At 46.7% G+C, this 119,012-nt stretch overlaps 6 protein-coding genes across 7 annotated transcripts; 2 read left to right on the top strand and 4 right to left on the bottom strand.

The window, feature by feature from the left end:
* Positions 1–713: 713 nt before the first annotated feature.
* On the bottom strand, positions 714–19,445 carry LOC142839814 (uncharacterized). The gene is made up of 8 exons (XM_075956178.1): positions 19,355–19,445; positions 17,598–17,781; positions 15,907–16,161; positions 15,565–15,688; positions 12,875–13,101; positions 12,256–12,326; positions 11,941–12,045; positions 714–1,164 (listed from the first exon to the last, which is right to left on the bottom strand). The coding sequence occupies exons 3-8, from the start codon at positions 16,126–16,128 to the stop codon at positions 714–716; spliced, it is 1,200 nt and encodes a 399-aa protein (XP_075812293.1). The 5' UTR covers positions 16,129–16,161; positions 17,598–17,781; positions 19,355–19,445.
* A 5,049-nt stretch (positions 19,446–24,494) lies between these two features.
* Positions 24,495–26,721, bottom strand: Sdf2l1 (stromal cell derived factor 2 like 1). Its single transcript, XM_075970347.1, has 3 exons — positions 26,477–26,721; positions 25,958–26,154; positions 24,495–24,910 (listed from the first exon to the last, which is right to left on the bottom strand). The coding sequence occupies exons 1-3, from the start codon at positions 26,658–26,660 to the stop codon at positions 24,629–24,631; spliced, it is 663 nt and encodes a 220-aa protein (XP_075826462.1). The 5' UTR covers positions 26,661–26,721; the 3' UTR covers positions 24,495–24,628.
* Positions 26,722–36,286: 9,565 nt separating this feature from the next.
* Ccdc116 (coiled-coil domain containing 116) lies at positions 36,287–42,936 on the bottom strand. The gene is made up of 5 exons (XM_075956161.1): positions 42,615–42,936; positions 40,949–41,083; positions 39,404–39,952; positions 38,707–39,312; positions 36,287–37,200 (listed from the first exon to the last, which is right to left on the bottom strand). Exons 2-5 carry the CDS (start codon positions 41,015–41,017, stop codon positions 36,409–36,411), a joined length of 2,016 nt encoding a protein of 671 aa, XP_075812276.1. The 5' UTR covers positions 41,018–41,083; positions 42,615–42,936; the 3' UTR covers positions 36,287–36,408.
* A 1,618-nt stretch (positions 42,937–44,554) lies between these two features.
* Ydjc (YdjC chitooligosaccharide deacetylase homolog) lies at positions 44,555–46,424 on the top strand. Its single transcript, XM_075970333.1, has 5 exons — positions 44,555–44,822; positions 44,911–45,070; positions 45,264–45,363; positions 45,457–45,634; positions 45,775–46,424. Exons 1-5 carry the CDS (start codon positions 44,659–44,661, stop codon positions 46,142–46,144), a joined length of 972 nt encoding a protein of 323 aa, XP_075826448.1. The 5' UTR covers positions 44,555–44,658; the 3' UTR covers positions 46,145–46,424.
* Positions 46,425–48,851: 2,427 nt separating this feature from the next.
* Positions 48,852–99,449, bottom strand: Ube2l3 (ubiquitin conjugating enzyme E2 L3). 2 transcript variants are annotated; one of them, XM_075970309.1, is made up of 4 exons: positions 99,370–99,449; positions 74,440–74,535; positions 59,111–59,297; positions 48,852–51,156 (listed from the first exon to the last, which is right to left on the bottom strand). In XM_075970309.1, the coding sequence occupies exons 1-4, from the start codon at positions 99,394–99,396 to the stop codon at positions 51,002–51,004; spliced, it is 465 nt and encodes a 154-aa protein (XP_075826424.1). In that variant the 5' UTR covers positions 99,397–99,449; the 3' UTR covers positions 48,852–51,001. The 2 variants fall into 2 exon arrangements, with proteins under 2 accessions (XP_075826424.1, XP_075826434.1); XM_075970319.1 differs by lacking the exon at positions 74,440–74,535 and having other exon boundaries at positions 99,370–99,411.
* Positions 99,450–107,116: 7,667 nt separating this feature from the next.
* Positions 107,117–112,421, top strand: LOC142848371 (RIMS-binding protein 3-like). The gene has a single exon (XM_075970297.1). It carries the CDS (start codon positions 107,168–107,170, stop codon positions 112,010–112,012), a length of 4,845 nt encoding a protein of 1,614 aa, XP_075826412.1. The 5' UTR covers positions 107,117–107,167; the 3' UTR covers positions 112,013–112,421.
* Positions 112,422–119,012: the final 6,591 nt, after the last annotated feature.

The following is a 119,012-nucleotide window of genomic DNA, read 5'->3' as shown; positions in this document are numbered from 1 at the left end:
ACAGAGAAACCCTGTCTCGAAAAACCAAAAAAAAAAAAACAAAAACAAAAACAAAATGGTATTGATCTAAATACACACAATCCATATTTGGCAGGGTGGGGTTGTCCAGACAGAGTTTCTCTGTCCTATGGAACTTGCTTCGTAGTCCAGGCTGGCTTTGAACTCACAGAGATCACCACAACTGGCTGAACACATACTATATACATATTGCATGCTACCTTAGGCTGGGAGTAAATATTGACTATACCCCCATTTGTATCAGATGGAAGTACAGAGAGAATGTACAAACCCTGAGGAGCCCCATACCAGAATGCAAAAAGGTGACTGTGAAGATGTGTCTTTGCCAAGGTGCCTTCTGATTGGTTTAATAAAAGAGCTGACTGACCAGTAGTTAGGCAGGAGATATAGGCAGGACAGCCAGACAGGATGCTGGGAGGAAGAAGGGCAGAATCTCAGGAGACACAGAGAGAAGCAAGATGAACATGCTGTGTTGAAAGAATGTACAGGCCCATGGCAGAAGGTAAATAAGATGTATGGGTTAATTTAAAATGTAAGAGTTAGCTAGTAATCAGCCTGAGCTATTGGCCGAGGATTTATAATAAGTCTCTGAATGGTTATTTGGGAGCAGCTGCTAAGACACAGAGACACTCCACCTATAATGCACCTCTGTAGGAATTTTATTCATTCCTGGGACATGGTCTGTAGGGAAGAGGTTACTCGCTCTTCTTGGCAGGAATGGACTCTGCACTGCCAGGGTCATTCTCTGAATCCTCTTTTGGTCTGGGCACAGGCTGGAACGTCTCTGAATTGTCTTTAGGTCTGGGCACAGGCTGGAACATCTCTGAATCCTCTTTAGGTCTGGGCACAGGCTGGAACGTCCCTGAATCGTCTTTAGGTCTGGGCACAGGCTGGAACATCTCTGAATCCTCTTTAGGTCTGGGCACAGGCTGGAACGTCCCTGAATCGTCTTTAGGTCTGGGCACAGGCCGGAACATCCCTGAATTGTCTTTAGGTCTGGGCACAGGCTGGAACGTCTCTGAATTGTCTTTAGGTCTGGGCACAGGCTGGAACTTGAGTAGGACAGGCGGAGTAAAGATGGAAGCTTTCACAACATGCGATGGAGTCTCGTCGGTACTGGAGGGCCCACTACAGGATGCTGCTGTCCTGCATGGGAGATGGCCAATAATGCCCATGAAGTAGGAAACTAGCCCAGAGGGCTCCCAGATATACACGCAATAACATCACAGAGACAAGGCGTCTCCCAAGATGTTTTTTCTTCTAGAAATCTCTCCCGTGGACTCTGTTCAGTGTTGTGCGTTAAAGCACTGTTTGTGATTGTAGAAAACCCGAAACACAGGTAAATCCTGTGAAGGACAAGGTGTCCTTCACGATGCAAACCAGGCTGTCCTGCAGCTCTTTAAAGGAGTGAACATGTCCCAGTGGCCATATTGTTTTGTTTTGGGGGACTGGGTAGCTTCAAACTATGTGTCCAAGACTGGTCTTGAACTTGCAGCAATCCTCCTGCCTCAGCCTCCCAGGGGCTGCCTGCTCATCCTTTCAACCCCCTTTGATCAGATCCACTGCTCCCTAACACTTCCACTTGGGCACCATTTTGTGAATAGAATACATGTTTGTAGCAATTTCCTCTAGATTGAAACATTTCCTCCTGGAGAGAAAAATCATAAAACTCAATGAATTCTGAAAACTAACAAAAAAGTTGCAAGGTATACAAGCAGTAGAAGATCGCTAAGGGGAAGAGACTCTCAGGCTGGAGAAGAAAGCCCAGCACCACTTCCATGGGGCCTCACCACATCAGGGGGAGCTTTCCAACGGCACCACTGACTTGGGTGGCTCTACTCCTAAAGGAACAACCATAAATGCAAGTTCACCAAGCTAAATGTGGGTAGAATCATTTCTTCGATCTTCCTCAGCACGTTATCTGAGAGGAACAGGAATTTGCTCACACACCATCCCAGAAAAGTCATACAACTGTTTCTGCATAATTCGAATAGCCATACAATATTCCATAACATGAATGCATATTTTATAATATATTGCTTATATATAAATATACATTTATTTATGTAGTTTATTTATAGTAGCCCTCATAGCCTTGGTTGGCCTGGATTCCTAGAACTTTTATTCTCGAGCAGGCTGATGACAACCTTCTAGCAGTATTTCTGCCTGTCCCTCAAGACTGCTGGAATTAAGACAAGAATTATCATGCCTAGGTTCATATTTCTCTCTGTGGTTTTTTTTTTTTTTTTTTTTTTTGGTGGTGGTGGTAGTAGTACTTTTTGTTTTGGTTTGGATTTTGGTTACTGTTTTGGTTTGCTTTTAAGACAAGGTCTCACTGTGTTACCCTGGCTGACTTGAAAATCACCATGTAGCCGGGCAGTGGTGGTGCACGCCTTTAATCCCAGCACTCGGGAGGCAGAGGCAGGCGGATCTCTGTGAGTTCGAGACCAGCCTGGTCTACAAGAGCTAGTTCCAGGACAGGCTCCAAAACCACAGAGAAACCCTGTCTCGAAAAACCAAAAAAAAAACAAACAAAAAAAAAAAACGAAAATCACCATGTAGAACCCAGGCTGGCTTCAAACTTAGAGATCTGTCTGCCACTGATGCCCCAGAGCTAGGGTTAAAGGTGTCTGCCGCTATGCTCAGCCGCATTTCCTCCTTTTTGTTTGTTTTTCGAGACAGGGTTTCTCTGTAGCTTTGGCGCCTGTTCTGGAACTAGCTCTAGATGAGGTTGGCCTTGAACTCACAGAGATCCACCTGCCTCTGCCTCAGAGTTTAAGAGCACTGGCTGCTCTTCCAGAGGACCTGAATTCAATTCCCAGCAACCATGTGGTAGCTCACAACCATCCATACTTGGGAGGCAGGAGGCAGGTGAATCTCTGTAAGTTCAAGGCCAGCCTAGTCTACAAAGTAAGTTCCAGGACAGCCAAAGATACACAGAGAAACCTTGTCTCGAAAAACCAAAATAAATAAACAAATCAATAAATCATTTTTTAATCAATGGGGAAAAACACCAAGAACCCTAATGCTTAGACAAACAAGGGCTAGAGGGTTGGAGAGACAGTTCAGAGGTTAAGAGCACTGGCTCCTCTTTCAGGGGATCCGGGTTCAATTCCCAGCACCCATATGGCAGCTCACAACTGTCTGTAACTCCAGTCCCAGGGAATCTGGCACCTTTACACCTACGCATAAGAAATAAAGTTAAATAAATTATTTTTTTTTTTTAAAAAAAGAGCACTGGCTGCCTTCCAGAGGTCCTGAGTTCAATTCTCAGCACCCACATGGTGGCTCACAACCATCTATAATACAATCTGGTGCCTTCTTTTGCCATGCAAGCATACATGCAGACAGAACACTATATATGTAATAAATAAATAAATCTTTAAAAGGGGGGGTTAGAGAGATGGCTCATCAGTTAAGAGCACTGGCTGCTACTCCAGAGGGCCTAGGTTCAATTCCCAGCCCTACATGGTAGCTCACAGCTGTTTGTAACTCCTGTTCCAGGTAATCCAACACCCTCACACATACATGCAGGTGAAACATCAATGAACATAAAATACAAATCAACAAACTTTAAAAAACAATTAGAACTAGGCGAAGAAACCAATTGCACATTTCCCAAATGCATACAAATCAGCTGTAAGTTCAGGGAAATGATTGAACATCATTGGTCAACACGAAAAGTCAATCAGAACCACAATGAGATCTGCTCACACCCACTGGGGCAGCAAGGTAAAGAGATGCTGCTTCTGAGGCAGCTACGTAGGAGGTTGAGATGGCGAGACTGCTTAAGCCTAGACGGTCAAGATTACCTGGGCAACACAGGGTGACCACCATCCCAAATCTGTTTTATATTTTATTGCAGGGATTTCTTGTAATTTGCATGTACTACACTGCACTTAGAGAGGCTGGAGGACAGCTTGGAGGTCTCTCCTTCCACCATGGGAATCAAACTCAGGTCCTCAGGCTTGGTGGCAAGCAACTGTCCTCACTTGGCCCTCTCACCCACCCCCATTTTATTTATTTAAATAGGGCTATAAATTTACCTAAGTGGGAAAACAAGTACTGGCCTAGTAGACCCTAAGCCTGATCCCCAGTGCAAAAGTTAGAAAAAGATGGGCGTGGTGCCACACCCCTTGGACACCAGCACTCCGAGAGGAAGAGGTAGGTCTCTGAATTCAAGGCCAGCACGATTTACATCCTGAGTTCCAGGCTACCAGAGAAAAATCGACCCTGTCTCAAAGAAAACAGCAAAAACAAAACAAAACAATGAATAAAGCCATGCTAAGTGTGGTGGCACAGACTGACAGCCCCAGCACTTGGAGGCAGGGTCAGAAGGAATGACAATTTGAGTTCCAGTCCGGTCTACCTAGCAAATTTCAGGCCAGCCCGGGCTGCACGGCAAGGCCTTGTCTCAAAAGATAGGAAAGGAAGAAAGAAAAAAGAAAGAGAACGAAAGGAGAAAGGGAAAAAGCTGGGCAGTGGTGGCAAACGCCTTTAATCCCAGCACTTGGGAGGCAGAGGCAGGCGGATCCTGAGTTCAAGACCAGCCTGGTCTACAGAGTGAGTTCTAGGACAGCCAGGGCTACACAAAGAAACCCTGACTTGATAAAACAAAACAAGATGACAAGAGCTAGATAATAAGCATCGCCAGGGTCAGCAAGCGGGGAAAAGCACTTTTCTTCTAAACCTGTTTAATTCCAAGCTCACCCATGGCAAGGAGACAGCCAGCTCCTTGCAAGCTGTCCTGACTCTCACATGCATGCCACAGTGACACTATGGTGCACACACACACACACACACACAAATAAATACATGTGAATGTCTGAATGGTAATAAGTGTCCCTAGCTTATGGTAAAAATGAACCCTCGGTGTATCACTAGTGAGACTGTATGAGGCTACTTGTATAGTCTGGCAGTTTCTCAAAACAGTAGGATCCTGGATGTAGGTCAATGGTAGAGAACTTGCTGAGCATGTATGAGGTCCTGGGCTCCATCACCAACACTGTAAAAAATGTATAGACATGTGTACATATACATATGTCTATAATATACATAATATGTTATATATACATTAAATTTACCATATGATCTAGATGTCTACTCAAGAAAAGCAAAAACTGTGACCTCGCTAAAACTTTTCCCAAATCTTTCATCATGTCGTTATTCCTAGTAGTCAAAAGTCTGAACTCAGATCCTTATAGCTGATACACGAATACACAAGCAGGAGCTGGGGAGTTTTTCAGTCGGTAAAATGCTTGCTGTGCAAGCATGGGGACTGGAGTTCTTATCCCCAGCACCCAAGGGCTGGGCACAGCAGCGTACATGTGACACTTCCCAGGTTCACAACCAGTCAAGCAAGGCCCAGATTCGGTGAGAGACCTTATCTTAAAAACAAATGAAAGGTCTAGAGAGATGGCTCAATGCCCTCACAGAGGGCCAGGGTTCGGTTTCCAGCACCTGCATGGTGGCTTACAACCATCTATAACTAATTCCTGGGCTCCAACATCCTCTTCTGACTTCCTGGGACACCAGGCACACACATGGTGCACAGACTCACATGCAGGCCAACACTTATATTCACAAAATAAAAATCATTTAAAAGGAAAATGTGAATCGTGATCAAGAAATCCGACTGCCACCTCTACCCTCCACATGCACACACATACAACATGCACACAAAAATAATAATAATACAAAGGACTATTACTAAACCAGGAAACAGGAGAGAAGCATTGCAGGCAGGACACATAGACTTTGAAAACATGGCCATAAGTCAGACAGACACAAAAGGCCACATTCTGAGGCCAGAGTAAGTGATTCATAAGGATGGGAAGTAGGGTAGTGCTGGAAGCGGCAACTAAGGAACGCTCCAAGTTTTACCTACTTTCTTGTTGGTTTTTGGTTTTTTTAGACAGGTTCTATCTATGTAGCCCTGGCTGTCCTGGAACTATGTAGACTAGGCTGCCTCCGCACTCACGGAGATCTGGCCGTGTCTGCTTCCTGACTGCTGGGACTAAAGCTGTGTGGCACCGCACATGGCTTCAATTTGATTTATTTTTGAAACTAAGTCCCCCTCTGTAGCTCAGGCTAGCTTTAGCTCAGGCTAGCTTTAGCTTAGGCTAGTTTTGAACTCACAGCAATCTACCTGCCTCAGCCTCCCAGTGCTGGAATTACAGATGTGAACTGGTAAGCTCTTTCTTTTTTCCTTTTTTGGTTTTTTGAGATAGGGTTTTTCTGTGTAGCCTTGGAGCCTGTCCTGGAACTTGCTCTATAGATCAGGCTGACCTCGAATGCCTGCCTCTGTCTCCTGGGTGCAGGGATTAAAAGCGTGAACCACCACTGCCCAGCTGTCTACTGTCTTTTCAATCACCAACAGGGTCTCTTCACTGAACCTGGAGCTCTCTGGTTCAACTATACATGGGCAGCCGTCTGCCTGGATCTTCCTACCTCCACCCCAGCACTGAGATTACAGATGTGTGCCACTATGTGCTTTTATGTCTGTCTTCCAAGTCCCCGAATCTCTTTTAGAATGATGGGATCCATGCATGCCTGGCAAACGCTCTACCACTGAGTACACACCACCAGAACACTTTGAACCATTTTCATCATACAGTTGAGAGGTATCACATACAGAAGCACTGCAACTCTTTCTAGAATGTCACTCAAAGCAGAAACTCTATATCTACCCATAAGTAGTAACTTCTTACCTCCCTCTCCAAGCCCCTTCCAAACTACTACTTCTGAATTAACCCAGTCAAGATATGTCTAGTCATATAGTATTTTCTTTTTTCTTTTTCTCTCCTTTGGGTTTGTGAAATGGGTTTTTCTTTATATATATATATATATTTATTTATTTATTTATTTAATATGTATACAATAGTCTGTCTGTGTGTTATGTCTGCAGGCCAGAAGAGGGCACCAGACCTCACTACAGATGGTTGTGAGCCACCATGTGGTTGCTGGGAATTGAACTCAGGACCTTTGGAAGAGCAGGCAATACTCTTAACCACTGAGCCATCTCTCCAACCCTGAGATGGGTTTTTCTGTTTTTTTTTTTTTTTTTGGTTTTTTCGAGACAGGGTTTCTCTGTGGTTTTGGAGCCCGTCCTGGAACTAGCTCTTGTAGACCAGGCTGGTCTCGAACTCACGGAGATCCACCTGCCTCTGCCTCCCGAGTGCTGGGATTAAAGGCGTGCGCCACCACCGCCCGGCAGATGGGTTTTTCTGTATATCTCTGACTGTCCTTGTAGATCAAGCTGGCCTTGAACTCACAGAGATCCTCCTGCCTCTGCCTCCCAAGTGCTGGGATTAAAGGAGTGTGCCACCACTGCCAGCTTAGTATTTTCCCTCCTGTATCTGATCCTTCACTCCATGGACTTCCGCAGTGTGTCCAGGGATTGTAGTATGGTTGATAATCCTCTATGGAATGAGTACAGAACGTTTTGTTGACTCATCTCAGACTCAGGGGTGTATGTTGTGAATGATGACGTGAGGACACAGCCATGGAAGTCCTGATTCAGTCCCTGTCCTCAGGCCTTCTGAGGACGCACAAGTGGAATTAACGAGCTATGGAAATGCTTAACATCCGAGGAACTGCCAAGCCGATTCTCACAAGTGGATCTACTATTTTACATTGCCACCCATGTTAGGCTTTTTGTACCATGACAAAAACCTGAGAGAAATTATTCAAAGGGGAAAATTTGCCCTTAATCTTAGCACTTGGGAGGCGGAGGCAGGCAGATCTCTGTGAATTCCAGGCGAGCCAGGGCTACCTAATGAGACCCTATCTCAAAATAAAAGGGGGAAGCTTATTTTGACTAATAATTTTAGAGGCTTTAGCTCATAATATGTTAATTTCATGACTTTTAGACTCAGGGCAAAGCAGAAACATTATAGCACAAGGAAATTGGAGAAAAATCTGTTCACTTCATCCAGGAAGCTAACGAGAGCTAGGCACAGGGATGTGTCCCCGAGACCCTCTGCCTCCATGTAGACCTTATCTTCCAGTTTCTCTTCTTTCCAACAGTCACTCCTCAAGTACCTCAAGTACCAGTCCCCTATAGAAACCCTGTCCCAGACAAACACAGATGCATGTTTTCCTAGTCCAGGTATCTCAGTTCCAAGAAATTGACAGATCAACCATGCGAGCAAAGCCCAGTGGAGCTCACCTCTCACGCCGCTATTAAGGAGGTTGAGACGGAAGATGATGAATTCAAGTGAGATCAGTCTAGACAGTACGTAAGCTCTGACTGACTATCCCAACCAGCTTTGACCTTAACATGTCATTTTTGCTTAACTGCAGCTCCTAAGCTGATGGAATGGGTAACTTCATTGTAGTTTTAAAAATATTTTCTAATGACAGACGATGCTGACCAATTTTTTCCCCTGGCCATTTATAAATAAATACTGTACCAATGATCTGCAAATATGTTCTCCCTTGGTGAAGAAATGATTTATAGAATTGCCATAACGTGCTTCTGTCCCTCCCCCCACTTCCTTTCCTTCTTCCCTTTCTCTCTCCCCTTGCTTCACTTTCTGTGGACAGGTAACACATATGCTACCACCATCCTTATCATCGTCTAAGATGATAAAAGTCCACTGAATACCCAAGTATGGAAACACATACTTTTAATCCCAAGCACTTGGGAGGCAGAGGCAGGCCGACCTCTATGAGTTCTGGGACAGCCTGGTCTACATCGCAAGTATCAGGCCAGCCAGAGCTACATAGTGAAGCTGCCATCTCCAAAAACAAATAAATCCATATAATTGAATTCCCTCTCCAGAACAAGCCTTGACTTTTATCACTTTTAAAAGTCACATTTGCTTCATTTTCTGACTCTGCTTGTGCCTTTACCATGCTCACGATTTTCTGCTCCTCTGTAAAAAAAGCACGTTTAGTCCTGCCTCAGACAGAACACACATGAAGACACAGCACACACGGAAGGAACACTGAGCCTGCTGACAGGTTAGACAGTCTCACATGGACAGAAGGTCTCAGGGCACAAACCCCTCAAAGTTCACCTGGCTACACACCGTGACAGATTCTGGTGCTTTCCAACCTTCATGTCACGGCGGGGGGGGGGGGGGGGGCTGGAAGCAGCCTAGTTTTGTTAGAGGCTCTACAGGAGGGAAGCTGATGGCGTATTTTAACACCGACCATTCGCAGAGTCTCTAAAGAATCTTAGTGTGTGCAAGCGTGCCAGGCATGTGTGTGGTGATCAGAGGACAGCTCACGGAGTCAGGCTCTCCTTCCACTATGATCTCCTTTCACAGGGGTCCCCCAGGCTGGGCAGTTAAGTGCCTTTATCCGCTGAGGCAATTGTGATAGTACGGATGAGCCCAGAGGATCCCCCGCTGTTGGAACTGTTTGTCACAGGGGTGGGTTCCACCATCCCCAGAGCGATGAGGATCCGAGCTCTCAACTGCTGCTCCCACGCCATGCCTGCCAATCTGCTGCCATCCTCCCTGTCGGAATGGTGATGGACTCCTTCCCTCTGGAGTCATGAGTCCCAAATAAACCTTTCCTTTGAGAAGTTGCCTTGGTCACAGTGTTTATCACAACAGCAGAAAACTAAACTAAGCCAGGTGGTGGCGCATGCCTTTAATCCCAGCACTCAGGAGGCAGAGACCAGCAGATCTCTGTGAGTTCAAGGCCAGCCTGGTCTACAAGAGCTAGTTCCAGGACAGACTCCAAAGCCACAGAGAAACCCTGTCTCAAAAAACCAAAAAAAAAAAAAAAGAGCTAGTTCTATCTCAAAATCCAAAAAAGAAAAAAAGAAAAGTTATTTAAAAGAGAAGGTTATGATCAAGAGAGCGTGTACTTGTTCCTTTTTTTCCTAGGTTACCATCAGAAAGCATGTTTCCTTATTTACCCCTCAGACAGAAAAAGCATAACCCTCAGATAGATAGGACTTTTTCCTAAGCTGTCGCGGCTGTGTTTGCAAATCCTCGGTGCTGACTGGAGGCCTCCACCCAGTCAGAAATACAATCCCCAGGTAAAAGGAAAATTGCCTCCTTGCAAGTTGGCCTTTGACCTCCACATACATGTACCCCCCCAACACACAAAATAAATATGCAAAAATATAGGAAAAATAACCTGAACTCATTTATTACTTCTGGGGATGTAAGGAAAGTGGTCCCTTTTACTCTGATAGATGGTTTGCCAGTCTTACAAAACTAAAAACATGGACTCAGTTAGAATGCCAACAAGCCCCAAGGTTGTGGGGGAGGACAGTCAAGACTGCTGGGACTTGCTACCTTTCCACTTAGCTAAAACAGGAGCCTCAGATTCAGGGAGAGACCGTGCCTCAAAGGAACAAGCAGGGATTGATAGGGACGGACACCCTCCATCCTTTTCTGGCCTCTGTGTGCATGCACAAGTGTGTGCATACATACACATGTATGTACATTCACACAGATGACAGACATAGCAGCTTCAAAAGGGCAAAACTGTAATGCTGGGTGGTGGCGCACAACTTTAATCCCAGCACTCAGGAGGCAGAGGCAGGCGAGTCTCTGTTCTACAGAGCAAATTCCAGGACAGCCAGGGCTACACAGTAAAATCCCATCTCAAAGAGAGAGAGAGGGAGAGAGAGAGAGAGAGAGAGAGAGAGAGAGAGAGAGAGAGAGAGAGAGAAAGGCAAGACTATGAAGACAGTAAAAAGCTGGGTGATGCCGGGCAGTGGTGGCGCACGCCTTTAATCCCAGCACTCGGGAGGCAGAGGTAGGTGGATCTCTGTGAGTTCGAGGCCAGCCTGGTCTAGAAGAGCTAGTTCCAGGACAGGAACCAAAAGCGACAGAGAAACCCTGTCTCGAAAATAAAAAAAAAAAAAAATTAAAAAAAAAAAGCTGGGTAATTTAGACTAGACAGATGGCCCTGAGCCTGCCCCAGCGGTATGAAGACCTGACTTCATAGCTTCAGCACCCACATAAAAGCCCAGGCACGGCACTGCACTCCTGCAGTACTAGAGCTGGGAACAGTGACAGGCAGATGCCTGGAGCTCACTGACTAGCCAGTCTTGTCAGACTATTAAGTTCCAGATTCCGTGACAAACCCTGCATCAATAATAATAATAATAGTAAAAGTAGAAAGTGGCGGAGGGAGACCCTCCCATATTCACTTCTGGCCTCCATACACTAGTGCACAGACCAAAAGCAATACACACATACAATGCATGCATGTATGCAGACACACACACACACACACACACACACCCCAGTGGCTGTCAGGAGTTAGGGTCTCATGCAGCAGAGACTGGCCTTACACTGACCACAAAGGCAGAGATGACCTTGAATTTTTGATCCTCCTGCCTCCACTTCCCAAGCACTGTGATTACAAGTTACAGCTCTAGCTCTATAAGTGACTTTTAACAATCCACATTTGGTGAACCCTGCTTTGCAATATGATTCCAAGACAACACCTTAGATGCTTCCTTTCAACTGGGCCTGGGTTTGGCCAATCACTGATATCATCTACCATTGCAAACACTGATTATGTGTGAGGTTCTGGGAGTGTAAGGAATATCAGGAACTTCTGCCCTTGAGCACATTATCACAGTGCCTGTGAGAGGCAGGACGCCGGCACTGGAACGGAGCACAGGGGTCCAGGTCACAGGGTCTGTGAGAGGCAGGACCCCAGCACTGGAACAGAGCCTGGGGGTCCGGGTCACAGGGTCTGTGAGAGGCAGGACCCCAGCACTGGAACAGAGCCTGGGGGTTCGGGTCACAGGGTCTGTGAGAGGCAGGACCCCAGCACTGGAACAGAGCCTGGGGGTCCGGGTCACAGGGTCTGTGAGAGGCAGGACCCCAGCACTGGAACAGAGCACAGGGGTCCGGGTCACAGGGTCTGTGAGAAGCAGTGTTCCTGGCACCAGAACAGAGCCCAGGGGTCCGGATGGAAAAGTGCAATGCAAACACTCACCAGGGGAAGCCAGGGCAATGCAGCTTGTGTGCATTGTTTCCTGCCAAATAGGAGAAATGGAAGCCTCCAGGGTTGAGGACCAAGGGGGTCAGGTCGACCATGTGGCTGCAAGATAGGAAAGAAATGGGGTGTTGGCATTGGGCCCACCCACCGCATCAGCATGCTTCTCTGTAACACAGGTCCAAGGGGCCCATCACAGCCCACACTCCCGAAATAAGCACAATCACCACCCAAAATGGTGAGAATTAAAAGGTTGAGACAAAATAACCATCAAGTCTGGCACTCAAGATGTCCCCCCCCAAAAGGCTTTTCCACCTCTTAGAAGTTGACGAAAGACTGTTCCAGTTTAATTTCACTTCAGAACTTGAAATATCCAGTTTCTCCATCTACAAGAAACAAAGAAAATCTCAGGGCAGAGTGGAAACTGCACTTTTCCACGCAGAAAAGCAGTCCTTACACAGGAAGCAAGAACTGATCCCAGGGATGCAGAGAAGACGGTGGTGGGGAACTGAGGAAGCCCCACCCCCAAAGCAAGGGTTACCGGGGAAGAAGAGGGCTGCTGGAGAAGGGGGATCTGAACTGAGACATGGGATAAACAGCAGCCCAAAGATGCAGATGAGGGCAGAGGAGGGATAACACCCCGAGAGACAGGGATGGGGATCAGATGTGAGTCAAGCCTATGGTTTTCCTCCTATTCTCAGGGGCATCCCGAGTACATGGCTCACGGAGGACAGGAGGTGGAACTTTGTGCCACTCACCTCTGTAGTGGCCCTCAGCGAGGGACGCCCCCTCTTATCTGTTTGACCTGCTGATAGTGCATACCCAAAGCCTGTCTGAGAGAAACCCCCTTCTGCAGAGATCTGAGGACCACTGCTGTGGGCAAGCCAGGAGAAGCCACCCTCCTAGCACTGAAGTAAAGCATGTTCTCACTGACCGGCTTGCCAGACAGTGGAGGAAAGGGGCCAAAGACCCTGGGCATAGTATAGACAGGAGGTGATGCAGCCACTACAGAGGCCATAGTGGTGACAGGTAGCGGTGGCAGCGGCAATGGTGGTGGTAATGGAGCTGGTGGCAGGCACGGGGAGGTTGACCGGTCTCGGAAGATGACAGGATCTGCTGCTCTCTTTGGTTTCAGCCTCCTCCTCCTCCTCTTCTTGGCACCTGCATCAAATGGTGTAGTGAGTACTGACCCCCTGGGCAGTAGGACCCAAACACAGTAACACAAGGGTCATATATCTCTCCAGCAAAGGAAAGCCTTTTCGGGCTTTTAGAAAATCCTGGAAAAAACTCAGAGCCAGCACTGACCGGTACCAGCAGGGCTCCCCCCCCCCCCATTCGACAAGGTCTAACATACCCTAGGCTGGCCTATAACAGCAGCTGATAATCACCCTAAACTTGTGATATTCCTATCTCCGACCTCCAGGTTGCTGGGATTATATTAAACACAAACAGTTTACATGGTTCTTGGGATTAAGCTTGTGACTTCACGTGTGCTAGGCAAACATTCTAACAGAGCCATACATCTGTCCTACTTACGTCTATTACAGAGTCAGACGCCCTATCTGACTACATTTAGGCAGATAACTGTATCTAGACAGAATTCATGCCAAGATGTCTAACTTTAAAGGCACAATTTTGTTTTTTGGTTTTTTTTCGGGGGGGGAGGTTTAGAGACAGGATTTCTCTGTAGTTTTGGAGCCTGTCTTAGAACTAGGCTGGCTTCGAACTCACAGAGATCTGCCTGCCTCTACCTCCTGAATGCTGGGATTAAAGGCCTGCACCACCACCACCTGACTACGGGTACAATTTCGACGGGAATGTTAGAATGAACCAGGCCCTGTAGGGTAACCTGCTGCCTCCCAGGCAAGGCTTGTGAGTTCACCAACAGCAGCAAGGATGCCCAGGCCACAGACAGTGAGCCCTCAGCCTACACCAGGCCTCACAGGCATGTGGGGATGGAAAAGGAAACACATAGTGAGGTCTTGACAGGGTGGAATAACTGGAAGGACCCTGAGCCAAACCCTGCTCTACTCAGGCCTATGGAAAGCACTGAATGAGCCTTGGGAATGCATCTGAGTGTTAAAGCACACCTCATACAGCCAGTCAGAAGGGTTCATTAGCTGGATATGGTGGTGTATGCCTGTAATCCCAAAAAACAGGAGATAGAGGCAGGGGGATCAGGAGTTCAAAGTTAATCTCAGCTACATATCAAGTTTAAGGTCAGCCAGGGATATGTGAGGCCCAACAAGCTGGCTCAGCAAGGAAAGGTGCTTGCCACCAAGCCTGATAACCTGAGTTGTGGTAGAGAGAATTAAATCCTTGCAAGATGTCCTCAGCCACCCACATATACACCATGGAAAGTGCGTGCGTGCACACACACAGTAAATAAACGTTAACAGAAAGGCTGAAGAGATGGCCCAGTGGTTAAGAGCACTTATTGCCCTTGCAGAAGACCTGCGTTCAGATCCCAGCACCCATGTCAGGTGGCTCACAACAACCAGAAACTCCAGCGGCAGGGAATCCAATGCCCCCTTCTGGCTTCTACAGATATCTGTACAAGTACATGGGATACATGCATACACACATGCGTGCGTGCATGTGCGCACGCACACACATAAGTAATGCATTAAAAATAATTAAATTTTTAAAATAAATGTTAATAGAGAAATAATAAAGGGGGCTAAGGAACTGACTCAGCTGGTAACGTACCTACATCAGAAGCATAAGATCTGAGTTCAAAGCCTGATGGTGCATACTTTTAATCCCAGCACTCAGGAGGCAGAGGTAGGCAGATCTCTGAGTTCAAGGCCAACCTGGTCTACAGAGTGAGCTCCAGGACAGCCAAGGCTACAAATGAAAGCCTGTCTCAAAAAAGATGAAAAAAAAATAAGAAAGAAAGATCTGAGTTCAGATTCCCACCGTCTACAGAAAACACAGGGCAGGGTAGAGCAGCACACAGCTGTAATCCCAGCACTCTGGGGGTAGATAGAGACAGAAGCCTGAAGCTCGCTGGCCAGTCAGCCTACCCAAATCAATGAGCTTCAGGTTCCGCGAGAGACCTCCTGTCCAAATACAAAGGTGGAGAACGAGAGCAGAGAGCCAGATGTGCTGGTGCCCGTGTTTAGTTCCAGGCAGGGCTGGTCTACACAATGAGTTAGTTCCAGAGCTAGTCAGAGCTGCAGAGTGAGACCCTGTCTAAAAAATAATAAATTTAAAAGAAAAGAAAGAGAAAGGGACCAGCAAGATGGTTCACTGGGCAAGAGTACTTGCTATGTAAGCCTAACAACCTGAATTGGATCTCCAGATCCTACAGTGCAAGAACTGACTCCTGCAAGTTAACCTCTGACCTCTATGTGTGTGCCTTACACACACACACTCATGTGTATATAGACACATACAACAATAATACTTTGTTTTAGAGCCAGGTGTGGTGGTTTTTCTCCCTTTCTGTTCCCGGTCCTCCTTCCTGCTCTTCACTAAATATGATCCGAGAGGGGTAAGTGCAACCTGGAGAGGAGAGGTGGGCACTACTGATGTCACCAACCTGAGCTTCACATATACTGCAATGTTGATGGTAACTGAAATGGGAACAGCGGCCCTGGGCTCTGATTACCAAGAGCTCACCCCGGGAATACAGGTGTACACGGTGGATGCGCCACTTGAGCTGCTCCAGGCGCTGATGCATCTCCAGGGCACCCATGCTGTTGCACTGGTTCAGTTCCCCCTGGACAGCATAGACAAACTTCGCCTGCAATAGCGATTGCGGAAAGGCGGAAAGCCAGAAGAGAGTCGCTTGCCTGCTTTATCCCCAGGCTTGGCATCCTTGGCTTCAAAAAAGACCCTTCTGGCTGCCCCAAGCCTCCCACACATCCCGCTAGGTGTCCTCCCCATCCATTCCTAAGCCAAAACCCCACCCTCAAAGATCCTCCCTAAGAAATTGCAGGTGAAGGTGGGGGCCTTCCGCACCCAGAGGCCGGAGAGGAGTCCACGCTGTTCCATCTCAGTCTGCTTGCCCTTGCGAACGACCCTCTCCGCCAGCGCTGGATTGCGGTCCAAGGAGCGGAAGAGGCGGCGCAGCGAGCGCTCCGTGTAGGTAGCAGCTTGCCTCTCGAAGTCCTCCTCGGAGATGAGTTGGCAGAAGGTCACACTCTGGGGGAATTCGTTGTCATACTCGTCCAGGACTTCCATCGAGAGGGACTACTGGTGGTAGGCTGGTGCTGTCTGAGGGCGGAGCAGCAGTCCGGGCAGAGCTCCTGGGGCAAAGGGACCCTCCCAAGGGCTAGAACCAAGGTCCCAAAAGGTGACAAGAGCCCACGGGGCGGTGACTACAGGATGTACCCACTCTCCCTACAGCCGCAGTGCAGGCTCCAGTTCCCCAGACTACCCGTCCCCTTCCCAGTCCGCCCTAGAATCAGGGGGCGGGGCCAGCGCCAGTACACGTGACAATGCCCACCTCCCCAGGCCTGCGCACTGGTGTGCTCTCCCTCCCCAAGCCTCCTGACCACCCAGGAGGTACCTTGGGGATTTTAATCTCCTTCTGAGCCGTGGTCCTCTCCCAGTTTTTTGTTCCCGCCCGACCCTGCCATACCAGTCTGCCCTGGCAATTGAATCTGGCTTCCAGTTCACCGAGGCAATATCCAAAAAGACTTCCTTCTGCCCTCAAAGCGCTTTAACATTGGCTTTTGCACCCTCTCAGTTTCCTGTCCTACCCTGCAGCTTTTACACACGTTCCCCTCCGGATCATGTCCGGATCGCTCCTTCACGACCACTTCTTTTTTTTGTTGTTGTTGTTTTGTTTTGTTTTTGTTTTTTGAGACAGGGTTTCTCTGTGGTTTTGGAGCCTGTCCTGGAACTAGCTCTTGTAGACCAGGCTGGTCTCGAACTCACAGAGATCCGCCTGCCTTTGCCTCCCGAGTGCTGGGATTAAAGGCGTGCGCCACCACCGCCCGGCACGACCACTTCTTTTTTTGTTGTTTGTGTTTTTGTGTAGTTCTGGTTATACGGGGAAACCATTGTAGACCAGACTGATCTCGGCCTCTGCGTGTCTCTGCCTCCCGAATTATGGGATTAAAGGTGTATGACAGCAATGCCCCATTCAAGACCACTTTGCCCTGTCTTGATGCCCTCCTGTTCTGTCCTCCTGGCCCCTGAACTATATTTCTGAAAGTTTTCTTCACCTGCCTCTTGACAGCCAACCTAAAACCTCCGAGGTCCAGCCCTCCCTTAAGCACCAGGCCCACACCCGAGATATGTACAAGTAAGGACTCGTGGGCATCTCAGCAAGGATGCTTTCGTGCTTGCACGAAAAGCTGCTGGCGTGCATCTACCATGGCTACTAGGGAGGATGGATGCCAGCTACTTCTTCATGATCAAAGCCCTCCATCAGGCCTGAGACCCATATATGCATCAGAGCAGTTTCCCTACGGGTGCCAGGACTTGGACAGCTAGAGTACGATTGTCAAGCCAGGGTGAAGGCTGTTCCCCAAAGCCAGTCTCAAAGTCTGGGCCTCCTTTCAAGGAGATGGGCCTGACCAACTCTCACTGGATTTATTTTTGGGGGCGGGGGCATTGAAACAGAAGCTCACCATGTAACTCTGGCTGTCCTGAAATTAGAGATGTAGACAGTCTTGTCTTCAAATTCACAAAGATCCACCTACCCATGTTTTCCCAATGCTGAGTTCAAAGGCATGGGCCTCCACACCCAGCTTTTCACTGGGTCTTGTTGGTAAAAGTAACCCTGTAAGCAAATTCCGGGAAAGGCTTCCTTAAAAGTTTGGCTCCAGCCCTGCCTGGAGAGCAGACATACTGGACACCTGTCGGTCCTGTTCAGGATATACCCTCCTGTAAAAGAGCAAGCAGCATGGTGAGCAGGCGTCCTCCGCAGGCTTCCTATGACCAAGTCTATTCATCCATCCCAGGCATCCTGATAAGCCCCGAGACCCAACATAATGGCCCTGGTGTGCACCTTCTCGTGCCTCCTCCCAAACACCACTCAGAATAGTCTCTCTTCACCTTGTTATCTTCAGGAATTCAGGAAGGCTGAGTGCTGTTCTTCCTGGTGTAGCCAAAGCTGAGTAAGGCACAGAAGCCATTTCAATACAAGGAGGTGAACATCTGTTTCTCCTCAAGCTCCTGGAGCCCAGAATTTTTATTTATTTATTTATTTGTTCTTGAGACAGCATTACATCATAGACCAGGCTAGCCTCAAATCTGAAGCAATCTTCTTGCCTCGGCCTCCAGACATGAGCCACCACACCTAGCATGGACTCCCTAATCTTAACCTGGGGAGCCAAGAGCTTGAAACCAGAGCCTTTTCAAATCTGGGATCTCATCTTTGTACTGGTTCTAGCCTTGGAGTATGCTCCCCAGAATCCGCCTTATTCTCTCAGCTAGGGAGTCTCATCCAACCCTGCCCCAGGAATCCAAGCACTCCCTCTTTGGGTCCCTCAGGCTTCTCAGCTGGGGAGTGAGAGAGTAGCGTGGGTGGCAGGCAGAGCCCGACAAACGCCCTTTCGTCATTGCACTGCTCCCCAGAGGTCCACAGTAGTGCAACAGGGAAAGAGTGTCCAGCAAGCCCGTGGGCCTCTCCGGTGGGGGTGGGGTGGGATCTTAGACCTAGAAGGCGGGCCTACCTGGGCGGGGCCTCTGCCTGGGTCAAAGGTGCCCTCTGACCCCAGAGACACAGGCCTGGCTAGAATCTCAAGTTTCCATGGAGAACAGAGTAAAACGAGCAGGGAGAAAGAAAGGCATGCAGGCCTGAGGGGCCCGGCCTGGGAAGGGGGGGCAGGCAGGGTTGTAGGTGAAGAGGTGTTCTACAAGGCTGGTCCCAGATGCTTTGACAATATCATTGCACTGCTTCTCAGAGCACAGTAGTGCAACCTCGTCAGAGCACCTGCAGCCAGCAGGCGATCCATCACCCTCATTGTGAACAAGGCTGGAAGTTCGACCACCATAGGTGGGTGGGACCTCTTGGAGCACAGAAGGGATTCCAGCCGGGATCCAGTCCTCCGGGTCTTAGGAACTTCAGAGCAGCCAAACTTTCCCCAACATGGTTCTGATTCGGGTGAAATACACCCCCAGGAGAGAACTTAAGGGCAAGCACCCGAGGGGGCTCACATACAAAGGAGGAGAACCTGCGCTCAGCCCCAAGAGGAGCACAGTGGGACTACCTCGTGCCCTGTTTCAGCCTGGAGCTCCTTCTAGAATAAGAGGGGTTGGCTCACTCCTAGAAGGTGAGGCCCTTGGAGTTACAGACCTGGTTGTTGATCTGTTCCCCCAGTATGAGTTCTGCATTCCATCCTAACAGATTCTTCCGCCGGGAGGAGCAGAATGAGGGCTTCATGCCATCTGGAGTTCCTGCCGGGAGGGCCCTCCCTACCCTCACCGCACCGCCCACCTCAGACCAGCTACTCACATGGACAGACACCCCTCGTTCTCATGGTGGGGACAAAGCGAAGGTTAGTGGAAGGAGATCCTGGTTGTCGCCGACCCTGTCCTACTAGGACGACCCCGCACCTCGTGGCACCCTCTCGCCGGTGGGCTCCATCTTTAACCTTCTGACAGTCCCAAGGGCCGAGCCCCAGGGCTCAAGCCAGGCACAGCGCCAGCCTCATTGGCTTGAGCCAACACCAAGCTTCGCCTCCTGCACACCTATTGGCTGCTGCTGGAAAGATTTCAAAATAGCCTCCGGGTTCCGATTGGCCAGGCGCCCAAGTTTTTTGCTCTGCCGTTTTAACAATGAGTTCTACAAACACTTTCTCATTCATAACTTATGGAAAGGAGCTGTACCCGCCTTTTCCCAGCTTGCTTCTCTGTAAGAATCGTGATACTCGTGAGGGCGCGTCCATGTTCGCCACACAGCTCACCAAATAAAGGAGGGTGCTAAAATCCAAGGAAAGTGTCTGAACCACTGGCCACGCCAGCGGTTGAATGGGCCCTCAAATTCTTTTAGGATGGGACAGTCACCCGAAGACTGTGGCCTTCCCTCTTTCTATCCAACTTTTCAGAGGGCACCATGAGGAAACCCCCAGCTGGGCTGGAGAGGCCCTGGCTTATGTAAAGGAAGGAAATGATCTGATGTGGTTGGGATTGGAAACCCCTTTGTGGTTAGATCATTGAAAGACCTTTCTGAGCTGCTAAGTGGCAAAGTTTACACATCACTTAGCACACAGAGCCGGGAGAGCTCTACTCAGGTGTGTGTTGAGGATGGGGAAAAAGTGCTTTTGCAACTGGCATCTGTGCCTTCTCATGTTTTACTCCAGTTCAATGGCAGAGAGAAATTTTTTTTTCAAACTTTATTTAATTTTATGTATGAGTACTTCGCATGTACACCTGCGTGTCAGAAGAGGGCATCAGATCCCATTGTAGATGGTCATGAGCCACCATGTGGGTGCTGGGAATTGAACTCAGGACCTCTGGAAGAGCAGCCAGTGTTCTTAACCGCTGAGCCATCTCTCCAGCACCCTGAGAAATTTTTTTTTTTTCGAGACAGGGTTTCTCTGTGGCTTTGGAGCCTGTCCTGGAACTAGCTCTTGTAGACCAGGCTGGCCTCGAACTCCCAGAGATCCGCCTGCCTCTGCCTCCCGAGTGCTGGGATTAAAGGAGTGCGCCACCATCGCCTGGCTTGAAAATGTTTTTTTTTAGAAACCGAGTTGGCTTCCAATCTTCAGGAACGTATGTTACCCAGTTTATTTTAAATTTATGTGTGGGTGTTCTGCCTGCATGTCTGTGTGCTACTTGCATGCCTGGTGTCCAGGGAGGCCAGAAGAAGGTATTCAATCCTCTGAAACTTGGAATTATAGATGATTGTAAACTACCATGTGGATGTTGGAAATGGAGTCCAGGTCCTGTGTAAGAGCAGCCAATGCTCCTAACTGCTGAGCCATAATCTCAGTGGTACCTACAGTGTCTTATCTTCTTTGGGGGAAAAATGCTGTTGGTTTTGGAGACAAGGTCTACCCTGTACCATTGGGGCTGGCTGAGAATGCACTGAGCTCTCAAGGCTAGCCTTGGGCTAATGGTAATCCTCCTGGGTCTCTGTGCCTCTCCATACTGATGTAAAACAAAACACCCAGAAATCCCAGCATTTAGAGAGTGGAGAAGAGAATCAGAAGTTCAAGACCAAGACCAGCCTGACCAGCCTGAGCTACTGTCTCTGGAGAGATGGCTCAGTGGTTAGGAGGGTTGACTGCTCTCCCAAAGGACCCAGGTTCCATTCCCAGCACCTACAAGCTGTCTCACAACCATCTATAACTCCAGTTCTAGGGGTTCTGATGCCCTCTTCTGGTTTCTGCAGACAAAACACCCACACATACTGTAAAAATGAAAATAGCCCGATGGTGGTGGCGCGTGCCTTTAATCCCAGCACTCAGGAGTTCAAGGCCAGCCTGGTCTACAAGAGCTAGTTTCAGAGCAAGCTCCAAAGCTACAGAGGAACCCTGCCTCGAGAAAAAATAAATATATAAATTTCAAAATGAAGTGTTTTGCAGCTGCTGCTGCTGCTTTTAGGTTTGGTCATGTTCTGCATTCTGCATGGAAGCAACTCTTCTGCTCCAGAAGCCAGAAGCATATTAGTTACCAGGGATCCCTACCTGCTGTGCACTTGAGTTCCTCCCCTAATCAGCATTCCAGTGCCTCTCTCTGTGCCTAGGTGGACAGGAAGAGCACCCCCTCACATGTACAGGGTGTAGCAATGCTGGAATGTTCCACCACCATCGTGGCTCACCTGTGGTACTATGTGGGGTTTTCTGGCTGGTGGAGCCCTTCTCCAATACACAAAGTAAGAAGTGCTACTTGAGCAACTGTTCGCACCCAGTTGGCAGCCCCAGTCAATGAGCGAATACTTTGGCAGGTGCATGGCCTGGCTTCCTTTCTCTCAGTGATAGACCGTTAGCAAGACTTCCCAATGAGACTGAGTACTAGAGTGGACCAAGGCCCCACAATGCACCTTTCTCTCCCCCTCGCTCAGTCTCACAGCTCTGCCCAGCATTTACTGGAATCCTTTCCCAATCATCTCCTTCCGTCCAAATCCTCTTGATCTCAAGAGATGGAGAGGAACGCAGACTTCTCGATGGAGTTCCAGAGTTTTAGGTCTGGAGAGATGGCTTAGCTGTTAAAACTGAGCCTGAATGAGGTTCCCAGCACCCATACTAGATGGCTCACACCCATCTGTAGCCCCAGCTCCAGGAGATCCAACACCCTCTTCTGACCTGAGGGCACTACACTCATGTGCACATTTATACACACACATACACAATTAAAAGATAACATTTAAAAGTTTGACTGGATGGTGGCACACACCTTTAATTCCAGCACCCAGGAGACGGAGGCAGGTGGATCTCTGAGTTCTGAACCAGCCTGGTCTAGTGAGTTTCAGACCACCCAGAGTCACATGGAAAGACCCTGTCTCAAAACAAAAGTTTGTCAGTGGGAAGACAAGGGTCTCACAGGGGCAGGGGAGTAATGGCCCAAGACATAACCCCCTCCCTTTAGGATTCAATTGACAGCTTTTGTCTCACCCACACACTTTAATAAAGACAGTTAGCCAGGCAGTGGTGGCACACGCCTTTAATCCCAGCGCTCAGGGAGGCAGAGGCAGGCGGATCTCTGTGAGTTAGAGGCCAGCCTGATTTACAAAGTGAGTTCCAGGACAGCCCAAGATACACAGAGAAACCCTGTCTCGAGAAACCAAAAATAAAGTCAGTCGATTTCTCAAATCCATGTGCTTTCTGCTCTCCCCGCTGTATTCCAAGTCTCTTCTAGCCACTGTCATCCCAGTCTCTTGGGACGTTTTCTGGCTCTCAGGAAATCAACACTTTCCATCCCTGGCAGTTCCCTGAAGTTCCTATGAGCTACACAGCCAAGCCCAGGGCCACACACACGTACCACTAAGAGAGCTAATGTGGGCCCTTCTCTTTCTTCTGCTTGGATTTTTATTATTATTATTATTATTTATTTACTTATTTAAACTACAGACTGCATTGTGTGCGCTATTTCATCTAATTTTGGTGCTGGGAATGGGCCCCATGCCCTGTCCATGCTAGCAAGTGCTCTACCCATAGCTCGTGCACACCAAGTACCCACCAGTTCCAACCAGTTCACAACTCGGCTCCCCAGCCCTCTATCCGTGCCTTTAAATTGTAGTACCCTGACTGCCCACATTGTACCTTTTCAGAGTTCTATACACAGTTTTTTGGTTTTGTTTTGTTTTTGGAGTTGTCTTCCCTTGAGATGTCTTTGGAGATATTCTTCTCACTCTGTTTTAAAATTACATGTGTCAGCCGGGCAGTGGTGGCGCACGCCTTTAATCCCAGCACTCAGGAGGCAGAGGCAGGTGGATCTCTGTGAGTTCGAGACCAGCCTGTTCTACAGGAGCTAGTTCCAGGACAGGCTCCAAAACCACAGAGAAACCCTGTCTCGAAAAACCAATAAATAAATAAATAAATAAATAAATAAATAAATAAATAAAATTACATGTGTCTCAGTTTGTGAACATGTATGCAAATGCCCACAGAGGTGAGGGGCGTGAGAAACCCCCTTAAAACTGGAGCTACAGGTTATGAGCTACCTGACACAACTGGGTGCCAGTTCTCCGAAAGGGCAGACCGTGCTCTTAACCCCCGAGCCATCTCTTCAGCCTTAGTTCTTTCCTCTCTAGGTCCCTGGGGAAGCCTGAGTTATTACTCTCCAGTAGATAGGCAAAATCTGCAACTGGCCTTCGGTCAAAGATAAATCTCTCTCTCTCTCTCTCTCTCTCTCTCTCTCTCTCTCTCTCCCTCTGTGTGTGTGTGTGTGCGTGTCCGTGTGCGTGTGCGTGTGTGTCTGTGTGCGTGTCCGTGTGCGTGTGTGTATCTGGCTGTCCCAGAACTCCCTTTGTAGATCAGGCTGGCCTTGAACTCACAGAGATTCCCAAGTACTGGGATCAAAGGAGTGCAAAATCTCAAGACTGCTGCAACCACCTGAAGAGTGGGGTCCCAAGAGCAAAGAATGATTAGACTGGAGAGCTTGAGCCCCGTCAGATAGCAGGGACTCTGGGGCCAACGCCCCTCAATAGAAAACTTGCCTAAGCTCAAGTCCTGGGAACTGAAGTCCATAGCTAGAGGTCACTGTAGGGTAGGCAGGTGAGATGACTCTTCAGGGCAGCATTATAATGCATCATGAAAGGGTTTGGGGCCCCTGAGAGAGCTCCGCAGTCAAAGTGTGTGCTACACAATCCTGGCGACCTGAGTTTGAGCTCTGGAACCAACATAAAGGTAGAAGATGAGAATCAGCTGGACAGAGTTGGTCTCTGACTTCCATGCATGCAGTGGGGCACAGGTAACAACATACACACAGCACATGCACTCACACTAGTAATAAAAAAATGATTTTTAAAAACAGTTGTGGTGGCGCACGCCTTTAATCCCAGCACTCAGGAGGCAGACGCAGGTGGATCTCTGTGAATTTCAGGCCAGCCAGGGCTCACAGTGAGAGTTTGAACAGGTACAAGTACCCAGAGACGGATGAGATTGAGATGGTAACTTGAACAGATATGACTGGTCCCTCCAGACCATCGCTGGGGTTACAGCAAATATAATCACAAACCAACATTCTTTAATCATAAAGGCACTTGAGGGCCCTGCAAACAAAGTCTTAGACAAAGTGGCCCTGCAGAAACCCTACCCGGCCCCCTCCCCTTTCCCATCAGCTCTCAGAGTTCATCGTGACCCGTAGAGAGATCTGCTCCAGGCTTGATGAAGATGCCTTCCATGGCCTTCCATGTGTTGTGAGCATTGGCGCTGGACATGCCGTGCACCTCGTGCTGCCCACGGATGGGGTTACCATACTGCTCACCAGTGACCGACAGGAACACAGACGTGCCCACATGTTGGAAACGCACGCTGGCCTCACGCTCCCAGTGTTGCCCAGAACATCGTACTGTCCACAGGTCCAGGTCATCACCCTCACCGTCTTCCCCGAAAGCACTCACCTCCTGAGAGTGGAAAGCATGGAGGATAGTCACCCAGAGGCCGAGTCCCCTGAGCTGCATGGCTAGCAGTAATACTTGCACCTAGTATCCTGGGCCTCTGATCCTTTCCCTGACCTTCTGCATCCACAGCTGTGAAAGGGGACATCAAGAGTCACACTCTAGCCGGGTATGGTGTGGCGCACGCCTTCAAGTCCAGCACTCAGGAGGCAGAGGCAGGCAGATCTCTGGGTGTTTGAGGCCTGCCTGATCTTCAGAGTGAGTTCCAGGACAGCCAGGGCTATCTACATGTAGCTCTCTCTACAGAGAGCTGGTCTCAAAAAACAAAGATTTCCATTTCATTGAAGGTTTCTTTAGATGCACAGAGCGTCCTTTTTTGTTCTTATTTTGTTAGGTAGGATTTCTCTGTGTAGCCCTGGCTGTCCTGGAACTCACTCTGTAGACAAGGCTGTCCTAGAAGTCAGGAACCCGCCTACCTCTGTCTCCTGAGTGCTGGCACCACCACTGCTCAGCACATGAATCAGTCTATGTAGTGCCTACTGGTCCCTGGAGCTAAGACCTCCTCTCCATGGGCTCCTGTGCTAACCTAGTGAAGGCAAGTCCCCCAAGCTCCCAGACTGGTGGCCCAGCTCCCTATCACCAATATATCCCCCCAGAAACTTTCCCAAAGCACTGTCAGTTCCTTCTCATGCTCCTTCCAGACCAGGTACAGGGACCCCCCACGCTTTAGCAGGTGCTATTCCTCAGAGGGAAAGCGCCGGGGGAAGCTCCTAGTCTCTTTCAGCCCCAGCCTAAGTTCCTCCTCCCTTCCGAGTCCTACTACTTATCTGCTGTGTCAGTCCCTCTGTGCCCAAATAGGAGCTAATTGCACTGACTTCTCTCAGTCCTTCTAACTCTGCTGTGAACGTTCCTAGAGACAGGACACAGAGCGGGAGCTTCATAAACTTCTAAATAGAAGACCGAGTCCCCTTTCGGGCCCCTCCCCTACATCGCTCCCGCTATAGCTAGGGTTCCTGCCCGTGCTGCATCGGTGGGGTTAGGAGAGGGGCTTGCCTGGTTGTTGGACAGAGGCGACGGGAAGTGGTGCGTGTGCAGGTTCTTGCCGGTGAGCACGTGCGTGAGCCGCACTGCTTGCCCACAACGCACTGGGAGCCCGCGCGGGCACCCGCCCTCGGAGCCGCCGCGAATCCGCCAGTAACTATTGGCATCGTCAGACGCCTCCACGCCGGTTACCGACTGTTGGCCGCTGCCTGAAGAGGGACAGCCCACCCCGTGGTCTCTGTCAATGGCAGATCTCCGGATCCTCTCCTTGAACCCTAAAAAGTTCCTCTCCCACAGTCCCCACTAATGACAGGCACCCCAAGGGCTCACCGCAGCCCAGTTCCCCGCCGAACCCCCAAGTCCCAATGGACCCTCCACATCCTCAATCCCCCGGGCTTGCCTCCCATGACCCTGAAAAGCGAGTCTAGAGTCACAACTACCCTGCTTCTTGACAGCCCACAGACCCCACTAGGACCACCTGGTCTCTAACCCTCCGCCCCGCTGGCGGTCCCAGTCACCACTCTCGCGCACCGGATCCGTATTTGATGTCGTGGGAGTGCAGCCGAACTTTGTGGTGGGTGTTCAGCAGCTTCAGCACGGACCCGCAGGTCACGAGCCCGGCGCTGGCCTTGGACGAGCCACCGCCCCTCACCGAGAGCGCCAGCAGCAGTGCCAACAGCGTCCCCGCCACCCCGCCACGGCTCGCGCCCCGCATCGCGACAGCCGGCCGGGTTCCAGCCGCTCCGGACCTCTGCGCTTCCGTCCTCAAGCCCGGCCAATCCGGCTCTGACAGCGCCCTCTAGCAGCAGCCAATCGTCTGCGCGCGCGCGCGCTCCTCCTGCACTGCTATTGGATCGTTGTGGAGCGGTCCCACAGCCAAGGAGATAGCTGGGAGGGGGCTGGAGACACCAGGAGCCTTTTAATTGGTCCACGCTTCTGAGGACCCGCCAATCAAAATCCAGAGAGCAGAGCGGCGGTGGTTGCGACCAGCTCCGAGAGGCCTCTAGGTGGCGCTCTCTGCAAGGTTAGTTGCCTGTGGTCACTTTGCCCCGTCTTAAACCTTTCAGATGCCGGTTCTCGGGTGGTGGTGGCGCACGCCTTTAATCCCAGCACTCGGGAGGCAGAGGCAGGCGGATCTCTGTGAGTTTGAGACCAGCCTGGTCTACAAGAGCTAGTTCCAGGACAGGCTCCAAAACCACAGAGAAGCCCTGTCTCGAAAAACCAAAAAAAACAAAACAAAACAAAACAAAACAGATGTCGGTTCTCAGGGACCCCTTTGACCCTGGACCCCTGGACTTTGGTCGAGTGTCTCTCCACTCGGATCCTGGGCATAAAGCTACAGAGACTTGTGAATCACTAGATTTTTGTGGTCACAAAGTGCACAGATTCCGAAGTTACTGAAATCTCCTGGCCCCAGGAGTTAATCCGACTGTCACTGAGTCATGTCAGCTCCTGGATTCCAGGGTTTCTGAATTCCTTTGACCATGCAGTTACTTGAGTGATTCGGTGGCAGAATACCAAGGTTGCTGAATGGGTCAGCAGAAGACAGCTGGGGGCAGATATGGATAGAGATGGGGACAGAGATAGAGATGAGATAGATGGCGCGTGCATGCCTTTAATCCCAGCACTCGGGAGGCAGAGGCAGACGGATCTCTGTGAGTTCGAGGCCAGCCTGGTCTACAAGAGCTAGTTCCAAGACAGGCTCCAAAGCTGCAGAGAAACCCGATCTCAAAAAAACAAAAAACAAAAAATAAAAGAAAGAAAAAAGAGAGAGATGATAGATAGATAGATAGATAGATAGATAGATAGATGTATACACATATATATGTATATATAATACATATATGTATATCTTTTCTATGTTGCAGATACACAGAGGAACTGCCTCCAGGCTACATTACCAAGAAGTATATACCTGGAGCACTAGCTAGATACTCATTAAAGTTTCTGTTTAGAGGCTGGAGATGTGGGTCAGTTGGTAGTGCTGTCTAGCTAGCACGAAACCCTGGGTGTGATCCCTACCACAGTCACACTCAAGTGGTGAAGGACGGACATTCAATAGGAAGTTTGAAGTCATCCTCCTAGAGAGTTAGTGACCAACATGGACTACATTAGACCCTTTCTCAAAAAAAAAAAAAAAGTTTAGGCCAGAGGTACTAGCACACTTGGGAAGCAGACAAGAAAATCAATTCAAGGGGCTCAGCAGTTAAGAGCACTGGCTGCTCTTCCAGAGGACTTGGGTTCAAGTCCTAGCACCCACATGACAACTCACAACTGTCTATAACTCCAGTTCCAGAGGATCCAATACCTTGACACAGAGTATATATAGGCAAAACTCTAGTACACATTAAATAAATAAATAAATAAATTTTTTATAAAAGGAAAAAATCAATTCACATTTCACAGTTTCAGGCCCATATGGCCTATACAGAAAGTTTCAAGCCACCCAGGGCTACCTATGAGACCATTTTTCAAAGACTGGAAAAATTCATATTGAATTAAATTATCCAGAATTTTGCATTCAGAAAATATAGAAGTCATTAATGGCAGCAACATGGTAATTCAGGTTTTGTGTGTAATTTTGTGGATTGAACTCCAGGCTTAACCTAAGGCAATCAAAAGACCTACTGATGAGCTACATCCGCAACTCAATGTGGAGTTTTCACATTTAATGTTTATTTTATTTTGAATTACATATGGGATAAGGCATCTTATTCTGCACTTGGCAGATCATGCCCTTAAGTGATCTAGGTCTAGCCAGGAGGGTAAGAGTACAGTCCCCGATGCACTAAAATACATCTTACTGGAAACGTCAGTAGAGATCTGAAAGCTAGCATGTCTAAGGCGGAATAATTGTCTCTTCCCTCAAACTGCTCCTCCTTCAGGTTTCAAAGGCTCAGTAAAAAGTAGCACCAAATGCCAGGCAGTGGTGACACACACCTTTATTCCCAGCATTTGGGAGGCAGAGGCAGGCGGATCTCTGTGTGTTTGAGGCCAGCCTGGTCTACAGAGTGAGTTCCAGGACAGCCAGAGCTACATAGAGAAACCCTGTCTTGGAGGGGGAAAAAAAGATAACACTAATAATCAATTGTTCAAGACAAACTTGGATGGTTGGCAAGATGGCTCAATGAAGAAAGGTGCACACATACATACATACATATACAGACAGACAGACAGATAGATATAGATAGAGATAGATCAATAGATGGATGGATAGATAGGGATATAGATAGATAGATAGATAGATAGATAGATAGATAGATAGATAGATAGATAGATAGATAGATAGATATAGATGATAGGGATAGATAGATAGGGATAGATAGATAGATAGATAGATAGATAGATAGATAGATAGATAGATAGATAGATAGATAGATAGATAGATATAGATGATAGGGATATATAGATAGGGATAGATAGATAGATAGATAGATAGATAGATAGATAGATAGATAGATAGATAGAGATAGGTATAGATAAATAAAGGTAATAAAAATACAAAAACCTGAAACTTAGAACTCTGATTCTTGCTTGCTACTTCTTGGTTCCATAGGGCAAATGTAGCCCAGGCTGGCCTCAATTTCTATTTGTACCCAAAGGTAACCTTGAACTAGTGGTCCCCTTTCTTCCACCTCCTACATGCAGGACATCAGACTAACCATATAGCTGACTCTCTTCTGTGTCCACAAGAAAGGATGACTGCGGGTCCTAAGTGGATTCTGTAACCTCTCTTCCAAGTGTCCCATTCCTCTTCTAATCGGTACCTACCACCACCTGCTAATATAGCTCCCTGCTTCTACTAAGCTGGCCCTCTACAGCATTCTCTACACAGCATATGGGGAAAGCAGTCAGTCGTTAGCTGAAAGCTGTGGGGCTGGAGTATAGTTCAGTTGGTAGAGTGGCTGGGTAGCATGTATGCAGCCTCGAATTCAATCCCCAGTAATGCAGTAAACCGGCCATAGTGGTATACGCTTGCAACCAGAGACACAAGCAGGCAAATCAAGAGTTCAAAGCTATCTTTGAGTCCCTGACTCGAAAGAAAGAAAGAAAGAAAGAAAGAAAGAAAGAAAGAAAGAAAGAAAGAAAGAAAGAGTTTTCTCCATTGCACTTAGGATCAAAGCTCCATGACAAACAGAAGAAACAGGTTTCTAAGGAGGCTGTGTCAAAATTACTAGAATCAAAACAGAGTACTGGGGGGAGGGGGCTGGAGAGATGGCTCAGTGGTTAAGAGCATTGCCTGCTCTTCCAAAGGTCCTGAGTTCAATTCCCAGCAACCACATGGTGACTCACAACCATCTGTAATGAGGTCTGGGGCCCTCTTCTGGCCTGTAGACATACACACAGACAGAATATTGTATACATAATAAATAAATAAATATTTTTAAAAAAACAGATTGCTGGGCAGTGGTGGCCCACGCCTTTAATCCCAGCACTTAGGAGGCAGAGGCAGGTGGATCTCCATGAGTTCGAGACCAGCCTGGTCTACAAGAGCTAGTTCTGGGACAGGCTCCAAAGCTACAGAGAAACCCGGTCTCGAAAAATAAAAACAAAAACAAAAAAACAAAAAACAAAACAAAACAAAAAAACGGAGTCATTTTGTCAACCCTCTATCCAAAATTAACATGTAAATACGGGAGGCTGAGAAGGAAGGGATCTAATGCATGTATGTCTGACGAGAATAATCTACAAACCACTCAGTCAGACAGCAGCCTTGCACAAAGGCTACACAGCCTCACACACAGTGTCTCTGTACGGACATCTGTAGCGGCTGCCTGCTTCCACATGCCTTCTGCTGCTGTTATAAGCACTCAAGCAAAGACCATGGAGGAACCCTATTTACAGCTTGCTTTCTTCTGCTTATACTCAGCTTTTGTTTTGTTTGTTTTTTTAGACAGTGTTTCTCTGTGTAGCCTTGGCTGTGCTAGAACTTACTCTATATTGCTCTATAGACCAAACTGGCCTTGAACTCAGAGATCTGTGTGCTTCCTTCTCCCAAGTGCTGGGATTAAAGGTGTGTGTCACTGTGACTGGCTTCAGTTAGTTTTCTTGGTTGTTGTTGTTTCATTTTTTTTAATTTTTGTTGTTTATTCTATACAGGGTCTCATTATTTGCTGTGGTTGTACTCTGTATGTAGACCAGGCTGGCCTCAAACTCCCAGAAATCTGCCTGCCTCTACCTCCTAAGTGCTGGGATTAAAAGTATGCATCATCATCACCTGGCTCAGTTAGTTTTCTTATACAGCCCAGGACTACTTGCCCAGGGACTGGCATTGTCCTCAGTGGACTGGTCCCTTCTACATCAATTAGAAATCAAGAAACCCCCGCGCACAGGCCAATGAGATGGGGTCAGTTCCTCGACCGAGGCTCTCTCTTCCCAAGTGTGTCAAGTTGATGAAGAAGATCACCCATCACACTCCCTACTTAATCTCAGACTGGCACCGTAGTTACTATTAGTCCTTGTAGCCAAGGACTAGCACTCTAAAATCATTTCGTAGTGTTCATTTCTCCTTTTTTTTTTCTAAAATTTTTTTTTTTCGAGACAGGGTTTCTCTGTGGTTTTGGAGCCTGTCCTGGAACTAGCTCTTGTAGACCAGGCTGGTCTCGAACTCACAGAGATCCTCCTGCCTCTGCCGCCCGAGTGCTGGGATTAAAGGCGTGTGCCACCACCGCCCGGCTTTTCTAAAGATTTTATTTATTTATTTATTGTGTATACAAGAGGGTACCAGGGCTGGAGAGATGGCTCAGAGGTTAAGAGCATTGCCTGCTCTTCCAAAGGTCCTGAGTTCAATTCCCAGCAACTACATGGTGGCTCACAACCATCTGTAATGGGGTCTGGTGCCCTCTTCTGGCCTTCGGGCATACACACAGAATATAGTATACATAATAAATAAATATTTAAAAAAAAAGAGGGTACCAGATCTCATTACAGGTGGTTATGAGCCACCATGTGGTTGCTGGGAATTGAACTCAGGACCTCTGGAAGAACAGTCGGTGTTCTTAATCTCTGAGCCATCTCTCCAGCCCTCATTTCTCCTTTTTAAACTTCCTTTGCCTCAGCTTCCTGCAATATGCTCCGACATGACTATAGTATATCTAGGGAGAATACTTTTGGAGATTCTTTGATTTTCTTTTAGGTAGAGAGCTTAGACTCCAGAGCCAAACTGGGGGAATTAGTATTTCTTTGGACTCACACTGGGCCTCATGCCATTTTGTAACTGTTTCTTTCTTGTGCTTTCCCTGCAGATCACAGTGCCCAGTTCACCCTGTGAGGAGTTGCACGGGTGTGCTCATGGCATCTTCAATGCCCTCCACCTTCCAATCAGAGTCTAGGTTCAGACTCTCAAGACAGAGTGAGCAGTTCAGCTCAAGGGCCAGCTGACCGTTGAAGGGTTCACAGCGGCTCTCCAAATGGGATCATGAACAACATCTCTCGTTTTGGAGCTTGTTAGCATATTTGTCAATATATGTAAAGGTATGGGTTCCTCTCATCCCAGTTAGCAGAGAGGGTCAAGGTGTCCATTTCCTCCCCACTTGAATCTGTGTGGACATTGTGACATTAACAGAATAGAGGAGTGAGGCATTGGCGGCTTCTCAGCAGCAGCCTTGAAAACAGAAGTTCTTGCTCCTCCTTCTAGGAAGTCAGTGGCATCTCTAAGATCTAAGAAAAGTACGATTCAGGGCTGGAAAGATGGCTCAGCAGTTAAGAACACTGGTTGCTCCTCTAGAGGTCCTGGATTTAATTTCCAGCTCCCACATGGCAGCTCACAACTGTTTGTAACTGTAGTACCATGGGATCTGTTATTCTTTTCTGGTGGGCAGACACACAATGCAGATTTTTAAAAAAAAACATATATGGGGCTGGAGAGATGGCTCAGAGGTTAAGAGCACTGGCTCCTCTTTCAGAGGATCCGGGTTCAATTCCCAGCACCCACATGGCAGCTCACAACTGTCTGTAACTCCAGTCCCAGGGAATCTGACACCTTTACACCAATGCACATGAAGTTGAATAAATTATTAAAAAAACCATATATAAATATATATATATATATAAAACAAGGAATAAAATAAGGAAAAAGAGAGAGAAGACAGACAGACAGACAGACAGAAAGAAAGAAAGAAAGAAAGAAAGAAAGAAAGAAAGAAAGAAAGAAAGAGAGGGAAGGAAGAGAGAGAGGGAGGAAGGAAAGAAAACTAAAATTCAGGCTAGATGACTGAATCTAGAGACGTAGAGCGGCTACATGCAGGAGAGACCCTGTAGGGAGAGAGCTCATTTAGAATGCTCCCCCTTCAGACATGAACGGCTGAAAACAGTGGCATGAATTTTAGCCTGTCAACCTCAACGGCATGATAAATGATCACTACCCTTGAAGTCACTTAAGTCTTCCGAAAGATGAAGGGAACATGGGCTAAAGACACCGTGTTTCTAATGTGATGTATTAGTGATTCCCAAAGAGTTTCTCTCAGGCTCCCCAGAGATGTGCATCTCTGAGGCTGGGCTAGAGCGATGCTCTGTTTCTGGACTTGGCCGTGGGAATGGGAAGTGGTAATAACTAGTAGCCTTCCTCTTGGCTGCTGTCTTGACAGAATTTTTTTTTTGTCTCTGGAAGGGTAGTCAGAGACCACTCTCCACCATCTATATATGTTTTCAGTAATCAGTGCAAAGAACCAAAACCTCCTGGTTTGTCCTAACTACGGTCCTAGCTTGGAATAGGATTAGGCCAATGGGATTTAGCAGTATGGTACCACCGGGCTATAACGGCCTCTGTTACAAATGGGTCCCTGGTCCACCAAGCTTAGGACCTTAGTCCTGCAGAATGACAGCCACGCTCTCCTTGAATATAAGGCTATAGTTGTGACCATATTTCTCTTGTCTATCCCCAGAGTGAGCTCTACAGTTGCTGTGTGCCTCCATATCTCTGGGCTCTGTGGAAGGACCCCTTTCTGGGTCCCTAAGTGGTCAAGTATGGCCAAAAGGGCCTGATCTCTGTGATTCAGGGGAGCCTCTGAGGAGAGAGGGGAGCTCTATGCCTCAGGTAGAGGCAATGCAGGTCCACTGGATTGTGCGTGGGGGGTGGGGGGTGGGGGGTATTTGCTAATTTCAAGGCAAAGTTCTCCTGTATCCCAGGCTAGCCTTGACCTTGTTATATAGCCAAGGATGACCTTAAACTTCTAATCCTCCTGATCCACCTCCCAAGGGCTGGGGTTTCAAGACTGCCACTATATCCAGTTTGTATAGCACCGGAAATGGAGCCCACGGTTTTGTGCATGCTGAGCAAGTTATTCCAACTAAGCCACATCTAAGAGAGCTCTGTCAGAAAAGTCAGTAGGAGCCTGAAGACCCTTCACGGAAAGCCTTCTGTGATGGCTCTTCTTGGTTTGGACTTGACTACATCCAGAGTTAACTAAAACCCCAACATTGAGGACCCACCTGTGAGGAGTGGGAATAAATTTGAAGTGGGAAGATCTGCCTCTAATCTGGATTTCTGAGGCAGGAAGACATATCTTTATTCCAGATCTTTAACCCAGAGCCAACCTAGGCCATGACTTCTGCTGGAAGCCTATGTCAGGACATGGAAGAGGGAAGTTTGTGTTCCCTGCCTGCTTGCTCTCACCTCACTAGCAAGACCATTCCTTCATTGGCATTAGTGCCTACTTCTTCAGGATTCCGGTGTCTGCTGAGGAGCAGCTGAGACATCCAGCCTCATGGGCTGAGCAAATCCTGGATTCTTGGACCTTCTCTTCACAGGCACCCATTGTTGGACTAGCTGAGCTACAGTTTGTCAATCATCCTAATGAACTCCATGTCTATACATATATGTAAGGAGATTCATTCTATCTGTTCTGCTACTCCAGAGAACCCCGATTAATATGCCTCTCCTACCAAGAACCGTTGCTGGAAAGTTATATTCCTGAAGCCACCAACCCACAGCCACCATATGGCCTGGCATGAAAACTCAGTCTCAGGAATTAGAGACGGCCAAGCAAATTAAAAAGAGAGGGTCAGGAGAGTGGCTGCATTCTTTCATAGCTTCAAGATGAGGTTGGGGCACATTGAAGTAAGAAGGAAGCTACCCCAGCCTAAGAAAGATCCCTCCCAAAGTAGACATTGCCACTTCCAGAGAGGCAGGAATCCTGAAACCTTGGCTCGGGGTGGCAAAGGAATGAAGAAAGGACGGACATATAGATACCCATAAAATGAAGCTGGGATCATGTGGGGTTCTCTGCCTGCCGCAGCTGGGAACCTTCGCCTGTTTATCATGTACAGCACAAGAGGGAGGGACTGCACAGTCTGGGTAAGAGGTCTTTGTCGGTAAGCAGCCTCAGGTTGTAAACATCTGGGAGGAAGCCACAGCTGCCTATCTTTACAGATTCCGATTCATCATTCATAAAGAGTCTGTGTTAGCCAGGGGTCTCCATAGTCACAGAACTTATGAAATGACTCTCTCTTGCTTGCTCTTGAGCAGCTATGATGCGACACCTAGGAAGTCCAGAAAGTCTTGATAAGACAGAACGTTGCAGAATAGGGCACGGAAGAGATGCAGGAAGTAGCCACACAGCTCTGGAGGCAAAGCTCCACCAGCTGTCATGTAGACTGACTGTCCCCAGGTGCTGTGGAACGCTGTCCTCTCAGCACGGCAGCCTTCACCAGAGCGGCTGTGGCTGTAGACAAGGCCCCTCAAGACTGAGCCCAGTGATGTCCCCTGCTTCATCTGGGAGCACAGCCACTCCTATACTTCTTTCCTGGCTGTATTCTGACCAAGGTGCACTTAGTCCCTTGATCCCTGACAATACTAGGAAGGGTTGTTCTCAACCCGTGGCTCATGACTCTTTCATAGGGGCCACCTAAGACCATCCGAATAGCAGATATTACAGTTTATAACAGTAGCAGTAGGACTTGCCACTGCACGAGGAACTGTATTAAAGGGCCGTGCATTAGGAAGGTTGAGAACTAGGGTCTACACAGTGTGGAAGAACTGGAGCCTGGGTTGGGGGGCGGGGTTCTATGCAGCTATGGTGAAGTCATTATCCAAACTGGGGTGAGACTTTGATGTTGGAGCTGTTTGGAGGTCTCATAATCCTGTAAATAACCATTCATCCATTCCGCAAACCCAATAAAATCATTGGTTCACCAAGTTGGACCTTGATAAAATCATTCCTCTGGTGCATCATTAGTGCCCTGTCTTATATCCCAAAGAAAAGCTCATGTAACATCAAGGCTGGATCACCCTGAAGGTACTCCAGGTGCGAGAAGAGATACGACACACCAGGACCAGACAGCTGTGTCCATCAACATGTAATTTATTTCCTTTTGTCTCTTTAGCTCCTTTGATAACATTAACAGAACTCTGGCTGAGCACCCAGTTGTAAGACCCTTACTCAGGACAGCGGCTGACTGGATGGCCAGCTACTTGGATAGGGCGGGAGGAGGCACTGGAGTACTCGGTGTACCTTACAAGGGTCTCATGGGGAGTAACTGGGGCTCATTTCAATGGGCTCATTGGTAAAGTCCTCTAACTCATGTTCAGGCAGGCTAGTGGGGGTTTGCTCACGCTCGAAGAAATCTTTCATTTCATCTTCCTCACTTCCTCTGTCGTCCTCCTCCTCCTCCTCTTCACTTTCCTCTTCCTCTTCGGCATTTACTATTTCCTTGGAGGATCTGGAGCCCACACCAGCATTGGAGATCACAGACAGCTTGGGCTCTGAAGGACTCCTGGGCATCTGCTCCTGGCCTATACCAGGGTCTTGAGGGCTAAGAACCTGGTGGATTGGCATCTCAGGACGGAGGGAGAAGGGAGACTCTGTACTCTGGTCCTGGTTGGTGCCACCAGTAAGTTCGGGGCGCACAGAGGGTGATTCTGTGCTACGGTGGGAAGTGCCAACACGGGAGGTACTATGCTGGGAGGCTGCTGGCCTAGCGGTGTGCCTTACGGCCTGCCTTGCCAACACGGCTTCTTCCATCTTACGCAGAAGGCAGGTCCAGTTGATGTCTGAGGACAGACGGATGCGGTTGCCCTTCACTTTCTTGAAGCCCAGAAGGATGTCCATGAGAACCTCAGTGACAGGAAAGGAGACGAATCCAAGTTGCTTATGGAGGCTGTCCTCAAACTTGTACTTACAGACAAGCAAGGAGACTGCCTGCTCAACCAAGAAGTTAGTGAGTTCCTCAAACCAGGGGTTAGAGATGTAGGACATGCTGGACACAGATGAGATGGATGGCAGAGGCTTCTTCCTTGGAAGCTTCGTGCTGGGGCTCTGTGCAACAGGGAAAGAGGGAAAAGGAGACATTTAGCCCTCGCTGCCCTGTGAGAGCACATTGCGATGCCCTCCCTATTATCGACAGGGAAGCCACACACATCACACTAGGATACAGACTGCCACACCGGCTCTCCCACGACATTCATTCCACACACCTCACCTGTCAGGTCTAGAGCAATGCCCGCCAGCCTGGGCAGCCTGCGTTCCTGCAAGCTTGCGTGTAGAAGGAATTACATATGAACCCTGATGGTGATGGGTTGAGAGATGTCCAGGACCTCCAAAGGTCAGGCCACCTATGTCTTCATACACATTTCCTGACCAATGTCCCCTTTACTGAGCAGAAAGACTAGACTCCTACAGCTGGGTTAGGATAGCTTGAGCTAGCTCGACCCTAGAATAGAGAGTGGTGCTCTTGGCAAAGACTCCTATCTTTAGGAAATGTGTGGGAGGGTCCCTGAGATTCATAGAGCCAGGTGTGGTGGCGCATGTGTTTAATCCCAGCACTTGAAAGGCAGAAGCAAACTAGGTGGTGGTGGTAGTGGTGGCAGATGCCTTTAATCCCAGCATTCCAGAGGCAGGAGGATCTCTGTGAGTTCGAGGCCAGCCTGGTCTACAAGAGCTAGTTCCAGGACAGAATCTAAAGCTACAGAGAAAACCTGTCTCAAAAAAACAAAAACAAACAAACAAAAAAGGCAGAGGCAGGGGAATCTCTGAGTTCGAGGCCAGTCTGGTCTACAGAGTGAGTTTCAGGACAGTCAGGTCTACACAGAAAAACCCTGTTCTTTGCAGGGGAGGGCTCACAAATAATAATTTTAAAAAAATACCCAAATTGCAGGCATGGTGATGCATGCCTGTAATCCCAGCATTTGGAAAGTAAAGGCAAGAAGATCAGGAGTCCAAGGTCACCCTCTACTATATTATATATATTATATAATTTGAGAGACCAGTGTGAGCTACATGACACCCTGTCTCAGAAAAAACATTGCAGGATAAAAAAAAGCCTTTATTAATTTGACAACCCCTGGGGAAATAGGTAAACTAGGTTTCTTGGTCCCCAGAAGCTTGTATCTACCCCAGGAGATTTCTGCAGTGCAGGACATCGGACAGTGACAGTGGCTACTAGATGCAGTGGGGAAAGAAGCCCTTTCCCTGCAAATGTTCCTCTAAGACCTCCAGCTCTACTCTTGAGGCCACCTCTGGGCACAGTGTGGTATAAGAAGGGGAGAATCTTTTTCCTAAAGAAAGAAATGGATAGGACACAGGGAAGGGGAGAGGGGAGGCAAGATGACGCTGGATCGGGCCTCTGATATGGCCCTGGCAGGAGGCCACCTCCACTGTGATCCCAGGGGCAGGCAGGGTGAGGTGCAGGCCATGACGGGGCTGAGATACGTGGTTGGCGCTTGAGGCAACAGATGGTTTCTGTACTTTGGGACTGGAGTGAGGGGACTTCTGCATGGAGTAGAAGGAGGGGCGAGGGACATTAGGCACTTGTGGAGGTGTCACCTTGAGCCTGAATCTGGTAGCCATCTGGGCACTAGTCATAGAGGGGGATTCATGTCTGCCCTTGCTTTTCCTGCGAGATGTCTTAGGGCTGGAGGCTGTGGTGGGAGAATCACAAGGCTCCTCCCCATCCTCCCTGCTGGAGGGAATGAAGGCTTTGGAATTCGGAGGCAGAAGACCAGAGTTCCCAGGCAGCATTGGGGTGGGTTCTGAGGCAACAGGGAAGAGAGGGAAGCCATCATGGCGGCAGGCACGGCTGAGCTTGTCTACAGCCTGGCTGACCACGCGCTGCAGGGCAGGAAAGAGGCGATGCTCAGCCAGGAAGTCCAGAGTACAATGGGGTTCCCTGAGGGAACAATAGGCAGGCAGGTTGAAGGATGCTGGCTGGTTTAGCAGTGACTTCATCTCCTTGTTTAACTCTTCTTTGAGGAAAATCAACTCCTGTTCTCCAAGTCCCAACTCTGATGTCTCAGGAGTGACTGAGTTGGAGCCCAAAAGCCCAGAGAACCAAGACAGGGGATGCTCCCGGGTCCATTGACTGCTGGTCTGGCTGCCCAGTGAGTCCCACAGCAGAGAATCCCTCTGGGAGCAGGGTTGATTCAGACCTTTCTGCAAAGAGAGAGGAAGGCTGAGCGGTGTCCAATCAAGGCCTAACCCTAGCCCACCCTATGCCAGCCTTAGCCGTGGCAACAGCTCTCACCCCTTTGTTCTCCAGTCGCAGAAGCCTCTTGAGGCTTTTCTCAAGCAGGAGTTTGTCCCTCACAGGTGGCAGTGAGCCTATGCGTCGGGCACCAGGGTCACTTTCCTGACTGTGGGAGCCCAGCCAGCCAGCCGTGATGCTGCTATGGGAATCCGACATGGAGCTGGAGCAGGATGGGTAATTGTTTGGGTGCCCAGCACACAGCGTGGGCCGAGTGCGGTGCCGATGCACAGTGCTGATGCTGGGTCTGGCTCGAGCCCTCAGCCTACCACTTGGCACCTCCACTGGGTCTTGAACATCCACCAGGGGTACTCCGGCGTCTGTCTTCATGGCAGCCAAACGCTCTGTTGCCTGCTCCACCACCGTCTGCAAGCTGTCCAGTACTTGACCCTCTGTCAGAAAATCCAGAAAGCTGCCAAACGCTTGAGGGCGCCGAGGGTTCTGCTGGTGGCCCTGGTGCTCTGAATACCGGTTCATTGATGGTAGGTGTGGCATACGTCCAAGTTTGCAGTTCGGCCTCCTTTCCGGCAACAGATGCTTCTTGGGTAGCTGCATCTGAACAGACAAGACTGTCATAGCAGGCAGGATGCTCTGCAAGGGGTGGGGACTATCTCTGGAGTCCTCCTAAGGTGCTATTAGGAGCTGGGATTGAACAATGGGAAAGACTTTCTCTCTCTCTCTCTCTCTCTCTCTCTCTCTCTCTCTCTCTGTCTTTTTTTTTAATATTTATTTATTTATTATGTATACAATATTCTGTCTGTATGCCTGAAGGCCAGAAGAGGGCACCAGACCTCTTTACAGATGGTTGTGAGCCACCATGTGGTTGCTGGGAATTGAACTCAGGACCTTTGGAAGAACAGGCAATGCTCTTAACCACTGAGCCATCTCTCCAGCCCCCTCTCTCTGTCTTTTTATTATGCTGGGGATTGAACCCAGAGTCTCGAACATCCTCTGCAAATGTTCAACCACTGAAGTATATTTAAAAAATTTTAAACATCTATGCCTCAGTGCACGTGTGGAGGTCAAAGGACAGCTGGCTGTAGTTGGTTCTTTCTACTATGTGACTCTTGAAGAGGGAACTCGGGTATTGACACTGAGCGCCTTCACTCACTGAGCCGTCTCACCAGCTCTGAATTACGATCGGCTCCCTTCAGGCTGTGTGACAGTGCTCAGAGTAGCTAGCTCCTTTTTTGGCTTCTGCAGAGTAGGGTCTGCTAGGGTTGATGGAAGGTCCCCAATGCCTCTACTTTTGTATATGCTGGCCTAGCTGGGAGCCTGAAAGGGGAATTCTGTGTTCATGGTATGAAAGGGCAATTATGAGAGCCTTTCTCTCTCTCTACCTCCTCCTGTCTCTAGCACGCCCTTGACTGTTTTCACTGTTGTGCTATCCTTGAGGACTTGAGCCTGCTTCTCCAGCTTGAGTGCCCAGGCTGACTCCAGCCTACCCACCTGGGGGCCGAGGACAGTGGGGCACGAAAGGGTGTCCCCTGGTAAGCGGTGGGAAGTGGTCCAGACACTATTGTTGGGTCAGCTGGACATACTGACCTGAGCCGTGTAGGTGCTGTGACCTTCATCGTCAGCCAGATATCCTGAGTGGTGGCGGTACCTTGCCATGATGTGGATAATTAAATTTGTTTTCTGCTTCCTTTCTCAGGTTCCACAGCACAGATGCAGACTCCTCTGTAAAGGGCAGAAGAGGAAGTAAAGGTACAACCAGACCTCCATGGGTCCCTCACTCCCTGAACCACATCTGTGATCTGTGTCCTTCAGACATCCCACCCTTCCCCTGCTGGGGATCTGCTATGCATCTACGGACATTCAAGTCGTTGCTGCTGCTGCTGCTTCTTTTTCTTCTTCTTCTTCTTCTTCTTCTTCTTCTTCTTCTTCTTCTTCTTCTTCTTCTTCTTCTTCTTCTTCTTCTTCTTCCTTCTTCTTCTTCTTCTTCTTCTTCTTCTTCTTCTTCTTCTTCTTCTTCTTCTTCTTCTTCTTCTTCTTCTTCTTCTTCTTCTTCTTCTTCTTCTTCTTCTTCTTCTTCTTCTTCTTCTTCTTCTTCTTCTTTTGGTTTTTGAGACAGGGTTTCTCTGTAGTTTGGAGCCTGTTCTGGAACTAGCTCTTGTAGACCAGGCTGACCTCTAACTCACAGAGATCCTCCTGCCTCTGCCTCCCGAGTGCTGGGATTAAAGGCGTGCGCCACCACCCAAGTCGTTGCTTCTTTTTTGCAACAGTCTGGGACGGGGCGAGTGTACAAACTTCCTCTGGTCTTTCAGACCAGAGGCTCCCTGGAGCCCCCAGCAGCTCACCAGAGTCTCCTCTTGTGCTTCTCCGAGCTCCCTAGGTCAGCACCCGCTTAAGGACTACCGCACAGAGTCCTGGAATCCCGCCCCCGCAGCCGCACAGGTTGCTCATTTACATACTTCATTCTGATTGGCCAGAATCTAGCCTCTTGTTCAAATATCCTCCCCGACACAATGGTTAGGGGTGGGTGGGGTCCACATTGTCTCCTCCCCCACCAGGCTGGATTTTTCTGTCAAGCCCGCTAAGCCGTGCTTGGGAATGTTTAAAGATCTGACTTTATTTTGCCGAGAGGTCTGAATTTGGGCTTGTTTCTCTAACGCTCAGGGTAAAAGTCACAGCTTCCACTGATGACACAAACACCTTCCTCAGTTCACCCCTGGTCGCTGCACAGACTTGAACCTCCAACTCTGTTGGCTTCCTTCCAGGACTTCTTTCCCTTATCCAGTGTGGACTAGCCAGCATCTTCCTTCTCAACTCTTTCTTTTTGGAAGCAGTGAAGAGTCCTGATTTTCCACACAGACCTAACTTCAATTCCTGTCCCTGATTTTTTTTGTTTTCCTGATGTGACTCAGCCTCTCAACACTGACTCCTTATCTGTAAATTAAGCGGAACATCCTCTTCCAAAAGTAAGTATTTCTATCTATCTATCTATCTATCTATCTATCTATCTATCTAAACATACACACATACATACATATATAAACACACACATATAGCATTATATATATATAGTTATATATAACTATGTAACTATATCTACATATTGGTTTTTTGAGACAGGGTTTCTCGAAATCACAGAGATTTTGCCTGCTTCTGCCTCCTGAGTGCTGGGATTAAAGGCATGCCATCATCACCTGGCTAAATAAATATTCTTTCAATACACATCGCACCTTATGGAAACTCTGTATAAACTCACCTCTACTTTGTTCTTTTCCTCTCATCCTAGAAGCTTGTCATTCCCAACAGACTGATAACACGCCACACTGTTTCTGTCTTGTCTAACAGCTGGCACTTCTTCATCAGGAATCAGGGCAGTGAGCCTAATCTATGACTCCATTTCCAACACAGTAGGAGCTTAGTAGTTTCCTCTTCTCCTTCTGTGTTTATCAGGGCTCAGGGCCATTCTGATGGCAGCCTCCTAGGGGGGGCACAGTGGCTGGATAACCCCTGATGGCTCAATAATCACTATGACTGGACATAGCAGTATTTACCCCAGGCAGTTTACTGAAGGGTTCTTTGAGGCTTCCAACCCTTACAAAGCATCATCAGTACTGTTGGGATTAAACTATACTTTCCCCTTTGCCTGTGATCCAGGGGGTCGAATAAGCTGGAGGGAACCAGAGCTGGTCAGGCTCCACCTGGAGGGGACAGTTCCTGTTCCACTTCTCTGGTGATTTTTTCAGCTTCCTTGGCTGTAAAACAAACAAAATTACCAGGATCACAGGCTTGACCCAGTAACACTCTTTCTTTTCTTTTTTTTTTTTTTATTTATTATGTATACAATATTCTGTCTGTGTGTATGCCTGAAGGCCAGAAGAGGGAGCCAGACCTCTTTACAGATGGTTGTGAGCCACCATGTGGCTTCTGGGAATTGAACTCAGGACCTTTGAAAGAGCAGGCAATGCTCTTAACCACTGAGCCATCTCTCCAGCCCCAGTAATACTCTTTCTACAAGAGAAACCAAGACAGGTTGGATATGCTCAGTTGGCAGAGTGCTTGCCTAACATGCTTGAAGTTTTCGGTTCAACTCCCTGCACCACATAAACCAGGTGTGATGGCACACACTTGTAGCCAGCACTGAAGAGGTGGAAGCACAAGGGTCAGAAGTTCAAGGCTAGCCTCAGCTGAATGAATAATGAGGCCAGCCTGGGATATATAAGTCTGTTTTTCAAAACAACATCGAGACTGGACAAAGAGCAAAAGTGAGGTGATGAACGTAAAAGTTATCTGAAGCTCAAGGTGAAAATGGGCTAATGCTTTCTCCAGTGTGGCCATTGATTTGCATGCTTGTGTTCTTGTTATGTAGAACTTTTACAGTCAGGCAATGGTGGTACAGGCAGATCTCTGAGTTCAAGACCAGCCTGGTCAGAATGAGTTCCAGGACAGCCAGGCCCACATAGACACACAGAGAAACCTGTCTCAGGAAGAAAGAAAAAGCCTCCCCTTAGAACCAGTGAGGAAGAGATTATTTGAAAAAAAAAAAGTTAAAAAAAGAACTCCTAATAAGAAAAGGCTCATAGGCACTGCGTAAAACAAAGTGAAGCAGCATCCCAAGAATGAAATAACCTTCCATCATCCCTGAGTGATGGAGAGGAGGAGGGCGTTTCTTTTCTTAGGGAAAGTAATGGAAGGACAGAACACTGCCCAGAAACTGAGCAATGGTGATGGTAAACACTGGGAAGAGCAAGGGGAATTTTTGAGTATTTCTCTTGTTTTCTTCATTTAAAAAAAATACTTTTCAAAAAAAATGTTTTTTTTTTGGTTTTGTTTTTTTGAGCGCTAGAGATAACTCATTGGTAAAGAGAGTTTACAGCTTTTGCAAAAGACTGGAGTCCTAGTATGTGTTCACATGTGGACCACAACAATCTGTTAACTACAGTTCCAGGGGATTTTATTCCCTTTCCTAGTCTCTGCCTGCCCAGGCATAAACGTAGAGAGAGCGTGCACGCGCGCGCGCACACACACACACAGAGAGAGAGAGAGAGAGAGAGAGAGAGAGAGAGAGAGAGAGAGAGAGAGAGAGAGAGAGAGAATTATAGACATAGGCCAAAAAAAGAAATTTGCAGAGCAGTTAACCCGGCCGTTTGCAAGACACTCAGAGACCTCTTGTTAGCAAAAACAATGGCGGCGTGCAGTCGCATTTAGTCGCGTGCGTCGGGGTGGGGCCTCGGCAGCGTTCAAGGGCGGGGTCTGGATGCTGCAGTCCATTCTCTCTGGTCTCCAGCCAACGTTTGGCAGCTATGGCTTGGCCTCGTGTGCAGCTGGTTGTCACAGCTGATGACTTTGGTTACTGCCCGCGGCGCGATAAGGGCATCGTGGAGGCCTTCCTGGCAGGAACTGTGACCAGCGTGTCACTGCTGGCCAACGGCACAGCCGCAGAGAGCGCAGCCGAGCTGGCCCGCAGGTGAGGGAGGCCCCCTTCAGGAACGGGCAGGTTTGGGGGGCTGCCCGGTCTGTGGCAGACAATGCTTGCTCTCGCGCTCCGCCCGCAGGCACAGCATTCCCACGGGCCTCCACGCCAACCTGACTGAGGGCCGTCCTGTGGGGCCCGCCCGCCACACCGCCTCGTCGCTCCTCAGCTCGGAAGGCTTCTTTCTCGGGAAGATGGGATTTCGGAAGGCCTTAGAGGCTGGAGACGTTGCTTTGCCTCAGGTGCGGAGGCGTGGCTGCAGACAGGCGGATACTGATCAATGCAGCCCAGAGGGTATCATGGAAGTCGTTGGGGCAAACGCGGGCGCTGGATAAACTGCTAGTTCAAACCCTGGAGCAGTCACACCGTGGCACCAGACGGAGCTCTTCGCTTTGTGGCTGCTTCCAGAAACTCAAGGTATCTGTGCCCCTCCAGGTGCGGGAGGAACTAGAAGCTCAACTCAACCGCTTCCGGGAGTTGTTGGGCAGGTCCCCCACGCACGTGGACGGGCACCAGCACGTGCACGTGCTCCCAGGTACGCGGATTGAAGCGTCCAGGTCCGGGTAGGGGTGGGAGCTGCTTTCCAAGGTTGGTGGGAGGTCGATGCTGAGCCCACCCCTCCAAGCAGGTGTATGTCAGGTGTTCGCCGAGGCCCTGCAGGCGTTCGGAGTGCGTTTCACGCGGCTGCCAGTGGAACGCGGCGTGGGTAGCTGCTCGTGGCTGGAAGCACCAGCGCGTGCCTTCGCCTGCGCTGTGGAGAACGATGCCCGGGCCGCCATGGGCCCCTTCTCCCGCCACGGCCTGCGGTGAGCACCGCCCTCCCTCACCCCATCCAACCCTGCCGGGTCCCCAAAGATCCAAAGTTAGGAACTGATCTGCTGTCCTGCTTCACCCTCTGCCTAGCCCTGCTGGTCCTCAGGCAACACCTCTATCCTGGCACTCACAGGTGGACCGATGCCTTTGTGGGCCTGAGCACTTGTGGCCGGCACATGTCTGCTCACCGAGTCTTGGCGTCACTGGCGCGGGCCCTGGAAGATATCCCTGCTGGCCGTCCCCTGACTGCTGAACTGATGGCACACCCAGGATACCCCAGTGTGCCTCCAGCAGGGGGCTGCGGTGAGGGCCCCGATGCTTTCTCTTGTTCTTGGGAGCGTCTGCATGAGCTGCACGTCCTCACGGCACCTACCCTGCGGGCTCGGCTGGCCCAGAATGGTGTGCAGCTCTGCGCCATAGACGACCTGGATTCCAAAAGGCCGGGGGAAGGGGTTCCCTGTGAGGCATCTCTGGAGCCCTTCCTGAAGCCTTCCCCACCCTGACACCAAAGGCCAGCTACGAACTGCCTCTCACTGTGGAGGAAGGCCAGGGCTAAAGCCTGGAACCAGGTCTTATAGCAGGGTCTGGCTTACAGAGTGACAAGTCACTAAACCAGGTCCTTGCGACTGAGTAGTATTGGGCAGCCCTGCCTGCAGACAGGCAGGGCTAGTCAGAGACATCTGGTCTGATGAGCATTTGGTGCCAATTCATGTGCAAATCACAACCACTTGTTTAGTGGAGCAGTGGAGAGATGTTGGTGTGTTAATAAAATAATGTTTTTCAGATTTGGCTGATTTATAAAGTGCCCAGGTATCCTTCGCAGAAATAATAGGCACAGAGGGGCTCGGACCAAGATATCAAAAATGGGCCGGGCTGTGGTGATGCACACCTTTAATTCCAGCACTTGGGAGGCAGAGGCAGGCAGATCTCTGTGAGTTCGAGGCCAGCCTGGTCTACAAAGCGAGTTCCAGGGCAGCCAGGACTGTTACACAGAGAAACCTTGTCTTGGAAACAAAAACAGAAACAAACAAAAATCTTCACTTTCTAATTTTGCTCATGCTTACAAGTTTTAATCCCTTAGATAAAAAATTACATGTGCTTGTTTGTGTTGAGGAAGTACATGCATGCATACCATGGTCTATATGTGTTTTGTTTTTAAAATGAGGGTCTTAACACATTGCTCAGCCTAGCCTTCTACTCCAGGGCTCAAGAGACCCTCCTCCATCACCTTCTACTAGCTGGGACTGCAAGCACACACCACTGTGCCCTAGCAAGGCTTCCATTTCTTTCTTTTTTCATGGGAGGGGAACAAAAGATCCTCATTAGGGTGTTTTGGGGAGGATTTTGATTTAAAAAGAGGTTGTCTGAGGGCTCAACACAAACAAGCACATGTAATCCCAGCATTGGGAAGTAGAGGCAGCAGTATCAATTCAGTGTCATCCTTGGCGATATAATGAGTCTCAAGGCAGCCCAGTTGTTGGCCTAGCATTCATGTGTGAAACTATAGGCTCAATACCCAGTACCAAAAAACAAATCATGTGGTATTCCATCTGCCTTTCCATCTTCCAAAATGATGTAAGGCTGTGTTCCACCATCTTCTCACCTACTCCTTGCCCGTAGAGCATCCATATATCAGATGTAGCTAGAATCCCAGTTTCTCACTTATGCAAAAGACTGCCTCTCCTGAAAACATGTACACCCTCCTATACAAGCTTACAGAGCCTCTTTCAGTCTGTTCCCTGCAGTTACAACACAAACAGGTTAAAACTACTATGATAGGATGTGTGTGAATGTAGGTGTGTGGCAGTTGGAGGAAGGACAACTTTTGGGAGTTGGGTCTTTTCAAACACAGGAACTTTTACACACTTCCCAACGCTGGGATTACGGAGTACATCATCACTCCCAGTTTACATGGTTTTTAGGAGTAAGCCCAGAGTTTCATGCATGCTGTCTAAGATTTGTCAACTTTTTTGTGCCCCACCACAAACTTACAAGTAGGGGATGTAGCACAAGGCTTTAAACTTACCTGATATAGCCTACATCCATCCTGGAATGGGGGTGGGGAGAGGCCAGGGAAACAAGCTCTGACCGGGCCTGATAAGGCATGGCTTCTTGAAGGGATCTTATCCTCCTCCTCCCCTTGATTGGCTTCAGTCTATAATAACCTTCCTCAGCCTTGACTTGGGCAAGTTCAACACCCTGTGGTCCAGAATTTTGAGTTTGATCCCCCTGCTGTGTTCATCTCCTCACCTTGGCTCCTGTGGTGTAGGAACATTCTGCCGGCTGCCAGCTGGAGGCCCAGTGCAAGACTCCCAGGAGTCTGACTGACACCAGAATGCTCAGGAGAGAAGGCTCTGCTGAGTTCTGCTCTGCTGGGATAGTCCCCAGCTTACAGATGGCAAATCACTATGATCTGGGCCACACTGGAGAAGAGGAAGGTTCTCTAGAGCTAGTTTCCTTTTCTGGACCTTAAGCATGAAGCTGGGTAAGTGGTCTGTACTGTCTGGTTTCCCAGGACTGCTGTCTTGAGTCATCCAGGAAATGACCTGGGCTGAGCACCATGTTGCACTGTCAGAGTCTTCCTCAACTTTGCTCTCTGAGGGTAGTGCTGTTTGCTCACATAGAATGTGGGCTGTGCAGGAAAAATCAAACTGACTTCTCCCTAGACTAGACTGCACAACATGTGTGTGGGGAAAACATCTCTTAAGGCTAGAGGAAGTGACATCCCAAACAAAAGCTGAATCTGCTTATTCAGCTTATTCAGCCTTGGCTACAGTAACAGGATCCAGGGAGTATGAGACTTATGAACTAAATACTTATTTGAAGGGAAACAAGGAAGGGAGGAATAGTGAAATAGGCTACGGGAGGAGGAGGACTGTGAGTTCAAAGCCAGTAGCGCTCAGTGGCACGTGCTCTTCAGTTTATGCCTTTGATCAAATCCTCCTCACCTCTGCAGTTCATTTTCTTGGGGCTACAAGGATAAGTGACTTCTCATGTGTTGGTCAGTCTCCTTGATATCCATGCAGTTTTCCCAGTGTTGACAGCCCCACCTACTTCTACCCGGCAAGAGAGAAGCACCTGTATGCCTTTTAGAGGCAGGCAAGTGGAGGAAAATGATCAGGGGCCTAGGCCTAGATACTACTCTCTTTAGTCTCCAAGAACATAGGCTCCCAGCAATGTCCATCCCCAAAGAAACCCATACACCCAAACTAGTGTCTGAGAACATTTTTATTAAGGACAGAATGGGGTCACAGCATCTTAGAAAGTCTATTCTCTGCCATCATGGAAAGAGCAGGACAAGACCTGGGGCACTTCAAGGAACCAGGGGGGATGTGAATTCCTGAGCCAACTTGTGTCAGGGATGGGTGGGTAGCTGGCTGCTCCACAGATCTCCCCTTCTCTAGAGGATCCAGCTCTTGCGTTTCGAGCAGCCAGAGCTGCCTGCCAGCTTGCTCAAAGCCTGCTCCACAGCAGGGCTGGAAAGAGCAAGGCATGCAAGCCCAGAGGGACACCACTGACTCTAAGCCAGGCCTCTGCTTCCAGGATAGGCCATGGTTGTCAGTCCTGGGGCTGAGAGTCCCTGAGAGGGGCTGCTGGCATAGGAGAACCCTCCCATAGTGAGCAGAGAGCAGTAAGGGGCAACAGGCAGCTAGAGCTAAGCAATGAGACAGTTGGACTATCTCTAGATTAAGAAAAGCAACAAGAACAAATGGTGGCTTGTTGGGACAACTTCTGACAGAATTTGGCATTTTATTACAAATTTGAATGTGAATGAAATAAGATCCATTGTCACTTTTCTGCCAATGAAGAGACAGACGTAGAAATGCAGGCCCAGTACTCTGACCATCCTGGGCACATGGACGTCTCCAGAAACCTGCCCCATGCACACCTAGAACTAAAAGCATAGTTCATTTATGCACCACAGGAACGAAACACTTGGAAAACTAAATAGTGTTACACTGCCTGAGAGGACCTGTTTCACTTGTTTATAGGCAAAACCCAGAGCTGTCTTCCAAGTTTGTGAGCCCTAGGTAGCCCTGAAGTTAAAGAACTAAGGTTAAAGCAGAAAGCAAGACTTCTCGAGGCAATCTTCTCCACAGGGTCTAGACCCCTAGTAGAAAGAGTTGGTGAACATAGGCAGTCAGGCCAACAGCTTCCTCAGGGTGTCACTACTGCTTCAAGGACAGTCCCACTTGCCTTGAAAAGACATTAACATTCAAATCTTGACAAAGTTCATTTGATGATAAATTCTAAGGTCAAATTTTATTTCTACAAAAAAAGGCAATGGAAACAATATAAAACACATTGAAAGGATATTACTGAGTGAGCTTCAAGTGAGCTTGACCCTGGAAAGGCTGAATCCAGAGGGAGGGAAAGGCCATCCTGTTCCTGGGCTGCACCTGCAGCTGCTCTGAGGAAGGGGCAGCTGGTTTCAAAGCAGAAGCCACCAATGCTGATCCCACAAGATGCAAACCATTTGGAGAAAGACAATGGTGGCCTACTGTGCTGAGGAGTGGAGGGCTCCTTGGCACATCTCAGCAGAGCTTGGTGGTGGAGAATTGAGATTTCAAAAGAATATTCTGGCTTTTGCTTTGCCTGGGATAACCAGCAGGTCGTCTACCACAGCTGCAAGGAGGGCTGCTGACTGGAGAGAATTCATCACACAAGTGCGTGGCATTCTCTGCTGGCAGACCCTCCCTCCAAGGTCACCACAAACCTGGTATTGCAGGGTTCTCTACAAAGACAGCCTGACCACAGGTTGCGAGTTTGGGGTCTGCCCATTGAGTCTGTTACTGTGGAAACATTTTGCTAAGATTTTATGTAAAAGCAGCTTCCCTTTGCACAGACATTCTTTTGGGGGGGGGTTGATATTGTTTTATAACCTTTTGTAAGCACATTGCTAAGATGGCATTAGGGGATTTGAGCTATCACCCACAGGCAGTGTGGCACAGGAGAAGGGCTGCTGCTTCTGTGGGGAGCTGGGGCCTTAGTCTGTGGAAGTGGAATTGAAAAAGAAGAAGGTGATGGGGAGAGGGAATCACAACTTTTTTTTAAAACCTTCTGGGCTAACAGTAACTTTGAGTCTGGGCAGGAAAAGAAATGGCATTCTTTCAAAGTAGACTAAAGCAGTGATTTTTAAAACAAAGCAAGCAGAACTAGAACATCTGAATTTTTTAATCCTTCTTTACAGGTTACCTAGACCACTTTTGATTAAGAAAACTGTAGAAAGTTAGTAACTGCCACAAGCGGACGCCAGGTGGTGGCACGTGTCAATTTTCCACAGAGTCCTGCTTTGCGGGGTATCTGAATGCACTGCTGGGGGCTCTGCTCAAACTTGCTGGAATCACTCATGGCAGATTTTAGTCCACAGGTCGCTTTTCCCCATATTTCTTTGTAAACTCTTCAGCATTCTTACAGAATTTTTTACGGTCCTTAGAGTATTCTTCAGCTAGGTCAGCCCGGAGTGGGTGCTCAGGCTGGGGGTCGTTCACCAGTGCTATGAGGGACTGGATTACTGCCAAAAGAAGGATAAGACATTGGGGTTAAAACAGAAATAGCACAGGTAAGATGTTACTAACCTCAGGAAAGAAGCTTCCGTCTCTACACTGACTCAACTCTGGTTGCTAACTTTCTGATCTATATCCTGACCCTGCTGAGTGTTGAGGGTACAGCCAGTGCCACTCTATCTGGTGCTCTGGAGTTAGGGCTTTATGAAGGTAAGGTTGGCCCTGTCCCAAGTGAGCTATATCCCATGCCCACAATGTGCTAAGACAAAGCAGCCGTCTGTTTATTCTGACCACCAAAACTCAACCCTTCTGTTATCCGAAGACAGACCTCGATAGCTAACAAACAGCTGGCCAATCCCCAGCTTCAGAGAGGCCTTCCAGGCCTGAAACTAGTGGAATGTACATTCTCTTGGTAAATTGTCATATGTTGTTTTGAACTGAAAAACTGGCTCTGGAAGAAGGGTTGTTAGCCCCTCCAATTTCAGAACCAAGCATGATTATGTCAAGTGTTTTCCAAGGTTCCTTATCTAAGGATATATCGTAGTACTCAGTAACAGGGAGCAGAGAACAGCAAAACAGCCTAAGAGTAAACACACCATGCCCTTAACAATAGCTAGAAGGTGAAGAATTTCCAACACAAGTTACTACTGTTTATGTCATGATATAAAAATGCCTGCGATGGGAAAGAGGTGGAGAGTTGGAAGTTCAGCCATGAAAAACTCAACCATGAAAAGAAAGCTCAATTAGAAACTCTAGCTGATACAACTTCCCATCAGTGTCTGTTGTAAGCAACCAATTTGATGTTTTCTGTATCTGCTATTTGTTCTTTTATATGGAAATCTCACCTGAGTAGACTGCTCTGCCTGGGACTCTCTCTTGCAGACTCCAACTGGCTACCTTTAAAGAAGGACACCCCTGCCAGAAACCAGAGGCCCTGAAGTAGACAATGATTCACTGCAGTGAACATGGGCTAGTAAAGCCAACTGGACAAAGGGTTTATTCCCTGACAGTGTTCCGGATGATGCCAGGGTAAATGAAAAGGTGTCAGAAAGGCAGGAAAGATGTACAAGTGAAGAGGGTTTTTTCTTGGGTGTGTGTGTGTATGTGTTTTTTATTCTTGTGTATGTTTTGTTTTGGTTTGATTTTTAAATTTTTCTTTTGGGGGTGAAGGGAGGATATGGAGGGACTGGGAGGTGAGCAGAATTTGTGTTTATGATGTGAAGTTCCCAAAGAATCAATAAAGAAATAATGTTTTTAAAAAATGACACACACACACACACACCTCCATGTAGGTGTCATACTAGCTATCCCCTGATGTTTCTAAACAGGGTCTCAACTATACAGCGCTAGCTGGCCTGAAACTCACTAAGTAGCCAGGTTGGCTTAGATTTACAGAGATTCATTTCCCACCTCTGCCTCCCAAGTTCTGGGACTAAGAGTGTGCACCTCCCAACCAGCACTATTTATTCTTTTTCTCTGGCTTGCTGCACACTTAATAAACTCACTCACAGCCGGGCGGTGGTGGCGCACGCCTTTAATCCCAGCACTCGGGAGACAGAGGCAGGCGGATCTCTGTGAGTTCGAGACCAGCCTGGTCTACAAGAGCTAGTGCCAGGACAGGCTCCAAAGCCACAGAGAAACCCTGTGTCGAAAAACCAAAACTAACTAAATAAATAAATAAAATAGACTCACTCACTCAAAACACAGCCAGTATACATCATTGTCTGCAGCACAGAACATCTGGCCCTTGTCAGCCCCATTCCCCTGGGCTCTGGAGACAGCAGGCCTGCTCCCATCTATATGTATCTGTGCACAGGGGCACCTCTCCAGGCACTTGTGGGTGCTGGGTCCTGACTCTGGACTGGTATGACACACTTTGCTCAGTTAGGGCACTTTTAATCATGAGAAAGAAAAAAACACATTATGACGCTGCACCTGTCTGTGAGCAATGAGCACATCTTAGAGGAACTATAGGAAGACAGAATTTACACAGAAAAGTGCTGTATCGACTGAGCGATTATAAAGCATACAAATTCCCAAATTCATACTCTTCAACTAGATGTGCCGGCATCACAGCTGAAATTAGTTCACTTCAAAGCATAAGACAAGCAGTGGTGACGCACGTCTTTAATCCCAGCACTCGGGAGGCAGAGGCAGGCGGATCTCTGTGAGTTCTAGGCCAGCCTGGTCTACAAAGGGAGTTCCAGGACAGCCAGTGCTACACAAAGAAACCCTGTCTTGAAGGAGAAAAAAAAAAGCCTAAGATAAGAAGGTTCTTAGCCTGAGGCCAGCCTGGGCTACATAGTCAGAATCCATAAACTGTAGACAAAAATCACATTGCCATGTAGTCTTTTTGTGAGTAATTGTTTCGTGTAACACAATATTTTAAAAGTTTGTATATCTTCTACCATGAATCTATACATTTTTTTTTTTATGGCTACACAGTATGTCACTATACAGAAATTCCACAATGGATTTTGCCAGGTTCATCTGGGAAGAGAACTTCAGCTGAGAAAATGTTTCCACCAGATTGACTTGTAGGCAAGTCTATAGAGCATTTTCTTGTTCTAAAAATGATTTAATTAACTTTATTTTATATGCATTGGTATGAAAGTGTCAGATCCCTTGGAACTTGAGTTACAGACAGTTGTGAGCTGCCAAGTGGGAGCTGGAAATTGAACACACGTCCTCTGGAAGAGCAGCCAGTGCTCTTAACCTCTGAGCCATCTTTCCAGCCTTAAAGCCTTTTTCTGATTAATGGTTGATATAGGAGAACCCACTCACTTGTTGGCTGTGCCGCTCCTGGGCAGGTGCTGAATTCTATAAGAAAGCAAACTGAGCAAGCCACAAAGAGCAAGCCAGTAAGCAGTAGGCTTCTATGTACCTCAATTCTTTTTATTTTTTAATTTTTTTGAAACCATTTCTCTGGGTAGCCCTGGCTGTCCTGGAACTCAGAGATCCGCCCACCTCTGCCTCTAGAGTACTAGGACCAAAGGTATGTGCCACCACCCCTGACTTCTGCTTCAGTTCTACCCTCCAGGTTCCTGCTCTGATATCCCTTCATAACAGATTATAAACTGTAAACTGAAACAAACCCTTTCCTCCCCAGGTTGCTTTTGGTCACAAAGTCTTTGTCCTAGCAATAGAAAGCAGACTAGAAGCTGGGCGGTGGTGGCACACGCCTTTAATCCCAGCACTCGGGAGGCAGAGGTAGGCGGATCTCTGTGAGTTCCAGACCAGCCTGGTCTACAAGAGCTAGTTCCAGGACAGGCTCCAAAACCACAGAGAAACCCTGTCTCGAAAAAAACAAAACAAAACAAAAAAAAAGAAAGCAGACTAGATACCACAGTGTGTATATCCATTTGCGTTGCTTTTCCTCTGTGCCTAGCTGCAATAAATAGTAATACAAGTGTTTCAGGACAGAGAGGTGCTTGCTTGCCAGATAAAAGCTTTTCCTCCAAGCTTGAATCCTGGCATTCCCACGGGTAAGGAGAGAACTGACTCCTTTAAGTCGTCTTCTGACCTCCACATGCATGCTGCGACATACACTCATGCACAAAAATGCAATTAATAAAAATGTTTGTATGGATCCATGCTTTCATTTTGGGGGGCATATACAACTCAAAGTTGACCTGCTGGATCACAAGAGCTTTTTTTTTCATGTTGCTTTTCCACTATGTTTAATTTGTGTCTTCGGGATCTGTATCAGATGCCTTAGAGCTGTGAGGCTGCAGATGGCTGACAGTCACCCAATGTGCCTGCTGAAAACTGAACTCAAGAACTACTGAGTCATCTCTCCAGCTCCCATACTAAGAACATTTTAACTTTCCTGTCAAGTCTTAACTTTCTTTTCTTTTTAAAAAAAGAATTATCTATTTTTATTTTATGTGTATGGGTATTCTTCCTGCACATATGTCTGAGCACTGTGAGTATATAGTGTTTATGGATGCCTGAGAGGGCACTGGATCTCTTGCAACTATAGCTAAAGATGGTTGGTGGCCACCATATGTATGCTGGGAATTGAACCAAGGTCCTCTGGAAGCACAAATGCTCTTAACTTCTGAGCCATTTCTCCAGCCCCCAATCTTATCATTTTTATTTTCCATACCTAATAAAACACAACTTAGAGGGACAGGAGAACGTGATGGCTCAGTGGTTAAGAACACTGGCTACGGCTGGGCGGTGGCGGCGCACGCCTTTAATCCCAGCACTCGGGAGGCAGAGGCAGGCGGATCTCTGTGAGTTCTAGGCCAGCCTGGTCTACAAAAGCTAGTTCCGGGACAGGCACCAAAGCTACAGAGAAACCCTGTCTAGGGGAAAAAAAAAAAAAAAGAACATTGGCTGCTTCTCCAGAGGATCTGGGTTCTACTCCCAGCATCTAGATAGCAGCTCTAGCTTCAGGGGATCTAACACTCCCTTGTGGCCTCTCTAAATACCAGGCATGCACATTGTGCAGACATACACGAAGGCATAAACATAATAACACAACACAACTTTGATGCTTTCTAAATAGAAAAACTCTTTAAGAGAATCTAGAGATCAACAAAAGGCTGTATATGGTGGATGACTGACATGAAACCACAAGCAGATGCTATTAAGGAACAAGTGATGCCTTCACTTCACAACAGACATTTAAAAACAAGATGATAAAGATGGTGATGGCTGGAACGGAGTCAGGAAGTAGGACAAACAAAAGACAATGAACACAATAGCATATGCCATGTGGCCACAATAGTGCCACACACAGAGGCTGGAGAGAGGACCTGAGTTCCTTAGAACTCACATGGCATTACATAAGCATTTGTAACTCCAGTCCCAGGGGATTTGATGCCATCTTCCAACCTCAACACTGCATGCATATAGTGCACAGATATACATTCAGGCAAGCAAACACATTTAAAAGAAGACAAAAAAGAAAAAGCATGTAGAGACAGTAAGGAACTCAGTGCCAGTGGCTCCTCCTCTGCCTGTGTACCCACCTCTCCCACCCTCAATATCCTGCCTCACCTCCTTTAAGACTCAGTCTACTTCCCTGTTCAAGACTGTACTTGTTTGGCCAATAGGATCCAGAAGGGACACAATAATAATAGTACTAGCTCTACATGGACTTGTAAATAGCTTGTTGCTTCTGCTTTCAACTAGAGCTCCACCACTGCTATGAAGAGTTCCAACCCACTTCATGGAGAATAAGCAACACAAAGAAAGCTAAGTACCCAGCCAGCACCAATTGCCACACATGTGAAGGATGCCAAGTGGGACAATTTACCTCCAATGAGAGTATCTGGGTATCCCAAGAATAATCACCCCCATTTGAGACAACCAATATACAGAATGAGCAATCAACTGTTACTTTAAGCCCTGTTCCATTTTATCTCAATTAGTTAACTTTAAAAAAAGATAATTATTTCATGTGCCTTCGTGTTTTGACTGTATGTATTTCTGTGTGAAGGTGTTGGATCCCCTGAAACTAAAGCTAGAGACAGCTGTGAGTTGCCATGCAGGTGCTGAGAATTGAACCTCGGCCCTCTGGTAGAGCAGTCAGTGCTCTTATCCACTGAGCCATCTCTCAAGTCCCCACTTTTATGTGATTAGAGTTGTTTCTACACGTATGTTTGTGTAGGAACCTGGTACCCTTGGAGGCCAGAAGAAGACATGCCCCTGGAACTGGAGTTACAAGCGGTTGTGAACTACCGTAAGGGTAATGGGAATTGAATCAAGGTCCTCTGGAACAGCTTCCAGTGAATTATCTCTCCAGTTGCAAACCATGGCTGGAGTTTCAATAGGGGTTATGATACAGCCACAGGTAACAGAAAATAGGAAAATATGGCATCGAGTGCTATTACTGATTGAGAGGACAGAATCAAAGTCATGTTACAAAGACTACAACAAGCAACTGGTTTTCTGGGAAGTCCTAAGCTGTCCCAAATCACAAAAACAATAATTTTGGCACTATACTTGAAACGAAATTCTTTTATTTATTTGTTATGTATACAACATTCTGTCTGTGTGTATGTCTGCCGGCCAGAAGAGGGCACCAGACCTCATTACAGATGGTTGTGAGCCACCATGTGGTTGCTGGGAATTGAACTCAGGACCTTTGGAAGAGCAGGCAATGCTCTTAACCACTGAGCCATCTCTCCAGCCCTGAAATGAAATTCTTAATAACGAATAAGAATATTTTATAAGCCGGGCGATGGTGGCGCACGCCTTTAATCCCAGCACTCGGGAGGCAGAGGCAGGCGGATCTCTGTGAGTTCGAGACCAGCCTGGTCTACAGAGCTAGTTCCAGGACAGGCTCCAAAGCCACAGAGAAACCCTGTCTCGAAAAAGCAAAAAAAAAAAAAAAAAAAAGAATATTTTATAAAAGAACTACCTGGAGGGGGAGGGAAATGGGAGGCTGGGAGGAGGCGGAAATTTTTTCCCAATAAACAATAAAAATAATTAAAAAAAAAAAGAACTACCTGGAACTACAGGGCAGTGGGGCGCACGCCTTTAATCCCAACACTCAGGAGGCAGAGGAGGTAGATCTCTGTGAGTTTGAGACCAGCCTGGTCTACAGAGAGAGTTCCAGGTTAGCCATGGCCATATAGAGAAACCCTGTCTTGAAAACCCGAAAAGGAAAACTAGTCTTAACCTATCTGACTCTTTGGAGGCACAGTCCCAACCCGAAATGGCAGCAGGTTATGTATCTAGAAGTTAAGATAAAATAGGACAGCCTGAGAGTCTCCTAGCCCTGGCCTTCATGCCATCAGTTCTCAGATAAAGGAGGAGACTCTAAACTGCAGAGAGTCAGAGGGCCTGGAGTAGAGGTGACTGAGTAGGGACTCAACTCAGCCTAGTCTCTGGAAGTTGTATTACTGACACAATGAAGGTCAGATTCCAACACAGAGCTAAGAGTCTGTACAGGAAAATAATCAGGCCACTAGAGCTGAGAATTCAGTCAAATTGTCCTAAACAGCAGTGCTTTCATGCACTGCTCAGGTGAATCCTGCTAGAAACTACTCTCTGATTAGACATCTAGCATCTGCTCCTTCAAACTGCAGGAACCTGATAGTCAGGTTTCTCGGTCTTCCAGGGCTTCCACCAGTAAGGAAAAGCAACCTGCAATCTCACGAACACCACCTCCATTCACTCGCTGGAATCTAACCTAATGTTACACTGCTTCAATTAATTTCTTAGTAGAAAGCTACCAAAAATACGAAATTAGAACTTCAAAAGCAAGTCTGGAATTAATAAAAACTGGAACCAGGTGTGGCGGTGCACTCATATAATCACTCTGGAGGTTTAAGTAGACGCATCAAGAGTTTGAGGCCAGCCTGCTCTACAGAGCAAGTTCCAGGACAATGTGAAAGCTTATGGCAAGACCTGTTTCATAAAATCTAAGTAAGTATATGACTAATACTAGACAAAATCCAAGCAAAGTCTACTGGAAGTAGCAAGAAAGGGACAAGACGGAGAACAATTGTGACACAGAATAAAATACTTTTCTAAGAAAACGAGCATCTAATTCTAAGAATCACAGACACTGCAGTCAACTATGTGCTTTCCACTCAAGTACCCAAATCTGACTGTCTTGTCCTGAACCCCCAAACCACCTATTGGGAGCTACAGGACTTAGCGTAAGTCCTGTTAGTCTGGAATGTCCTCACTAACCTTTCTTCTAAGTGATCTCAAAAGCTAACTGTTGTGTGCATCCACCATCCTCACTTTCCCATCTAGGCAATATCGGAATCCTTTACCACCCCAGGCCAGTGCCCATGCACAGTTGACACTTCAACCGAGAGCAGGCAGCCCCACAGGAGGATGGGGGGGGGGGTGTCTCAGCAGTACTTCTACATGCACTTGAGTTGCTATGGCAGTATTTCTCTCAACTCTGCCTGACAGGGTTTTAGAGAACCCTCGACACCCATCAGCAGAAAAGAGCCCCTTCTAAGGCAGCAAGAAGAAAGGTGCGTGGCTCACCTTGGTCGGTTTTGGTGGCTGGCTTCCAGTTTTCAGCACTAATTACCGGCAGACAGACCTGCCCCTTCTCATCAATGTTAGGGTGGTAGATCTTGGTTTTAAATGTGATCTTGGGTGGTTTGAATGGGTACTCTGCTGGAAAGTTGATTTCAATTCTGAAGGCCCCCTTGTCATATGGAGGGTTGTCCTAAAAGAAAAAAAAGAGGGGAAACAGATCAAAATGAAGATATTGTAATCCATATACCTATGGCCAAGTCAGGGCTGCATTAACTTTTTTTTTTTTGTTTTGTTTTTTGAGACAGTGTTTCTCTGTGGTTTTGGAGCCTGTCCTGGAACTAGCTCTTGTAGACCAGGCTGGTCTTGAACTCAGAGATCTGCCTGCCTCTGCCTCCCAAGTGCTGGGATTAAAGGCGTGCGCCACCACCTCCCAGCTTGCATTAACTTTTCATTAATTATTCCCAATGGTACATCAACTGAAGTCCTGCCATACAAAAGGTAATCCAACAACCAACCAGTATTTCTAGGTAAGATGCTCGGCAAACTTCGAAAAGGTCCAAAGTCAATGTCACAATAGCCTTATTTTTTCAGTAGTGTGGTGGTTTGAGTGAGAAGGCCCCCATGGACTCAAGTTTGAATGTTTGGTCTGAATAGTTGGTAGAACTGTCGGGAAAAGAATAGGAGGTATGTATGGCCTTGTTGGGTTAGCTGTGTCACTAGGGATGGGCTTTGAGCTTTCAAAAGTCCATGCCATCCCCAGTTATCTCTCCTGCCTTATGCTTGTGAATCAGATGTAAAGTCTCAGTTACTGCTCCAATGCCTACCCCCTGCCTACCCTGCCTGCCTGCAGCCTTGCTCCCATGATGGTCATGACTCACTCACTAGAACTGTAAGCCCCAATAAACTTATTCTCCTTTAAGTTGCCTTGGCCATAGAGACTCTTTCCAGCAGTAGAAACAAATAAAAAAAGTAGACTTTTTTTTTTTCCTTTTTTTAGAGCAGCTTAAACAGTAAAGCTGAAAGTAGTGGGGGGAAAAACCCAGAGACCTAATTTCCTCTCAATATGCAACTCTTCCCTCACTATTAAGATTCTTCATTAACGGAGTAAAATGTTACCATCCATGGACCTACCTACACTGCACTTCTGTATCAGTTGGAGGCTATAGCTCCTATTAGGTTTACCACTGAAAGTTATTCATTTTATGGGTTTTGCATAGTTATATCTTAGAACTTGAGCCATACGTGTATGTCCTCCCCAAATCCACCCATTAAAAACAAATCATGAGCGAGCTGATGAGATGGTTCAGTGAGTAAAGATACTTGCAGCACAAACCTGCCAATTTCAGTTAGAACCTCAGAACCATATGGTGGAAAGAGAAAACTGACTTCACAAAATTCCATGTGCTATAGCAACCATGTCCCCTACTCTCTAACTCACTTGTTCTCTTTCACACGCACACTAATAATAAAATCATCAGGACTATGATCAGTGGCAGAACATGTCAAGGGCCCCAGTCAATCTCTAGTATCAAAACCTCCCACACCGGTAATATATACACCTGCCCATGCACGCCATGTCAAGATGTGGAGTCCCTATGAAAGAGACCCCAGAGAGCTGATATGTCCTTTTTAATGTGTGAGGAAGAATCAAGAAACAGGAACCACCAATCACTGAATCTATCTATGATTTGAACTAATGTTTCTCAGGATCTCTCTAGCATTTGGAGAAATATTTCTGTTGTTTATAGGCCATTCACTTGGCAGTAATTTGTTACAGCAGTCTGAATAAACGTAGACAGTAGCTTTCTGAGTGGTTTTTTCCAGGATAATATGACATCTCTGTGTATGTTTCTGTCCAGATATAAAAGAACAAAGTTGGGCGGTGGAGCACATGCCTTTAATCCCAGAAGGCAAAGACAGACAGATCTCTAAATGCAAGGCCAGAAAGCTGGTCTACAGAGCTACAGAGTTCCAGACAGCCAGAGCTACACAGATAACCCCTGTCTCAAAAAAAAAAAAAAAAAAAAAAAAAAAACAACCAGCCTGGTCTACAGAGCTAGTTCCAGGACAGGCTCCAAAACCACAGAGAAACCCTGTCTCGAAAAACCAAAAAAAAAAAAACAAAACAAAACAAAAACAAAATAAAGAGTAAAGATCACCATTGCTGGTTCATGTTATGAGTCTGATTTTATATGAAAGTGCCTGTGTTTTCCTCATTACAGTGACTAAATCCTGAGATAAACAACTTAAAAAGGTTTATTTGGCTCACACTCCACTGCTGGGGGAACTCCTTCAGCCAATAGCCTTTGAGATGCTGGACCACTTTGGGCATGGCCTTGGGTACTATAAAAAACAGGTGTAGCCGGGCGGTGGTGGCGCACGCCTTTAATCCCAGCACTCGGGAGGCAGAGGCAGGCCTGTGAATTCTGTGAGTTCTGTGAGTTCGAGACCAGCCTGGTCTACAAGAGCTAGTTCCAGGACAGGCTCCAAAACCACAGAGAAACCCTGTCTCAAAAAACCAAAAAAAAAAAAAAAAAAAAAAAAAAAAAAAAAAAAAAAAAAAAAAACCACACAAAAAAAACAGGTGTAAAACTGAGTATGCTCTCTCCTTCTTCCTTTCCCTCCACCTCCATTCCCTCCTCCTCCTCCTCTCTCTCCCCCTCTCTCTCTGCTGCTGGATTCGGTTCCTGCTCCCCTCTTGTGCAGAGAATTGCTAATCTGTAAATCTATCCCAAATTAAAAATCCTTTATTATACTCAATTCTGAGCTAATGTGGGACTACTTTATCACTTTATCGCGTTCATCTACACTTCACATTAAGGGAGATAAGGAAACAGAGAGAGCAGAGGTAGGACCAGACTAAAACCTGCAAGGCCCACTACTAGTGATTTCCTGCCACCAGCCAAGCCCTAAAAGTTTCAGTCCCCCAACAGAGCCACCAGTTTGAACACGAAATTGTGGAGGGCAAAGTTTTAAAGGTTTTTCTTGTGTGTGCATATATGCACACATATGTGTGGGTAGCTAGAGAAGCCAAAGAGGACACCAGATCATTGAGCCAGAGTTATATAGGTTGTTGTGAGCTCCTGGATGTGGGCACTAAGCCATCTTTCCAGGCCCTGTAGAGAGTACTTCAAATTTAAACCGCAACACTGCCCAACCTAAGTTCCATTTGCATTCCTCCACAATGAATGAGCATTGCTGTTGCTTCAGTGCTATCTGCATTTAAAGTTGTCAAGATTTTTTATTGTCACACTAAGAGATGTGGAGTGGCACTTTATTGTTGTTGTTTTTTTTAATGACAAACATTAAGTTTGCCATCTGTCTATTTCTCTTTAAATTTCTTAAAAAAAGACACACACAAAAACAAAAACCACCATTGTGGGAGTGTATGTGTGGGCACACATGCATGTACAAGTGGAGGTCTTCCTCCACCTGTGGGTTCCAGGGAATTGAATTCAGGTCAAAGCGCTTGGCAATGAGCACTGTCACAGAATGAACCATCTCACCTGCCAGTCCTCTTTCTTTGTCCCGTCCCCTCTATGTAGCTGAAGTTAGCTTTGAACTTGCAGTCTTCTTGACTCTTTCCCCTGAGCCCTGAGATTCCAGGTATATGCCACCGCATCTAAGCTTAGTTGCTGCCACCTCCATTTTTACCGTGCCCTACTTCTAAAAGTATAGAAGGGTCTCACCCAGACCCCTAAAATATTGGGCTCAAGAGCTCCTCTAGCCCCAGCCTTCCAAGGGCCTAGAACTACAAATACACATCACTATGCTTTGCCTGTATACCTTCATTTGTGAGTTAAGATTTTGTTGTTATTCCTATTTTACATTAGCCCCCCCCCACGTCCATCCCGAAGGTAGTAACTTCCCTGAGACAGGTTTTCTCTGTGTACTCTTGGCTGTACTGGAACTCTCTGGAAACCAGGCTGGCCTCGAACTCACAGAGATCTGCCTGCCTCTGGCTCTTGAGAACTAGTATTAAAGCCACCACAGCCCAGGCTATGTGTATGTGTGCATGTGTGTGCACACACATGCACGTGCACCACTATATGTATGCACACGGAGATCAGCGGAGCACTTATCCAAGTCAATTTTCTCCTTCTACCATGTGATAGCCCTTTGGCTTTTCCTCCACCCTACTCACCTCCCGAACTGAAGATCCCCTCCGCACTGTACTGTACTATTTTTCTTATATTTGGGCTCTCTGGTTTGTGAGGTGTCCAGGAGCACCATGGCAGTCCCATCCTTCATCCCATCATCTCCTTACACCAGGGACTGAACTCAGGTATCAGGCTTGACAGTAAATGCTTCTAACCCTTCCCCCACAAAACTACCTTCAGGGTCACCAAACTTCTCTTACTTCTGGGCCTATTATTTGCAGACTGGAAGAGAAACCATGAAAGGATCCAGAATATTCACAAGTGGTGCCACAGTTTTGTGTGTTCACCTTATTTTTCAGAGACTGGCAAGAGCTCTTGTGTTGACATGGCTATTCCTGTATAGAAGAGAAACATTCTCATACACCTGCTTTCCCCTCCTCCAGGCCAAGATTTGGTGCAAAGTCTTTATCTCCAACAGCATCACTCTGTTTCCCTGGTTTCCAATGTGTCCTCCTCTTCCTTTTTTTTTTTTTTTTTTTGGTTTTTCGAGACAGGGTTTCTCTGTGGTTTTGGAGCCTGTCCTGGAACTAGCTCTTGTAGACCAGGCTGGTCTCGAACTCACAGAGATCCGCCTGCCTCTGCCTCCCGAGTGCTGGGATTAAAGGCATGTGCCACCACCACCCGGCTGTCCTCCTCTTCTTAATGGTCCTTTTTTCTCAATGCAGAATTCCAAGAGTCTTCACAGATAAGTGCTTTTGTTTTTGAAGATATAAAGAGCCACCAGAGCTAAATAACCCAGAGCAGAACACACTAAGTGGTAGCAGGTCAGAGAAGAGTCTACACTCTGAGTTCTAGAAAGCTTGGTCTTCCGAGATGAGACCAGCACTCTGCTCATGAGCTTATTATTGTTTGATTGACATGAATCAGTACCATACCCCAGGAGCCCCAAGAATGAACCCTTTGGGACCTCTACCCTACTCACCTCCAGAACTGAAGAATCCCTCTACACAGCACTATGGTAGCTCCCATACTCCATCCTACCTCCTCACACCCCGAGCCTAAGCAAAAATTCTACAGCAAGAAATTTATCTACTGGGAGCTGAGACTAGCATGCGCTCAGTCTCCAGACTCCTATAGTCTAACCCCAACCAGGGGAAGGGAGGCACTGAATGGTATCCTTAGGAAGACAGTGATAGGCTGAGCAAAGGGAGGGAAAGGCCTTCTAGCAGAGAGCTAAAGACTAGGATATCAGGTTGATGGGAGGATGTGAGCAGGTAGCTGGCTAAGAAGCTGCTAAAGCTGTAAGTGGTAGCCTAAACCAAGGCACTGAGCACACAGAAACTGCCAGCCAGGCTGGTTGGGAGTGGGGAGAAACAGGGACTAGCTAGAGCAGAGATGTTCAGGAACAGTGAAGTTGAGTATGCCTGTGTACAGAAGGCAGCCCTACACTGCTAGAAACTACAGAATTACACCCTCCCATCCCAGTAAATCTCCTCAATTCCATCTTTTAAAAATAATTTTTAAATTATGCTTATTTGTCTACCATGAGAGTATGTGTGTACACATGGAAGTCTTACCTGCTGAGCCATTACCAATCCCTCAATTCTTTCTTTAAGGAACAGTTTTCTAGATCACTCCAAAAGCTTGTCCTGTCTATACTCTGAACTATTTAACTCATCAGGACAACTAAACTCTTTGTCTCGCCACTTTTGATTTTGAATCAAAGCAGAGAGGTAGAGGATAGAATAAAGGTGCAACTAACTAAAAACATTGTCTATGCTGCTTGCTCCTGTAGACTACTGGCTGATAAGAGCTGCTAAATAAAAAAATGTCTTTACTCACCATCTAGGACTGACCAGCTTTCTGCTTCTTGCTGTTCATCACTCTCTGTGCAAGAAGCTGGAGAGTTGAGAGTGGTCCCAGCAGATGTAAACACAGCCTATTACTTTCCAGCCAGAGAAAAGTCTAAGAACATGCTCAATCGTGGCAAATGGGAGTAGCAAGAGCCGGTACTGACAATGAGAAACTGGATTTGTGAAGTTTTGCACCTGGCACAAAGGAACTCTCTTGCTACAAGAGCAGAGGCTATCCTTATCAAGGGCGCATGGCCACAATCACCTAACTACTATAAGGCTCTTTACTTATTGTGGTGGTTTGAATAGAGATGGGCCCCATAAGCTCATAGATTTGAATGCTAAGTCACGAGGGAGTGGCACTATTAGGAGGTGTGGCTTTGCAAAAAGAAGTGTGTCACTGGAGGTGGGCTTGGGGTTACAAATGTTCAAGCTAGGCCCAGTGTCTCTCTCTTTCTTCAGGCTGCCTACCAACCCAGCTACTTCTCCAGCACCATTTCTGCCATGTAATGCCATACTTCCTGCCATGGCAATAATGAACTAAACCTCTGAACTGTAAATCACCCCAACTAAATATTTTCCTGTATTAATTGTTATAGTCATGGTGTCTCTTGACAACAATAGACCCAAAGACACTTGTGTCGGCAAAGCATTGGCTCTGGTGTGTACAAATCACACACTGGCAGCCCACACTGGTCTACTACTGAGATCACGGGAGTTGCCACTACATCCAACTTCACCAAGTTATTTTTGGTGAAAGTGCATAAAATTCAAAGTGTTTACCTTCTGGGTAAAGTTGCAGGAATAATTACAATTCTCATCCCTGCAACAAAGTGAGACACAACTTGAGAGAAGATCTATTTTGGCTCAGCATCAGAGAGATCAGTCTACCCTAACAGGATAGAAATGGCAGGACAACTCACATTACAGCAGTCAGGAAGCAGGTATGGAGAGAATGCTGGCACTCAGCTTTCTCCTTTCGTCCCATACGGCTCATGATGGTGTCATTCAATTCAGAATTGGTCATCCCAACTTTGGAGCTCTGGAGCCTGTCCCGGAACTCACTCTGTAGACCAAGCTAGCCTTGAACTCACACAGATCCAGCTGCCTCCGCCTCCTGAGTACTGGAATTAAAGGTGTGCGCGCTATCACAGCTCATCTTACAAAGAAACTCTTAATCTTCCCTCAGAATTGCCAATAAATACACCATCTATTTTGTGTGTAGTAGTAGGTTATAAGATCCTACATGGGCCAGCAGTGGTGGTACGCATCCATAATCCCAGCACCAGGAAGGAAGAAGCTCATGGACATCCGTGTGGCTGAGGCTAGGATGGAATACATAGAGAGTTCCAGGCCATCCAGAACTACACAGTGAGTCCCTATCTAAAGAGAAGGGAAGGGAAAGGGGAAAGATCCTCTTGCTCCAAACCCTAAAAAAAGAAATACTGCAGAGAAAGAAACAGCTGGGCAGTCATGATGCACACCTTTAATGCCAGCACTCAGGAGGCAGAGGCAGGCATATCTGTTAGTTCAAGGCCAGCCTGGTCTATGGAGTGAGTTCCATGACAGCCAAAGCTACAGAGAAACCTGTCTCAAAAATAAAAATAATAAAAAAAATAACAATAAAAAGAACGAGCTAGGAACTAGTCTAAGCTATAGGTCGAGCTTTCATAATCAATAATAAGTATCCATGTCATTTTTTGTGAGCTGGCAACTCAAAAATCAAAATTCATCTACATATGTCACCCAACTTCTGGCCATAAAACTTATAAACCTATATCCACTTAAAACCTGAGAAAAGTGAAGAAGAAAAAAAAAAAGGTTCAAACCATGGAGTCAATTGTGCTACCAGCATAGCTTCCTATTGAACAAGGTCTCTAGGGCGTGCGTAGTGTACAGAGACTACCTGTAGGCTGGAGTCAGTCGCCAGTGCGTGTGCTATGCTGAAACACAACAGTAGCTGGAATAGCAGTTTAAGATTTGTCTCACATGGGCTGGAGAGATGGCTCAGAGGTTAAGGGCACTGACTGCTCTTCCTGAGGTCCTGAGTTCAATTCCCAGCAACCACATGGTGGCTCACAACCATCTGTAATGAGATCTGGTGCCCCTTCTGGCGAGTAGGCATATATGAAGACAGAACACTGTATACATAATAAATAAAAATATTAAAAAAAAAAAAAAAGATTTGTCTCACATGATCCAAGAACACTGCAAGTGCTTCATAAAGACAGATCCAGACAGGAAAAATACTCTAAACAGGTTACAGTGTATTTATAAATGTGCACAGGCTTAAGACAGCAAAGAAAATGGGTACAGGCCGTCATAGAAAAAAGTAAATCATTCATAAATAATAAAAAATAAGCCACATAGAGATGTAAATACACAGGAAATCTGGATACTGTATGGTATTGTACTGACTTTTTTGATTGCTGATGAGCAGACAATAGCTTCTGAGAAACATTACATTATACAGACTACTAAATTAAGCTAACCTATATATTCTAAAAATGTTTTAATTTCAGAATGGAAGTAAAAAATGTCATGTTGGGGAAGAGGTTGTGCTTTTGCTTCCACAGGAAACAAAAGACTGTGGATTCCTTCAAGGTTGATAGAGATCAGATGTGATTGGGGGAGACTACTGAAAACCCTGGGTACAGACATAAAGAAATAAACCTACAAAAACTACAAGACAGGCGACACATATTTTATCTGCTCAAACATAAAACAAAAAAATATCATCTTTAGCTGGTTTGTGTACAACACATAGTCCAAACTTATGTTAATGAAGATATGTTATCTTTGAAAGTCTATGTTTTCAGAGCAAGAGGATCAGACACCAGTGAAAACAGGTGGCCCAGGTGATCCATTTTCTCAGAGTGATTCTGTTGCAGTTTCCTCAGAGTTCTCTGCATCTAGAATAGCTTCAAGGCTGCTGGCTGAGATGTTAGGACCTCACAGATAATTCTAGCCAGGACTTGACCATTATCTTAATTTTCTCAGGATCCCCCAAAGCTGCCAGAGCCCTCAGGCAACAAGAAGCAGTTCAAAGAACACAACATCCACATTCCCAAGAGATGAAGTGGGAGGTTTTTGGTCTTTCTGTGGGTTATGGACGTTTGCCATGGCTTAAGGGGGTTGGTTACAAATTGTTACTGGTCATAGTCAGAAAACAAAAACTGAACAAAGGAGATTAGATTGAGCGATCTCATTCTGAAGGCAAAAAGGGGGGGGGAATATAGTATAGAAATAATTGGATAAATAAGTGGATTGTTGAGTCTACTTTTGAACAACCACTAGTCTCAAATAGTTTACATTGGTATGGATTTTTGTATATTGAAAAAAATTTAAGTTTTTTTGTTATACTGTATACATGTTTCTATTCTTGTTTAAGATATTGTGCCTAGAACAATGGCAATGGGTTTCTGATCCTACTGCACGCACTGGCTTTGTGGGAGCCTAGGCAGTTTGGATGCTCAACTTACTAGACCTGGATGGAGGTGGGGGTTCCTTGGACTTCCCACAGGACAGGGAACCCTGATTGCTTTTCGGGCTGGGGGGAGACTTAATTGGGGGAGGGGGAGGGAAATGGGAGGCGGTGGCAGGGAAGAGACAGAAATCTTTAATAAATAAATAAATTAATAAAAAAAATAAAAAGTAAGTGGAATGCAAAAAAAAAAAAGATATTGTGCCTATGCAGTTCATTTCAAAATGTAATGTAAAGTCTTTAGTCCTAGAAAACTATTTAGGATAATAAATACAGATCACTAGTGATTTACTACAAACTTATAGTCATGCTAAGTATGCTTTCAAGATCACACAAAGATACTTTAGGGGCCTGGAGAGATGGCTCAGCGGTTAAAAGCACTGCTTGCTCTTCCAAAGGTCTTGAGTTCAATTCCCAGCAACCACATGGTGGCTCACAACCATCTGTAATGAGGTCTGGTGCCCTCTTCTGGCCTTCAGGCATACACACAGACAGAATATTGTACACATAATAAATAAATAAATCTTTAAAAAAAAGATATACTTTAGATAGATAGGTGATCTTCAAACACTTCAAAGACCTACAGAATATGGCATTTAAAATGTTTTAATAACAAAAGGCTTTTCATGACAATGAGACATGTCTGCTCCTGATAGCACCAATATACTTTTAAAAAAGGAAGGGATGTTGGGCATTGACAAACTTCCATATGGAGTTTGCTGTCTATGTGGTAAAAGTGAACCACTGGGCAAAGAAACTACCCTTGTCTCAACTGCTGACAGTATGCTGTCCACACTGGGCAAGCAGGATACAAAAGAAAGCGATTGTCGAATTTCACCAAGACAAGGTAGGACAGTCCTTTAAAATTCTTGCTTTAGGGCTAGAGAGATGGCTCAGAGGTTAAGAGCACTAGCTGCTCTTCCAGAGGTCCTGAGTTCAATTCCCAGCAACCACATAGTGGCTCACAACCATCTGTAATGAGATCTGGATCTGGCATTGTATCCTGGAAAGTGCACAATAAATTAATTAATTAATTAAAAAATTTCTTGCTTTATAGAAAAGTTTCTCAGATATCTTCGGCATATAGATTGAAGATGGATGCCCCAATGTTGCAGAGGAACCTTGGGGTGACTTTCAAGGCAGCCATAGAAAGAAAATATCCCCCCCCCTTCTCTCTCTGTTTTTTAAGCCAGGGTTTCTCAATAACTATGGAGCCAGTCTTGGAACTTGCTCTTATAGACCAGACCGGCCTTGAACTCACAGAGATCCGCCTGCCTACGTCTCCCAAGTGCTAAGATTTTAAAGGCACGTGCCAAAACTGGCCAGATATCTCTCTCTTTTTTTTTTAAAGATCACATAATCCAATTTTATTTATTTATTTAGGTTTTTCGAGACAGGGTTTCTATGTGGCTTTGGAGCCTGTCCTGGAACTAGCTCTGTAGACCAGGCTGGTCTCGAACTCACAAGAGATCCGCCTGCCTCTGCCTCCCGGAGTGCTGGGATTAAAGGTGTGCGCCACCATCTCCCGGCTGGCCAGATATCTCTTAAGTTTTAAAATTTGCTTTCTCTGCACTTCCTGTTTCTCAAGTAATATTTTATCCTTCTTAGGTCTCTGATGGAGATTAATGACTAAGCAGCCAGAGTTTTACAGTTTGCCTTGTTACCAAATTCATAAATTTACATAAGAGATGAAAGTTTATAAGGTTGAAAGACAATAAAACTTAAAATTGTTTCTCTAAAAAATATTTTGAGGGCCGGGCGGTGGTGGCGCATGCCTTTAATCCCAGCACTCGGGAGGCAGAGTTCGAGGCCAGCCTGGTCTACAGAGCTAGTTCCAGGACAGGCTCCAAAGCTACAGAGAAACCCTGTCTCAAAAAACAAACAAACAAACAAAAAACCCACAAAAAAAAAATTTGAGGTCTACAAAATACTTTTAAGATGATAATACAAGTTATGATAAAAAGGTATAGATAAAATATTTTCTCTAAATATGCCAAAATACAAATGAACTGGACATTCTGAATCTAATTCTTGCCTGATAATTATTATTATTGTATATAGTTTTACTATGTTAAGAGTTAAAACCTTTCCTTTCTATTTAGACAAAAGGGGGGAAATGTTGTAGAATAATTTTTCTGTAAACTGTGATAGATGTGTTACTCTGAGTGGTTTAATTAAAAGCTGAATGACAGGGGGCTGGAGAGATGGCTCAGAAGTTAAGAGCACTGGCCGCTCTTCCAGAGGTCCTGAGTTCAATTCCCAGCAACCACATGGTGGCTCACAACCATCTGTACTGAGATCTGGCGCCCTCCTCTGGCGTGAAGGCATACATCGAGGCAGAAGGTTGTATACGTAATAAATAAATAAATCTTTAAAAAAAAAAGCTGAATGACAATAGCAGGGCAAGATTTCTGAACAGAGAGGATGCTGAGAGGAAAGAGGAGAGATGCAGGAGACAGAACAAGCAACACATGCAGGAGTAGAGGTAATACCTACAAGCCACATAGCAGCACACAGATTACTAGAAATGGGTTAATTTAAGTTATAAGAACTACGTAAACCAGGCGATGGTGGCGCACACCTTTAATCCCAGCACTTGGGAGGCAGAGGCAGGCGGATCTCTGTGAGTTCGAGATCAGCCTGGTCTACAGAGCTAGTTCCAGGACAGGCTCCAAAGCCACAGAGAAACCCTGTCTCGAAAAACAAAACAACAACAACAAAAAAAAACTACTTAAGCACTAGTCTAAGCTTTTCTAGCTCCCTCTCAGAAAGGCAAATTCGGTCTCACTCCTCTCTGTTCTTCTCCCCTCCCTTCTATACTGCCACCCCAATTCCTTTAACTTGTGGTGCCTAACATCCAGCCTTTTTATTATAAAAAAAAGAGATGGGAATGTAATGATCTGTTCTGTCTCTTTAAGAGACAAGCCATGGTCACTCCCTCCCCCATCCGCTGAGGCAAGTTGATCTTCAGCTTCTAGTCTGAGTTCTCTCTCCTTTCCTGCTCCCTCTCAGAGAGGCAGCTTCAGTCTCTCCTCTCTGCCTCTCTGTTTTTCTCCCCTTCTCCCTTCCCTTCCATAACCACTAAAATATCCAACCTCACTCTGAAAAAGAAAAAAAGAACTAGTCTAAGCTATAGGCCAAGCTTTCATAATTAAAAAGCAGTCTCAATGTCCTTCTCCTTTAATGTGGCCTGCAATACTTGCAAGCATCCATGTTTGTGTATTCTAGGGAACTTGGGCTCAAAGGTGATTGAGCAAATGCACTGCTGTACCATGGGAATCTGTGTTTGTCTGAGGTCTCATGTGTGATGAGCATCCAAATAAAATGACAGGCTTCCCCATCAGTTTGGGAAAGGGTAAACATCTCAGATTCTTCATTTCTTAGTATCAATCTACAAGCCACAAAGCCATTTATTTTATAGCAGTTAAATACAAGAAAAATCCTTTCACAAGAACAAATTATCTTAAACTTAACAGTCTTCCTACCCGTTTTTTTTTAAATATTTATTTATAATTATACAATATTCTGTCTGTGTGTATGCCTGAAGGCCAGAAGAGGGCACTAGACCTCTTTACAGATGGTTGTGAGCCACCATGTGGTTGCTGGGAATTGAACTCAGGACCTTTGGAAGAGCAGCCAGTGCTCTTAACCACTGAGCCATCTCTCCAGCCCCCCGTTTTTGTTTTTTTGTTTGTTTGTTTGTTTGTTTTGGTGTGGAGCAAGATCTTACGATAGCCAGCTGGCTTCTAACTCTTAGCTCTGTCTCCCTTTGACTGGGACTTAAATCATTGACCACTATCCAGCTCCTACTCTTTCTACATGGCACCCCTTCAAGAATCCCCAGATTCCCAAACCAGGTGGTAGTGGTGCACGCCTGTAATCCTACCACTCAAAAGGTAGAGGCAGGTGGATCTCTGTGAGTTCAACGCTAGCCTGGTCTATAGAGAGAGTTCCATGACAACCAGGGTTACATGGAGAAACCTTGTCTCAAACAAAATAAAATAAAACCAAACACATTTTTAAATTTATGTTTAAAAACATAATAAAGCCTAATGTGGTGGTCCACACAGCCACTACCTGTCCTGCCTTTAATCCCAGGACTTGGAAAGCAGAGGCAGGTGAATCTCTGCGTTTGAAGCAAGCCTGGTCTATAGAGTGAGTCCCAGGACAGCCAAAGCTATACAGAAAAACTTCATCTTGAATCCTCCCCCCATTAAGGAAAGAGAGAGGGGAGGGGGGAGGGGAGGGGAGGGGAGGGGAGGGGAGGGGAGGGGAGGGGAGAGGAGAGGAGAAGAGAAGAGAAGAGAAGAGAAGAGAAGAGAAGAGAAGAGAAGAGAAGAGAAGAGAAGAGAAGAGAAGAGAAGAGAAGAGAGACAGGGACAGACAGATCAGATGGTTCTAGCGGTCCTACTTACCCCTGATAGGTCACAATGACAGGCAAGAACTGTAGACACAGGCCAGACCTTAGTAGCTAAAAACCTTGCAGCCACCCTCCCTGTGTGTCGAGCCTACTCACCTTACTAAAGAAATCCAGAGACTATATTTCCAAACTTGACTATAAATTCCCAGATTTAAAACTTCTAAGCCAGTGTTTGCTGCCTAATCTAATAAACAGAATCAAGAAGAATGCATCTGCAGTGAGTATACTCTATATTCTTTGGTAAAGCAGACAGTCTCTCCACAAGAAACAACTGTAAGTAACAATGGAAGGAGTATCAGGTACAGGGAAAGAACCTGAGGCTCAAATGGGCAAAGCAGAAAGGAAAAGAAGAGTGCTCGCTTCGGCAGCACATATACTAAAACAGAAAGGAAAGAAGATAGTGAATGTGGCAGAAAGAAGGAAGAGAGCATATCAAGGTAGATCAAAGTTGTAGGCTAGGTGACTAGAAGTTACCAATGTCCAAGTGGGGCTGTACAATGGACAAATAGTGCAGTTCTGGGAGAGAAGGCAGGGGAGGAGAAGGGTAGAACTCTTTCATATATACTAGGAGGGTCCCCAGGGATAAACCAAAGGAGAAGAAAGCTAGAGTAACAAAATTCAAGCTGTAGAGTGTGGAGAAAGCAGCAGCAAATCAGCAAAGTAGAGAAACTGACTACAAGCTCAGGGGTTAGGACCCTGCCAAAGGAGCAGAGCTTCAGAGGCAAGCATGGGGTATATGTAAACTGAGAGGGCCCCATGTGCTTGGTGTGAGCACTTCAGGTGAGTGGGAGAAATGTGTGCTGAAATAAAGCACAGGTCAAGTGTCAGGAAGGATAGGGACCTAAGATAAGGAAACAAGACAGAAGCAGAGCAAAGCCCCAAGAAGGAACCGAGCCTCTGGGAAGGCGTCCTTGAAGGATGTAGGGCTATCTGGGGTAGATGCTAGAGAAAAGGTTCTGGAAAGCACAATGCAAGGGAGAACACACAGGCAATCGTGAACACTGATTCAAGACAAACGGAGGCACATACTGGAATGTACCAGGAATAAAGCACAGTTTAGTCGCAGATGCAAAAAAAAAAATCAATGGAGAAAGCCAGCAAAGGTCTATATGGGAAGCCAGCTCTCCTCCAAAACCAACAGAGGGGTCTCAACCTGATAAACAGTGCGAATCATTTAAAACCAGGGCAGGTAGGCAACAACAGGAGCACAGATGCAAACTCCTGTTCCTTTGTCAAGAACTACACATCTGGAAGGTTTGGACAGCTACAGGTTTAAAACACCAGTGCAAAGCCAAGATTCCATTCAAGAGCCCAAGGCCATAACCTACCCTACCTGTCACCCTGTAGCCACTGCCCACTTCTGCCCATCTGTGGGCTGCCCAGACTAGGAACTTACTGAGGAACACAGAGCCAGCAGTAGGAGCACACCACCTGAAAGAATAATCTAATAAGAAGTGGAAGTGTTCAATACTCACAGGAACAATAAGCCCTTGCCAAGTCAATAAATTAGCTTCATCAACCTGGATGTTACGGAAGTTTTTCATTCCACATTTGCGGATCTCTTCAAGCTCCTGTTGATTAACAAAGCATAAAGGGGTGTCAAATCAGGAAAGCACCACATATTAAGATCCCTCCTGACTCCCTCAAATTAAAACAGGTGACAACATCACTAATACATCATCACCAGAATACACCATATCAGGTTAAGGAGGCATGGAGCCATGGTAATTCCATCTGTAATGCCACTGCCTTTATAGACCCTTGCCCCAGACCAAGCCAAGCCCCAGTCTCAAGCAACCCACTGAATACAATGAGAGGAACCATGTTACTACAGATATACCACCTCCTCTTTGGGCTGGTCATGCTGCCTGTTTAAATACCCTCAGCAGAGCCAGGTAGTTCACACCTGTAATCCCAGCATTTGGGAGATTGGACTGGTGTGGGTTCAAGGCCAGTTAGGGCTACAAAGTGAGACTCTGTACCAAAAAGGAAGGGAGGGGGAGAGAGAGGGAGGGAGGAAAATAAAAGGACTGGTGAGATGGCTCAGCAGTTAAGAGTACTGGCTGTTCTTCCAGAGGTCCTAAGTTTAATTCCCAGCAACCACATGCTGGCTCACAACCATCCATAGTGAGATTTTATGCCCCCTTTTGGCATGCAGGTGTACATGTAGACAGAGCACTCATATAATAAATCAGTGAGTAAATTAAACAAAGAAAAAAAGTCAAAGAAAAACAGGGGAAAAAAAGGAAAAATAAATGGAAGAACTGAAAATAAACAAATGAAGTAGCCATCCCCTAGCTACACAGGGCCCTGAGATGCCTGCAGACCTAACTTTTTTCAAACAAGCACCAGCAATGTACACTCTAAAGATGACTAAGGCTGGAACTCGAAGGCAAACAAAGGCAAATGGGTGCCCACAAGTCTTTCCTACCTAACATGTTAAGAGCAATTTCAGTACTCCACCCCAGGACAGGCAAAGGCAAAGAGCACAACTGACCAGTATGGGATGGGGAGGGGAACAAGAAACCAATCAATACTGAAGCTCAGTTTCTTCAGCTATCAATGGTGCAGTAAGTTCCTGAACTAAAAACAATGAGCGGGAAACTACACCATGACAGACTCTAAATCTATGCGAGTTCTCATAAGTAGATAACACAGCACTTCACTCAGAAAGCACAACCACCATAACAGATTATTTCAGAATTCTGTTTAAGCTGTCTTTAAGGCTGTCTGTCACTTGGTTTTCCACTGTGTATCAGCCTGACATTTCCCATTGCTTCACCAACAACAATGAATATACAGCAGGCATCTTACCCAAGCCACCCAGAAAGTACCATGACTCATGCCCACATATACGTGGTCACCTCCCCCAAGTTCCTAGACTGCCACTCCCCACTACTACCTCAATCAGACCTCACAACCAATGAGATGATAGCCTCCCATCCACCCAAGATGCCTTCTCACCTACAACCTGAACATTGACCCTGTCTCATCTACCAGGCTACAGCTCCTCTCTCCCAGCCCACATGCCCTCTAATACAGGAAAGGCTCCCTCCTTAAGCAGCCATGATTCACAATGGCAAAGGCCACCCTATTGGCTTCTATGTCACCAAGATCAAAAGATCCTTTGTATCACACATTCCCACTAGGCCGCAATAGTTTAGAAGACACTATTTCTAGTTAGTAGAGCTAGAGAATCACGGAAGGAGTAATTCTCAAAGCACAGTGAAGCAGAGTCAGTGTACCAGTTCTGAGTTGGAGAGATGTGAGAGGCCTAACTCAGTATGAGCTGAGGAAGAAGAAATGGATGGAAGTGGGTGTCCCACAGGAGAATGTAGGGAAATGCTGCCCGTTTCACAACCTCAGGTGCCTACTATAAGCACCTGGACCAACTCCGGAAATTCTAGTCCAGCAACTGTGACTAGAGCTTTAATATGGGAATTTTTTTTTATTTATTTATTTATTATTTATACAATATTCTGTCTGTATGCCTGAAGGCCAGAAGAAGGCACCAGACCCGATTACAAATGGTTGTGAGCCACCATGTGGTTGCTGGGAATTGAACTCAGGACCTTTGGAAGAGCAGGCAATGCTCTTAACCACTGAGCCATCTCTCCAGCCCCAATATGGGAATTTTTATTAAGTGGCACAAGAAGGGAAAGGATGTTACCAAGCTTAACCAGTTCAGTTCTAAGGAAGGTCTAGCCATATTGCAAGCCTCTAATCTACACCAGGGGACATATGGTGAGATAGCCTGATTGCTCTACAAGAAAACATCATGGAACCTGCGAGAATACTCTAACCTGCTAGTTACCATCTTGGTCTTCCAGCTGCCACTCAGAACTCCTCAGGAACTATGAAATATGGACACACTCAAGAAGGAAAGGTTTCACATGTCACTAACCACTACTCTTCAACTTCATGAGGGTAGGACAGGTGCAGGAGATAAAATATTCCAAACAGAACTTTGAAATCTAGACAACCAAAAAACTTGAGAGGCAGAGGCTGGCGGGTTTCTGAGTTCTTGGCCAGCCTGGTCTACAAAGCAAGTTCCAGAACAGTCAGGGCTACTCAAAGAAACCTTGTCTCAAAAAATCAAAAAACAAACCAAATAAGGAAGGAAAGAAGGAAATATTGAATGTTCATTTTAAAAAAAAAACAACTTTACATGGCCTGTATACAAACATACTTGACAGCTTCAGTGCTCTATGCAAACAATATGAAGTATGGCTAATAGGCATAAGGCAAATTTCATGAAAATTACAAAGATGGGGTTTAAGTTGTTTAAGGACTGCAGGCTGGACTATAAGCTTAGCAGCAAGGCAGTGGCCAACTGGCAGCACAAGATCCTGCAGCATTCAATCCCAGCACTACAAAATCACTAAGTAAATAAAAGGCACATAGTTTTCTGGGGCTGTAGTTCAATTCATAGAATGCTTGCCTAGCACCTATAAAGCCCCGAGTTCAAGTCCTACACTCAGGGTAGATCACAACCACCTCTAACTGCAACCCCAGGTCATTCAACACCCTCTCCTGGCCCAGGGGGTGTACAGACACACACAGATCAAACACCCATACACTCAAAATTCTTCAATTAATTTTATAATTTACTTAATTTTAGTGCATTGGTGTGCATGCATGTCTGTGTGAGGGGTCAGATCTTGGAGTTACAGACAGTTGTGAGCTGCCATGTGGGTGCTGAGAATTGAACTCAGGTCCTCTAGAACAGCCAGTTCTCTTAACCATCTCTCCAGCCCTCAATTTTTTTTCAAAAAGTAAATTCAAGCCCCATCCTGGGGAACAGAGTAAGTTTCAAGGCTAACCTGGGGAACACAATACTCAAGAAAAGAAAAGAAAGAAAACCCATGAAGCTCTGTTCCTAGGGGCTAAGACAACAAGCGCCTCAGTGCCAAGTTATCAAGCAGATACCTGAACAAAGATTAAAAAAAGCCCCAAGCCTTCCGGCCACAGAAGGAAGGGTGCCACTAATGAGTGCTGAGCTGGAGGCTCAGGAAGTTCAAAGCAGAGTGATCAGATAAACTCTCTTTGCTGTCAGGTTAAGGTACCCAAGAAGGAAAGGTAATTTCCTGTCGAACAGTTCTAACCAAAGAACCCATTATAAGACAGAAGTGAGAGCCAAGACAAATAAGCCCTGACATCCGGGAATGCTGGGTATCCTACAGAAGAGCGGTTCTCAATGGGATCCAAAACAGAATCATGCAGCTCAGCATTCTGGGTCCTACACAAAAAACATATGCCAGACATCTAGCCCTGTCCTATTGAGATTAACACCCTCTGCAGCCCTAGCTGAGAACAATGGGCACTAAGAATGGCTAGCATGTTAAAATTCCATTATTGCCCAAGATGGTTCTAAGGACAAGAGCTGCCTCCTCCTTCACTGAGGAAAGCAAACTGAAGAGCCACACTGCTCATTCAGAGGTTCTATCTAAAGACCTGAGAGAAAATTACACAAACCCTCAAGATGGTATATCTAAAATCACAACTATAACTGAGAATGGTCTGGATAATAACAACCTAGTAAAGAATTTCAAGAAACCCATGTAAACTCAGAGGTTGAAGTCCAAAGGCTTTATTACTAATAACGATGGAAAGGAGCTGACTAAGAAAAGCTAATGAGACGGTTCAGAGGTTAAAGGTGCTTACCATAGAAGTCTGACAGCCTGAATTCCACCCCCAAGATACACAGGGTGAAAGCAGAGGAGACTCCTGCTAACTGTCCTCTAAACTCCACATCCACACTGTGACATGAGTACCCACGCGTGCACACACATGGCACATACAAATTATAGTAAGTAAAGCGTAATTTTAAAATAAAAATACAGCAGCAGTCCAGCTCTTTGAGAATAAAGTCTGAAAGATCTAAGCAAGAATGGCACGCGCTTACAGAACACACTTCCCCAAAAGATTTATTTCAGTTCTGCTCAATGCCAAAAGCAACCTGGGGTCAGCTGCTCAGGGCTGATGGTGCAATGCTGACAGCCAAGAGATGAGCCAAAAGAAAGCAGAACCAGTCAACTCCTTAGTCCCTTCTGCAAGAGGGCAAGCAGCACACAGGGAAAAGCCCAAAAGAGGTCCCTCTTTGAATCCAGCTGCTCCCAGCTTTAAAAGGAATCTGAAAAAAAACACAGGGTACTGCTCAGTTTCTGTGGGGGTTTTGTTTTTGTTTTGGGTGATGCTAGATATCAAACCCAGGGCCTCAATAACTGTAGCAGTACACACTCTATTCTTAATACACACACCAAAACAACAACAACAACAAAAAAAAAACACACAAAGAAATTCCAGGGCCTCAAATGTGCTAGGCAAGCAAACACTCAACCACTAAATTATAGCCTGTGGTGGTATGAATGAGAATGACCCCCATACACTCATATGGGGGTTTGAAAGCTTAGCCCTAGTTTGTGGTACTGTTTGGGAAAGATTAGGAAGTGTGGCCTTGTCGCGCAGTGGTAGCGCACATCTTTAGTCCCAGCACATGGGAGGCAGAGGCAGGTGGATTGCTCTAAATTCGAAGCCAACCTGGTCTACAGAGCGAGTTCTAGGACAGGCTTCAAAGCTACACAGGGAAATGCTGTCTCGATAAACCAAAATGAATGAATGAATGAATAATTTGATTAATTTTTTAAAAAGGAAGTGTGGCCTTGTTGGAGAAAGTATGTCACTGGGGGTGGTGGGCTTTGAGGTTTCAAAAGCCCACACCAGGTCCAGTCTCACTCTCTCTTTGCTTGCAGCTTGAAGATCAGATGTGAATGAGCTCTCAACTACTTCTCCAGCACCATGTCTGCCTGCCTGCTGCCATACTCTCCACCATGATAACAGAGTAGTCCTTTGAAACTGGATGAAAGCCTTCAATTAAATGCTTCCTTTAGCAGGGTGGTGGTGGTGGTGCATGCCTTTAATCCCAGCAATCAGAAGGCAAAGGCAGGCGGGTCTCTGAGTTTGAGGCCAACCTGATCTACACAGTGAGTTCCAGGACAGCCAGGGATACACTGAAAAACCCTGTCTCAAAAATAAATAAATAAATAAATAATGTTTCCTTTTAAAAGTTGCCTTAGTCATGGTGCTTCATCACAGCAACAGACAGTCCACTTAAGAGGTAATGCCCATTTCTCAAGTAGGACCAGAAAACTGAATGCCACATGCCAACTGCAAGGCCAAGTACAGTTGGCAGTATTGGAAAGCTGGATCTGGGTTCTCTCTCTCTCTCTCTTTTTTTAAATTATTTATTTATTTTATGTTCACTGATGTTTTGTCTATGTGAGGATGCCAGATCTCCTGCAACTGGGATTACAGACAGTTGTGAGCTGCCATGTGGGTGCTGGGAATTGAATCCAGGTCCTCTGGAAGAGCAGCCAGTGCTCTTAACCTCTGAGCCATCTCTCCAGCCCCCTGGATCTGGGTTCTCAAAGGAAACAATTTCCCCAAGTCCTTAAAAGATTAGGGAAAATAAGAGACTATCCTGCACAGCCAGCCTTATGGTTTGTTTTTGTTTTGTTTTGTTTTGTTTTGAGACAGAACTCACACACAAAACCCACCAAGTTTTGTTGTTGTTTTGATGGGGGTATGAAAACTGTGTCCTATCATGAAACATTGGTTTTGGTAGTTTAAGTGCATCCCTACAACACCAGCACTCAGTAGGTAGAAGCAGGAGGATCTACCTACTGGCTTGTGATAGCTAATTTTGTTTGTCAAATTTGACTACATCTGTAACTTACTAAAACCCAAGCAGCTGAGCACACACCTGTGAGGGATTTTTCTTGGTTAGATCACTTGATGTGGGAGATCCACCATAAAAACAGGTCATTTGAAGGCCAGAAGACCCACCCCAAATCTGGGCCACAACTTCTGGTGACAGCCCACATAAAAGAACACAGAAGAATGAAACAAGGCCGGGTGGTGGTGGCGTACGCCTTTAATCCCAACACTCGGGAGGCAGAGGCAGGCGGATCTCTGTGAGTTCGAGACCAGCCTGGTCTACAAGAGCTAGTTCCAGGACAGGCTCCAAAACCACAGAGAAACCCTGTCTCGAAAAAAAAACCAAAAAAAAAAAAAAAGAATGAAACTTGTGCTTTCTGCCTGCTTGCCCTTACTCTCACAGGCAAGTTAATCTATGCTGACCCACTCCTTGGCTGTTGTTCAACACAGACTGAAAACTGGTGCTCTCCAGGACCTTTGGGGACCTCTATCAGCACCAGACCAGAACTGCTCAAACACCCAGTCTCCTAAAGTGAACAACTACAGGATCCTTGGCTTTCTGTCAAGAGACAGCTGTTATCCAACCACAGCCTGTAAGCCACTCTAATAAATCTTACTAATACACAGATATTAGTTCATTCTACCTGTTTTGTTCCTTAGAGAATCCTAAGGAGCACTAGAGTTCTATGCTACTTACTTACTGAGCTAGTAGCCACATGGAAGTAATGAAAATTAAAAAATACCTTTGACTATAAGTCTGAGATCAGAGAAACTGTCATTTTTCTGATTCTTTTAATTTAATAAATACTAATTCCAGCACTCAGGAAGCTATGTATCCACAGCTGGAATACACAGGAACCCCTGGGAAGGAGAAGAAGCGGGGGAGGAGGGAAAAGGGAAGAAGGGGCAGGAGAAAGGGGAAGGAAAGAGAAAAAGTAGTATGGGGCCGCCTCATTGACTCAGCAGGTGCAGCACTTGCACAAGCCTGATGATGACCTAGCTCAATTCCTGGAGCCCAAATGATGAAAGGAGAAAACCAAACACTGAAAGCTGTCCCCTGACATGCCACGACACCCACATCATGCACATATACAATTCAAATTTAAAAATTAGCCAGGTGGTGGTGATGCACGCCTTTAATCCCAGAACTCAGGGGGCAGAGGCAGGCAGATCTTTGTGAATTCAAGGCCGGCCTGGTCTACAAAGCTAGTTCCAGGACAGCCAGGGCTACACAGAGAAACCCTGTCTGGAAAACAAACAAAAACAAAAAGTAAAATTTAAAAACCACTATTATGCTAGGCATAATGGTGTCCACCTATATATAGTCCCAGCACTCAGAAGGCTGAAGCAGGTAGATCTCCAAGTTCAAGGCCAGTCTGGTCTACAAAGAGAGTTCGGGGCAGCAGGACTACACTGAGAACCCCTGGTGAGAGTTGGGGATTAGTATGACTTTCATTTCTTTTTCCATTGTTGTTTATTCTGAAGATTTTGTTTGTGAGACAGGATCTCATGTATTCCAGGCTGAGTGAATTCACTATGCAGCCTGAAGAGGATCTTGAATTTCTGATCCTCCTGCCTCGACCTATGTATGAGTACAGATGTGTACCAGCACACCCAGTTTTTTTGTTTGTTTGTTTTTGTTTTTTTTGCTTTTTTCGAGACAGGGTTTCTCTGTGGCTTTGGAGCCTGTCCTGGAACTAGCTCTTGTAGATCAGGCTGGTCTCGAACCACGTGCGCCACCATCGCCCGGCCCCAGCACACCCAGTTTTATATGGTGCTGGGGATCAAACCCAGTGCTCTGTGCATAAAAAAAAAGTACTCTACCAACCAAGCTACATGCCTAGCCCTATACTAAAGACTTTAAAATATAGTGATACAATTATTTTTATTCATTTACAGGTATGTAAACACACAAAGATCACAAGACCTTAAGGAGTTTATTTTCTCTCTTCACCATGCATACTCTGGAGACCAAACTCAGATCAGGCTCAGCAACAAATGCTTCTACCCACTGTGCCATCAAACTGGCTAGAACTCTTTTTTTTTTAAGATTTTTATTTATTATGTATATAGGTTTCTTCCTTCATGTATCCTGCAGTACAGAAGAGGACACCAGATCTCAGTACAGATGGTTGTGAGCCACCATGTGGTTGCTGGGAATTGAACTCAGGATCTCTGGAAGAGCAGCCAGTGCTCTATTCCTCTGAGCCACCTCTCCAGCCACCTGGCTAGAACTCTTGTAGCAGGCTTTCTCGGACTGCCAGCCCCCAAATTATGACACAGAGACTTAATATTAGTTATGGATGTTTGGCCTTATCTTATGCTTGTCCCACTAACTTTTATAATTTAACCCGTTTCTCTACATTTTGCCTTGAGGCTTTTCACCTTTCTTTCATTCTGTATGAACTACTTTTCCTGTCTCTTTCATGTGTTGACTGGCTCTGGGTCTCTCCCTTGTTCTCTCATCTCTCTCCTACTTCTCTCTGCCCACCTAGACTTACCTACCTATTCTCCCTCTGCCTATTTGTCATTCAGCATTTTACTAGATCAATCAGGTACCTTAGGCAGGCAAAGTGAAACAAATGCACCACATCTTTACATAGTTAAACAAATGCAGCATAAACAAATGCAACACCCCTTTACATAGTTAAATTAATATTCCACAACATACTCTGACTAATTTTTTTTACTTTATGTATTTTTTGCCTGTATGTGTGTGTCTGTATGCATGGTCACACCAGATGCCCAAAAAGGTCAGAAAAACTCCCCTGGAACTGGAGTTACAGACAGTTATGAGCCACCATGTGGGTGCTTAGAAACTAATCCAGGTTCTCTGGAAAATCAGCCAGGGCTCTCAATTGCTGAACCATCTCTCCAGGCCCTGTATACTAAATTTCAGCACTCACTCGTTCTGTGGCAGTAGCACGTCCTCCAATTGTGAAGACTGTTACAGACAATAAGATGAGAACATCTGGCCGGGAGGTGGTGACCCGCGCCTTTAATCCCATCACTTGGGAGGCAAAGGCAAGCGGATCTCTGTGAGGTTGAGGCCAGCTTGGTCTACAAGAGCCTAGTTCCAGGACAGGCTCCAAAGCTACAGAGAAACCCTGTCTCGAAACCCCCCCCCAAAAAAAGAGAATATCCAATCCCCACCCATTTTCTTCAGTATTAATTCTGAGTGGGGGAGGAGTGTGCAGGTGAGTATTCATGAAGTCAGAGGTATCAACACTCCCCTGGAGGTGGAACTCACACAGCAGGCAGTTGTAAGCTATCTCACACAGCTGCTGGAAATCAAAGTCAGGTCCTCTTAACTTGACTAGCAGTAACAGCTCTTAGCACTGAGCATCTCTATACTAAAACTAATTCCAATACTAATTTCTAAAGATTTATTTAAATTGCTTTTATATTTGAGATTATAATTCTCCCTTCCCTTTCCTCCCTCCAAACCCTTCCATATACCCTTCTCTGCTCTCCTTCAAAGGATTTATTTTTTTTTATGTGTCAGTCTACATTAGTATGTTTACCATATGTTCAGAGAAACCAATGGAAGACTCAGATCCTCTGGAACTAGAGCTACAGTTGATTGTGAGCTGCCACATGGGTGCTAGGAATCAAACCTGGGTCCTCTGGAAGAGTTGTCAGTGCTCTTAACTGCTGAGTATCTCCCAGCCCAAATCCAGGATCTCTGCAAGGGCAGTAAACACTCTTAACTGCTCCAGCATCAATTTCTTTTTTAATCATACTTGCAAGTAATATTTTGGTTTGGCTGCTAAACTGTCAGTGTTCATAGGAAGAAGCAATGCCTATAGAGTCAAATAGGCCTAGGCTTGCATACAACCTACCCCCAAGTGTTACCCTCACCTGAAAATTCTACTGTCTTACCAAAAAAAAAAAAATCTATTTCTTACAGGAAGTTTTTTATCTACTTAGCATGTATACTAACTTCTTCTCTTTCCTTAAATATATCCTGTTTCTTAAAATATAAAATTCAACAATGTAGATTTTCTACTATCCAAAACATATCACAAGGAAACTAAGGATGTTATTGTTATTAATACAAAACTTTCTGAAATGAGCTGAAACACAAGGTATGGCATGGTTCTTGCTAAAAGCCCATCACACTCTAAGACAGACATACATGAATCTAATCTACATGGGAAGTAGAAAAAGACAATCTCCTGAGTAAATTGGGAGCATGAGGACCTTGGGAGAGGGTTGAAGGGGTGGAGAGAGGCACAGAGGGAAGCAGAGAAAAAAATAGAGCTCAATAAAAATCAATTAAAAAAATTCCATCACTACCACATTTATCTATCAAAGGCATCAGTTCAGAGTAACATCCAAAAGTGCAGCAACATTCAGAAATACATGCCAAGGGAAAGGCAGGCAGGGGTGCGGACAGACAATCTTGACAACACTCCACACTATTACAACATGCAGCACACGAGCTATGACCAGAGCTGTTCGTTTGTTTTTTTCAAAGACTGTTTCCCTGTATAACAGCCCTGGCTGTCCTGAAATTCTCTCTGCACACCAGTCCTGCCTCTGCATCCTGAGTGCCGGGCTTAAAAGTGTGCATCACACACCTGGCAGTGATCAGAGTTTTAAACACCAGAATGAGAGCAAAACAGGCACAAATGGCCCGTTCTATAGAGGTAAAAAGCAAAGACTCAGAGAAGCCCAAGTCACAGAATTCTCATACAGCAGGTCCAGGGCTGGACCAAGGCCAGGACAGCCCTTCCACAGTCACTGCAGCTATATAAAGCACTGGGCTAGGCTGGTTAAACTTCCATTAAAAAAGGACAGAACATGAGTCAGCAAGATGGGTAAAGGCACTTGTCACCCAAACCTGATGACCTGAGTTTCATACCAGGAACCCAAAGACAGAAGGAAGAATCAACTTCCTAAAATTGTCCTCTGAGGCACACACACACTGAGAGTGGTAAATACGTGTATACACATGCACAGTAATTAGAAAAAGAAGTTAGGTGTAGTGGTGTACACTTTTTGTTTTATTTTGAGACAGAGTTTCTCTGTGTAGCCCTGGCTGCCCTGGAACTTACTCTACACCAGGCTGGCCCTGAACTCAGATCCACCTGCCTCTGCTTCCCAAATGTTGGGATTAAAGCATTCTCCTCAACCAGCCGGTGGTGGCGCACACCTTAATCCCAGCACTCGGGAGGCAGAGGCAGGCAGATCTCTGTGAGTTCAAGACCAGCCTGGTCTACAAGAGCTAGTTCCAGGACAGGCTCCAAAGCTACAGAGAAACCCTGTCTCGAAAAACAAAAAAGGAAAAAAAAAAAAGGCATTCTCTACTGCCCTGATGTGGGAAGCCCCTCCTATGTCGTGAATATGTTTTTTTTTTAATTACAACTGGTTAATAAAGAAGCTGCTGTGGCCTATGGCAGGGCAGAATATAGCTAGGCAGGAAAGCCAAGCTGAATACAGGGAGAAAGAAGGCAGAGTCAGGGAGACACAAGCAGTTACAGGAGAAGCAGAATATGAGGTAACAAGTAACGAACCTCGTAGTAAATTTTAACCAACAGAAATAGGTTAATTTAAATTATAAAGAGCTAGTTAACAATAAACCTGAGCTAATAGGCCAAACAGTATGTAATTAATATTAAGTCTCTGGGTGGTTATTGTAAAAGTGACTGCAGGACGAGCAGCTTTGTAACTTTTTTGTAACCTCCAGTTACAAAGCCCGGCGAAGATAGTATTTTTTTTAATATTTATTTATTATGTATTATTTATTATGTATACAGCATTCCTTCCATGTATGCGTGCAGGCCAGAAGAGGGCACCAGACCCCATTACAGATGGTTGTGAGCTACCATATGGTTGCTGGGAATTGAACTCAGGACCTTTGGAAGAGCAGGCAATGCTCTTAACCTCTGAGCCATCTCTCCAGCCCCCGAAGATAATATTTTTAAAGCAAAATAAATACAAATATAAATAGAAAGCTGGTAAAATGAATCAGTAGGTAAAGAGTTTGCCGCCAAACCTGACAATCTGAGTTCAATCTCCAGGACCTACACAATGTAAGGAAAAAACCAACTCCTAAAAGTTGTACTCTGACTTCCACAGCACTCTGGCAAAAACATGCGTCTCCGCCCTCCCCTTACCTGAAATAAATAAATGCAAATGTTTAAAGTATAGGAAGGTAATGTTTCTAGCCTTCCACTGCTAGTCAGTATCTTCACTACATAATGAATGTGTTTGTTTCTTTAAGCGCCGCTTAACTGGTTAAAACAAAACCCAGCAGATTGGCATTGGATATGTAAGAAGAGTTCAAACACCACATACATAACTGGTAGAGCATTAACAATGTAAAACAGCACCTCCCCGATTTTGTGTTACTCCAGCAAAATGCCTAAATTTGCCAGGAATGGTGGCATATGCCTGATAATTCTGTGAGTTCCAGGCCAACAAGGCTACATACTGAAACCCTTTCTCAAAAAATAAAATCAAAGTGGGATGGAAAGATGGCTCAACAACAAAAAGCACACACTGCTCTTAACAGAGGACCCACATTTCAATTCCCAGCATCCATGATAGGTAGCTCACAACTCCCTGCAACTCCAGCTCCAAGGCATCCAATGCCCCCTCTTCTGACCTCAGAGAGCACTGTATTCACATGCACATACTGGCACACAGGTATATACAATTTCAAATAAAAATGAAGTACTTTTAAAAATTAATAAAAATTTAGTGTGTTGGCTCATGTCTTAAATCCCAGCAGAGAAAGGCTGAACTCTCTGAGTTTGAGATTAGTCTGGTCAAATAGTGACTTCAAGAACAGCCAAGATGACAAAAAAAAAGTAGACAAGACTACATAGTGAGACTTGTCTCAAAATCAGTAAGTATTTATAAAACTAAAATTTCTAATTTTAGCATTAGTGGAAACTTTCCAAGTGTGTACAATGAAACTGCTTGACGATAAAATTATGATTTTAATATGATTATATATCCTGCAAATTTAAACATAATCCTTCAGAATGCTTGAATGTAAATCTCATTTCACTTAATTCTCAGCAATGGGGGAGGGAGTGACTCATGCTTCTCATGGATCAGCTGTATGCTTACACTTAATTATTATTACAACTAACATAATACAACTACTTTCTCAATCTATGAGGTCATTTCATTATCCTCTTTATGAGGATACCCACCAAGTCTCAAAGTAACAATTCAAACAAGTTAAAAGCAGAAAACAACATCTAAATATAGGTCCCTGTTACTCTACCACAGCACACTGCTAGGCCTCAGGTCAATCTAAAAGAATATAACTGAAGACAGCTACAGCTCATGCTTAAAGGAAAATGCTGCCTACACAACCCCTGGGCAAGCCCAGTCAAGACCCTGGCTCCACAGGCAGGCAGTTTCTCACAGGCCTACCTCCTGGAATGTTTGTCTTCATCTGAACAAGAGTGTGCCTGGCATTGTTGACCTACCTACATTACACACTTGAGAGTCCTGCACCCCTACTAAACTGGGAGCTCAAGGATTGGGACACCAGCCTCAAGTCTATCCACAACAGACCTAGAGGCACAGAACAAAAAGACCAGGAACTACCTACATCAAACACATGGTGAGGGGCTGAAAAAGAAGGCCTGTGGTAGTGCTGTGGGGAGGGGAAGGAGGCAGGTTCCTTCTGTAAGCTTAGGTTGACTTTTTCATAACAAGGGGTACTGATGTAAAACAGCCAGTTCACACATTAGAAAAAGCTCAGCCGGGCACTCGAGAGGCAGAGGCAGGCAAATCTCTGTGAGTTTAAGGCCAACCTGGGCTACAAAGTGAGTTCCAGGATAGCCAGGGCTGATACACAGAGAAATCCTGAAACCCTGTCTCAAAAATACAAAAGAAAAGAAAAAGCTCAGAGGCTATTAGCCTTCTGAGTTATACTTTCTTCCTCCAGTAGTGACAGGGGTAGGCAATATACAAATCCTACCAATAAGCACTGGCTTTGACTTTAGTGTCTGTTCTGGTTAAATCTGTGCCTGCTGGGCTAACAGCTACCAAAACTGCTGCTGAACTACTAAGGTAGAAGCAAAATCTGGCAAGATAATAATGAAGGACAGAAAACAAAAATAATCAATACAGACCTAGAGCTGTCAAAATTAGCACAAGAATTAGTGCGTAGCTCAGAATCTTATCTATTACCCATGGGGTTACTCCCAAAGCTGTTTAAAAAGACAACAGCATGAATGAATCCAAACCACCTGTCCTTTAAGCCCAAGAGGGGCCAACAGGCGCAGAGTGCTAAGAGCAGGGCAGATGGACAGGAGGTCTGACTCCACAGTCATCATCAGCATCTACTCTCCAAGGGCCCTCAGAGTTCTAGAACCCTAAGAGACTGTGTGGGGCCAGAGGACCAGGGTTCAGCTTCCAACACCCACATAAAGGCTCAAAACCATCAGTTAACTCCAGTCCCAAGGGATCTGACACCCTCTTCTGATCTCCTCAGGCACGACACCATATGTGCAGGCAAAATACTCATACACATAAATAAATCTTTAAAAAAAATTTTAATTTAAAATATCTGTTAGCCGGGCGGTGGTGGCGCACGCCTTTAATCCCAGCACTTGGGAGGCAGAGGCAGGCGGATCTCTGGGAGTTTGAGAACAGCCTGGTCTACTAGAGCTAGTTCCAGAACAGGCTCCAAAACCACAGAGAAACCCTGTCTCGAAAAACCAAAAAAAAAAAAAAATCTGTTATATTTTATATGTTGTATTTCTGTTTGCCTTCAAGTATGTATGTGTACCACATGTTGGATCCAGTGGAAGTAGGATGACTGATGGATGTGAACCACCGTGCGGGTACGGGGTCCTCTGCAAGAGCAAGATATGCTCTTAGCCACTAAGCCAATTCTCCAACACCTCTTTATTTTTTTTTTCAAAGAAACTGTGTAGGGGAGAATCTTCTTTTCTTGGAGGGGGAGCACACAGGGTCTCACTGTGTAGTCTGGGCTGTCCTGGAACTCTATGTAGACCAGCATGCCAGCAGCAAGCTTCAGTTTCACTGGGATACCCTGTCTCACAGGGATAACTTGTAGAGTGACAAAGCACAATCTCTCACCTCCATACACATGTACATGGGTGTACACACCACCAACACACATGTATACACTGCACACATACAGAAAAAGAAAGAAAAAGGCACCGGGCAGTGGTGGCGCACGCCTTTAATCCCAGCACTTGGGAGGCAGAGGCAGGCGGATCTCTGTGAGTTCAAGACCAGCCTGGTCTACAAGAGCTAGTTCCAGGACAGGAACCAAAAGCTAAGGAGAAACCCTGTCTCGAAAAAAAAAAAAAAGTAACTTAAGGCAGCGAAGTTAACTTCCTCAGGACCACTTGGCTAAGATATGGCAAGCCCAAGACTCAAAATTGAGAATTTTAAGCTCCCAACCACCAAGTCTAGCTCTCAACAGTCCAAAAAGGAGAATCCCCCACTCCCTCCAGGCACTTCTAGGACTGTGACTGAAACCTAAAGGCTATGAGGCAGCTCTGCTACCTGTCATTAAGTCCACCAGCATCACCTTCTGTGACATATCTTCCAGAGGCTGCCTAGAAGTTGATCCTGCCAAGACTCACCCCAGAAGAGCAGAGGACACACCCATGCTATACAGCCAACCCAAGGGTAAAATCAGGCTAGTTCTTGGTGCTTTTGGAAAGCACCTATGGGTTGGCCCAAATAAAATCTAAGGAGGGCACAATACAGTATGACAAATGGGCTGCCTGCTTGGGAAGCTGATAAAGTTTCTGGGGCTCTTTAGGGAAGGTCTTGGAGACACTGCCCATGACAACTATGGGAAAAGAAGGATTTAGTTTCACTGGTGTATATTCTAAGCAGGTCAAGGCTGGCTAGAAGAAAAATCTGTAGTCCCCCAAGGATTTTCTCTTCAACTACTAAAACTTTATTTAATTCTTAAAGGAATAAGCCATATGTCACCTATTCCTCAGTGTTGGGGGCTGGGGTGTCACTGAGTTGGCAGATATGGGGGATACACAATGGACAGATAGAATTTCTGAGAGATAGATGTATACCATTTCTCATAACTCACCAGGGCCCAAAGAAGGTACCCCTTAAAGCAGAGTCTCAAAGGATAAGAAATCACTCAATACAGAGAAAATAGACACATCACACTAGAGTAGAGTGCCTTGCCTGACTGCTTAAGGCCCCAGATTCTTGTACACCAAAAAGGGGAGTTAGGGGTCAGTGAGATGGCTCAGCGATAGCATTACAAGGAACTGAGGTATAGCACTGACACTACGGGGGATGGGGGGTGAAGGGGACAAGAGGGACATCAATAAAAAGATCTAGAGTTGGGGCTAAAGAGATGGCTCATCAGTTAACAGCACTGGCTGCTCTTCTAGGCGACCAGAGTTCAATTCCCAGAACTACATGGTGGCCTAAAAACTGCCTATAATGCTAGTTTTAAGGAGATCTTCTTGCTTCTGTGGGCACTACCCAAATGGTGCACAGACATACATTCAGGCAAAAACACCTATGTACATAAAATTAAGTTTTTTAAAAAGAAAAAATCCAGAGTAACAGAGAGAGATGGTTCAGCAGATAAGAGGACCTGCTGCTCAAGCCTAACTCTGAAGTCTTGATGAAAGGACAAAAACAACTCCCACAAGCTAAGCTCTGCCTCTATAGACAAACTGTCATCCAGGAGCACACCCAGTCACATAAACACACAATTATAAATACAAAAAAAAAAAAAGACTTTTAAGACAGAAATAATGGTGCTTGCCCCCAGCACTGAGGTGGAAGAGACAGGTGGATCTGAGTTCGAAGCCAGCCTGTTCTACATAGCGAATTCTAGGACAGCCAAGACTACATAGAGGGAACCCTAAAAAAACAGCAGCAAAAGCAAATAAATAAATAAAAATTAGAAAGGATTGTAGAGATGGATAGCTCGGCAGTTAAAAGAAGATTGGCTGCTTGTCCAGAAGACCCAGATTTGATTCCCAGTACCCACATGGCAGCTTACAACCACCTTTAACTCCAGTGACAGGAGAGCCAACACCCTCTTCTGGCCTTCTTGGGTACTAGGCATGCACACATAGTACATAGATAGATATACATGTAGGCAAAACACATATACACATAAAATAAATTTAAAGAATTTTAAACCCAGTGAGAAGCTGGGAAGTGGTGGTTCACGCCCTTAATCCCAGCACTAGGAAAGGTGGGGGCGGGGCACACATAATCTCTGAGTTCAAGGTCAGCCAGACAAAGGGATAGGTTAAATGACAAAAAAGGGGGTGGGTGGGCAGACAGTTAAATGGTAAAATGCTCACCTGTGCACCCAGGGTATCCAGCACCTTGTGCTCCTGCACACGTGTGCACCCCCCCCCCCCGTGCATCCCCCCATACTAGTATTATTAAGGATGGTTGAATTAGTTGAATTAGTCTCAACTGACTGGAAGACATAACCTTAGGAGAAAAAATGCAAATTTGACAGGTATAACTCAATGTAACACACCTGCCTAAGCATTCATGTTCAATCTCTAGCACTGCCAGCACCAAATACTAAATAAGGGTAGGACCTGACAAGATGGCACAACACAGGGTTTGCCATGTAAGCCTGATGTAAGTTTGATCGTCAAACCCATAATGGAAGAGAACCAACTCCCAAAACTTGTTCTCTGATTTCTACATGTGTGCATCACTAAATCAAACATATCACACACAAAAAAAACCCACTTTTCTCAACTTTTAAAAATAATTTAATTATTTTTATTTTATGTGCATTGGTGTTTCATTCGCATATATGTCTGTGTGAAGGTGTCAGATCCCCTGGAATTGGAGTTACAAGCCAGTCATGAATTGCCATGTGGGTGCTGGGAATTAAACCCAGGTCCCCTGGAAGAACAGTCAGTGCTCTTAACCACTGAGCCATCTCTCCAGGCCCTACTTTTCTCAATTTTAAAACCCCAGAATCCATTCCCACCATGGATTCAAGTCATTGATAATGGCTTACCATGTATAACATCATGTAAAAAAAAAAAACTTGCCTCACTCCCTACCTTTCTATTTTTTTGAGCTAGAATCTCACATATACTATGTTGCCCAGGTTAGCCTGGAACTTCCAGCTCCAAGGAATCTCCTGCCTCAAGCTTCTTAGTAGCTAGAACTACATAAACACATCCTCTCACCTCTTAAGACAATTATTACCAGACCATGTCAATGCTCTATAGTTAATTACCAAGTTAGGAGGATATAAACCTGTATTCAAGAGCAAAACAGGGGGCTGGAGAGATGGCTCAGAGGTTAAGAACATTGCCTGCTCTTCCAAAGGTCCTGAGTTCAATTCCCAGCAACCACATGATGGCTCACAACCATCTGTAATGAGGTCTGGTGCCCTCTTCTGGCCTGCAGGCATACACACAGACAGAATATAGTATACACAATAAATAAATATTTAAAAAAAAAAAAAGAGCAAAACAGGTCATTGCTTAGTACAACTACTTCCAAGGAATGAACTGCTACTGAATAACTCCTGCTCCCTGGCATAAGCTTAGAGACTAAGGAAGTACACCAAGTCAACACTACTTCAAAAACACTCTAAAAATGCTACAAATCGAACACAGTCAACAAGACGAAACAACAGCCTACAGAATGGGAAAAGATCTTCACTAACCCTGCTTCAGACAAAGAGGTCTGATCTCCAAAATATACAAAGAACTCAAGAAATTGGACACCAAAAGATCACATAATCCAATTAAAAAAATGGAGTACAGACCTAAACAGAGAACTCTCAACAGAGGAATCTAAAATGGCTACACTTAAGGAAATGTTCAACATCCTTAGTCATCAAAGAAATGCAAATCAAAACAACTCTGAGATTCCATCTTACACCTGTAAGAATGGCCAAGATCAAAAACACTGATGATATCTTATGCTGGAGAGGTTGTGGGGAAAAGGGAACACTTCTGCATTGCTGGTGGGAATGCAAGCTGGTACAACCCCTTTGGATGTCAGTGTGGCAATTTCTCAGAAAATTAGGAAACAACCTTCCTTAAGACCCAGTAATACCACTTTTGGGTATATATCCAAAGGATGCTCAATCATGCCACAAGGACATGTGCTCAACTATGTTCATAGCAGCTTTTTTTGTCATAACCAGAACCTGGAAACAACCTAAATGCCCCTCGACCAAAGGATGGATAAAAAAATGTGGTACATTTACATAATGGAGTACTACACAGCAAACAAAAATAACGACAGCTTGAATTTTGCAGGAAAATTGATGGAGCTAGAAAACATTATTTTGAGTGAGGTAATCCAGACACAGAAAGACAATTATCACATGTACTCATTCATAGGTGGTTTTTAAACATAAAGCAAAAAAAAGCCAGCCTACAAACCACAATCCCAGAGAATTTAGACAACAATGCAGACACTAAGAGAGACGACGTACATAGATCTAATCTACATGGGAAGTAGAAAGTATAAAAAGACAAGATCTCCTGAGTAAATTGGGAGCATGGGAACCTTGAGGGAGGACTGAAGGGGGAGAGGAGAGGCAGGGAGGGAAGCAGAGAAAAATGTAGAGCTCAATGAATATCATGGAAAAAATTTTTAAAAAAATGTTTACAGAGCCGGGCGATGGTGGCGCACGCCTTTAATCCCAGCACTCGGGAGGCAGAGGCAGGCGGATCTCTGTGAGTTCGAGACCAGCCTGGTCTACAGAGCTAGTTCCAGGACAGGCTCCAAAGCCACAGAGAAACCCTGTCTCGAAAAACCAAAAAAAAAAAAAAAAAAAAAAATGTTTACAGTAAAAAAAAAAAAGATGCTACAAATCTCAGTGCCTTGGCTCAACTATTATACCATCATAACTAATAAAATGTACTTTCCCCACCTGTAAATCCACAAAGTTCCCTTTGAGAAAAGTCCCTTTGGGAAGCTACTCAATGGGAGGGCCGTAGGGAAACGGTGTAGGGAGGGGGACAACACCATGATCAGTGCAATCAATTTCTACAGTCTTTGCTCTGGGCTTTGTAGCTATTTCCTTGTTCCTGACAAAAGCAATGGTTACAATCTAGGTGTTGTCTTCAACACTGAATTAGCTGCTTTGCAAATTAAAATGTATTTATTGCTTTGTTAACATTGTAAATCTTTTTTGCTAATGTTGAAATTCAAAACTTTCAAGGTGGTGGTGGTGGCTCACTCCTCCTTTAATCCCAGTACTAGGGATCTCTGTGAGTTTGAGGCCAGACTGGTCTACAGAGTGAGTTCCAGGATAGGTTTCAAAGCTAAAGAGAAACCCTGTCTGGGGGAATAAAAAATAAACTTCCTTAAAACTCCCCTTTGTTGAGATACCTCAAAAATTAAGAGCATTTGGTTCTTGTAGAAGACAGAGGTTAAAATCCCAGCATCCACGTGACAGTTCACAATCGCCCATAACTCCAGCTTCAGAAAATCCAATATTCTCTTTTTTTATTTATTTGTTGTTTTTAAGGTGGGGTCTCTACATAGCCCTGCCTGTCCTGGAACTCACTGTGTAGACTAAGCTGACCTTAAACAGAGATCCTCCTGCCTTTGCCTCCAGAGTGCTCCAATACCCTCTTCTGACCTCTGAGGGGAACAGTCACACAAATGACACACAGACATACAGGCATCCAAAACAATCCTACACATAAAATAAATCTAAAAAATAAACTACTAAGCTTTCTCAAATTCATTTTTCCTAAAATAACTTTTCAATCATATTTATACATAGGTATAAATAAAAATAAGATATATGAAATTATATCTTTTTTGTTGGTGGTGGTGGTTTTTTGGAGACCAGAGTTCTCTGTGTAGCACTGAAACTCACTCTGTATACTAAGCTGGCCTCTAACCTACTGAGATCCACCCACTTCTGCCTAAATGCTGGAATTAAAGGCATGTGCTACCACTGCCTGACAAAACGGTGCTTTTTATTACTGTTGTATTAAAGAAATAGCTAAAGGGCTAAAGAGATGGCTTACTGGTTAAAGAGTCCAAGGATCTGAATTCAATTCCCCAAACCCACATGGTGGTACAACAACAACTATCTGCAACTCTAGTCCCATGAATTTGGCTTCCACTAACACCAGGGAAACACATGGTACACAGACAAACACCCAGGCAAAACACTAATAACAAAAGCCAGGTGCAAGCCTTTAATCCCAGCATTTGAGAGGCAGAGGCAGGCAGATCTCTGTGAGTTTCAGACCAGCCTGACCTACAGAGTGAGTTCCTGGACAGCCAGGATAGGACTACATAGTGAGAACCTGTTTCATAAAAGCAAAAAATAAAACAAAAACAAAAACAAACAAACAAACAAGAAAAACCCAGCAAACTGTTTCAATTTTTCACTACCAGAAATTCCTTTATTTCTGTCTGAAGTACTGGGATAGTATTGACCAACCAGAGGCAATGACATTTTCTTTCTTTTGTTTGTTTAAGACAGGATCTCCTGGAGCCCAGGCTAGCTTCAAACTCTTATATAGCTGAGGCTAACCTTAAACTCCTGATCTTTGTCTCCATCTCAAGTCTAGGATTACTTACAGGATTACTTACCTCGCCCATCTTGTTTAATTTTTGCTTTGCAACTAACCAGGCTTAAACTCTCAAACCCAATGATCAGCAACATTAAAATAGGACTTCCCTCCTGAACTGAAAGAATCTCCATCCACAATTTCCTTCTCTCTTCTCCCCTCCCCCATGGAGAAAAAATGGAGACAATATGACGAAGAATGTAGTATTTCACACTTGAAACCAGGGAGAATCAGCCTATCATCCCACCTCACCATGGTCTACTATTATAGTTATAACTCTCCCAATCTATTGAAACTCAAAACTGCTTCATTTGCAAAAACAAAGATGACCATAGACTAATTTTGAGTGTTGAAAACAACAAAAAACTTAAGTAAAATAAGCTTAAATTAGTAAGTACTTAAACTTTTTCCTGAGCTCAAATTTTAGAAAACAATTTAAAAACTGTAATTCCCCTTCTAGATGTCTGACAGCCTGGGAATGCCGAACTGGATTAATGGGGACAGACCATGGAGATACCAGAATAAAATTAGGTCAGTTGGTCCTGGTGGTTCACTCCTGTAATTCTAGCAGTCAGGAGGCTGAAGCAGGAAAATCATTTTTTATTTATTTGAAGTCGGCCTGGGATGCAGAGTAAGGTCTTTGTCTCAAAACATAAGAGGCAAAAATAAAAAAATGAAGAAAGCCAATTCCTGCTCTTCAGAAACACAAACCCAGCACAGGACAGGCACCAGACTGTGACAAAGAGGAATGTGAAGTGCTTGGGATGGGGGAGGCTCACACAGACCAGGGACAGGTGGTGACCCAAGGACTCCCCTTAAGGAAAGGGAATTGAGAAGATAGCTTTTCTCAGGCTGAGCAAACACACATACAAAGGCAGAGCACAGAAGGAATACCATCCTTAAGCTTTGTTTGGGACTCTCGGAGCTGTGTTAAATCACGTATTATCTTAGCCTTTGTAGGGTAGTCAGAGGCAAGCCAAAGAATCTCTTTGCATTCTCTTTTCTCCTCTACAAAGTTGGAATAATAGCTAAATCAAAAGGAAGACTAAACATGATCATGAATATGAAGCACACAATAAAACTGGAAAAATGGCAGTTGTTGCAATAATTAGGTGCAAAAGCATCCAGAACCTCTTAAGTTGGCAAACCAAACCAAAGAGACTGCTTTCTCTTTCATGGAGAAACTCTGTCTCAAAACAAAACAAAACAGAAAAGTCTGTAGTGGGCACTAAGAAGTCAGGATCGGGTGATAAGATGGCTCAGTGGGTAAACCTGCCCCCTTGAGTGGACCACGTGGCTCCCATCCAGTGGAAGGAGAGAACTGCCTGACAAGCTGGACTCTAATCTCTACATGAATGCCGTGGCACAACATATTATCCACACAGAAAGAAAGAAAGAAAGAAAGAAAGAAAGAAAGAAAGAAAGAAAGAAAGAAAGAAAGAAAGAAAGAAAGGGAAGGAGGGAGGGAACTTTGAAGAAGTTAGGGGAGCTGGAGACATGGCTCAGCAGTTAAGAACACTGGGACCGCTCTTCCAGAGGACCTGGTTCAACTCCCAGCATCAGCATGGCAGCTCACAAATGTCTGTAACTCCAACCCCGGATATCCAACACCCTCACACAGATAGACATACACGTAGGCAAAAGACCAATACATACAAAATTAAAAATAAGTACATTATTTTTTAAAAAAATTTAAAGAAGTTAGAGTTGTTACAGATAAGACCATAGAAGACTTTAACCAGAATAAAAAAATTAAATACTTGCTTTAGAAAAAGGAACTCTGGAGTTCATGAAGGGTAGTTCAAGTTATTTAAAAAGGTACCTGAGAGGGGGTGAATGAATTAAAGTAATTTCAATAAAATCAGGAGAAACAGCATGCATTCACCCATCTTCCTAAACTGAAACCCATAAGACTAGAGGGACGGCAACTTTGGGGGACTTGAACACGGAAGCGATTAGCTCTCCTTTCTCTTAGGAAAATGATGGGCATCAGTGGCAGAGCAGAGAGGGGGCTCTATCATCGCAGTTTCGTGCCCACTGCCACTCTACTTTTAGTTCAATGTTCCCTCTAGGTTTTCTTTTGTTTCCAGCGTCTTCAGCAACCACGTACATCGCAGGCAAGGAGGAGGCCCAGCTATCTGTTCTCAGGAGCCAGCTCCCCGGGCCTTTTGTATTTCCGGTCAGGCGGTAGCTCCGCCACACTACCTGGTAGCACTCAAACACCGGCGGGGTTGTCTTTAGAGGATGTCGGCAAATGGACCAGTGAAAAACAGAAATCAACCGAGAACCTGGGTGCTTCACCAAAGGAACCACTTAGTGAGATGACAGTCCGCTACATTCAAGATACAAAGTGCGTACTCCAAGTTATTTTTGTAAACTTTGGCCGGTTTTGATTCGAACCAAAGAAGCCAACCCCCACCCCCACGTCAAAAATGTCACTTTGCTTCATCAGGGAAAGGAGATGAGGATGACTAAGAGGTGGATTGGAAGGAGAACCTAGCTGCGACGGGGGCCGACCCCGAGCCTTCCTAGAGTTGGAACTTGTCCGCTGTGTGACTCTGCAGTCACAAGGCGATAGTTTGCGAGGACCCAACACAATTTCAAAAGACCACCAACTAACTGACCTAACTTTGGCCGCCTGCCCTCCTCCTTCCTTTCCCGTCTCGGGCCTCGAAGCCTCCCGGTCCCGGACCTGTGGGCTGGCGGAATGGGGCTCAGAGTCTGGCGACCGCGGCCCAGGACCGGGCGGCTCCGCGGCGCGGACTCCCAGCCGGGGCTCCGGCTTTCTTCCCCGAGGACGCCCAGCTTGGGGCCACCAGGCCCGGCCCACACATCAACGGCGTCCTCGACCCGGACCGCGGCCGCTGCGACGGAGGGCCCGGCTCCGCTCCGGGAGGAGGGGGCGCGAGAACTGCCCAAGCTGATCCGAGAGGCCGGCGGCGGCGACGGCTCCCGGCGCGGCCTTGCGCTCCCGCCCAGGCTGCGGCCTAGGCGGCCCCGTTACATCTCTCCTCCACACGCGGCACAGCGGCACTGCGGGGCCACGCAACGAGAGATGGAGGGTGGCGACGCCCCAAGGAGCCGCGGCCCGCCGTGGGGGTCCCGGCCCGGGGACGACGCCCCCCCGCCTGGCCAGCGCCAGAGAATGGCTTTTACCTTCATCAGCCTCCTGCTGGCCGCCATCTTGGATCTGGTGCTGCTGCTTTCCCAAAATGCATCGCGGTAGGCCAGGCGGCTAGAACCCCCTCACTTCCTGGAACGGGGGAGGGGCGGGCCGGGCAGAGCGCGGAACAGAGAAGAAATGCCTACTGTGTGCCGGTCCCAGTGCTGGGGAGTCCTGTGTAGACCCAAATGACCTGGACAATTAAAGGCCTTGCCTTATGTAGGCTCCAATCCGACGGTCAATACACACGGTGCCTGGAACGTAGTAGGTGCACTATAAATGTGTACACAAAATGAAGATTATTTCAGACACTGCTAAATATTATGAAAAAGTAAAACTGGGAGATAAGAAAGTGACTGTGGGACTGAACACGTGATACAGTCGATAAGGTGCCTGCATGTTCAAGAAGGGCCTTAATTTGGATACCTACTTAAAAAGCACGCATTATCCCCTGCTCTAGGAGAGGACTGATACAGGCAGATCCCTGAAGTTCTTTATTTAACCTGTCTAACTAAATCGGTGAGCCTCAACCTCAAGGAGAAAACCTGTGAAGTGCAAACATGGAAAACATCCGTGGACCTCAGGTCTGCACATGCGTGTGTGTGCATGCCTACGCTAATTATCACATACAGCCTCCCCCACACAAGCAACGACAAGGATCTACTTTCAGAAAACCTCATTGAAGGAGTACTATGAACTTAAGTGAATTATGCCTTTAGTTCTGGCACTTGGGAGGCGGAGGCAGGCAGGACTATAAGTTCTAACCAGCCTAGGCTACATAGTATAACCTATCTCAAAAATAGTAAGAGCTGCCAGTAGTATCACACACTTTAATCTCATAACTCTAGCAGTTTAGAGAGGGAGGCAGAAAGACCCAAAGAGAAAGAAACTTCTAGATGGTAACTCCCAGCAGAGCTTTGCCAGTGGAGAGGTTTTGCTGGGGGAGACTGAGATGTAGATAAGGTCTCAAGTAGCCCAAGGGTGGCCTCAAAACTCACTCTGTAACTAAAGATGACCTTAAATTCCTGACCCTCTTTTTTATTTTATTTTATTTATTTATTTATTTTTGGTTTTTCGAGACAAGGTTTCTCTGTGGCTTTGGAGTCTGTCTTGGAACTAGTTCTGTAGACCAGGCTGGTCTTGACCAGGCCTGGCATACGCCTTTAATCCCAGCACTCGGGAGACAGAGGCAGGCAGATCTCTGTGAGTTCAAGACCAGCCTGGTCTACAAGAGCTAGTGCCATGACAAGCTCCAAAGCTACAGAGAAACCCTGTCTTGAAAAACTAAAAAAAAAAAAAAGGCGTGTGCCACCACCGCCCAGCTTCCCGACCCTCTTTCTTTCACCCTCAAGTGAGAGAGTGCCTTTGAGTCACCTGTACTTCAATAAACCCACTAGAAGGACTCCTTTCTTTTGTCTTTTGGTGCCCTTTCTATCTAGAGTAAAGAGTCTTCCCAAGAGAAATCACCAATGAGGAATGGTGGACTAGGCCACATCTCAGACTCCATGTTTGTAGAAGGCTTGGGGGGTGCTCTAAGGAGAGACTCTAAGGAATACAAAGCTGGCAGTGTGGGGCCAACTGAGATGGGAAGGAATGCCTTGCTGTCTGTCAATCAGCAGAGTCAAAGGATTCTTCCAGGAGGGCATTTAACTCAGAGGTTGTCAAATTTGTTTCCAACAACATAACTCTTTTGTTTGTTTTTGGTTGTGGTTGCTGAGATAACGGTTTGCTATATAGTCATGACTGGCCTTGAACTCATAGAGACCCACCAGTCTTTGCCTCCCCAGTGCTAGAATTAAAGGTGTGAGCTGTGATGGCCATCTTAAATATATAACTCTGTAAATAGTTCTCAGCACAATGAGATGGCTCAGTTAGTAAAGGTGTTTGCCTGTAAACTTGGTAAGCTGAGTCTGGTTACTGGAACCTACATGGTAGAAGAAGAGAATCAATTACCACAAGGTGTCCTCTGAATTTCCCACAAGCACACCATGACGTGCATGATAATACACACACACACACACACACACACACACACACACACACACACACGCTCCTCCAGAGGACCTGAGATTGATTTCTAGCATCCACCTCACAACCATCTAGAACAACCATCTCCAATCTCAGCGTATCTGATACCCTCTTCTGGCCTCTGAGGGCAGGCACTATGTACACCTGGTGGTACTCAGACATACATGCATACAAAACACATAAAATACATTTAAAATTAAAAATTATACAGAGGAGGCAGTCTTGATGTGGTGAAAGGGAGAACAGGGAGGGCAGAGGCAAGAATAGTCAAAATTTTGGTTTTGTTTTTGAAACAGAGTTTTGGTATATATCCCTGGCTGTCCTGGAACTCACTGTTTGGACCAGATTGACCTCAAACTCACAGAGATCCACCTGCTTCTTGCTCCCAAGTGTTGGGATTAAAGGTGTGCTACAGCACACCTGACTTTTTATTTCATATCTGTGTGTGTTGCCTGCATGTATGTCGACGCATGACTTGTGTTCTGGTGCCTGTTTAGGCCAGAAGAGGACATTGGATCCCCTTGAACTAGAGTGACAGACAGTTACGAGCCACCGTGCTGAGAGGTCGGTGCTCTTAACCCCTGAACCATCTCTCCAGGCCTACCTACTACTACCTCTTTCTTAAACCAGTATCTTTCTTCGAATATGATACATGACACTTACGACTAGATGTGCACACTGAGGCAGGCAGGACATTCTGTTTCCTTCAGTTCCTACCATCATTCCTCTCTAGTCCTGTGGTATCTCCAGGGAACTCTGCACACTGAGACAGTCAGGACATTCTCTTTCCCACAGCTCCTAGCATCATTTCTTTCTAGTCCTGTGGTATCTCCAGGGAACTCTAGAGTCTGTGTAATCTCTCATTTTGTGATAAAGTAAGATTCAGAGAAAACAGTAACAAAGATTAAACCTCCGAATCTGTAACTCTCATATCCTATACACAATGGGGTCCTGTTCCTACAAAGGAACAGAGTGAAGACTAAGAAAGACAGCCTTCCAAAACACTTCTGACATGCTGCAGGGGGTTCTGGCATGACTAGCCCAGATGGTGACCGTGGGACTAGTGTTGTGATCCACTCCAAACCCTCCCCCTGTGACAGGCTGACCTCCAGACCTGACAGCCTGAGGTCCCACTTAAGGCTGCAGCAAGTCACACAAGCGGTAAAACCACCCCCACCACCATAAAGTAAAAAACTAACTATTCAGCCCTAGTTGCCAAGTACCCTGGAAAGCCACCAGCACCCATGGATCCTCTTTGTAAACCAGTGCCATCTAAAGGCTTCATGAAGATAACCCTTCTTCCAACCCAGGACAAATTCAAGGCTAAGGCCATGATTCTACTTTTTCTTTTCTTTTTTGTTTGTTGTTCGATTTATTGGTTTTGTTTTGTTTTGTTTTTCAAGTCAGAGTTTCTCTGCGTAACTGTCCTGCCTGTCCTGGAACTCACTTTGTAGACCAGGCTGGCCTCCAACTCACTGAGATCCATGTGCCTCTGCCTCCTGAGTGCTGGGACTAAAGGTATGTGCCACCGCCACCTGACTGGTCCTACTTTCTCACTTGCCCACCTCACACCACATCTGCTTCAGCTCTGGAAATGAATATCTTCAACCATAATTCTTGCGTTCTTGTTTCCCAAAGGTATTTTTTTCCTTTTTTTTAAGATTTATTTATTTATTATGTATACAACATTCCTTCCATGTATGCTTGCATGCCAGAAGGGGGCACCAGGTCTCATTATAGATGACTATGAGCCACCATGTGGTTGCTGGGAATTGAACTCAGGAACTCTGGAAGAGCAGTCAGTGCTCTTAACCTCTGAGCCGTCTCTCCAGCCCCCCAAAGGTATTTTTTATAGACTCGAGATCTGGCTTGGAAAATAAGGATAGCAGTCACAAGGTCAGGTGCTGGGTACACACAGCAGTTGGCAGTGCCAGTGCTTCCTAGGCTAGGCAGGCACCACAAGGAGTTTCTGATGGGATGTATGGATACAGAAAGCCAGACCTCAGTGTGTTTCTTGTTAGCCACTTAATGTCAAGGCCGGAAGGAACCAGATTGAAGGAGAGTTCCTGAGCCACAAAAGTGACCAGAAGAAAGCTTGTTTTGCTTTGGGGGAAGGAGGAGAGTCTGCTGCCTTTCCTTTGAGGAATAGACTTTGCCAACAACCTGGCTGAAGAGTGACCTTCACTCCTTGCCCAGTTTGAAGCCTCTGTTCAGCACCCTGATGGCCAATGCACATCCTGAAGCTCTAGGCCTTGTGGACAGGTGGTATCCCAGTACTGAAGCTAAGTAGACCAAGAGACCAAGTTGGACAGTACCATATGTCCTTCCTGCCTGCCTGATCATAGGTCTTTTATTTATTGATTTTTTTTTTTGGTTTTTCGAGACAGGGTTTCTCTATGGTTTTGGAGCCTGTCCTGGAACTAGCTCTTGTAGACCAGGCTCTTATTTATTGATTGATTGATAAATGTTATTTATTTATTATTTTTACAGTGCTCTGCCTGCATGTATTCCTGCAGGCCAGAAGAGGGCACCAAATCTCATTATAGATGGTTGTGAGCCATCATGTGGTTGCTGGATATTGAACTCAGGACCTTTGGAAGAGTAGGCAGAGCTATTAACCACTGAACCATCTCTCCAGCCCTGGTCATAGGTCTTTATCCAAATTTTCATGGGAAAGGCATTCCATTTTTACAGCTTCTGAATCCACTCTGGGCAGAAACACAAAGGTATCTTAGATATATATCCATTCCTCAAAGGAGAAGCAGCAACAAGTAGAATGACCAGGGTCACCAAAGGAGCTGTAGTGTCTTAGGGATTCCAAGCTCAGCCTGGAGAATCCAAAAGGCTTCCTGGAGTAGGAAACCACCAAAGTAATACCAGAGGACAGAAAAAAGTGAGCAGAAGGTGAGAGGAAAAGAGCAGGGTTTGAGCCAGGTGTGAAGGCACACATCTTTAGTGTTAGCTACTTGGTAGGTAGGCTGAGGCAGGAAGGTAACAGGTGCAAGGCCAGTCTGGGCAATGTAACAAGATCCTGGCTCCAAGGAAGATTTTTAAGGGGGAAGACTGGAGAGATGGCTCAGCGGTAAAGAGCACGGACTGTTTTTCCAGAGGTCCTGAGTTCAATTCCCAACAACCACAGGGTGTTTCACAACCATCTGTAATGAGGTTTGGCACCCTCTTCTGGCCGGAAGGTAAACATGCAGACAGAACACTGTATTCATAATAAATAAATAAATCTTAAAATGTAGAAGAAGTGGTGGAAGGTACACATCTTTAGTCCCAGCACTCAGGAGATAGAGACAGGCAAATCTCTGTTAGTGGAGGCCAGTCTGGTCTACATAGTAAGTTCCAGGACAGCCAGGGCTATGTCGAGAGACTGTTTCAAAACCAACAGACAAATGAAAAACAAAATAATTGCATCGGAACAAATGAAAGTTCTCAGATATATGCCCAAGACAGGACACGGGCTAAAAAACAAGACTTAAGAAGGCCTTGCACTTCCACCACTGCACTGGTTAATCTAAAAATTCAGTTCAGGGACTGTAGAGTTGGCTCAGTGGAAGAGACTGCTCTTCCAGGGGACTTGGGTTCAATTCTCAGCACCCATATGTCTGCCCACAACTATCTGGAACTCCAGTTCCAGGATTCAACACCCTCACACCATTGCACATAAAATAAAATCCATTTAAAAAAAATTTAGCCAGGCGGTGGCAGCACACGCCTTTAACCCCAGCTCTTGGGAGGCAGAGGCAGGCACAGATTGCTGTGAGTTCAAGGCCAGCCTGGTCTACAAGAGCTAGTTCGAGGACAGGCTCCAAAGCCACAGACAAACCCAGTCTCGAAAAACCAAAAAAAAAAAAAAAATTAGCAAATAACATGTGAGGCTGAGACAAAATTGTAAATGTCCTGGCTAAAATACTGGGCAGAAAGTCCTCACAAGTGACCCTGAGATGGAGCAATTGGAGAGAGGATACTCATGACTTTAAGGTAGAATTTTGCAAATGTGAAACCCCACTTAGCTACTTCCAAGCTATGTGGCCATGAAAGTTCTTCATCTCTGAGCATCCTAAATGGATGAAGGTAAAGATGAATCAAGAAGCCAATTGTGCTGGGTGGTGGTGGCGCATGCCTTTAATCCCAGCACTTTGGAGGCAGAGGCAGGTGGATCTCTGTGAGTTAAGACCAGCCTGGTCTATAAGAGCTAGTTCCCGGGGGCTGGAGAGATGGCTCAGTGGTTAAGAGCATTGCCTGCTCTTCCAAAGGTCCTGAGTTCAATTCCCGGCAACCACATGGTGGTTCACAACCATCTGGTGAGGTCTGGTGCCCTCTTCTGGCCTGCAGACATACGTACAGACAGAATATTGTATACATAATAAATAAATATTTAAAAAAAAAAGAAGAAGAAGAGCTAGTTCCCAGGACAGGCTCCAAAGCTAAAGAGAAACCCGGTCTCAAAAAAAAAAAAAAAAAGAAAAGAAAAAAAAGCCAGTTGTACCAGGTGATGATGGCACATGCCTTTAATTCCAGCACTTGAGAGGCAGGCAGAACTCCGAGTTCGGGGCCAGCCTAGTCTACAAAGCTAGTTCTAGGACAGCCAGGACTACACACACACACACACACACACACACACACACACTGTCTCAGATCTCCTGAGTAAATTGGAAGCATGGGGACCTTAGGGGAGGATTGAAGAGGGGAGGGGAGCAGAGAGAAGTAGAGCTCAATAAGTATCAATAAAATAACATAAAAAGCAGGGCGGTGGTGGCACACGTCTTTAATCTCAGCACTTGGGAGGCAGAGGCAGGCGGATCTCTGTGAGTTCGAGACCAGCCTGGTCTACAGAGCTAGTTTCAGGACAGGCTCCAAAGCCACAGAGAAACCCTGTCTCGAAAAACCGGAAAAAAAAAACAAAAATAAAGAACACTGTCCCAAAAAACCTCAAACAAGAAGCCAGCGGTGATAGTACGCACCTGTAATTCTGGCTCTTGGGCAGTGGAAGCAAGAGAATGAGAAGTTCCAAACCATCAAAGGACTGAGGCTGTTAACTCGGTAATGGAATACTTCACTGGTATACACAAAGCAGGTACAGATCCCCAGTAACTGGCTTTGAAAGATAGATGATACTAAGCCCAAGCACAGTGACTTCTCATTTGTAAAATGACATAAAAGTTTCAGTTGATGTAGGAAAACGCTTAGCAAGAAGGGGTTCTTGGAGGAGTAGGCACAGAGATGTTACAGCCACACTGGGTAACCTCACCCACTTAGGGGCTCAACCACAAATTTAAGCAGATTCTGTGGTAACTTCTCAGTTACCTAATCCAAACATGCTACCAGAAACCCTAGTAGAGCCAGGTGAGGTCTGACCACAATCCAGTTTTACCCACGCCTCTGGCCACTTTCTCTAAGTCCAGGAGCAGCGACCATCCAGGGTCTCTACTGGGGATATAGGTCTGGAAGGGAATGCAGTGTCCAGGAGAGAGTGGAATGAATCACAAAAGCCATGGAGCAGATGAAGTGTGAGCTCAGAAATATGCCCAAGGTAAGTTCGGAGGCCAGTTTGAAAGAGATCTCAGGAGTCGCACCCTGCCTAGGGAGAGGTGGCAGGTTATAAGAGAGACCACCCCCAAGGCGGAAGGGGCGCGCGGAGAGCCCCTAGGGGCGCCGGAAGGGGCGCGCGGGGCGGTTGGCAGCGGCCGGGGCCGGCGGCCGTTGGCTAACTGGCCTACCAAGCTAGCTCTGGCTTCTTGCCGGGCTGCGGCCACAATGACAAAGGATTCACCCACCCCTTTGGGTGGTGGCCGCTCGTCGCCCAAGAAGCCAGGAAGCCCCGGCCCAGCGGCAGCAGTGCTGGAAGAGCAGAGGCGAGAGCTAGAGAAACTACGGGCAGAGCTGGAGGCCGAGCGTGCGCGCGGCCGGGCGGAACGGCGGCGTTTCGCAACCCAGGCGCGCCAGCTGCGGGAGTCGGCCGAGCAGGAGCGGCAGCAGCTGGCTGACCATCTGCGCTCCAAGTGGGAGGCACGACGTCTCCGGGAGCTGCGGCAGCTGCAGGAGGAGGTGCAGCGCGAGCGTGAGGCTGAGATCCGGCAGCTGCTGCGCTGGAAGGAGGCAGAGCTTCGGCAGCTGCAGCAGCTGCTACACCAGGAGCGCGATGGTGTAATGCGCCAGGCTCGGGAGCTACAGCGCCAGCTGGCCCAGGAGCTGGTGAACCGCGGTTACTGCGGCCGCTCGGGGGCGTCCGAAGCCTCCGCGGCTCAATGCCGCTGTCGCTTGCAGGAAGTGCTGGCGCTGCTGCGCTGGGAGACCGACGGCGAGCAAGCCGCGCGCATCCGCCACCTGCAGGCGGCGCTGGACTCGGAGCGGCAGCTCTTTCTTAAATACATCCTAGAGCACTTCCGCTGGCAACCCGCTTTACCGGAACCGGCGGACCCCCAAGCCGCGCATTCCTTGGAAGAGCCACCCCTAAAAGCCCAGAGCAACACTTATGACACCCCAAAGCCTGCTCGTCGACTCGGATCCCTCGAAAGCCTGAGCACTGGCGTCCGGGTTAGCTCTCCAAACGAACTGCTGCCCGTGCGCTCCAGCTCCCTCGAATCCTTGACAAGAGCACATTCCTGTTCACTGAGTTGTCCCCGGGCTTCCGAATCCGAGGTAGGGGGCTCTTCGACCAGCGCCCCCATCCCAGGCACCCCCAGTCCCCATCCGCCGCCTCAGCTACCATCAATACATAGAAAAACTAGTGAGCTGCAGGAAGAAAGCTCCGAGAACAGGCCCTGCTTAGCCCTGGCCCCCTCGCCGCCGGGTCAGGACTACCACGAACTGGTGAGGCAGAACTCGGAGTTGGCCGAGGCATTGCAGGTACTTGTTCGCCGCTGCTGTGGCCTGCGCGAAGAGAATTTGCAGCTGCGGCGTTCGGGCTTCTCCGATGAGACCGATGAGAAAGTGAAGTGGCTGAAGGTGAAGCACGCAGAGCTGACCGGTCTTGCTCAGCGCCTTGAAGACAGGGTCCGCAAGCTGCTGGAGACCAACCTTCTGGCCGTGAGCGCTCCTGTGCCGGGTGAAAGCCTCGAGGGACTGAATCTGGGCCAAGTGTTTACCCGTCAGTGCACTCAGGACCTGTCAGAACAGGCTGGCGCGCTGCAAGCCAAGGATCTGCAGATCGAAGCACTTAGGCGGGAGTGCCACCTGCTGCAGGCGCACATCGCCACGGACTTCGGCAGTTCCCTGCTTCCTGGAGAGGGCGCCACCTGCGCGCAATGGTGCAGCATCAATGACTTGGACCGGCTGCAGCGTGAGTCTCAGCGGGAAGTGTTGCGCCTGCAAAGACAGTTGACTCTACATCAGAGTAAAGCCGGAGCCCGGGCTGAAGCAGGCAGCCTCAGCTCACCCTCCGAGACAGCGCAACACCAAGTGCAGGCTCTGGAGAGGGAACTGGGTGCACAGCGGCGGGAATGCGAGGAGCTGAGCGCTCAGGCAGCCGCCGCAGAGCGGCGATATGAGGAAGCAGAGGCACAACTGCAAGCTGCGCTGCATAAGGGCGCCAGGCTGTCAGAGGAGAACGCGCAGCTGCAGGCCCTGGCCAACTGGGTGAAGAAGATAGCAGATGAGAACAGCAATGTTCCCCAGCAGCAAAGCCACGCGAGGCAGAGGCAGGAACTCAAAGATACTGGCCTGCTGGCTGAGCAGCTGCTGCAACAAGCGGAATGTGTGCAAGACAGGTGGCAGCAGCTGCAGTACTACCAAAATAAAACCCCGAGTGACCTCCAGGCTTCCGGGAGAGAGATGCAGGACTTGCAGTGTCAGCCTGACCACCCCCCGAAGACATTGGAGACCACCCAAGCTTTAGAGTCCCAAGCCAGGGGTAGCAGGAAGCCCAAAATCAAGCCAAAGTCTGAAGAACATGCATTGCCACTGCCTACCAGGGACATACAACCTCCCGTTTGTCTCTCCCAGCAGAACTCAGCTACCCTTGAGGAGCCAGCTGGTATCCCCCAAGTGTCAGACAAAAATCCTACCAGTCAACCACTGGACTCCAGGTCCCAAGCCAAGAAAACCAGTTCACACTCAAATTCCTCCTCTGAGGTGGAGTCCATGTGGGCTACAGTGCCATCCTGCCTTTCTCTGGACATGGACACAGCAAGTGAAGTAGATGATTTAGAACCAGACAGCCTGTCCACTCCCCTGGAAACAAGGAGCTCTGAGGCTCCCACCACTCCCAAGCTCAAGATCTTCTTGGCTAAATATAGCTACAGTCCACTTGAAGGGTCTAACAAGCATTCTCAAGGCCAGCTCCCTCTCACAGCCGGGGATTATGTATATGTCTTTGGGGACATGGATGAGGATGGTTTCTATGAAGGGGAGCTTGTGAACGGGCAGCGAGGGCTAGTGTCCTCCAACTTAGTGGAGCAGATTTCAGGAAGCCCTACCCTGAACCACCTATTCCCCGAGTCCCCTGAAGTTGGTCCCACTGCACTCCCAGCTGAGCATAGCAAAGCCTTGAAGAAAGACGGCTTATTACTTGGGGAAGTTCAGGGAGCAGTGGAGAGAGGCCTATGCCAGGTGGTAAGGGCAGACTCTAAGACAGATAAGGCAGCAGATAAGGTTTTAGAAACCGAGACAGACGCCTGCTGGCTGGGCATGAAACCAAGCATGGAGGAGCGGAGTTTCTCCAGACCCCTTCTGGAGGCTAAAGGAGTGTTCTGTCTGGCCCCCATGCAACTGCAACTGCAGAATGTCACAGCTACCTCTGCCACGATTACGTGGGCCTCTGGCAGCAATAGATACCCCCATGTGGTATACCTGGAAGATGAAGAGCATACCCTAACTCCCTCGGGTGTGAGCTGCTACACCTTCCAAGGTCTACGTCCTGGCACACGGTACCGGGTGAGGGTGGGGGTGCAGCTCCCTAGGGACCTGCTGCAGGTGCTATGGGAAACAATGTCCTCCACTGTCACTTTTGATACACCTTTAGCGGGACCCCCTGACCCTCCTCTGGATGTGCTGGTGGAGCACCATGCCTCTCCAGGTTTCCTGGTGGTCAGTTGGCTCCCTGTGACCATTGACTCGGCGGGGTCCTCCAATGGAGTGCAGGTCACTGGCTATGCTGTGTATGTGGATGGGTTTAAGGTGATGGAAGTTGCTGATCCCACCGCTGGAAACACCCTGCTGGAATTTTCCCAGCTTCAGGTTCCCCTAGCATGCCAGAAGGTTTCAGTGAGAACCATGTCACTCTACGGTGAGTCCCTGGATTCCGTGCCAGCCCAGATTCCTGAGGACTGTTTCTCTTGTTCCCCATTCCTAGAGACTCCTCCCTTCAGCTACACAGATGGTGACCCTTCTGCCTGCAGAGTTGCTTTCTCTGTTTGTCATAAGAAGCTGGTACAAGCTTCTCCGAGTACCAAGCCCAGCTGCCATAGCCCCAGAAGCTGTGAGGAGCCTCAGGATGAGTTTCTAGAAGCATTCTCTGAAGAACCTCCAAGGAAGCATTCGCCAGTATCCAACTTGAGCTCAGAAGGGGCAGACAACCAAGTCCAGGGGCCCACAGAGGCCTGGAAGGACTATGAAAAGGGCCTATCTTTTCAGGAGAGTCCCAAGAACCACAAGCCACTTCTGCTCTTTGGCAAGTCTGGGCTGGAAGATGGCCACTTCCCACACATATGCATCAGTGGAAGTCCTGCTCCAGGATTCACCCATCTCTCCCCAGAGACTGGACCCAGGAAAGTACCATGTCAGGAGAAGCCTGGCCTTGAGAAAGCCTTTCTTCAAAAGCAGTATGCCCAGATGCTCCCACCTCACCAGCAAGGCGCCAGCCAATGCCTGGCAACTGACTTGCATCACGTTTTGGAGGATACGGAGGCTGTGTGTTTGGATTCTGAGTGCACAGAGAAGCTAGGACAAAGAAAGAACACTTTCCAAAGTGGACAAAGGCAGGAGACTCCAGGAGGCAAGAGAGAGTGCCAGTTTCATGAGCCTACCTCAGCGCTGTGCCCAATGCCAACCAACAAAGTCATTAAGATGGCAAGCGGTGGCCCTGAGACAGAAGCTAATGGTCCAGTCAGGGTCTTTGTGGCCCTCTTTGACCATAGCCCCCTGGTGATGTCTGTCAACTCCAAGGCTTCAGAGGAGGAACTGGCATTCCGGAAAGGGCAGTTGCTGAGAGTGTGGGGTTCAAGGGATCCTCATGGCTTCTACCATGGAGAGTGCAATGGACAAGTGGGCAAAATCCCTGGACATCTGGTAGTTGAGGTAGAGGTGGGCACAAGGCAGACTAACGAGAGGTGGCTTTTGCCAGCCCAAGGGCATCTGCGTTCTGAGACTCAGCATGAAGACTTGGAGGGTCTAACCAACTCCCAGGGATCTTTCATGCCTCAAGGGACTCCCAGAATACCCACTCTGTGGACCCCAAAGACAATGGTTGCAGCTCTGGACTATAACCCCAGGGATGGGAGAGCAGGGGTCCGGGCAAAGGGTAAGCTGGTGCTGAGGGCTGGAGATGTGGTCACAGTTTATGGACCTGTGGATGATAAGGGTTTCTACTATGGTGAGTATGGTGGGCACAGGGGCCTGGTCCCAGCCCATCTGCTGGATGCCTTACCTGTCTATGGAGAGTAAGCAGGACTCCTTTGTAGGGCGGTAGCCTCTGGCTGCCCACACCCCTTGGAAGGAGAAGCAAGCACGTGCACCTTCACACAACACCCCTCCTTGCCAGCCACCTTAAGCAACACTGGCTCCAGGCGACATCACCTGAAACTGAGGACAGTCCTCAGATAGCCTTCTAGTGTCCAACAGAGGCAGGACGTAAATCTGAATTCTTTCCAAAAGAAAACCCTTGAGAGTTTGTTATGAATAACCATGACAGGCATCAGAAATGCCTTTTTCTGTGATCAGTATGTTTTCTTTAACAGGTTAACGTTATCCATCCATTGCCTTGTATGAAAGTCTCAAGAAAAGTCGCATCTTAAAATGAAAAAGCAAACAGAATGCTATTTTTCTATTTTATGTTCAACCCTCATTAAAATGTTCATAGAAAAAGAGAATACTTCGGAAGTTAAAGAATGGCCAAGGGGAAAAGAGCATACACGTTTCCTCTCTGCTCCCTTTTTTGCCCAGTAGATGGTGGCAGAAGTATTTTCCTGAAAAAAAGGTACATCCTTACCCTTGGGTGAGTCTTCCTCAGGGCAGACTGGTCCAGCTAAAGAGAACATGAAGAGGCGTAGGTGAGAAGTCTCTGGGCTGGGGCTCTGTACTGTTAGGTGGGGTCAGTGTTCTTAGCTAGGAGCCCTACTCCAGTAACTGCTGGTGCTCCCATGGTGTTTTGTAAGATTCCCTTGGGAAAGCCTTTTATGCCAAACCTTACCGAAGGACCTACGGAGATTCAAAGGAGCCTAGCTCATGCTTGGAGTCACACAGCTCCTCCCATGGGCTTCCAGGCTCTCTAGGCCAGCAAACATGGAGGACAGTCTTGATCCTTCTCCCTTCAGGTCCAACAGTGTTGACAGAGAAAACTCTGCCTTCCCTAGTGTAGCCAGAAATGACTGGAAGCCCCGAGGCAAAACTATTGAGCCATCTCTGTTCCACGTGGAGGAGGCTAACGTGTATTTGAAGGCTGCTCTCTGAATGTGGGAAGAAGAAAGGGGCAGTCAGGAGACCCTCAAAGGATGTACAAACTCCACGGTATGCAGCCACCTGCGTCCCCATAGACTAAGGCTGCTGTCCTTTCTCAGTCCCCATGACCCTGAAGGAATGGTCAGTCTCAGACCACTCGGCAGCTCATCAGAGGAGGACTAAGAACTTCTTGCCTGCTGGGCTTACTGGAGAGCAGGCAGGGCCTTTTCTCTTACTCCAGTGGTGAATGTGAGCAACACCTCTCATAACTTGTTATTTATCAGTGTATTTGTGTTTGTGCGGTCTTGCAAACATACCATGCTGTGTTACCATGGAGGTCTGTACCACGGGGTCAGAGGACAGCTTGTGGAAGTGAGTTCTCTCTTTCCACCATGTGGGTCCCAATGATCAAACTCAAGATTTTAGGCATGGTAGCAAGTGCCTTTACCTGCTGAGCCATCTTACAGGCCCTACAAATGTTTTTTTTTTTAATTGTTAGGCTGGGTGGGGCTGATGGTTCAGTATGCAAAGACGCTTGTAGCCAACCTGAAGATTTGAATTCAGTCCCCCAAATCTACACTGTGGAGAGATTTCTTTCAAATTGTCCTTTGACCTCCATACATGTGCCATAGGATTCACAGGCCAACATACATACACACAAAAGAAGTATAAAAAAAAACCCGCTGGACATAATGGTCTATGCCTTTAATCCCAGCTCTCAGGTCTACTTCCAGAGTTACAGGACGGCCAGGACTGTAGAGAGAGACCCTGTGCCACTCCCTGATCCAAACCAAAAAACAAAAAAAAAAAACTGAAGGGGCTGGAGAGGTAGCTCAGCAACTAAGAGCATTGACTGCTCTTCCAGAGGACCAGGGTCCAATTCCACATGGGGGCTCACAGCTGCCTGGAACTCCAGGGCATCCAGTGCTTCCTTCGGATCTCTGTGGCACCAGGCACATGGTACACATACATACACACAGGCAAAATATACAAATCCTTAAAAATAAAATTAAAATGTAAAAATCAACCAAAACTGTTAAACAGAGAAACCCTGTTGTGGGAGAGGGGAGCATTATTGTAGGAATTAGGGATATAACTTGGTAGGGGCCTAGAATGTGGAGGGCCCTGTGTCCAACAACTAGCATGCTAAAAAAAGTACCTTAAGTTAATTTTTTTTGGGGTCAGGGTTTCTCTGTGTAGCCCTGTCTTGGAACTTACTCTGTAGACCAGGCTGGCCAGAGATCACCCACAACTGCCTCCCTAATGCTTAAAGTCCTATGCCACCACAGCCCAGCTTAAAAAATATTGTTTTTAAGTTTTTTGTTTTTGTTTTACTGAGACAGGGTTTCTCTGTGTAGCAGTCCTTGACAATCCTGGAACTCCCTTTGTAGACCAAGCTGCCCTCAAATTCACAGAGATATGCCTGCCTCTGCATTCTGAGTGCTAGGATTAAAGGCGTGCGCCGCCACCACCCAGCCAGCCACCACCTTAACCACTTTTTTAAGTGTACAGTCTCAACTAAAGTCCCTGGAACTTTTCATTTCACCCACTGAAACTACATCTACCAAACTATAGTGCCCATCCCCCACGACGCTTCCCCCAGCCACGGACTGCCTTTGAAATATTGCCTGGGGTGCTTTCAGTTAGAGCAGGTGGAGAGGACCCTGCCCTGCAGTCTCCTGCAGCCCTCATTCTCACCTCCCACACTCCCTCCGTTTTCCTTGCCTGTTCCTCAACCTGCATCTGGGCAGACCTGTTTGGGGCTGCATTTGCCTCCTAAGACCTTGTGTCAGAGAAAACAGGATTTTTCTTTTTATAACCCTGCAGGCCTGGAATCCAGCTGGCTCCCTTCCCCAAATGCCCGTTTATTTCTGGGGAAGGGCATGCATGCGAAGGTCAGAGAACAATCTGTGGATGATTGCTTTTTTCCTGCGGGTCCCAGAAATCTGGCGCAGGACATTACGCTTGGAAACACTTTTGCCCGCTGAGCCATATCCTTGGTTCCTGCCCCACACCCTCTTAGAGCACCCTAGAATGTGCCCCACCAACCCACAGGAATCATTTCTCTAAGGGCAAGAAACAAGCGCCAGGCCTGCCCAGTCTAGCAATGACCTACAATCTTCTCACAACCTCGCTCTCATAAATCTTAAATCTCAGAGGCCATAGGAAATTTTAGTAAATATTTTTTATTTATTTTTTTTTTATTTTTTTATTTTTTTTTTTGGTTTTTCGAGACAGGGTTTCTCTGTGGCTTTGGAGCCTGTCCTGGAACTAGCTCTTGTAGACCAGGCTGGTCTCGAACAGTAAATATTTTTTAAAAAGAGTGGAAAGAGCCGGTAATCCCAGCACTCGGGAGGTAGAGGCAGGCAGAACTCAGCCAGTGGAATTCGACGCCAGCCTGGAGTGAGTTCCAGGGCAGGTTCCAAAACTACACAGAGCAACTTGTCTCGAAAAACAAAAACCAAACCAAACCAAACAAAAGAGAGTGGAAGAGGCAGGCAATGGAAACTATAGAAAGCTGATGAAGGCGTAAGTAGGGAACTGGGGCAGGCAAACATTGTTTGGGGCCCAGCTTGGGTCTTTCTAGAACCCTGAGACTCTAGAAGAAAGGTTGTGCAGGTCTAGTGAGGTCCTGAAGGCTACAAGTAAAACAGGAAAGACCTGAATGTGTCTGTAGTGGCCTGCTCCCTGGCTGGCCACATGGCTAGAGACCCTAAGTTCCCACCTGTCAGGGAGGTAACTAAGGAAGACCTGAAGAGCCTATGCCGGAAGGACTTAAGCACGGGGGACCATTGAGCTGGTATTGACACTGCTCACCTCTGCCAGAGAGAGCCTATTTGTCCCCTCCTACCTGTTCCTGATGCTCCCTGTCACTGTCTGCACGTGTGTAGTTTCAAAACTGAAGGTGAACTGATCTGTCTAGTTAGGTATTACGGTAGAGTAAGACGCTGTCTTAAAACCACACAGCGTTGGAGCCATAGCTCGGTTTGCAGGGTGCTTGCTTGGTATGCGGGAAGCACTAGATTTGATCCCTAGCGCGGAATGGCATGGGGCATGGGGGCCATACCAGCAATCCCAGTACACAGAAGGGAAAGGCAGAAGACCATTCTCTTCTGTAGCAGGTAGAGTGATGTTAACCTTGCCTATATGGATTCTATCTCAAGGTGGCACTGTCCTTAATCTCAGTACTCAGGAGGCAGAGGCCAGCCTGGTCTACAAAGCAAGTTCCAAAAGAGCCAGGACTACAAAGGGAAACCTCTCAAAAACAAAAACAAACTGGGCGGTGGTGGTGCACACCTTAAATTCCAATACTCGGGAGGCGGAGGCAGGCGGATCTCTGCCAGTTTGAGGCCAGCCTGGTCTAGAAGAGCTAGTTCCACGACGGGCTCAAGAGAAACCTTGTCCCGAAAAACCAAAAAAAAGAAAAAGAAAAGAAAATGGCCTTCTGGGCTAGGTGCTGGTGGCACATGCTTTTAATCTTTAATCCCAGCACTTGGGAGGCAGAGGTAGGCAGATTTTTGTGAATTTGAGGCCAGCTTGGTCTACAAGAGCTAGTTCCAGGATAGCCAGGGCTGTTACAATAGAGAAATCCTGTCTGGGGGGGGGGGGGGACAAAAACAAAATGGCCTTCTGAAGGGGCAAATGAGATGGCTCAGCAGGTAAACCGACTGCTACCAAGCCTAATGAGTTAAATCTTCAGAACCCACATTGTGGAAAGAGATTGCTAACAACAGCCCAGTTGTTCTGCATGCAAATTGGAGAGAGAGAAAGAACATAAACTTAATAATTTTTTCTTTTTTTTTTTTTTTTTGGTTTTTCGAGACAGGGTTTCTCTGTAGCTTTGGAGCCTGTCCTGGCACTAGCTCTTGTAGACCAGGCTGGCCTCGAACTCACAGAGATCCGCCTGCCTATGCCTCCCGAGTGCTGGGATTAAAGGCGTGTGCCACCACCGCCCGGCTTTTTTTTTTTTTTTTTTTTTTTTGGTTTTTCGAGACAGGGTTTCTCTGTGGTTTTGGAGCCTGTCCTGGAACTAGCTCTTGTAGACCAGGCTGGTCTCGAACTCACAGAGATCCACCTGCCTCTGCCTCCCGAGGGCTGGGATTAAAGGCGTGCGCCACCACCGCCCGGCTTAAACTTAATAATTTTTAATGGTCGTCCATCTGCCCCGAGGTTTCAGCTAAACCTCTACAACTTCTCCAAGAGTTTCCTAATAACTTGGGAAGTACAGGGAGGAGGATCAGGAGTTGAAGGGTAGCCTAAACTGCAAAGCTAGTGGAGGTTAGCCTGGTCTATATAAGACCTTGTCTCAAAATAACTGTTCTTGGGCCTGGCATAACAGCACACACCTTCAATCCTAGCACTCTGGAGGCCAGTAGTGAATTCAAGGCCAGCCTGGTCTACTTAGTGAGACCCTGTCTCAAAAAAAAAAAAGGCAGGAAAAAGAAACACAACATTGTTCTTTGCCACCTCTTTGGGAAACTGTCTTTACCTCAGGCCTCCCCGGTTAGCTGACCTTCCTACATGCTTGAACAGCCCCCAGGCATAAAAGCCAGTCTCTGGAGTTACTCATCTACCCCAGAACCTCCCCTAGCTAACAATGCCTTTACCATACTGTCAAGATTCATGGCTGATTGGTATAGAACAGGCCCGGACCTTAGGAAAGGATCAGCCTGTGACTGAGACCACCCTAAGAAAGCACTGGCATTGGTATAGAACAGGCCAGTACCTTAGGAATGGATCAGCCTACTGTGACTGAGACGACCCTAAGAAAACACTGGCGTTGGTATAGAACAGGCCAGGACCTTAGGAAAGGATCAGCCTACTGTGACTGAGACCACCCGAAGAAAGCACTGACTTCCAGGTGCCCTGTGGGACTGCAGAGTTCTAATCTTGTGCCTTAGCTCACGTGTTTCTGCTCCAAGCAGCCTTATCCAGCATTCTGTTCAGCTCCCCCTTTCACGGACGAGGAAACTCGGGTTCAGAGAACAGAGGTCACCTGCCAAGGTCGGTATGCAAGATGGTAGCAGGGCCTGGGTCTGAAGCCAGGTGTGTCCCTTTGCCCTCTCCTTCTTATCTGGAAGATTCCTTCCCCCACCCTGGAGAAGGAACAGGGTCTAGGGAGGGGGGGGGAGGTTAGGAATTCAAATTGGTAGGACTTGGGGGGGAGGGGATAGGGAGTGGCAGCAGCTAGGACTTGGGCAACAGGGTCGTGAGCCTAGCAACACTAGGAGGGGCCTGGAGCACTTCCTGCCTGCTGAGTCAGAGTCACCTGAGGGACTCCAGGTGGAAACAGATTTTGGGAGAGATGTATCTGGATTGAGGCCCCCCAAAAGCACCCCAAGGTGGAGGGCCAAGAGGTAGAACTTGGTGCAGAGGGTCCCCCTCCCTAGGAGAAAGAGGCCTCAGAGAGGGCCACGTTTTCCAGAAGCTGGGAGTGGTCAGCCTCCACAAGGTCAGGCCAGATAAGAGCTGCAATAAGGCCCAGCCTCCCAAGTGATTGTGACCAAAGGCCCTGGCCCTGGGGCTTCCTGGTGTCCTGGCCAAACAGGAGATAGCCCCTTCCCCCACTGCCACAAGAGCTCCAGCAGACTCTGGTGATGAGGAAGATGGAGATTTGGACATTTTGAGCCTTCTCCTAGGTGTCTGGAGATTCTTGATGCGTCGGTACCCTCAACTCCTGTAGACTAAATCCGCTCTCACTATTTCTTACCTCTCAGATGCTGGGAAGGAGCCTCGGGTAGCGAATTGGCACATGGCCAGACCTTGTACCCCCTCTACCTTGGGACACCCTCTGTGCCCATCTCTCTACAAAGACATTCATGGAGGCTTTTGAGCTATGCCAGCCTGCCTGCCTGTCCAACTTCCTCACATTCGCCCTAGCCTAGGAAGTAAATGTGCCTATTTATCCGCATTTTACAGGTGGGAAAACCACAGCCCACAGAGGTCAGTTCTGGGGCAACAGGCTGGTCAACAACATGGCTAGGATTTGAAACCATGGGGTGCCCAC

Source organism: Microtus pennsylvanicus, chromosome 1 (genome assembly GCF_037038515.1).
Source record: "Microtus pennsylvanicus isolate mMicPen1 chromosome 1, mMicPen1.hap1, whole genome shotgun sequence".
Classification (NCBI taxonomy): Eukaryota; Metazoa; Chordata; class Mammalia; order Rodentia; family Cricetidae; genus Microtus; species Microtus pennsylvanicus.
This window is presented reverse-complemented; position numbering and strand designations above follow the sequence as displayed.

What these genes read in the sequence shown, in the direction of transcription:
- LOC142839814 (XM_075956178.1), bottom strand. Translation starts at nt 16,128, where the DNA reads ATGGAAGTCCTGGACGAGTATGACAACGAATTCCCCCAGAGTGTGACC. An exon ending in CTCCACTGTCTGGCAAGCCG is followed by an intron (nt 12,327 to 12,874) that starts GTCAGTGAGAAC and finishes TGTTTCTTGTAG; the next exon opens with ATGGAGAAACTGGATATTTC. An exon ending in CTTTCGTCAACTTCTAAGAG is followed by an intron (nt 12,046 to 12,255) that starts GTGGAAAAGCCT and finishes CCTATCTTGCAG; the next exon opens with CCACATGGTCGACCTGACCC.
- Sdf2l1 (XM_075970347.1), bottom strand. Translation starts at nt 26,660, where the DNA reads ATGCGGGGCGCGAGCCGTGGCGGGGTGGCGGGGACGCTGTTGGCACTG. An exon ending in CGACATCAAATACGGATCCG is followed by an intron (nt 26,155 to 26,476) that starts GTGCGCGAGAGT and finishes GTCCCTCTTCAG; the next exon opens with GCAGCGGCCAACAGTCGGTA. An exon ending in CGCCTCTGTCCAACAACCAG is followed by an intron (nt 24,911 to 25,957) that starts GCAAGCCCCTCT and finishes TTCCACTCTCAG; the next exon opens with GAGGTGAGTGCTTTCGGGGA.
- Ccdc116 (XM_075956161.1), bottom strand. Translation starts at nt 41,017, where the DNA reads ATGGCAAGGTACCGCCACCACTCAGGATATCTGGCTGACGATGAAGGT. An exon ending in ACAGCACCTACACGGCTCAG is followed by an intron (nt 39,953 to 40,948) that starts GTCAGTATGTCC and finishes GTTCAGATGCAG; the next exon opens with CTACCCAAGAAGCATCTGTT. An exon ending in TGCGACTGGAGAACAAAGGG is followed by an intron (nt 39,313 to 39,403) that starts GTGAGAGCTGTT and finishes CTCTCTTTGCAG; the next exon opens with AAAGGTCTGAATCAACCCTG.
- Ydjc (XM_075970333.1), top strand. Translation starts at nt 44,659, where the DNA reads ATGGCTTGGCCTCGTGTGCAGCTGGTTGTCACAGCTGATGACTTTGGT. An exon ending in GAGACGTTGCTTTGCCTCAG is followed by an intron (nt 45,071 to 45,263) that starts GTGCGGAGGCGT and finishes GTGCCCCTCCAG; the next exon opens with GTGCGGGAGGAACTAGAAGC. An exon ending in GCACGTGCACGTGCTCCCAG is followed by an intron (nt 45,364 to 45,456) that starts GTACGCGGATTG and finishes CCCTCCAAGCAG; the next exon opens with GTGTATGTCAGGTGTTCGCC.
- Ube2l3 (XM_075970309.1), bottom strand. Translation starts at nt 99,396, where the DNA reads ATGGCGGCCAGCAGGAGGCTGATGAAG. An exon ending in CCAGCAGGAGGCTGATGAAG is followed by an intron (nt 74,536 to 99,369) that starts GTAAAAGCCATT and finishes GTTAATCAACAG; the next exon opens with GAGCTTGAAGAGATCCGCAA. An exon ending in AGCCACCAAAACCGACCAAG is followed by an intron (nt 51,157 to 59,110) that starts GTGAGCCACGCA and finishes TTCTTTTGGCAG; the next exon opens with TAATCCAGTCCCTCATAGCA.
- LOC142848371 (XM_075970297.1), top strand. Translation starts at nt 107,168, where the DNA reads ATGACAAAGGATTCACCCACCCCTTTGGGTGGTGGCCGCTCGTCGCCC.